Source organism: Calliphora vicina, chromosome 3 (assembly GCF_958450345.1).
Source record: "Calliphora vicina chromosome 3, idCalVici1.1, whole genome shotgun sequence".
Classification (NCBI taxonomy): Eukaryota; Metazoa; Arthropoda; class Insecta; order Diptera; family Calliphoridae; genus Calliphora; species Calliphora vicina.
In genome coordinates, this window is record NC_088782.1 from 65,985,458 (window position 1) to 66,129,636 (window position 144,179).

At 31.2% G+C, this 144,179-nt stretch overlaps 1 protein-coding gene across 1 annotated transcript; it reads left to right on the forward strand.

Moving 5' to 3' along the window:
* The first annotated feature begins 17,406 nt into the window (after positions 1-17,406).
* Positions 17,407-88,603, forward strand: ara (araucan). The gene is made up of 6 exons (XM_065504671.1): positions 17,407-17,538; positions 55,577-56,110; positions 72,408-72,523; positions 86,720-87,087; positions 87,174-88,329; positions 88,502-88,603. Exons 1-6 carry the CDS (start codon positions 17,488-17,490, stop codon positions 88,539-88,541), a joined length of 2,265 nt encoding a protein of 754 aa, XP_065360743.1. The 5' UTR covers positions 17,407-17,487; the 3' UTR covers positions 88,542-88,603.
* Positions 88,604-144,179: the final 55,576 nt, after the last annotated feature.

The window sequence follows — 144,179 nt, forward strand, 5'->3', positions numbered from 1 at the left end:
GAATAATCCAGTAAGTATCCTCAAGTCACCCTTAGCGAGCGAGAGCAACAACTGGGATCTACGTTTGGATAGGGTGATGAATCGTTTGGACTGTCTCAGTCCTGGTATATTACCCCAAAATCGGGCAAATTCCGATTCAACCCAAGAACGAATACGTTCCATAGTGTATCCACGTGGGATACCAAAGAACGGTTCGGGACCTATAAACGAGTGTCGAGCGCCCCTGTTGGCAAGACAATCAGCGCGTTCATTACCAGCGTGACCTTCATGGCCAGCACAATGTAAGTTCATTGTGTGTGCCGAGTTCATTCAAGGATGTCCAGCAGTCTTTTTTTTAAGTGTATATCTTATATTTATGGGCCTCTCCATTTTCCTCTTATAGTCCTTTAAACTTGGGTCTCAAATATACTGATATTTTTTTTTAAGAATATTATATGGTCTTCTATAGAAGCCCGTCCAATGACTATATATGTACATCATTTAAATAAACTTCTGGGGAATGTCTTTGTAAAAAAAATTGTAGCCGCCAGCATCCGCCGAAATATTTTTTTTTTTTTTATAGAATGGAATTTTTAGAAATATTTTTTTTATAATTGTAATTTGAAATATAGTAATTACAGATCTTTTTAAAAATGTTGTTAATTTTTTTCTATTAATCATATGATAGATTCTAGACCCTACTGTAACTTGAAAAAAAGTTTAAATTGGTCTTTTAAACATTTCTTTTTGGTATCGGAGACACCAATTCTATATAAAAAGAGCGCCAAATAATTGTGTGCACCTAGATTTTGATTTGGAAACACAGTGCAAAAAAGCGTCATGTATGGGAAGTTTTGCTTTACTTCTTTAATTTGTAAAAAAGTGCCACTGAAGCACATCGATTGCCATCACATCGACGAGCGAAAGATGGATTGTGTGGTTCAGAAGTGGTGATTTTAACATGGAAGACAAAGATCGACCAGGCCAGCCAAAAAAATTTGAAGACAATGAATTATACCTCCAATTCATTGTCTTCAAACTTTTTTGGCTGTCATGAAGATTGTTGTAAAACTCAACAAGAGCTTGCTAAATTATTGGGAGCCACTGAAGCAGCAATGAAATTGGGTACCATACGAATTGAAGATGAGATACCTTGAATGCCAATATTTCATATCCGAAATGATGCTTGAATGCAATTAAAGATAATCATTTTTGAACCGAATCATATGCTATGAATCATGGATGCATAACAATAACCCGAAGCATAAGAGATCGTATGTGAAGCCCGACCAACCAGACGAAACGACACCAAAGTCAAATATCCATGGCACTAAGATGTTTTTGGGGGTCTTATTTGAGGAACCGCAGAACAAAAGGTACTTTTTCGAATTTTTTTTATAAATTTTTTTCGTACTTCAAATTAAATGATCGAAAAAACTATTGCCACTTATTGTTTACTATTATTGACATTCTATCACCAACCAATATCTTTTTTGTATCACAAAAACTAATAAAGTTAGTATAAAAAATTCACAAGCTGAAATATTTTCACAGCTTTGTGAAAAACAATTAATCGCGTCTGTATCACATCATATGTAAAATTAAATTTTCCAACTTTCAGGGATGATCGATTACTCGGTTTTTAAGTTATTCGGTGTTGGCAGATGTGCCCCTATGGAGAATGATCCCCCTTCTAACCTATCTTTTGTTCTGCGGCTTCTCATTATACCATTCGCCATAAGTTTGTCATTCCGTTTGTAATTTCTACATTTTTCATTTGCGACCCCACAAAGTATGTATGTATATTCTGGATCGTTATAGATAGCAAAGTCGATATAGCCATATCCATCTGTCCGCCTGTATGTTTTAATCAAATAACTTACATACATGATCCAAATAACGTACATACATGATTCATACATCATCGGCTCACAAATGACTGAGATATAAGGAAAAAACCGGGTCAACCTCGATTTTTGCCCTATTTTTGATCAATATCTGGATTACTAAGTCATTAATATAGACAATATGGATATCTAATGATAGATATTTCAAAGTCCATTGCAACGATCGGGAAAAATATTTTTTAACCCGAATTTTTTTTATGAAAAAAAATTTTTTTTTTGCTTTAACTTTTTCCCAAAAAAAAATTTTAAAAATTACAAAAATTTAAAAGATTCGGCACAGCCGAATATAGCTCTCTTACTTGTATATTATAAGCTGCTGAAATCAGGCTAGAGCGTTGTCATGATGGAATATTACGGTTTTATATCTGGCAGCATATTCTGGGTGTTATTTGCCAATGCTCGCTTCAAACGAATCAGTTCGGTACAGGAACCTGAGACGGTCTGGCCAGATTTCAGCAGCTTAAAATAGATATGACCCTTTTACTCCCACCAAATACTGAGCATTACCTTATCCTTGGATATTTGCCTTTGGTGTGGATTTGGATTTGGTCAGTAGAGCATCACATACGATCTCTTACGCTTCGGGTTATCGTAATGAATCCATTTTTCATCGAAAATAATGATTCGGTGCAAAAATGATTTTCTTTTATAGCGTTCAAAAACAATTTCGGACATGTAAAATCATCTTTTACGATCTTTCGGCTTCAATTCGTATGGTACACAATTTGCCTGCTTTTGGATAAAATCCGTTTCAAAATAGCTGATTGAGTAGCTACCAATGATTTTGAAAGCTCTTGTTGAGTTTGACAACAATCTTCATGGAGTTGCCTCCAAGTCTTGGCCTCCAAACATTTTTGGCTGACCTGGGCGATCTTTGTATTTCATGTCAAAATCACCAAACAAACCATCTCTCGCACGTTGAAACCGATGGAACGTATACACATAAATTCGGTCAGAAATCGGTGTGCTTGAGCTGCACTTTTTTTAAAGTAAAGATGTGAAACATACCACATACTAAGTGAGAATAAATGACAGATATGTACCCTTCAAAATGACATGTAGGTTATTAAAAACAAATCCCGCATTTTTAAGTCATACACCCAATTTGTCATTATTCTATAAAATTCAAAAAGTACCATTATAATAATGGTACTATTAATTAGGCTTTCTTTTTCTCAGATCAATTTTCACGTGATCCAAAAAAATATGTATTAAAAAAGTACCTAACTGTTTACCCAGATTTGGCTCTATCTACAACTTCGTACTCGAGTTCCAAATAAAACCATGTTATTTAATTTTTGTATGACTGGAGGAACTAATGTTTAAAATGTTATTAAAATTGGCGTGATAATTTTTAATAGAATGTATTTTCCCATTTTCCCTAAAGTGTTTGAATTACCAAAAAGTAACAAATTTATATTTGGTATTTTTTGATGAGTAAATAATACGACATAAAATGTATCCATATATTTATTGGTTAAAAAATAGAGTAGAAAAAAAGAACCAAAACATCATTTTTATCTATTTTATGCCCTAAAGTATTAGAATCTCGAAAAAGTACCAAACGCCTATCTGCTAATTTGTTAAGTAGATAATGATGTATTTGAAATATTTGTGGTATCTGTATTAGTTTAAACCCTAGAATTTCCAAAAATCCCTTCTTCGAGGATCTACAAAGTGAAAGGAGAATCCATAGTCGAAATTGTATGTTTTTGTACCTTTTGGCGTTAAGGACAGGGCGATGTTGAATCAGTCAGTTACTCAGTAAATTTAATATTTTATATGCGAGGATCACAATATCCAACAGCAGAATATACCAGGCCAAGAGACCAAGAAGTACTGAAGATGATTTCAATTTCTTCAGGAAACCGGACTCTATATATGTGGAAAATGCGAGCAATTGTTCTATATAGCTGTGTTCTGTTCAGAATCACGATAGCTACTGTGGTATGCTTCAGGCTATGGTAGGTTAAATTCTGTTTAGAAGTCTATATGTGACGCTTAGTAGAGCTATTTTAATGATCAAAGATTTGCGATATTTTTAAAGAGGTGGAATACATATATTCAGTGAGCATGATGTAGTAGAAAAATAATAAATTTTTAATAGATTTTGACATACGTATATTTTTTTGTTTCAGCCGTCTAAAGTACCAGTCTCAGTAAATATTTATAAATGTGTAACAAGTACAATTTTTCTTTTAAAACCCAGACTAACTAACGACTTGCAAATTCCGGCTAAAGCTGCAAATGTTAAACTAACCTCTTGTACATTAGCATGTGCGAGCTCACTAAACTATTAACAGTACTTATGAGTACTTTTTGTTATAACGATTTTTTAACACTCATTCATAAAAAAAATTGACAATAGTGTCACTTTAACTCATGTTATTTTTTTTATGACAACCATTTATTTGGCATAAAAACGAATTAACCTATAAAAAGTGTAAAAATGTGCGTAAAATTAATACAAAAACAGTAGAAAAAAAATCGTACATTTGTACTATGTAACACCACAAGGTCTAAGCGGGCGGGCCATTAGATGGATGGATGGAAGGAACACACAACAAAAAAATGAGACCACAAAAAATGAAAAATGTATAATAAAAAGTGTGTGAGTAAGTACTTTGTGGTGCTGGGGTTGGAGGTAGAGGTATAAATGAGTATTATAAAAAAATAATGTATTTCATGGTGTTTATTAGACGACACAAATGAGAAAACATGTTAAACAAAATAAATAACAAACATTTTTTGTTTGTAACAAAACCACAAAATAGAGAAAAAGTATAAACAAAAGCATTCACAATATAACGGATTCTAATTAGGTAGTAGGGGATCCCAAGCGAATTTTTAATATGTTTAAGGAAAGATGTAGGGTACAAGCTTAATATACAGTATTTATAGTTTTATGTAAGAAAACAACTTAAAGCTTTTGGACCTTTATTTAGCTTCATATTGAATTTTGAAAGGACAGTATACCTTTCTCTGCCACTTCTTCCCAGATCTTATGATCATCAGAGATCGGCACAATATTAATATTAAACGTTTTCAATGACCACGATAATCTAAAATATGTTTAAAACAAGGTTGGCTACTTTTCCCGCTAAGATAGCATTACCTCTAAAATAACCTTTCTGCTCAACTTCCGTTTACCGCAAAGCTACCGTTACCGATATAGCTGCGATTACCGTTACCGATATAATTGTACATACCGTTGCCGCTATTCTATAAATAATTTTAAATTATGAAAATACCAACAAAGTTTTTTTTGGTTCGAAAATGTCGAATTTTGTACCAACAAAGCGTCATATGCTGGAAGTTTTGCTTTACTACTTTAATTTAAAAAAAGTGTCGCTGAAGCACTCCGATTGCCAGACGGACGGGCGGACATCGTTTAATCGACTTAGAAAGTGATTCTAAAGGTAGTGTCACACATGGCAAATATTTGCTCAAAAAAGCGTAACCACTTTTTTTTAGCACATATTTGTTTGACGTGTTTACTCTTACAATTGTTTTGTAAGATCAAACAGCATCAAATAAAATGAAACTAATTTTTTTGTTTTTTGTATTGAATAATCCTAAGAAAAATGAGTTTTTGAAATAAATAATAGAATTCAAATGTAATTTATTTAGTGGTTACGTCTTTTTCGTCAAATATTTGTCATGTGTGACCCTACCTTAAGTCGATCGGTATACTTTAAGTTGGATGTTAGACTAATATTTTTGGACGTTACAAACATCTGCACAAACGCATTATACCCTCCACACTATGGTGGTGTAGGGTATAATAAAAACAAATTTTGAAACAGTAAAACGAAAAATGTATGAATTTGAATTAAAAATGTTATTAAAACATATTGGAAATATGCAAGTCATATATGCAGAGGTTTGAGTACAAATCCTCTGTATATAAGATAAAGAACCTGACTAGAAACGATAAACGTAAATCCTGGAGGACTTTCTGTAGCGACCTGTAGGAATCTTCTGAGACAAGTCATCCACCTTGGGGTTTGTAGTCATTGGAAATTGCCTGTCCCAAATTATTCAAAACCTTGTAGTAGGAAAGAATACCAAGAGGTTTCGATATATGCACGTTTTTACGGAAGTCTTCCTCACTCAAAAGGGAATACTATCTGACTTCAGGAATATGGAGGGGATGGTTTAAATATGTATAAATCAGCTGGTCTTGATAGCATCATTCCTCTTGAAACCAATTGAAATTATAATCGATATGAACAAATCAGTTGAGGTTCTTTCGCCTCTTCTTTGAAACTTCGCCAATATCTCTTTGCTCATGGAACTTGGGAATTCAGACACCTGAGTGTGATTGTTCCGAGGAAACACCGCAATAGTTTTCATAGCCATTACAAACGCTACGGCGCGCCGCGGCGACTAAGTAGACTTAAAGAGGAAAATGGCTTATCGACATGGTGATCCATGAATTAATGTTTGGGATACTAGTTCGGGTGCATATCCGTCTATTGTAGTATCATCAAAACGATCTGCAAAGATGATCACGACATCTAATGCTGTAGTATGTAGTCAACTGCCCAGACAGTTGACGTGGAAACTGGCTAGTGAATATTTTAGAATTTGTTAATACTAACCCCTTAATGTTGACTGCTGCACATCCATATTTTTCCTTGACAAACGATTTTCTGTATCGATCATGAACAGATCACCTGCGACACTTCCACTCCTGATAACATGATATATTCTAGATCTACACGGATGGAACCAAGTCTCTTAACGAGATGGCGGAATATTGTAATTTGGAGTTATTGTAAATGTTATGCTGACTTATCCGTTATGGGAAACTAACTTGAACCGTTTCCCGTCCATGCAACGCACAGAGGGATGGCTTCATACATTTTTTCGTAGAGCGCTGAAATTTGGCACAGAGAATTATATGGACCAAACTAAGAAAAACATAATATTTTATCAAAATCGACCACGCCCAACGCCCACTGACCATACAATCCAAATAGATTTTTTCGCAAAAAATTTTTCCTATCCAAGTAAAAGTAGAAATTTGGTACATATATTTCCTGAAACAAAAAAAGAACGGATGCCGAGTTTCAATAAAATCGGCCATGCCCACCGCATACCGCCCATGCAATACATTTTTGTATAAAAATTATAAGGAATGGTCGTAGAGCATTGAAATTTGGCACCGAGAATTATATGGACTAAACTAAAAAAAAAATAAAATTTTATCAAAATCGACCACGCCCACTGACCATACAATCCAAATAGATTTTTTCGCATAAAATTTTTCCTATCCAAGTAAAAGTCTAGAAATTTGGTAAATATATATATACAAAAAAAGAACGCATGCTGAGCCCACAAAACCCATACATAGATAAGAATTTTTTTGATATTTCGTTTATTATTCGACAAAAAATTTTAAGTTTTCATCCTGTTTTTTCTTTTAATCGAAACAAGACACTCCCAACTTTCATTTTATTAAAGAAACATCTTGGGGGAAAGTGGGGCTACATTTTTTTTCTCCATGGAAAATCCAAAATAAAATAATTTTTAGAGACTTATAGATTTGAACATATCTTCTTAACGGTTTATGATATCCCCATAATTTTTTTTTTATTTATGGAGAAACGTTATATTTTTCAAATATGTTAAAGGTAAATGGTATTATTATATTATACATATATAAACCACTGAATTGCGTGAAAATATAGGTACATTTTTGCTTAACACCCTTGCGTGGACTTTACTTCAATTTTTTTAAAAATAAAATAAAATTTTTCTTAAAACTATAAGTGTACATTTCATCTTTAAATAATTCTCTAAAAACTGCATCATTTGATTTTTAAAATTGAGTGTTTGAAAAATTGACTTTTTGACACCAAAATCCCTCTGTGCAACGTGGAGACTGACTGGTTGGCTGGAGTAGGTATCACTATCAGGCTGTAAGATTCTATACAGTGCACAGTGGGGCAGAATCAATATTTTTTCCAAATAAATCTGGCCCCCATAGCACCGCCCTTGAAGCATTTGTAGGGCCCATAACTTAAACTCTAATACTCCTTGCCTACGCCCACCTAAATTTTATCTCGATCAAACCAGCCGTATAGTAATGACGGATTTATTTCCAAAAAATTTTTTGTCTGCCCCACCGTACAGTGGTAACATTATATATCTGATCAGACCAAATGATAGATGTGCCCATTTACAACTGTCAACTTTGGTGGAAATCCCATAGGATAGGCTACAATTTTTGTTGACAGGGTACTGATTTATGTCTGGGAAAATTTTCAATTTACTTTCCAACGATTACTGCACAATTAGTTGTATGATGAGGAGTTGGTGAAATTCTCTCTCGGGGCCTAAGCTTGGATTAATTTAGCATTCGAGTGTATATTCACACATAGGGCTACAAATTGGAATACCAGTTTTTGGGAAACCAGAGGTGAGTCGGATAGTATCAGCCTGTGGAAATCCTGTATTAAAAAAAAGGATTTTGAACGGATAAGGTCCGATGTCTTGTCGAATATTTAGGGACTAGCTATTTTACTAACCACAAGTAATATCTTCTCAGGTTATACTCAATAAGCTTCAGTCTAGCAAGGAAAAAATAAAATAAGAGTGACGTATTTGACCAGTAATAGAAATACCATACGTTGACAACTTCAGACCAACGGTCAGACTGTAGCTTTGTTTTCAATGGATTTCCTATTGGGGATTATTTTAAAATAAAACGATTTTTGGATATTCTGAAAAGTTATCAAAAAACAGGCAAGTGAATTGGGCAACCAGTTGTGACTGCAAATCTTAGATAAAATTACAAGGACAGTCGTCAAAATTTTTGGGTATGTATTAATTAGCTTTTTGGCAATGTTAATATTTATAACAGAACAACTTTATTTTGGGTGAAATAAGATATTTATTTTTAGGATGTTTAGCTCAGCCATTTATGTAGCGATTTTGTTAATTTTCAATAGCAAAATTCTCGCAAGAATATTCGATACATAGGTGTATTATGTAGGTTCGTAAGTTATTAAGGATATTCGAAAAATTGATTTCAACATACAGACGGACATTTTTATTTTCTAGGTCTCATGTACAAATGAGACGACAAACTTATATACACCCTAAGCACTCCTGGCGAAGTTTTTATAAAAAATCAACTGAAATTTGTGGAGAAAAAAATTCAACAAACAACATTATCCAGCTGTGAAGTGCAAGTGTTGATTTTGTTATGATTTTTTATGAGGTTTTATTTCATTTCAGGGCGATGATTATGATAATGGTTTCTTTTTTTTGTGGATTGTGGTTTTGATATCCTGGAGAGTAACAATGAAAGTAAGAGGAGAAACTTTTTTAAGCTGCATTTGTTTTTCTTTTTTCACAGACATACTTAAACGAACATATGGTTGATTAGTTGACCTTTTTGTAGTAGATTTAACAAATTCAATAACAGCCATTAATCATTTCAAAATAGGCAACACCCACTGCGAACAAACAAACAAACATACTAAAGTAAAAAGCTTTTTTTTTTAGTGGTTTTTGGAAAATTCCTCTAAAAACCACTTGTCATTTAAAGCTAAAGTCACAAATTAAAGGTATAAAAATAATATTTTGCTTGATTTAAAAGAACTACTATATGGTTTGGAGTTTAATTGTATTTTGACAATTGATGTGTCATGTGTCAGAAAAAATGACATTTATTTTATTTATTTTTGTTTTGTTTATATCGCTTTCATGGTTGTCACGTTACGCGACCTGATTTTTGAATACTGTTTTATATAGTAACCATCCTTTTTACGCTAGTTTGCTATTGTTGTTGTTTAAAATTTGGGCCCTATACCTACATATTTCCATATAAATATTCGTGTTTCCTTCCTCTTTATCAACTATCGGCAATAGTTGACGATGATGTGGATGATGTTGATGCCCCGGCATTGAAACAATTGTTTCCATATTTTTGTTACAACATTTTAAGTGATGTCTGCAAAAAAAAAAAATAAAACCAAAAATAATAGAAAAGGAAAACGGTAACCAACAACTACAACAATAATATAACAAAAATAAAAACTGTCACACATCCATTTACATTTTCCTTTTTTGTAGAATATTCCACAATCCCACAACCCTCATTGTATACATAGTATGTTCTGTATTTATGTCCTGAATTCAAGACCGGGGGATTTGTTATTTCGCTAACGTTTTAATTGAATCGTAGTTGAAATTGAGTAATTTTTATACAGTTTTAATTGCAACATCTGTCATTGTGGTTTTTATGAAAATTACCTTCATCTTCATTTCATTTTAGTTGGCTGCCTTTTCAATGTGAATACATTTGCTCTTTTCCTGCATGTAAGTTTGAGTGGTGTGTCAAGTCATTCATTCATTCACTCAGTCCTGGCTAATAAATAAAATAAAAATCATTTAATACGATTTGTTTGTTGGCATGTCAAAATATTTTTTATAATCATATTTTTTTTGTTTGTTAAAAGGGGAGGGATTAGTAAAGAAAGTGGTGCTAATAACAATAAATTATAATTCGAGATAAAAGGAGTTTGAAAAAAATAAAATTTATTTACAATTACATATGAGATTTAACTAAAATAGTTTGAGTATTATTTTTTATATCAGTCTATTTTAGCTTTATTGAGATCTTAAAATGCTTGATTTTTCTTTTAAAACTTTTTATATTATTTCAATTTCAAAGGATATCTCTTTCCTTCAAACACGACAGCTGAAAATAATGAATATTACACAAATAAGTAAAAAAGTTTTAATTCCAATGTTATATACCCTTCTCCAGTAATTATACAAAAGTGGGTAATGGTATACCAGGTAATCTAATGAAGAGCCGCTATTCACTTTAGTGTCCCTAAGTAATTTAGAGTGTAGTTAGTTTAAACTTATTTTAGATTTCACTTCATAATGTAATTATTTTACTCACCACAAGGAAAAGGACAACTAATTAAGCATAAAGAGTCAGAAAAAAACTTATACTTGTATTAAGTTAAATACATAAAACTTAAATCGTTAAATATAAAAATTCTCAAAAATACGTAAATTTATTCAAATATTGTACAAATTCAGTAAACATTAAAATATTCACTTTTCCGGAAATCCTAGCATTAAAGATTTTATACAGTGGGACGGACCTCGATTATCCGTATTGGTCGGGACCGGAAGCATTCTGGATAATCAATTTTCCCGATTAATTGAGTACCAATTTTGAGTAGTTTTTTAAAGGATTTTATGTACATGTTTAAATAATATAAGGATTTTATTAAATTTCGGACATATGCCCACAGCATTTCATTTTCTGGGCAGAGTAAGTTATTCCACGCATTTTTCAAAACAGCGTTCCAAGCATTATTAATTGACAACAGTGCTTTCTTGATGTTAAACGCTTGCTTAAATTCATATACATTGATTGACGTGAATAGTTTTTGCATTATAGTTTTTCGATAATGTCATTTAAAGCTTAATATTGCACCCTGATCCATCGGTTGGATCAAAGACGTCACATTTGGTTTGGAAAATTGTATAAATCGTTCATTGCTGAGTTTTTCTATTCTATTGATATGAATTGGAAATTGGATTAATAGTGCGAAATCTACTTTTGGTTCTTCAGCAGTCTTGAAGTAAAGCTTGAAGCAATGTTGAAGTAAAGACTTGAAATATACTTTTTTGGACTCTGTTTTTTGAAAAACCTTCTACACTATAGACCGCGATGAAACAAAAATAAAATATTTTTCGTAAATTAAAAAAAAAAATATATATTCCTATCATGTTGGTAATATGCTTATCCAACAGATTTTTTAGTTAAATAAAGAAAATAATAAAATATTTCTTATTTAGATTATAGTTGATGATATATATTTTATATGTCAAAAGTTAAATCTTAAAAATAAGGCAGAATATATTGGATATATGGGGGATTTCACGTCAAGTGAACCAACTTTTAAAATCGATGTCTTCCGATCGGGATGAAATTTTGTCAAGAACTCTCGGAGTTAGAGGTGGTCAAAATTTTACATTTTGGCCAAACATGTGATTTTTCTTATCCATGTAACTTATTACCTATTGTTCTTAGCAAAATGTCCTTCGAAAAACATATTTAATAAAAAATACAAAAATTTTAATATTTTTTTCCAAAATCAAAAACTTTTTTGATTTTTTTTTTCAAAATGGGCCCTTTTTTAAATTTTTTTTTGCTCAAAAGAAAGCTTTGGTGAATTCCTTTAAGACCTATTTGGTTGCTTAGTGGGATGCGAGTGGGATATATAGCAAAATAAATGTTACTTAACTCAAGATATCCAATTTTTGATTTTTTTTTTTGCAAAATCTAACTTTTTTCCGAAATGGGCCTTCTTTTTAATTTTTTTTTGCTCAAATGAAAGTCTAGGTCCATTCCTTTAAGAGCTTTTTGGTCGGTTGGAACATCCCGATCGGAAGACATCGATTTTAAAAGTTGGTTCACTTGACGTGAAATCCCCCATATGTATTTTATTCATTATTATTTTTTTTTTTATTTTTATACAGACATCAGTTAAGAATAAAACAAAATGTTTACAAGTGTTGAAGAAATTATCAAACAGCGAACTCAGACCAATATGTTAGGAATTATTTTGCCATTAAGATTCTTTTTGCTTCAAAAATTTAGTTTTTTTCAAAAATTTTATTTATATTCATTAAAACTTCGACTTTAATTAAGAATAAAACAAAATGTTTTAAAGTGTTGAAAAAAACATAAAAACCCGAAATAAGGCAAATATGTTGGGAAATTTTAGCAATCAAATTATTTTATCATAACTTGCCCGTTTTGTTAATAATGGACACTAAACGAATTTTTACATAAAATATTTGGTTTATAGACATTAAATAAAAATAAAACACAATGGTTAATAGCGTTGAGAAAAATATAAAAAACCGAAATTAGATCAATATGTTGGGAATTATTTGCAATCAATTTATTTTATCATACCTTGCCCGTTTTGTAAAAAATTGCCCTAAAAATATAGTTTGAATATTTATGCAGACTTTAAACAAAGATAAAGTAAAATGGTTAAAAGTGTTGAAAACACGTTTGCACAAAAGAAAGGGTTTTCACTTCCACAAGAAGTTCTAGAACTCTTATGCTGTGAAATTTCTCCACAGGATACAATATATGAAGATAATGAAAATATTGATAACTCAAGCTATGATGACATTGAAGCAGAAACAGAAAAAATTAATCTAGTTTTAGAGTGTGAAATATTAGCACATTAATAATAAATTATTTAATTAAACAATTTTTTTTCAACATTTTTAGTGGTCACAAAAGGGTTAAAAAGTGCTCAAATTTATTTCCACCTCTCACTTATTAGTATTCAATTAATTTTCAAAAATGTGTTTTCAATTACGAAAATTATCTATTCAATAATTTTTGTATTTAAAGTTCAACCAATAACGAAAATTTTATATTCAAATATCAAAATTATCAAATTCAAAACTCAACATTCAATAGAAAATATCAGAAAATTTTGTTTTTGAGCATATGAATACTTGATTCAATTATGAAATAATTGAAAACAGTTCAATATGTGATAAATATTTGAATTGAAATATAGTTTTTTCTGTGTATAGATATCTGCTACAACTTTGTCAACAGCCGTCATCTGGCTACAGATAACAAGTGTGCGAAGTCTGTTTTTTAAATTCGAGATCGAGATGCAATATAAAATATAAGTTTTCTAAGGTCCAGCTGAACCCGGTCAGCTATTATTTTTATACAAATACAATATTTAATTTGGTTATCCCATTCAAGTTGTTCTGAACAAGATACAAATTGTTTTGTTTATTTAAATTAGCTATAGTAGCAACCTTTATTTCATTACAATTATGTTTTATTCATTACACACGTAGAAAATCCATTGTATTAAGATATTTTCAATTATTCCAATAAAAAATTATTTATTGTTATTAAATTTGAATTACTGTAACTGTTTTTCAATCTAACTATTTTCTATATATAACTAAACATTTTATTTCGACACGTTTATTTAAAGTTTTTTGATAATTTCATCAAGTTTGATTTGTCTACATGTAAAATAATCTTTAGTATAGACTAACATCACTTAAAAATTATTTCCAATTTACAGTATCTTCAAAATTATTTTTTCTGCATAATTTGAAAGTAAATTTTTAATTAGGCTTAAGTTCATTTTATTATAATTTATTTGTAATAATTCAAAGAATATCACTGAATACTAAAAATTTTAGACAATTGGCAAATTGGAAAGCATTGCCAATTGTCTCAAATTTTTAGTATTCAGTGATATTCTTTGAATTATTACAAATAAATTATAATAAAATGAACTTAAGCCTAATTAAAAATTTACTTTCAAATTATATATATATAAAGATCGAATAATTACCAAAAATCTATAAATTATTTTTTCTGTTTCAGTTACAAATCTGGGGAATTATTTTAGAATTTCCATTAAAGAACAACTAGTAAAATGCTGAAAAAGAATTCATCAAAACCCAAAAATCGTAAGTGTATTTTTATAAAAACTTCATTGATTCATTATTTGAACCATTTTCCAATTAATATCTTTTGTAAGTGTCAAATATAATGAATCAGAAATTTTGAGGTAAAATATCGATAAATCGTCATTAATGATATTGAGACTTTGTTGCGGAATTCTTTCCGCTTGTATATGTTTATTATTCAAATCCACGTTCATTTCAATATAATAATTTGTTTTGAAAACTTCATGAAATAAAATAGGTAAAAACTAAACTAAATTTTATTTTTTTAAAAAAATATTGCAATTTAACTATTAAAACATTAAAATTATTCACAGTTAGAAAGAAGTTTATGCAATTTATAATCCAAATAGTTTTTTTTTAAAAATTTCCTTATCAATAAATGTCGTGTTTTTAAACAAAATAAATTTCAAATTGTTCCACTTGAAGTATTAAGCATACAAAATCATAAATTCAAATTGTTTTTAAAGCATTATTCATTATTATAACTTTTTTTGCGTTGAACTTTAAATTATTTTCCCAAACAGCAAGAAACTCCATCATCCAGCAATAAAATATGTAAATGCATATTAAAATGGAGTATGTGTCTTGGATCTTTCGTTTTTAATAAAATGCATCAACATAAAACTTGAAAAATAAACAAACAACTAATTAATTACAATATTTTTTTGAAAACCACACACACTGATACTGGCAAAACAGACACATGTAGTTACAACTAATCTATTATTTACAACAATGTTGCATGAAAGATATTTAAAAATAACATTTATCAAAAACAAAACCCCAGTAATTTATTAAACATTTCTATTGTAACAACAACTGTTTCAATTCATTTTAGAATTATTTGTTTGTTTGTTGTTTTTGTGTTGGTGGTTTTTACAATTTTTTTTATGCTTTTTATTGGTTTACCACAAAAGCTAGCAAAAAAAAGTGGTCAAATTGTTAAGTCATACAAATTATTTTTTGTGTTTTCTTTTTGAAATTCTATTTAAATAAATTAAAATTGTAACAGAAGAGGTAAAACGGTAACAAAATCAACCACATAACGAAAGGGAAACAATTGTAACAATAAAAGCAACAATAATAGTCCAACTTAAATGAAAATCACAATGAAAGACAGCAAAAAAAAACATTAACAAAATGAATTGGTAAACTAAACAAAACTCTTTTAACTCTTCTTTTTTTAACTAGCTAGGTATAAATGGCGTGAAGCTCTAGGAATAATTTAAATGGGAAAAACGGAAACATAAGCCAAAAGAAAGGCGTGTCTTGTAGAAAAGTAAGAAAACTGAATAAAAAAAGAAAAATAACAATATTTACCCTTTTATTAAAAAGAAAAAACAAAAAAAACAACATAACATGCAAGCCGATGGTGTGAGTTACAAAAATAAATTAATGGTTGTTAGACCACAAACCTTCATTGCTCAACAAAAACAACAGCAACAAATAATGAATGAAATAAACATACAAACAAAAAAACTAAAGCAACAACAATAAGCCTATTTTAACACCTGCCTATGAAAACGGTAAAATGAATCAATTTCATTGGTTCATAAAGCACACACAAAAACAACAAAACCAACACAATGTTTACTTTGCTCATATAAAAAACACACAACAAACAAACACACTCTATGAAAAAAGGGGAACTCTCATTGTTGTGTTTTATTTACATTTTATTAACAGAGTGTGCATGAGTGTCGCAATGAGAGTGAGAGAATGAGACAGGGTGTTGTTTACCGTAAAAAACATAAAAATGAACTAATAAGAAAGAACAGCAGGGTATGAGTGTCTTAAGCTCGCTCTTTTATTATACTCGTTAGGAAAATAGCGAGTGCTAGTATTTCAAAAGAACTCTCTGTGTTTATTTTTTCAGGGGGTGGAGTTGTTTTTGATAAGCACAACAAGGAGAACAGAAACTTGTTTGCTGTTCATTTCAAACTACCAGAGTCTTATTAGAATTTTGTATTTATTTTTGTTGCTTTATTTATGTAGCCATCTCTTTTTATTACTTAGCATGGAGATTAATACAAAGAAAGAGCTGGCTATACTTCTTATTGGTATTTTATTACCTTTTTTAGTTGTTGTATTGTTGTAGTTTAATGGAATTTTCATAATGTTTGTTAATACAATGCAACCAGTTCATGTTGGACGGTCTTTTGATTAACATCGTTAGTGCGCAGAAGCTATAATATGCCTTGGTTGTCGTTATACAAACATTCAATTTAAAACTAAAACGTGCGTCTAAAGGAATTTTCGCTATAAATTCTCTACGGGAATTTCTTATTTAAAAAGCTTATATGCTTTCTAATGCCAAACGGTCTTATTACTAGTGGGCTAAAAACAAACAAACAACAACAAAAATATAGTACCTACAACCAAAAAAATAAAATAAATGAAAAAAAGTGAAGAAAATAAAAACCAACAAACAAACGATTTCATGTTGTCAAACTATGTGTGTGTTGTAACCTTGTACGTTCGAAGAGTTTGTGTTTGACCTGTTAGCGGTGAACACTGTAGTTTCAGCATTTAACGGATGGTCCACACAATTTTTGCTTTGCACGAGTGTTTCTTACTTCTGCTTTTTTGTATTTTGACACGCAGTGTAACTTGAATTTTTACGTGAATTTGACAATATTTCTTGTTTGTGTACTTGTAGTGTGGTTGTTATTGTTGTTTTGTTGGTTGGAGTTCAAATATTTCAAACCAACCAACAAACAAACGTGTTTGTTTGAAGTGTAAATATATAGTATTTTTTTTTTATTTTGGTTCGTTGTGGAGTGCAGTTTTTCTCCAGCAAATATTGTTTTTTTTTTTTTGGTGTTGACTGTATGATGTTGACCTTTTGGTAATAAAAATAAAGGAATCCAAACAAAAGGTGCTGGCTGTTTTGAAAATGAATAAATAAATAAATAAAGGATTGTATTACAAAAACATACAACAATTACCATTGACAGTGTAACAGAAATAAAAGATTTTGCAAAAACAAAAGAAGAAAATAAATACAAACAAAGAAAAACCTAAATTAAATTTTATGAAAAAAAGTGCAATATTAAAATTTATTTTAATTAAATAAAACTATTAAAAAATGGCTGCTTATACACAATTTGGATATGGTGGTTATCCGTCGGCTTCACAGGTGGGTGACTAAGATTAAAAAAAAAAATAATAATAAAAAGTTTTTTACTAATCGCCCGTATTCAGTTGAAATTTTTGACCATAACAAAATTATAATAAAACTGAAAATTTAAATTTTTTTAATAAACAAATTTTCGTTTTAAATTTATAATTGTCATTAAGTACAGAATACGGGTTTGAGTTTTATATAGCTGTGACAAAAAATACTGGCAAATTTAATCGAAAATTTCGAACAAGATTTTACATGTGAAGAAACAATTAAATTATTAGATACAAAAATTATAAAAAACAAATAGGTGACGTTAGGAACTAAATGTAATATGTATTTTTTACAACCAAATTGAATCTTGTTGCTCTTGACCAAATAATGCAAAATATAAAAAAAAAATTATAAATTTTTCGACGCTACTACATTTTTTTTTTAATTTAAGATCATGATAAAGATTTCCGTCACATAGGTAATTCCAGGAAATATCGTCCCCTCAATAAAACAATAGTGTATAAGCATATACACCATTTTTTTATAGCATAATAAATCTACATAACTGATTCTATATGTGGTCAAAATTTGGTGAACTTCTACTTCCACAAAGTGGGTCAAAAGATCAATTGAAATATTACTTTTGTTCTAGATGTCTACTAACACAAACATTTTAAACTCAATTATTTCAAAATGGCAAAAAAATTTTACACTATTGTTTTATTAAGGGCACGAACGATATTGAGTGGTTTGGAAAATAAAGGTGTTAAAGTAACCATTTCATTAGTTTTATAGAAAGAATTCCCCAATTAATGTTTAAGATTGGACTAGAACTCAATAAAATCAAGCTTAAAGTAATCAAACCCATCATATTTACAATTTAATAACGGACTCAAAAATGATTTTTACAAATGTCAAAAATCAAGCACAGAGAAATATGCACCCGAATTTGTTGCCAATCGAATGATTCGGTTTCTCACATAGAATTTTTCGGTTCTATCGATAGAAAGTCAATTGACAAAGAAGAATTTCGGTTGAAGCAACCAAAATTTTGAATCATTCGAATGGCAAGAAATTCGGTTGCTTACTCTGTTAATAAAAAATGTACAGCAATCACAAATATATAGACCGATAATGATTCGCAAATGAAACCACGGAAAAATTACTTAAAAAAAAAATGCTTATGATTAAAAAAACGATTGGAAAATGTATCATAAATGATTCGAAGCTGATCAAAAAGCGAGTAATAAAGGTTTCCTTAAAAAGAGTCACGTGTAGGGTACCATTTTCTCCAGACAAAACTTTCTTTTATGATAATGATATAAGCGCATTTATGACAGTCTTAATAGCGCAAAGGAGTGCAAAAAGACTTGAATATGATCTCAAAATAAAAAAATGCAACAATTATTTTGGAAACCATTATAGAAGTTTTACCTTATATTCTCATATGCAATCACAGAACCTATTGGAAATTAAGTTCGGACACATTGTATGACGTACTTAATAGGTTATGAACAGGGAGCAAACTGTATTCCAAGTTCGACATACATTAATATTAAAACATATTCGAATATTTCCGAACCATGCTAATTAAATAATGACGGTTTTTGAAACCCATTTGACTTCCAATAGGTCGTATTGGGTAAATGGATTGTACTCTATAAAATTAATGATTCCAGAAGTAGAGAGTGGAGTAGACCACAAGTTTTAATAAAACCACGAAATAATTGCTGCTAAATGTGTGGTCTATCTTCAAGCTACTACTATTTGTGTTGAAGATTTTCATAGAATCTTTCATCAATCGAATTTTTGCTGAAAATAAACAAAAGAGGAAAATCGATCAATAGATTACGTTATCGAAATGTCGACTTTTAACAAATCGAAATATGTCAAAAAGTTTTGTTACAACAATATAACTCTATCTAGTTAGTTTATATTCTGTGGGACATGACTGAACACCCGAAGTTTCGTGTTTTATTTATTGATTTTTACATTTGACAAATTTGTAACAGAAAATGATTTTAGTTGAGTATTCGTCTGGATTATGTTCCCTCCGTTAGTCGCAACTGATCTGTTTGATACAAGCAAAAACAAATTTATTGTAAATTTTTTTTAGTCCCCTAAATTTTAAGCTAGTTTTTGATAAAAATATATTTTCACTGCAATTTTATTTGTATTACTCTTTTAAATAATTTAAATTTTATATTATTTTTATGTTTACGAAATAAAAAGTGAAGAGATTATTTTCAAATGCGGCTTAACTTTATTGATATCAATTTGATCAAATAGCTTTAAAGATTTCAAAGCTATTTGAGGATATTAAAAAAAAATGATTTAAATGAACATGGACACCTTTCGAAACCTCAAAAGAAAATGTTGTAAGAAATATTTATGAGGAAAACACAAATATTTGTTTAAAAAGAATGAAGATCTTCAACATTTTATTTTCAAATAATAACTTAAAGCTGTCACAAAATAGCAACCCGAAAAACGATGCCAGATTTAATTATGGGACAAATTGAATCACCGAATAAAAGAACTTAAAAAGTTTTGTAATCTCAGAATGTCTGCAGAAAAAAACTGGGAACTTATTAATATAGGGTGTTTGTTATAGAGGCGTAGAACTTTAAATTTAAATAAAACAGTAAAAAACTTTTAAAATATCCATCCAATTCGGTTTATTAGTTAGATAATTTTATGACATTAATGTTTAAATATGATTTCGGACATGTGGCCGCCGCGGCTACCGCCTGCATGACGTAACCTGGAGGTCCAATTATCACACACTTTTCGCATTTTCGCTTCTAAGTGCTTGATCGTTTCTGGTGTATCTGCAATGACCTGTCAAACTTTGTTTATATATTTACATTTGTTGTTAATGATAACAACAATATTTAAATTCGCATTGATTTTGACATTTCTTCTACATTTGAACCAAACCGGAATGCCCGTAGTTTTTGAATTGTATTTGTTGCCGCGACGCTCACCATGTTAATTCATTCGCCTTGACAAAAAACTTTGCAGTAAATCACTACCTACAATATATTTTTTCAATTTCCGCAAGATAAAATCAATTTTAGAATTATGGTTTCTAGGGTAAAGTTGCTTAGAATTCTTCATTTGCCACCCAACGACTTTTATTTTTTTTTTTCATCCCGATAGAACGATCTATCGAATTGTTATACTGCTCTCACTTTTTAACATTTATGATCATGATGATTTCCCAGAGTATACGGGAAATCATCATGAATAGATTCACAATTGAACAAAGCTACCAAATTATCCAAATTTACTTTGAAAATCAGTCATCGATTTGAGCAACTTATAAACGAGTATTTTATCGCAAAATTGTGTTCAGTGATGAGTCTTTTGCTTAACGGGTTTATTACAACCCAAAAATGCACAGTTTGGTACGGCTTGCATGCTGGTGTCATCATCGGACCTTATTTCTCCAAAAATAAAGCCGGATCTCGAGTTAGGTCAATTGTGATTGTCACCGCACCATGATCAGTGACTTTTTGATTGAAAATATGGAGAGATGTGGTTACAACGGATGGCACTGCGTGCCATACGGCCTCCGAAACCATCGATTTATTGAAATCAAAATTTGGCGGTAACTTGATTTCGGACCTGGCCTCCAAGGTCTTGTGATTTGACACCTCTTTCCTGTGGGGCCACGTGGTATATGATGATAAACAAGCGACAATTGACGCCTTGGAGGCCAACATGGTTCGTGATATACGGCCAATGCCCGAAAAAGTGGCCCAAAATTGGACGTTAAGAATCATTTTTTATTTTTTTTGGATTCAGATCTACAAGGTGGCGCAAAAGTAAACTTCCGATGTTTTTTGGCTGTAATTAAAAAAAAATTAAAAACTTTGATTCTTCTTGTGGATTATTTTTATTTGGTCTTTTAATTTTTTTTACATCAAGTTGAGAATATGATGTCATGATAAATGGTCGCCGCCACAGTTGATTGTCATTTGAGCCCTTTTTATGGCATTTTCCATCACTTTGACCAAAACTTCCGGCGATAGGTCCTCACATTCTTGACGGATATTGTCTTTAAGAGCTGCAAGAGTCTGAGACTTGTTGACATAAACCCGCGACTTCAAAAAGCCCCACAAAAAGAAGTCTGGAGCGGTCAAATCAGGCGATCTTGCTGGCCAGTGCAAATCGCCAAAACGGGAGATTAGGCGCCCGGGAAATGCATCCTTCAGTTGTGGCACGTGCAGTGTGTGCCGTTGCACCGTCCTGTTGGAACCACATGTTTTCCAATCTCAATTCATCAAGTTGCGGCAAAAGAACTCGTTGATCATTGCTCTGTAGCGCTCACCATTCACAGTAACCGTTTGGCGACGTCTTCGAAGAAAAAAGGTCCGATGACTCCTCCAGCACACCATACAGTGACTTTGAGCGGGTGTAATGGCTCTTCGTGGGTTACACGCGGATTTTCAGTGCCCCAGAAGCGTAAGTTTTGCTTATTTACGTACCCGGTAAGATGGAAATGGGCCTCTGCGACGAAGTTCACGTTGTGCCAAAGTCACCGACCGATTAATGGTCAAATAAATAGTCAGCAATATTCCGCGTTCTGGAGCAGTGTAGCGTAACGTTGTTTATTAACGTGTATTTCGCATGTGTTTACTACACAAATGTCAAAACAGAACTGACATTAGGGGCCAATCGCAAAATTTATAGCATTTTCTGATAGAAGGATTACTTTTGCGCCACCTTGTACTTTTTTGTTTTATTTTTTTACAATTTAAATATCTATCGGTCTTAAAATAACCCTTTACAATGGTTAATTCGAAAATTTCTTTTCGTTACACGATAAATGTTTGAATCATCAATTTGTTATTAAAATCAGCATTCTAGGAGTGTTACTTATATGGATTGATTTTTTTTATTTTTTTGAAGGCGGAGAACTTGGAAAAATAATTTTTTTCATGTAACAAATTTTAATTTTGAAAACTGGAAAAACATTGTAATATTCATTGTAGCTAAATTTTTTATTACAATAAAATTTATTTTAAACTTTAATTTATATTTTAGCTATGGCTTAACTTAGATATCCATGCTTTTTCTACATACTTGTGTGCATATTTTCCAATTTTCATCATGAATAGAATTTAGCCTGTTCGAGAAACTGAGCAGGTATTACGTTAATTTTATGATGAACATAATTGTTCACCAGAGCTATTAATTCAAGAGGCTATTGATCTGATCTAATCGATTATACGCATCCCATATAACGCTGCAAAGTGCGCACACAACATTTGATTAATGCTGCGCATCCCGTAGTTTTGACAATGATCCAAATGAGATTGAGATTGATTGAACTTTCCGAAATACTGCCAAATAAAAAAACAAAACACTTTATATTTATAGTTTCTATGGAAAACCGAGATTTAAAAAAAATTATCATCAAAGTGAGTGCTGCCCAAACTGTGCCTTTATTGAATGAAGATTTGGCCGATATGAGGCCTCCACCTCGCTTGATGTTTGTTCATGTTATTGTAGCAAATTTTGTGTTCCAAAATTAACAAAGACGAACTTATGATGAATTATGTGCGATGCCCTTCCAACAATCGATATTTTCGCACTTAGTTCGCTAGTCAGACATCATGACGATGTCAATTAGGAGCCAATTGACATCCGACAGACTTTTTGTTATTACTCTAGAAACGATCTAAATCCTTAATGCGAATTACGCCTGAGCCATTCTTGACAGCTAGCTTGATAGGATGCGTTATAACAAATCCAGCCAAGACACTAATGGAAATGTTTGTTCTTTATTTACCGAAAGAAATCGATTTTTGTTCAAATTACTGTATTTTCAAAAATATGCTTGTTTTTGCACCAGTCCTCGGTGGTCAATACCGGCCAAAAATCCATAACTTCTTTATTTCTTCATAAAAATGTTTGGAATTTGATATTTGTATTAAGAAGAACATAACCGATCGATCAATAAATATTTCGATGTTCAAATAAAGGGTTTGACCAAAAAAGCATGGACGTTCTAAAAGTATCAAAAAAAAAATAGCATGTAATTGGCTGAAATTTAGTTCAAAAATAAAGAATAAAATATGTGCTAAAAAAAAATTCGTCGTTAAAATTTCGGATTACATATACAGGGTTCGGCCAAACAATCATGGACGTTTTAAAAGTATCGAAAAAAATAGGTTATTCATGTAAATGCCTGAAATTTATTCCAAAAATTAAGAATAGTTTAAGTGATTGAAAAAAATGTTCGTAAAATGACAGATAATTACAGCTGAAATTTATAGTACTTACTCCTACAGTATTAGATGTAATTTACACTTAAACTCTAATAGCCTCTTTTAATTTGTTCTGGCCTTTCAAACTTTTTTTAATTTAATTTCTATAGATTTAAAACTAGTTCCTAATCACTTCAATTTTATATAAAAAGAACACGCAAAAACTCCGTGGAATGGTTAACTGCTAACTGTTTTATAAAAACATGTGCTAATTTGCAAAAAAATATTTAAAGAAAAAAGCACAGGCTAATTCGATTCAAAAGTAAAAAAATTTTTTCTAATATTAAAATGACAAGAAAAAACCATTGACTTTATAGCACTATAAATAACCATATAGTTACTTTATGGCCAAAATAATAATGATACTGTATGTTCTGAAGTGTTAAGAAAAATTTACCATCAAAATTTTATAAAAATTAAAAAATAAAAAAAAAAAACATTTTTGGCCGGAATTTACTACGTCTTTAGAAAAAATCGAATAAATTTATTTATTATTTATTATGCGGGATTTTTTTAAATTTTTAGATACTACAGGTAGGCCTCCATTTACGCGGTTTGTTGGGCCCAAAAAAATAGCGTGTAAATCAAATTCGCGTAAAAAGAGGTTCTATTTTAGAACGAAATGCTTTTGTGGGCCAATAATTTTTTATTTCGCGTAAAACAATAATCAGTCACATAACAAAAACGAAAATGGGACCTAAAAATCGCGTTAAATAGAAAAAACATATGTACATACATACATATCTTCACCTTAAATGAAAACGGACGTAACTACACAAAAATTTAAAATCGAGTTTTTGATTGATTAAACAATTGCCAAGAATATTCTATTATTATTGATGTAGTTACATCAGCTTGCATTTAAGGCGACGATATATACTTTAAGTAAACTTATTTTATTTGTACTTTTAAAAACTTACTTAAAACAAAAGTAAAGTAAACAAGTAAGAGTGCTATATTCGGCTATGCCGAATCTTATATACCCTTCACCTTTGTTGTGGATGCATTATTATTTTTTATAATTAGTATATATGTATGTATGTACATTGCCCACTTTCAGCGTACAGCATCCTAAATTTATCAAGAACACAAAAAACAACAACAACGCCAAACGAAACAAAACACCAAAAGAAAAAACAAAATACGCAAGGCAATGAAACCAACACACATCCAAACATACGTTTAATTGTATAAAAAACAACAACAACGCCAAAAGAAACAAAATACGCAAAGCATGCACATTCAAACATACGATTTGTTGATTTTTTGTCAAAAAAACCAACACACAACCAAACAAACGTTTAGTTGTATAAAAAACAACAACAACGCCAAAAGAAACAAAAAACAAAAAAAAAAACCAAATACACAAAGCTTGCACACCCAAGCATACGTTTTGTTGTTTTTTTGTCAAAGCATGCAATACATTGTGTTTTTTGATGAAATTTTCAGAGGTTGTCTCGGATTTTTGCTCATATCTCCGTTATTTATGGACGGATTTTGCTGATTTTAATTCGCTTCTGTTTTTTACGTTTCTTGTTGTTTGTTGCTGCGTAATATAAAAATCGTGTAAAAAAAGTCACGTATTTGAAAAAATGGTTGCTAATTTGAGTTCGCGTTATATCGAATTCGCGTAAATAAAGTACCGCGTAAATGGAGGCTTACCTGTATTTTGAAAGATTTGTTTGAAACGTTTGAAATTGCTGCTTAAGTAGCTCCCAACGATTTTTCAAGCTCTTGTTGAGTTTGACAACAGTCTTCATGGTGTAATGCCTCCAATTCTTGGTCTTCAAACTTTATTGGCTGGCCTGTGCGATCTTTGTCTCTCAGTGACATGATCATTCAATCATCCAATTATTTACAATTTATAGCAGATTTGATGTGACTGCAAAGTCTCTTTCCCAATATCCTATTTAAAGGTGGAAAAGTAATTCATCTGAATGTCCATAAATCATATAATTTATCAGATTTCACATTACATCAGACAGGGATTTGTGAATCATCGTTTGTTATAGATACACAACATGATTGTATCTTACTTTTCAACTTAACTGAGAAATCAAAGAGCAAAAAAAAAACGTTGTTTTAACAAAACAGTAATGTTTAATAAAAGTACAAAAACTCTTTTCATTCAATTTGTTTTCAGATTTCAAAAATATTATAATGTTAAATAAAATTACTTTAGGTATAATGAAACATGCTGCTATTTTGTATTGCATATTAATAATGTTTGGTGCTTTTAAATAAATGAACAAAAAATTAGACATTTTTATTTGTCTTAAAAAAAATCAAAATTTTCAAATTTATCAAACAAAAAATATTTCTATATTCTAAGGTTGAAAACATTTAAATTATTTATTTTCAAATACAAGGTCAAATTCATTTTTTACTTGTTTATTAAATAAATTTCCTAAATTTTGTTATTTAAGAGCATAAAATCTAATATTTATTTTGTTTATTTATTTATTTAAAGAAGTTGATAAAAAAAATAAGTAAGAAATCCCTTTGTTGTGTTTTTAAGATAATTTCAAAAATTTTTGTTTGATATTAAGGAATATTTGGGGGATTCAAACGGTCTGCTATTAGGTCGTATTGTCATAATGTCCTAAAATATTATTTTAGTTTAAACAAATTGCTGTTGTGCTGCAAAAAAAATGTGTTTTTTTATGACAAAACAATAAACATACATATTAGGGTATTCATTCGACTAATGATCGTTCGATTAATCGAATAATTTTTTTACGAATAATTATTCGAACAATTTAAAAATGGCCATTTTCGAATAATAAAAAATAATCGAATAATAAAAAAATAATAAAAAATATAAAAAATAAAATAATTATGTAGAATAAAACGAATAAATGTTCATTTATATTTAAATTTATTAAATTGCTTAAAATTGTTCATAATTTCAAATTTAAATAAGTAATAATGACTCACAATAATTGTATTGTTTCTGAAATTCGACAAATAACTAAAGACAAAGGGACTTTCGATCACTGTAGATGAGTGTTCCGATAGCTCCTTCTATAAATATTACTGCAAGAAGTTACAATTTTAAAAACAAATCTTTAAAAATTTTTAACTTAGGACTTGAACCAATGAAAATAAAAGATACGGAATAAAATATTTGATATTTAGCTGGCGAAATATTTCAAGAATCGCACTTAATAATCAAAATTTTAACTTAGATTAAAGTGGAGTTGAATGTAATGGAGAATGTGATTTTGAAACGGTCGTCGAAAGTGATATTGTGGATGACATTTATAATGATTACATTGAAATAGATGAAGACCATGATCTTAAAATATATGTAATTAAGTGATATTATTAACCGCGTACGTAAGTGTTGCAAAATATTTAATAAATCGAATGATAAACACAAATATTGCAAACTAACGTTTTGTTGCAAGAAAAGCATGGAGTTCGTCTTATACATGATTTTGAACATCATTGAACATCTTTGTCTAACATGGTAATAAACTTTTTGCGTATTTGTAAATGCGTCAATCATGTACTGCCTGACTTCAAATTAGCCACGTTCACTGACAATGATATCAAACTTTGGACAGATTCCCTTTATTGTGTAATTCCCCAAGACCACTTTATTAAGCAAAGATTCGGCAGCGTTGATACAGCTTGATTTATAAAATACAATTTGATATAAATAATTTGGAAATAGTGAATAATTAATTTACTAAAGAATTAGTTACTCATCTTAAAACGGAAACTAAAGGGTTTGCTAGTCAATTGTTTTGTAGATAGTTCGGGAGTTAATGTGAAATTTAATGATGACTTTGTTTTCGAATGTTTTTTAACATTATCAATACTTGAAATGTTAATTTTAACGTTATTTTTTGTTTTTCTTTAACAATAAAATATTAAAAAACCGACATCAAAACATCATACTTTACTTTTTTAAAAAAATTTTAATTATTCGAATAATTCGATTAATTTTAAACGTGTGATTGAATTATTCGAACAAGTTAAAATCTCTTATTCGAATTATTCGTTTTATTCGCACAAGAGAAAAATCGAATAATTCGAATACCCTAATACATATGTAGTTCCAAAATTCTTATTAGTTTAGAACTTTTTTCTTTGAAACACAACAAAAATTTGTTTAAACTAAAATAATGTTTTAGAATATTATGACAATATGACCAAATAGTAGACCGTTTGAATTCCCCAATTATTTCATAATGTTGGAAAAGTTGTATGAATTTTGTATAAATATGACGCATTTATGTCGGTATAAGTAACTTTATTAAACTCATTTGTTATAAAACAAGAGAAATAAAAAGAAATAAATAAATATGTATGAAAAAATAAATGAAAAAAAAATATTTGAAATATGTGTGAAATCATTAATCATGATTTTAATTAATGATTTGACATATTTTGTTTTCTTTTAAATTAAAATGAAACAAAGAAATAATATTCACTTTGGTTAATTATTATTATATATGTATCTACAATATATAAAATATGTTGTATGTTTATAAACTTATATCAAGATTATGCGAGTATCTTCAGGTGTGTAGAAGTATTGGCTAACAAACTATTTATATTTTAATGACTCATTATATTTTTAGTGGAACACATATTTCATATTTTTGTATAAAACCCAATTTCTAGACAATAAATCTAATAGTTCTAATATAAAATCTTACTTTTCAGTTTAAGATCCTAAACAATTACTAAAAATGCTTTAAAAAAAATACTCTTACAGAATTTTCTTAATAAAACTAAGCCTGAGAATTTTTCCATTTTGGATAAAAGCCAGCAGAAAATTATCATATAAAAATGAGTTTGTTTGTTTTTAGAATTTAGCAAAAACAATTATGAGTACTATGACAGTGAATCTGATAGGTAAACTAACAGCAAAAACTAAACAAAAAACCCAAATAAAAAAACGTATCCTTTTAAGGCAACACATGGTTGGTTAGTAAGTTTTAATGCTGCAAATTAATAATTCATGATTGGAAAAAAAAAACAACAACAACAAACCATAAAGAACACGCACATTATAGCAAAACTAAAAATGTAAAGTTTATGGTACTGCAGAATGCAAGAAAAAAAAACAACTACAACTTAAAACTACAAAAAAAAAACGAGGAAACCTACACCAAAATACAATAAAAAAAATGTGAACACATTTATGCCCAGCAACTAACGAAGGAACTATCATGCATTTACCTACTCCTTTTTTAAAATGCAGCAGATCATTAAAGGAATGAAGAGTTAAAGCTGAAAAATCTAATTTGAGAAATAATTAACAAAACAAATGAACCATTTGTTAAGAAATAATTCGATTATCTCTTCCGCTTCAGGAAATGCATTTTTACTAAGGGATCTCTAACATTTCGATCCTTTGGCGAAACTACAAATTGACATGCTACTAAAAAAAACGACCGATTCTCATTCGAGTAAAATATTTTTTTTTCTTGGAGCCTCGTTTTAATGCTTGGAAACAAGTAAAGGGTGTTCCAATAGGGGTTTCCGAATTTTGACAGTTGATAGTGCTCCTATTGTTGAAGCTACATCTATCGAATTGGCTGTCATTTATTCAGTTTGTTTTGCGAAATCACCATGGACGGATATAGCATTCAACCCATTCATTTATCAAAATGGGTATTATGTTCGGGCAACGTTCCGCGCACTTCACTCATTTTACGGTGACGCCCATTTCTGAATGAATCAAAGAGCGCCCAATGCATCCCAAAACGACACTGTAGTGGATTTTGGGCTGGCGGCGTCATCGCTCCATATTTCTTTGAGAACGACGTTCGCTATAAATCGATGATTATCAAATGGGATGATATGGACACCAACATTCAACAGGGCGGCGCTACGTGCCACACAGCTCATGCCACATTGGACATTCTGCACGAACGATTTGAGGACATGGGCTTTCAACAGGGCGGCGCTACGTGCCACACAGCTCATGCCACATTGGACATTCTGCACGAACGATTTGAGGACATGGTCATCTCACGTGGAGGTGATGGCGAACTGGCCACCTAGATCGTGCTATTTGACTTTTTCTTGTGGGGTTTTCTTAAGTCGCAGGTCTATGTGAATATGCCACAAACCACAGCGGTCCTCAAAGCCAACATAACCCATACCATCGGTCTAATTCAGCCTGATTTATGTGCCAAAGACATGAAAAATTTGATGCGTACCACCCAGCGAAGCCGCGGCGGACATTTGCAGGATGTTATATTCCATACAAATGCCATCGATAGGCCTTTCAAACGAATAAAAATGTTGATGATAATTTACACACATTTTGTTTTAGTTAAACTTAAAGATAACAAGCGTTTAATGAAAAACCCTTTAGTAAACGCTTGAATCAGATCTGAAGAATTTGAATTGTGGAAAAGTAATTATCAATAATCTTACATCCAGAGCAGATAAATGTGGCGGAGAACTGTTTTGTTGTAACAAATTCAAAATGATCGTTTCACCGGGAATATTTGTCTACTTGGTCAAGCACTCAGGGAATGACTCCTTCTCATGCATTCTGTTGGAACTAGGAACATATGTTAGAGGGATCCATTATCCAGTTGACGTCAATAGATGAGTTTTATGCAAAAGATGTGTATTATGCAAACAAATTGCAGGTATCGGGATCAAACCAAATTCCATTGCATTATCGTTAGAACAGTGAAACACAGACCACATACCGACGGTACTCTATTATCACCGATAACTACCTTTGCCCTCTCCTGTACGCGGTCAGGGAACCGGTTAGAACCGGTCCATACATGGAAGTTGTATTCCTTTTTCAGCCAGAAATGTGTGGTGTAAATAGCAAGGAGATCAGATCAATAAACACTTGAATGTCTTCTTTGGAAACCTGAAAAATGAGCTTAGTCCACTGTGTTCACAGAACATCAAGAGCTTTTGATTCCTTAACATTTATACCACTCATAAATACAAATGAAGCAACACAAATTGTCGTTCGTTAATATTTATTCTTGCGTTGATGGATCGTTATGAAGGAAGACATTGTTAGTTGCCAGGACTCGGTAGCGTGTACTACAGTAAAATCTATTAACGAGCTTGCGAATTAAATTTCGGGGTTATTATAGGAAGTGCTGCAAGATTGATTAAACCTCCAAGCAGAGACATATTCTAGAATTTCCACAATTGGCATATGGAACTGCAGTCTGTCAAAGGCTTTTATCCCCGGTTGCAAATTACATGAACCAGACTGTATTGGATTTGTATAGAGTCATCATGGGAGTGGTGGTGGGTCACTGTCCTATTAGGCCTAGAATTTGTAAATGTGATAACGGTTCTTCTGACTTTTGTAGGACGTGTGAGAACGAAGAGCACTTAGAGACAATGATTCACGTTACCTGTCACTGTTTGCAGTTTAAGTAGTTTTGAAGACAATTTCACGGTGGGTTAAAGGATATCAATAGCTTTAAGTTAGAGGATAGTTAGGCTGTTTCAAATCAGGATGCTTTGAGTTTTTCAGCACAAGTATATACAAGGAAATGTCATTCCCACGACAGCCGGTTCTACGCACCGGAATCACCCGAGTTCACTCGTTCAAGGGCTGTCAACTCAGCTATCACTGTTGCTATAACAGTAACAACAAGGGAATGTTAGGAGAAATAAGTTTACAAGTTTTTCCGATTTGATTTTCCTGCTAACTAAAATTTAGAAGTTTATTTTTAAGGGTATTTAGTTTGATTGAGACCCACTCATTATGGGTTTATCGAAACTTATTGCTTTTGATGTCGGTAACGACTTCTCTCGATTTATATTGAGCTTTCTCAGAGATCGCACTATACGAGTTGTTGTAGATGGGATCTCATCAAATGAGTTCAAGATTAATTCAGGAGTACTGCAAGGCTCCGTTCTTTCTCCTACTCTATTCCTTATTTTTCTAAATGACCTTCTAGGTCAAACTTCCAACCCTATCTATTCTTTTGCAGATGACAGCAACATTTGCCATTCATATTCATTCAACTATAGGCCAAGCCTTTTGGAGATTGGGGCAATGAGGCAAAACATGAATGATACACTTAACCAAGATCTTGTGACAATCTCCGAATGGGGTCATGCGAACAGAGTCGATTTTAATGCACGTAAGACTCAATGTTGTATGTTAACACACAAACGCACGACAGATCATGTTGCTTCATCTGTTTCTATGGGTGGTGTAAATATTAAGGAATCAGAAGCTCTCGATGTTCTAGGCATGTGAATTCAGTGTGATGTTCGCTGGACAAAACATATTTTTCAAGTGTCGAAAGAAGCATTCTAGTGTCTCGGTTTTCTAAGACGGTGTAAGAAATACTTCACTTCATTTGATCTCCTTACTATTTACACCACTTATATCCGACCCAAAATGGAATACAACTCTCATGTATGGGCCGGTGATTCGAAGTCTATTTTGGAGTTACTCGACCGCGTACAGGAGAGGGCGAAGGTGCTTATCGGCGACAGTAGGGTATCCAGCTCTATTGATTATCTGGAGCATCGTCGCAATGTGGGTTGTGTTTCACTGTTCTATCGATACTACAATGAAATGTGTTCTGATGAAATTAGGGAACTTGTTCCCGATACCCGTAGTTTCTTACGAAATATGCGTTCATCAGCGAGGGCACATCCAGTCGTGGTCGATTGGTCAGTGGATCGCACAACACACTACAGAGAAAATTCGTTTTTTAGCCGTACCGTCAGTATGTGGAATAAGCTTCCTGTCGAAGTATTTCCTGTCCCTTTCAATGTAGGAAAATTCAAATCAAATGTCCACAAACACTACTTCCTCTATCCTCCTTCCCATAACCTATTTTCTTAGTTCCAACACAATGCATTGCATGAGTAGGGGTCATCCCCTGAGTGCTGGTTCAAGCAAAAAAAAAAAAAACTTCGGCGAAACACCAAGGACTTGATCAATCCTGGATGGATCATGCAACACCAGGAAGATGACAACTTTCGATGAAAACACGAATTGTTTCTCTGTAATAAGCCAACATTGTCTTATTAGGCGAACTTTGCTAGACCTTTGCAAAAATTTGCTTTCTTTACAGATTAAAATTATACTTTTACTTCACTGAAATTTAAGTAAAAAACACAACAACAAAAAAAGAAGAGATGGTAAATAAAATCAAGAAAAATACGATATGTTGCTAAAAGCTTATCAAGATGTGCCATCACAAATTAGATGCGTAGCGTTTTGAAAGCTTATTTGTACAAGATTTCTTTTTATGTAGTTGATGTTGTTGTTTTTGTTCTCAGGGTTTTGTTGTTGTTGTTGTTGCTGGTCGTATACCAACATCAGCATGAATATCCTATAAAATCTACCAGCAGGAAAATGAAACTTAAACTTTAAACAGAAACGTAAAGAACATTTAAAATAAGGCATTATAGAATAAACATTAAGAAAACGCAACAATGAATAAGAGAAAAATACAAATGGAAAACCAACAAAAACAAAAAAAATAAAAAATTGTGTTACCATTTAAAGAAAAAATGCTTGAAAGATGACGACAAAAGTTTACATGATAATTGTAATGATCATCAAAGATCTTTATATGCTGCATAAGCACTATCAGCAACATTAAGCCATCGCCACCAGCAACCAGCAACAGCAGTATTTTCAACGATATCACAATCGTTATCCTCATCTGATGATTTCTGTTGTTGCTGTTGTTGTTTTTTTATTATGATAGTTTTGTTTTGGATTTTGTGAGAAGATACTATCATTTTCAATGCTACTGTTGTCACAGAGTTTAGAATTTCCAAACATATGTATGAACGAACATTTCTGTTTTATTTGCAAGATTTACAAGGTAAAACTTTAATATGCCAGATAAGTTTTTTTTTGTACTTGCTGACCATCTCTATACCTACATACATACATATGTATTCAAAAGAAATAAATACATACCTACTTGCTGTAATTTGCTATATATACTTGTATTTATGAAATTAAACAAGCGCCATCATATTTATAATTTTGTTTGGTGCTTTTTTTTCATTTACAATTTATACATTCTCATACTTCTGTGCAAGTAATACTTGATATCTTTTCTCATATCTCTGTGTGTATCTTTTAAAAAGCAAAAAGATCATGATGATCAAGATCTTTTTGCTGTTTTTTTTATTTTTCTGCATTTATTAACAACAATTCATAAGCATCTTCATATTGTTTTTTATGGTCTTATTAATAAAACTTCCTTATATTTTTTGGATTGTTAAAATTTACAATTATATTATGTTAAGTTTGAGAGCTACTTTCGTGTTCTGCAATGTACTAACTAGGATGCATGAGAACGAATGTTTTTTAAGTGTTTTATTTTGAATAAATATGAAATAAATAGGAAATATTAAGTGTTTTAACACTACATGGCACTGTAAGGCTGATTGCAAGATAAATGATAATAAATAAAGAAGTTCTTGTGATTCCCAACTTTTTTTTTACAGGTCCTCCCTAAAATACTGCAATTTTCTCTCCAAATTCCAACTTGTCTTTTACAGTTGGAACTTGTTTTTTGTTTGGTGAATTCCCAATAGAAAGCAGGTTTGTGTTTTGTTTTAATAATAGACATCGAGTACTTTCTATATCAATGTCTTTTATTTATTAATTATTAATTGGTTTCACGGTTGTTTAAATTAGTACTCCAAAGTAATTCAAACTATGTTTTCACCAATATTCAATAATTCGAGATCATAGCAGTAGTAAGTTCTAATTTAGTATCATTAATTTTGGATTCACCTGCACTGAAACCTCATAATAGAAATATAAATCTCTCAGTTGTATTGATTCCCCCCAAAAAATACTACAGTTTAGTCTTCTGTTTCCACAATCCTTACTCTGTCCCTTATAGAAGACATGATTTTGCTATTGTGAGTTCTCACTTGTGCACAATGCTATTTATCTTAAGTGCTTCAGGAAAGAAAATCTCGTTATCTACGAAACCAATTCTATAAATAGTAATTACTCATTCATTAATAACACTATGCAACAAATGAAGACTTTTGGAAAAACACAAGATCATGACAGTATAGGTTCGACTCTACTACCAAAGGGTAGTAAAACCCTATACTCAGTTTGTCCATTTTGGTGACCGATTTTTTTTTATGGTCCCCCAAAGTTTCTGAAAATCAGTGGGGCCTCTAAAAAAGGTGTCATCAGTTTTTGGTTAACAGCTAATTCAGACTTTGTGATACGGCTTAACTTTATATGGCAATAATATAGCTAAGAGTCCGCCAAATAAATTTTGTTAAAATTTGTTTTCCAAAAAATAGCTTTTTCGTGCACTTTTGTTGAAAAAATATAGGAAGAAAAATTTTTTTTAAATTTTTTTAGAATAATTTCCAGGGTCTCCTAATTTTTCAATAACAATATTTTGCAAAGTTGTAGCTACGGTAAATCTGAATAAGTCTTGTGAACATATCAATGCAATCCGAACATATCTAGGCCTTCTAAATAGCTGTCAAAAATCACTTTGTAGCTTAAAAATTTTAGTTTTTTTGACTATTTTTTGACTCTAAAACAAAAATAGTGTGTTAAAAATGTATGTTCGAGTGTATATTTCTCTATTGTGCTGGAATAACGAAGAATGGGAAAATCATTATCGGTATGATCCGGACGCATCACTTTATCCAATCTTGATCACGCAAGACCGGCTTGATGCAAGATATGAAAAAACATTTAAATTTTTGAAAGTGGGCTAGGTTTGTGGAGCTTCTGAAGAGTAAATATAAGCTTTTTATATAAGTTTTTGATATCGATGGAAACCTTATGATTTGGAGATTGACATTTTAGTGAAATGAATTAATTTTGTGTTTTTTCGGACGTCATTTACCTTAAAAACTAACAATATTTTGAAATGGTGATTTTCCATCAAGAAAAATAAAAACTTTGAATTAATGTAAAATTTGAACAGTTACAGACATCACAATAAAATTTGGAAGTAATATAGATCTAAATTTTTTAAGTCAATAGCATCACTAATGTTGCCATTCTTTGTTTCAAACATCGAAATTCCCGAAACGGGGAAAATATTTTCCAAAAACTGAGTTTTGTTTAGAAAATAGGCCACTTTGACGTTATTTACAGTAAGATAGTAAAAACGTTTTGTATGTATATAAACAATATATAGGGATATACAAATATGATGAGTTTAGGAGGATCGGTGCTTTGCGATTTTAGAATTTTTTACTCAAACCTAAAATTGTGTTTCAAAATTGGCCAAGTTTGGATACAATTTTAAGTTAGTCAAATTTTACTTTATACGTTTTTGCATTAAGTTCTCTTTCCAGATCATAAAAAATGTATATAGCCACGAAGAAAATTAGTTTTTTATAAAAGAAAAAATATGGGGACATTTTTGGGAAAAAACTTAAAAAACACACGCATACAAAGTTGAAATATATAAAAAGATGCTCCAACTTTGGTTGCTTGTAACTTTTTATAGAGACGAAATAATTGTTATCAGGTTTGTTTTATTTTCTTTAGAATTTTATCGCAAATATACGTCATATATAAAAAACAAATTTCTACCTTTCGTTGACCCATCATATATAAAATACAAAAAAAGATCGAGCAAAATTTAAAAAAAAACAAGTAAGAGTGCTATATTCGGCTGTGCCGAATCTTATATACCCTTCACCAAATTATACTTCAAAATTTTAAATATTTTTAGGTAAACAAAATTTAATTTTTTTCCAGTTGTTTTTTGAATTTTTTGAAAAAAAAAATTTTTCGATTGTTATTTTAAATTTAATTATTTTTTTTTTTTAAATTTAAAATTTTTTTTTTTTAAATTTTAAAATTTTTTTTTTTTTTAAATTTAAAAAAATTTTTTTTTTTTAAATTTACAATTTTTTTTTTTTTAAATTTTAAAATTTTTTTTTTGTTTTTTCAATCTTTTTTTTTTTAAAAAAAAATTCGGGTTCAAAATTTTTTTCCCGATTTTGACCCATTGTAGGTCCAACTTATTTACTATGGTCTTATATACGTCGTTGCAAATGTCTTTGAAATATCTATCATTAGATATCCATATTGTCTATATTAATGTCTTAGTAATCCAGATATAGGTAAAAAATAGGTCAAAAATAGAGGTTGTCTTGGTTTTTTCCTCATATCTCAGCCATTTGTGGACCGATTTTGCTGATTTTAAATAGCAAAATTCTCGAAAGCATGTCTGACCGAATTATTGAAGATTTGGATCCCGAAGATATCTGGGGTCTTCAGAAAACTGATTTCAACAGACAGACAGACAGACGGACAGACAGACAGACAGACAGACAGACGGACATGGCTTAATCGACTCCGCTATCTATCAGGATCCAGAATATATATACTTTATAGGGTCGGAAATGAAAAATGTAGAAATTACAAACGGAATGACAAACTTATATATACCCTTCTCACGAAGCTGAAGGGTATAATAAATATCGCTTGAACTAAAAGAGATAACCTACAGATAAAAGCATATTTTTGTAGACATTCTCAAGGACTATCTATACGATATTTAAAGCGAGTGAAGAGGAGGGCGCATTTAGACGAATTCGCGACGAAAAATATGCTAAATTTGAAATATCTTAAAAATTCATATTGTAATATTGTTTTTATAACCTTATGGATTTGGGCAGCGGAACACATTCCTAAGGGTCCGAAATAGGTAAGAGCCATATAATCACCCATCTAGTTAACCTAATCTTTTTTGCCAAGTTTGGTTGCTTCAGCCGAAATTCTTCTTTATCAACTGATTTTCTGTTACTCGAACCGACAAATTCTATGTGTGCAACCGAATCATTCGATTGGCAACAAATTTGGTTGCTATTACGAATATGTTTTCTCTGTGTGTTTAATTATTTAAGCCCACAAAAAGTTTGATATTCCAAAATTTGTTCAGCTCTGCATTTTTATTTCATCAAAAACTACATACAATTGTAGCAATATACCAGCAGTATAATTTTAATACATCTCACATCGCATCTGTATGAGATATTAAATTGTAATAAACAAAATAAATAAAATAAAACAGAAACAAAAAAATCTCTGCCTTTTTTTATTCGTTTGTGGTTGCGGCGGCGCTGTCAACTTTACGGTTATGAATTTTATGATTTATGTTTATTTTGTTTATTTTGTTCATCTTGTTTTCTGTTGTTTTTTCAACTTCTTTATAAGTTTTTATTCGTAATCAGTGAGTTTTTATTGGTTTAAAAATGTGTTATTGTGCAAGTATGTACCTATAGAGTTTGTAGAAATCCCGCGTTTTTTTGTGTATAGAAAATATTTTAGAAATTTATAACTAACTCCCTTGTTACATTTTGTAACAAGGGATATTATTTGTTTTCTTTCTACACCTTTCTTTCTTATAGTTTTATTTTATTTTTCTTGTGCATGTGTGTTTATTATTAATATAATTTTTTTAATATTCATTTCTTTTGTTGTGTGCTTTTAGGGGCGTTGACTATTGTCATTATTAAATTGTATTTGCTGATTTCAGTTCATTGAATTGATTTTGGTTTGATTTTTTTTTCTTATTGTTTTTTTTTTCTTTAACTTTTTTGGTTTTAAATTATGGCTTTGATTGTTGCTTCCATAAATATTGTTATTTAATATCTTGTTTTTTTTTCTTGGTTAATTTGTTATTTATGATCAATAAGTTTATCAGTTTTATGGTTTAATCAAAAACCAATTTTGTTATTTTAATTGTGTTGTTAAGTTCAGTTATTATAACAATGGGCATACATACAATAATATGCCATTATAATAAAAATCAAAGATTACGAGATAATTATAAAGTATAGAAATCAAAATTGTATCATTAACTGGAGATAGCAAGGGATCTTGAACAAGATATTGTTTTCATACATTATAATTGGTCACAATCAAATTGAACCCAAAAAAGCCAGGTTTATACAGGTTATTCAACATGGAGACACACATGATCGCGAGGTGATAATATCAATAACATTCGAATTTCATAACTATTCCTTTGAAAATCAAAATTAATACTAACAATAATAAAGAAATGTGTAATTGTTCAAATTACTTTATTAATTTGTAGCCATTCCAGTTACCTGTTAGGTGTCCCCCCAAAGACAGATATCCCTAGACAGCAATTATACATTAACAAAACCACTTACCAATCAAAAAGCTACAGATCTCCATAACGTATTATCAGTGTGGAAAATCGTTTGCCAACCAACAATATTATCTATTTATATGTAAGGAGTGAGATCGAAAAATTCTTAACATACATATATGTTTATAAAAAAGAAACCACTAAACTTACAGCTTTAATTTTTTTTTTATTTGATTGAAATTATTATTACAATTTACAAAAAAAAATTATTTTTATAGTTTTAATCACTAGTGATGAAATTTTGAACCTTTTTCGGAAACCCTTCCATTAACGTTTTTATAGTGCTTTCTGTCACTTTGCTCGAACATGTAGTCCATCTCCGTTTAAAATCTACCACACTTTTGGACACCTTTTTTGTACTCTTCAATTCTCTTTTAACAAGAGCCCAATATCTCTCCACTGGCCTTAGCTCCGGGCAGTTTGGAGGATTTGCCTCTCTTGGTACAAATACCACATTATTGTTCTTGTACCACTCAAGGGCTTGTTTGCCATAGTGACAGGATGCCAAGTCAGGCCAAAAATAAGTGGACACATTATGAAGTCTTATGAATGGAAGCAGCCTTTTTTGTAAACATTCCTTGATGTAAATTTCGGTATTTATAGAGCCCGTTGTAACAAATGAGTGGCTTCTTTTGCCGCAACTGCATATTGCTTGCCATACCAACAACTTTCTGGGAAATTTTGTCTGCTTTTGGGTCCTAAACTTTTCTTCAACATTCCCTCGAGCATCAGCAACATAAAATTTTTGACCTGGAAGTTGCGAAAAATCTGCCAGAACATACGTTTCGTCATCCATTATGCAGCAAGAATATTTTTTTATAAAACTTGACTTCAATTTCCGTGCTCTGTTTTTGGCCTCTAAATTTTTAGTAGCGTTCCTGTCAGGAACTTTTTGAGCCTTGTATGTTTTTAAACCTGCATTAGCTTTAACTTTTCGTACCAAATAGTCCGAGCACTGAGCTAACCGGGCTGCTTTCCTACCGGATGTGTTGGGAGCTCTTTTGAAAATGCGTTCTATTTTTTTGGCTTTAGAAACATCATGTGGACCATTCCTTCTACCTGAACCAGGTTTTCTATCAACTGACAAGTTCTCCCGGTACTGTTTAATAACATTGGAAACAGTTTGACGGCAGACCTTTGTATGCTTGGCCAACTTTTTGTAAGACCAAGTTGGGTTTTGTTGAAAATATTTAATAATTTCAGTACGCACTTTTTTCTGGTCACTCATTTTAATCAGATTAACAAAAAAATTAATATAATTGACATTACACATAATAACTGACATGTTTTTCAAAGGTAACTTGATCAAAAAAAAATTCAAATAATACTTGGGTTAAAAAATGTAATGAAAAACGTGTGTTAAGAATTTTTCGATCTCACTCCTTAATAGTATTTTAATTTAACATTGTATTTTGTGTATATTTTATACACTCTTTAAACATTCATTAAACTAAACTAATTGGCGTAAAAATAACAATTTAAAATGTATAAACATTTTCATACATAATTTTATGGCCTTAAAAACCTCAACACTACATGTTTTACAACAAGACAATAATAGTTGAAATCGTATTAAGCTTTGCAACAGCATCTTTATTAGAGCAACAACAACAGAGAGACAGACACACAAGTCAAAGAGACTAACTGACTGACTGTATAGCAGACATTTTAACAAAACTTTAAACTCATATAAAACTAATTAATACAAAATTAATTGCTTTGGAAAAATTGTTTAACTACAACTAAAACAAAAACAAAAAAAAATAAAGAAAAAATGTGTTTATTGCCTTGAAAAACGAGAAGAAAACAGTTACAGAAATTATTTACATTAAAAATTAACAAAATAATGTAATAGTAATCAGAAGATTACAAAACCAAACAATAATAACAAGATGTTGAAAAAACTAAATTAATTTTATATAAAAAATAAATTACAAACTATAAGAAAAACACACACAAGATACAAAAGAGTTTTATGATTTGAGACCAGCAAGAAGTACTCGTATACAGTGTCGGTCAAAACACACTTCAGCTTCTACACTCTAGAGTCTAGACTCTAGAGTAATAGATTCAATCAGAGTTAAGCTTGCCAAATATTGGTACAGTTAATGCAGGCGCGGATCCATTTGGGGGGTGGGGTAAATTAAAATTTGCTCTACATTTTTCTTTTTATTCCTTTTTTTAAATGAAAACTTGTCGGTTTTGGGTGGGGAAATTTCCTGTTTCACCCCCTCTGGATCCGCGCCTGATTAATGTCATGCAGTGCCCACCACAGTCATAGTAAATACATTTTTTTTTATTTAGTCAGCACAGATAAAGTGTGCTACTCCAAAGAAGGAGCTTCTAGCGATACCATCGTAAAAGCAAAATATTTACATTGAATAAACAGAAAAACAGATTAACTTAAGTTGTACCATACAATAACGAATAAGGAATTAATATTCATATATTAGGGGAACGTGTTCACGAAGGCTCTCCAGCGATTTCTATCTTGTGCCATATGTCGGATTCCGCTCGTTGTCGATGTTCCGCTTCTACAGATCTTCTCCATGTTGTTCGTTGCCGTCCAACATTTCGTCTCCCTTGCGGATTCCATTGCAAACTGGCCTTTGCTATGTTGGAGATGTCTTTTCGCAGCGTGTGGCCAATCCATGACCATTTACGATGGCGGATTTCGTGGGAGACGGGAGTTTGGTTGCTAATTGACAGTAGGTCGTCGTTTGCGATGCGGTTTGGCCAAAATATTTTGTTTATTTTGCGCAGACATTTATTTACAAACACTTGTAGTTTTGTTGTTAAGGACTCAGTGACTTTCCACGTTTCACATCCGTAGAGAAGCACCGACTTTACGCTAGAATTGAAGATTTTGATTTTGTGCCGCTTATAAATTTGTGAAGAATTCCAAACTTTATGCACTACGAGCTCGATTTATTCTGTTTGCTGCATCTTCATCTGCGCCTCCATCTTTACTTATGACGCTGCCAAGGTAGGTAAATTTATTTACGTTTTCTATCTCAGTGGCGATTCTGAGCGACTTGGTTTTGGCGATGTTGATCTTAAGCCCGACCCTCATGCCACACTCTTGCAGCCTATCGATTTTTTGTTGAATGCCGTCCAACGTGTGTGACATAAGGCATATGTCGTCCGCATAGTCAAGGTCATGTAGCCGTTGGTTCAGGTGCCATTGGATTCCATTTGGTGCCTCGCTGTTTATTGTCTACTGATGGTATCGAATGCTCTTTCGAAGTCCACAAATACTAAGAAGAGCGGGGAGTTGTACTCTGCGGACTGTTCGATTATTATGCGCAATGTATTGATTTGGTCTACACATGATCGATTCGGTCTAAATCCACACTGTTCATTTCGAAGAGATTTTTCAATGGTTGGCGAAATTCGGTCTAAGATGATCATTGTGATACCTTCTCGATAGGGTTCAACAGAGTTATGCCTCTCCAGTTCCTACATTCGGTTAAGTCTCCCTTTTTGGGTAGTGTTATTATTACGCCTTCTTTCCATTCGGTAGGGAATCTGCATGATAACACGCTTCTTTGACATGTGGCCATATATATGTTATGAGGTCAGGGCATGTCTTCCAGAACTCGGGTGGAATATTGTCGGGACCAGCAGCTTTGTTGTTCTTGAGCTTAGTAAATATATGGGGAATAGTAAATAGAAAGGAATATCGGGAATTGGCACAACGAGATCCAAGAATTGTGGTTATGCAACAAAATAATTGGTCAATTCACAAGGTCTCCTATCATGTCATAATGTCCTAATATTTCACAATGTTTTTCAAGCAAAAAATGTCCTAAAATAATACTACTCTGTATCCAATGTTTATTGTGTTATCGTAACCAACCAGCAGAGGTATGTGGCGAACGCCTAAGTGTCGGTTAAGCCGAGCCGCCGAGTCGAGAAATATTAGAACATTATGACAATATGATGTGAAAGCAGATCTTGTGAAACGATTAGAGTTTTTTTAAATCTTTACTTTCTTTCGAATTATGACCAATATGTTTTGACCGCTACTGTATATATGTACATAGGTATGTAGGTACTTTACAATAAGAAACCGTATAATTTCAGTTAGTACATAAGTAGTTCTTTATTCATTTATACATATTATACAAGTACATACTGTATAGTATTGTGAAGTGTGTGTAATACAAGATTGTAATAAGTAAGTACATACTAATATACACTTGTATATTTATACTTACATAGATATGTATCTTAAAGCAATCTGTAAAACATTATATAGACACTCTGTGAAATTCAATTAAAGACAGTTTTGGTTTCAAAATTTATTAAAAACAATATTGAATGGGAATGATAATAGGCCAATGCCAATCAACTTTGATGTTGTATAGACATTCATAAGGTATATCAAGAATGTCAGATATTATCATTTGTCTAAAAACACGCTACTTCTTACTCCTTATGGTTAGGTTACGTGGGTTGCTCGCATTTTGCGAGTTCACTCGGAGGCCTTGTGGCCCATTGTGATACCCTTAGAAATACTATTCCCTTATGCTGAAAATTCGTATATAAAGTGAGAATAGTTTCCCTCCCTAATTTCGTTGACTATGTGATTCCTGTGATCCCCGTGGGAACCAACCGGTACTTCTAATAAATGTGATCATATTTACTAGTGACACATCTCTGAGACAGTCCAGATTATGGAAAAGAGCTCTACCAAGATGTAGTAGTCTATGCTCTTGTAAGGCTGGGCATTCACATAGAAGGTCTTACTCCTTATAGTTACAGTCAATTTGGGTGAAAGTTAGTCAATCTTGTCCGAGAACAAACCAATTACAAATATGGACGTATTACCATAATATTGATCATAGCTTCTGGCAATTAAATTGAGTTATGACTACATGTATGTATATGTTTTTAAATTGTTTTGTTTCTATAATATCATAATATTTAATAAACTAGTCCAAAATAGTCGAAACCGAAACCCCAGTTTTAAAATTTGTCAGTTTTTTATAAAATTTAAGTCCTGACAATCTGCCTAAGCGGCATTCACAATAGTGCAAATGATCAATAGGCTCCATTTCAATATCCAGGAAATCGTCGTGCTCCTCCACATCATCGCAGGCCTCACCAATCCCGTTTTACCACGATTTAAACTAAATCCACTTCTAGTGCATCAAACTCAGAGTGAGCGAAGTGCTGGTTCTATTGCTTGCGAGATAGTATTTCAATGTTTTTCAGATATTGTCACGGATACATTAGCTCCATGCGCAACATGAGAATCAAGATCCAGGAGCAGTGAAGTAAGGGTTACAAAAAGTCTTCTTAAGAAGTCACATGATTGGAAGTTGCTCCCAAATATAGAAGATGGTCGTATGGTTAAAGTGTATCTATAGCAAAGTAACAATGGAGTGCTCAACTATAAGTCCTTATAGATCCGATGTAATCGAACTACGAGTAAATTTTGTTGAAAGGCTCCCTCAATATCCAGGAAAGATACCAATGCATATTTCACATACTCCATAGTTTTCTTAATACAAATCACAAAAGAGTGAAAAACTATCTCTATGGGCTTAACTTCAAATAGGCATGTTGAGAAGCAGATAATATAATAGGTTTGAACGACACTCTTCATTGAACATCAATCATCATTTCTAAAGTTTTGAAAAGCAAAGTAGATAGACTAATGGGTCTGTAATTCTACTTTTGGTCCTTGATCACGGAAAATAAGATCGCATATGGCTAATCGCAAATATTCGAGTAAGCTGACAGCGGTGAAGACTTTGCATTGTCATACGGTCAAATCCAACTGTAGAAATAAATGGTCTAATGGAACTGTACAAGATTGGGTTGTGTTCGGTTCTGGTTCACTACAATACCGATGAAATGAAGTCTTGTATAATTTGCGAGTTGATGTTCGGTACTGGCCTTGGTGTTGAGGGAGATATCAGTTAGATCGTGTTGGGTACCGGGACACTGAACGGACGAACTTGCGAGTCGAGGATCGGCACCAGTTTCGGTTTTAGAATAGTCTGATACTTATGCGGGTCGTGGAAACTACTGACCAATTCAATGAAAGCAAGGCGGATTGCAAGATGTCACGTTATATTTAGACATATAAGAACCAAACTTGGTTAAGTACAGTCTGATGATATTTTTAGGGGTGATCACAGGACACTGATGGCACAACGGCAATTCAGATTTTTGAAGTATTTGTCCCAGACTAAAATAGACTTAAAGATATCACTGGTTGTAGACTGTATTTTATATTTTCTGTTTCATTGAAGAAAATTAGTTAGTTGACTTTGTGATGGGTATAATGTGACTATTTATACCCTACACCACCATAGTGGGGAGGGTAATATGCGTTTGTGCAGATGTTTGTAACGCCTAAAAATATTAGTCTAACATCCACCTTAAAGTATACCGATCGACTTAGAATCACTTTCTGTGATGTCCGTCCGTCTGGCTGGCTGTCTAATTTTGTATATAATTTGGTACATATAATTGTTTCGGCCCAAGGACAGAGACTATTGAAAATGGCTGTAATCGGTCCATTATTTCACCTAGCCCCCATTTCACCTAGCCTCAATGTCCTCCCGAAATTGAACTTTATCGGTCATAAATGTTTAATTTATATTGGTATCTCCACAAATTCCGATTCAAATAAGTTTTATATATATACGGAATTGATGGTACCAAATTTTATTATGATCGGTCCATAATTGGTCATAGCTCCCATATAAAACCCACTTCCGAAAATCACTTTAATATGCATAAATCTCCTAAAAATATTGGTATACACATAAAATTCAACATAAATAAATTCAACTTTTATATAGACATAAATCACAGGACCTAATTTCATGGGTCCATAATTGGTCATAGCTCCCATATAAGGCCCATTTCGAAAATCTCTCACGAATATAAATTATTGAAATTTTAAAAGAAAAATGTTTTTGCTCATTTACTTAGTGTAGGGTATTATATGGTCGGCCTTGACCGACCATGGTTTGAGCTGAGGTGTTTTCGACCTGCGTTTGTTCAGCTTTCTAGCGCTATTGGGGGCCAGTGCGTAGCCCCTCAAATTTCGTCACCTCGAGTCTCAATTTTTTTTTTTTTGTAAAAAATCGCCAATAATCCAAATGAGCTGAAATTTTAAATGTTAACTGTCCTTGAAAAGATTTACAAAAAATACGTAGTTAAAGAGATATTCAGGTTTATTGAATTATTTTTTTTTTATTTTGCTTGATCTTTTTATGTTTTTTTTAGGCATTACGGGCCTGATATTTATTTTTAAAATATCAGCTATATTGGCGATAAAATTCTAAATAAAAAAACTATTTTCTAAAAGTTATCTCGTCCCCATAAAAAGCTATACGCATCCAAAGTTGGAACATGTAAAAAGTTCCTTATTTTTTACGTTTAATCCCAAAAAAAGTCTTTATATTTTTTCTTTTGTAGAAAAAAATTTCTTCTGAACTATATACAATTTTTATATGATCGGGAAAGATAACTTAATGCAAAAGCGTGTAAAGTAAAATTTGGCTCACTTAAGGGACATAAAACCAGACCAAACTTGGCCAATTTAAAAAAAAAATATTTCGGTTTGAATAAAAAATTCTAAAAAGGAAAAGCACCGATCCAGAAAAAAGCATCATATTTCTATAACCCCATATGTTGCTTAAAGACCTACAAAGTTTTTTTTTAATGTCAAATGGTAAATATCGTCACCGTAGGCACTTTTCTAAAAAATCTCTGTTTTTGGAACACATTTTCCCCGTTTTAGGAATTTCGGTATTTGAAAATAAAAAATGTCAGAAATTCGAACGCCATTAATTTAAGGACATTTGAGTCTATATTAGTTTCAAATTTTGTTATGATATCTTTAACCCTTAACATCTTACTTTAATTCAAATTTTATAGTTTTCTTCATGGAAAATCATCATATTATAATTTTTTTAGTTTTTAAGGTAAAAGTCGTCCCAGAACTTTATAAAATTATTTCATTTTACTAAAATATCAATCTTCAAGTCTTAAGGTTTTCCCCAATATCAAATGCTTATAGAAAAAGCCTTTATTTACTCCTCACAAGTTCCACGAACCTTGCCTCCTTTGACAAATTTGTCCGTTTTTTCATATATTGCATCCTCAGCTTAGCTTCAACCATTTCGTAACAATATCTCCAATAGTTCCCGAGTTACCGAATTATTTTCAAAAAAAAAAAAAATAATAAACGTTTCTAAACCAGACATTTCTTTTTTACTCTATAACAACTTCTGTAAGTCCTTACAGAAGTCCATCGTTGTTTTAGTTACATCAAGCTAATGCTTTATTTAAGTCCATGATTGTGAGGATACATGTAAGCAGTTGCCTTCAAAGACTTTACCGGCTTAGAATAATTAGTTAAAATGTCAATGAATAAGTGGAGAGTCATTATATTTAGCATTTTAAAGTCATTACTTGGTAATGAACGTTTTTTCTAAGTGATAATATTAATTATTTTACTGATATATTTATAGATGTTGTAAAGTATTTTGTTAGGAATTACTTTCTAGTTTTATTTAGTAATATATTTCACAGGCTTTTCCAAGTTCTTTAATCATCCTACTTTAATAAAATATTAAAATGATAAAAATTGTCCATACCAAGCATTAGTGCTTCCACATTTAATTAAACTGATCTTATTCAAATTTCACACAGTGTTAATTACAAAAAATAAATAATAAAAAATAAAAATCTGATGATTTTTCTCATTTTGTAGACAGACAACCAGTAGCTTTATGATTTACAAGTTTAAGGCAAGTCAAACGCAGAAGCTTTAAACGCCTTAAGGTTTTTCTGTATTTTTTTTTCTCTTCTTCCCCAACAATGTTTTCATTTGTTAGTAAGTGCGTTGTTTTTATTATGAAAAAAAATGTATAAGAAAATATTAAATAAAAAAAAATTATAAAAAAACAAGTCTTCAAGACCTGCAATTAGACGCCATTGAATTTGAAAAAAGAAAATGCGTATGTGAAGAAGATTTCAAAGAAAACATCTTTACCTTTTTATATGTATGCAGGTATATTTTGTTATATAGATCTGGGTATCTAACCAATCAGTTTTGTATATAAACTGAGATGGGCAATATAAAGGGCTGATATTATGGCGTACATGACAAATTTAAATTTGTAAACAAAAATATTCATATTTAATTCAAAATTTAGGCTACAGCCGACGGTATACGATAAAGTGAAATATGGACTAATTAGAAATATTACCACTTAAATTGGAGCTTCGCTCCGAAAAGAGTCGAATAACACTTGGCCAAAGATTGTCAACTCAGGATCAGCTTTTTGGGAAGGGGAAGTTTCTCCACAGGAAAGAATTTTCAACAACAGCAGCAGCCTAAATCTTGTATATTCATATCGAGCCCTAACAGCAAAAATATCTTAAGTGTAAATGCAATATTTATTATACCCTACACCACCATAGTGGGGAGGGTATTATGCGTTTGTGCAGATGTTTGTAACGCCCAAAAATATTGGTCTAACACCCACCTTAAAGTATACCGATCGACTTAGAATCACTTTCTGAGTCGATTAAGCGATGTCCGTCCGTCCGTCCGTCCGTCTGGTTGGCTGGCTGGCTGTCCATGTAAACCTTGTGCGCAGAGTACAGGTCGCAATTTTGAAGTTATTTCGATCAAATTTGCTACATATTATTTTTTCGGGCCAAGGACCAAGCCTATTGAAACTGGCTGAAATCGGTCCACTATTTCACCTAGCCCCCATACAAATGTCCTCCCGAAATTGGACTTTTTCGGTCATAAATGTTTAATTTATATATGTATCTCCACAAATTCCGCTCCAAATAAGTTTTATATACACAAAATTCATGTCACCAAATTTTGTTACGATCGGTCCATAATTAGTCATAGCTCCCATATAGACCCGCTTCCGAAAATCACTTTAACGTGCATAAATCGCTTAAAAATGTTGGTAAACACACAAAATTCAACATAGTTAACTTTAAAATAGACATAAATCACACGACCTAATTTCATGGTGATCGGTCCATAATTGGTCATAGCCCCCATATAACCCCACTTCTGAAAATCACTCAAAAATATAAATTATTGAAATTTTAAAAGAAATTTTTTTTTGCTCTTTTACTTAGTGTAGGGTATTATATGGTCGGGCTTGACCGACCATACTTTCTTACTTGTATTTTTAGTTACATTTTATTTATTTAAATTGTGTTGTTTTTAAAAATGGTTTGTTTAACAGCTCTGCATTTAGTCACATTATATGCATAATTAATATGCAAAAAAAAAACAGCCATAAAAAGTGCAGACGTTAACGCCTTAAGTTCTGCAATCATATCTGGAACTCCAAATCATTTTTGAAAGATTGTGTGGCAACTTAAAAATTTAGGCCAACAATAAATAAGTTGAATATGGAATATGAAAAACATGTTGTATACAGTTTATTGAAAAGCTTCTGAAAAAAACTGAAATGGCTGCAAGCTTTGATCGCATCACACATAAAACAACAAAATAAAGAAGCTCTTTGCCACAAAATATTCTTGTTGTTTTGTTGCATAAAATTGCAATAAATGGCTGGATAAAAAAATAAAAATAATTTCCCAAAAAATTAAAAAAAAAAATTAACTTCTTACAGTTTTTCTTTTCTTTTGGTATATAAAACCTATAATTAAGATAATTTCTTTCATTTATGCACATTTTGGCAAAATAACAAAAAGAACTCGATTCATTGATCGAAAGCTGTCGATTTGAGTAGGAAAATGAAACATTAAAAAGAAGAGTAGAAAGAAGTCTGCAAAATAAAAAGGCGCAAAGGCGTGTACGTTTCCTCTACTTTATACAAATTGCACAAAATTAAAATAAAATAAAAGCAGAACAGCAACACTGCCTTAAAACATTTCAAACTGATGTGATATGATGTGATGTGCTGCCAAGTGATGATGTGTTGTCGTGTCTTTAAAACTTAACAAAATGTTATAAAGAGCTGCCGTTTTCTGCTGTGGATTTCTTTTTTTTTACTTAATTAGTGGGTTTCCTTTAGCTCTTCTAAAAAAAATTCTTTTTAAAATCATTGTTTTTGTTTTCTTTGCAAAATAATTTTTGTTCTATGCTTAAGGCTTAATTAGTCTGCATTGCTAAATACAAAATAAAAGAAACATCTAAACATTTGAGTTTAAACCCTCTGTCTGCTGAAATAATTGCTGTTCTTTGCACTCTAAACAAAGTGTTGCCTTCTACTTTTCTAAAATCACAACTATGAAATATGAAATTATGATAATTATCTTTAACTGTTGCAAGAAATATTTATTAATTATGATAATTAAATGAATAGAAATTATTATACAATATTATTTTATGGTAGTTATTATACTAAAAGAAAAAAAAAACAAGAATTACTTTTTATTAGAACATGTGTTGGATATATGAAGTTTGAAGAAGTGGGTTATAGTGGATCCTTAAATTGCCTATAACTGAGGAAAAGTTTTAGAACTGAAATAATGTAATAAAGTTCTAGCTTAAGCATTCTTACCAAGTGTTGGGATACCCACACTTTAGCATTTTAATTCATTATTTTAATTGGAGACAGTCCTATAATTAAGGACTTAAATAGGTTTTTTTGGAGTTCCCTAAAATAACTATTTGCATTAAATTACTCAAAACGCTCATAGATCGTTTAAACTCACAGAATTCATTATGAGTACAAATAAGGCATGTCAAATTCTAGACTACATATTGCTTCGTAATAATTGTACAAATTTCCGGATTTCAATTGGCTTCATCAGAAAGCAAAGGAAATGCTTTCAAGGACTACAAGGTTTACATGAAAGGACGACGGACGGTCAGAAGATATCAGCTCAGAAAGTGATTTTGAGTCGATTCATGCACCAATATTTTTAGAGTTTACCAACATCAATATACACTCATAATACCCTCTTCCAAATTATGCAATTGAAGCGGTCAAACCATCCTTATTTAATGACAGCAAAAAAAAATCTAAAAATTAGAAACAAATCAATAGCGACAGCAATTGTTCGATCCAACAGTAATGGTTCGAGTATGAAGGAGTTCGTAACAACTAGTCATTGATCTATGATTCATTTTCGTAACACAATAACAAAACAAGTCAGAGAGCTATATTCGGCTGTGCCGAATCTTATATACCCTTCACCAAATAATACTTCAAAATAAAAATTTTAAATATTTTTAGGTAAACAAAATTTATTTTTTTTCCAAATTTTTCGAATTGTTTTTTTAAATTTTAAAATATTTGTTTTTGTTTTTTAGTATTTAGCGAAAAAAAACTTTTGGTGAAAATAAAAAAATTAGAGTTAAAAAATTGTTTTGTCCGATTATGACCCATTGTAGGCCCAACTTACTATGGTCTTATATACGTCGTTGTAATGGACTTTGAAATATCTATCATTAGATATCCATATTGTCTATATTAATGACTTAGTAATCCAGATATATGTCCTGGTTTTTTCCTTATATCTCAGCCATTTGTGGACCGATTTTAAATAACAACCGAGCCGGAAGAATTCTGGCTCGGTTGTTTGTAAGTTATTGTAAGTTATTTGGGGGCTTCGGAAAGTTGATTTCAACAGACAGACAGGCAGACGGACATGGCTTAATCGACTCCGCTATCTATAAGGATCCAGAATATATGTATATACTTTATAGGGTCGGAAAATTATATTGTGGACATTACAAACGGAATGACAAACTTATATATACCCTTCCCACGAAGGTGAAGGGTATAATTAGAACAAGATACGAGTAGTATGGACTTCACTTCAACTAAGATGCTTCAAAATGGAATAAATTTTACCTACAATTCCAAAAATGCCTTTAGTTAAAAAGAGTTACAAAATTCACTGTTGTAACAATGCAGCTTATGTGTCAGTGGTCGGCATTCATAGCCACTAGGAGTAGAAATTTACAGAGACATGTTTTCAGATAAAGAAATACAAGCAGAATTTACTCTCAGTGCAGACGTATTTATACTTGCACAAATGTCAAAAGTTCTCTTTGTGTCGGCCACTGTTTAGAAGAGATTAAAGAACACAATTTTAAGAAAGAAATAAAAGCAATGGAAGTCGGTGTTTAACAAAGAAAGAGCAAAAAATAACGTAGCCTACAACCACTTTCAACTTATCATAGAATCGGTCACTGAGCCAGCTGGGTAACAGTGGACAGTGACAGATAGTAGCTCATCACTCATTGACATCCTGTAAAAGTCTGAAGTTCAGTAGTATCATTTACAGCTCTTAGCGTGTACAGTGACACGTGATCTTTCTTACAGAGATCCTCAGACTACATTTGTACAACCCTAACATGGCCGAATAATCCTTGCCAACTTGAAGTACACCCCCGTTTCCCTGTGATATGTCAGTAGTCTCCTAGAACCACTTTTCAGTAGTGACAGAATGATGACTTCTGTGATATATCCCTTAGCTCCTGGGAACGTTGTGTCGCAAGTTCGTTCTCATTTAATTGGACATTGAAATCCCCTATACTCAACACAATCTAACCTAGTATAGTCCCATTAATCCACTTAGAAGCATTCTGCAGACGTCCACTGTCATGGATCTCCATGATCGATAAGTAGTCTCCAAGATCCGCATAAGTATCAGCCTTTAGTTGAGACTCAATGATGGTTTCAGTGATCCTTTACCTCTTAGTTGAGTCCCGAACCTTGTCACTCAAAGTTTGTCCGAGTCATCATTATTTCCACGTAGAAATGACCAGATACCCAACACAATTTAACCTTGTACAGTCATATTAGCCAACTTAGAGGCTTTCTACATTCCTCCACTACGATGAATTTGAGCCATATTCTCATCCAGCGCTGCCTGGTTGACAACATAGTCTTAACTTCCCCTTAGTGACGTTAATAGTTATCAGTTCCGATGTCTGCAAAACCGCAAGAATCTCAGCAAAGAAGATAGAGAATTTGTAGGGAGGTCTGTATGAACTTGTAGTGTGAGTTTCCTCTATAGAGACATCAGTTCCGTGCCTGCGTTTATATTTGATCTGTCTATAAAGACAGAGCACGCTGTTCTGTTGTTCTATTTTCAGGACTTAGTACGTATAGTTATTTGGGAACTCAGCTACAGGATCGTTAGACTGCACTGACAGTTTTTTCTAATAACATTTTGGTTCCTGCCATGTCCAATTTTTATTCTATAGCCCTTGATACCTTACAGTCTGCCCTGTTCCCCATGGTCAGTCTGTAATATATTAGATTCGCATTATTATCACCCTTCAGCAGTGACTGATCTATGATACCTCGCCTCATATTTCAGCTCTGAACCTTGTCTCAAAAGTTCGTTCATGATCATATTTAGTTACACATGCAGTGCCCTGCAACACAATCTAACCTTGTATGGTCTAATTAGTCCTCTTAGAGTCTTTCTACAGTCCTGCATTACCTTATATTTGAGCATATGGCATTAATAGTTATCAGTTCCTAGAAACACAGCGTAGAAAACATTGAATTCGTAGGTATATCTGTATGACATCCTACTTTCAGTTTCCTCTATGAAGACGGCACATCCAGTGCCTTTTTCACAATTCCATCATTTATAATCCTCCTGAATACAAAACAGTTTTTTTGGGAGACAGTTTTTCTGGATTTTTAAATATCTATTAGTATTCTTTGACATTTTACAATAATATATGAGAGTCGTTGGGTTTATGCTATGATATTGTTTTAATACCCTATTAAATTGTATATATTGTTACGAAATTGTACTTGAATTCAAATATAACGATTTTAACACGGCTGATTTAAAAGTAGCCTAATGCTTTCTGTAATAGCAAACTGTAACATATCTGTGGGCATTATTAAATAAAAGCTTTCAGTTGATTTGATCGTAAGTTGGCAACGCTGTTTGCTGCGACCGTATATTCGAATTCGAATATTCAGTTAAAGAACATTGTAGAAAGTACACCACAGATGGCGTATGTATTAGAATGCTCTAGAATATACGAGCTGTGACAGTTGTGACAGAGGTTGCAGTAGTTAGTCAGTTTATCAGAGACGCTATTCAAATAAACATCAACTGAGTGCCTTAAAGTGTGCTGTACTTTTCAAGTGAATTCGTGTACATTATAAAGTGTGTCTGTATTTCTGCGAATTTGCAAACGTGTATAAAAAACATTGATTGACTATTTAATTCTGTTGTTGTACATTTTAAATAAATAAAGAGTTGTTACAATTTTCAAACTACTAAACGGCTTTTATTTGCAATCAAAAGTATCCTGTTTATTTAAAGGAAATAAACAAACGTTTTGAAAAGGTTAAAACGTAACAATATTCTAGGTCCTTTTTAAATTCTAAGACGATCTAGCTATGTCCGTCCTTCTGTCTGTCTGTTGAAGGCACGAAGGACCTACAGAGAAGGACTTAGTGAGATGAAATTTTCCAAATATTCTTTATTGATCAGAAATGTTTGGTATTGAAAATGGGTCAAGTAGGACAACCTCCATATTCTTCAAAACTTTTTGCAATTACAGATATCACATTGAATTATTCCTATTATAACAGAACAATTTGTGTTAAAAATTGTTCCACGATTTTTCCTACCACCCATATAAAAATCTTTCCGGAATATGGCTCTATGATATATAAATGTCTATAGAATAGTGGTATCAATATAATTTGGTATTGAAAATAGACAAAATCTGTTATACAAAATGTAAAAAAATCGGTGTCAGTATTGTATTGTTTATAACATTTTCAGTTTCTACATACATATATTCGAACAAATCGAATATTCAGTCGAACTCTATTATTTATACATTTAGTGCCAAAATTTGATGTACTTAGATCTATATATAGGATCGACCTGTTAAACAAAATTTCCACCCGCTTATTATCTTTATACTAAATAAGTTTTCAGACTTTGATAAATGTCTAACAATAACCAATATTAGTATATGCTAAATCTGTATTTAAACCAAAAATACAACTTCAGTCCATATAAATTTAATACCCGTTTTGATAATAATCTTTAAATTAATTAACTTTAATTTATTTATTAAGTAGATTATAATTTTCAAATAATTTATTTATTTATAATCATTATCGGCGGTTTGATTTCTTTTAGCATTTTGTATTAATTATCAGTTGTTAAGGGATTGTTGTTTGATACACGAGTAACAACCAGCCAGCCAGCCAGCCAACCATCGATCGATCTATTCATCCATCCATACATCATGATTCGGTAGCTTTATTTTGTGTGAAATATTTTAGTTTGATAAACATCATTTAGGTTTCTTTTGTTAAGTGTCACTGAATCTTTTAAAAATATCTCAAAAATTTACATATACCAACATCGATTGATTGTTGGTTTAGCTTATTTATCTATATTTGATTTGTGGGGATTTATGAACGAACAATAGCCGCGTTAAATATGTTTAGTATTTATGTAAAAGTGATAAAATTCATTTATAATCATGAATTTAAATAAATAATTTACCAAAATTTTGTATCATGTTGTTAAATGTCACCAGAAATTGTAAGAAATTAAAGATAAAAGATATTAAGAATAATAAATTTATAAGTATTATCTTAAATTTTAAATTTATTATAGTAAATTAAATAAATTTTATTTAAATGCAAATTTATGTTTTTTTTCTTACAGTTACTTTCAACAAATCCTACACAATCGCCTCAAACAGGTGACACTCCTACTGGACAGTCATCGATGACCAGTCCAAATGCTCCAGCCCACAGTCCTGGCCAAGAATGTCGTGTCACTACAGCCACCGTGCCCGGTTCTGGCAATGCCAGCAGTGGTAATCCTGCCGCAGTTGGTGCCGAGGTTTCAACAGGTGCTCTTAGTCCGGATGCTTTGTCGCAGCATTCCAACAATGTGGCAGCATCCAACAATCCCTCTGCCAACACAAACCTGGAAAACACTCCACTGGGCTCCAACAGTGGCGGTTCGGCGGGGGGTTCCGGCTCCTGCTGCGAAAATGGCCGTCCCATTATGACAGATCCTGTGTCGGGACAAACCGTATGTTCGTGTCAGTATGATTCCGCACGTTTGGCCTTATCCAGTTATTCTCGCTTACCCGCAGCCAGTGTTGGCGTCTATGGCACTCCATATCCCTCCACCGATCAAAATCCCTACCAAAGTATTGGTGTAGATAGTTCAGCATTCTATTCGCCTTTGGTAAGTTATAAATTTGCTGGAATTTTGTTAACAAAATATTTATGGTTAAAGTCCTTCTGCAACAAGAGCTAGGCAATGGGCTCTTTGAAGTTAAAACATGACTACTGACCATCAGTAGCAGCAGCAGAAGTATTAGAACAAAAACCTAATTTAAAAAAAACCTTAAACAGGAAAAGGAAATTTATATGACAACTATGGCAAGATGCATGCATATGCATGCATCTGTGTTCGGTTATTAAGTATAAGTGAGTGTTAGTATGTGTTTGTGCGGTATTTGAGTGGCATGGTAATTTATATGGTTGGTTATTGTGGTGTCTAGGTCTTGTTTATCGTCGTTGTTACTATTGCTGCTGCTGCTCGTGCTGTTATTTTTATAGTCTATTCTATGGAAAATAAATTAAAACTGCAAAAGGTCGTCGCTAGTTTGCCATTAGGCTTTTACTCTCCTCTAGCGCTGGTTGTTCATCAAATGGCCGACAACATGCAAACTTGTTTATGCATGTGTTTAACAACTAAAACTGCGACAATAAAAAAAAAGAACAGCCAGCCATCTACAACTACAAGTAGTAGTAATAGTAAATGACATACAGTATTGGCACGTGCTATTAGTACAAATAATAAAATACATAATCGTATGATTAAGCATTTTTTCATTCTATGTATTTAAAATGTTTCGTTTATCACTATGAAAATATTTTGTCATTCCGTTTGTAAGACATCAAATTATTGGTCGTGGACCCAAAAAGTATTTATATTCTGGAACTTGGTAAAAATATAAGACGATCTAGCTAAGTCCCTCTAACTTGTCGTCTGTTGAAGGCAGAGGGAAGGAATTGTTTTTTAATATTTTTAATGGATCAGAAATGTTTCTTATTGAAAATGGGCAGGCAATATCGGTCAAATAGAACCAGAGTTCTGAGAACCACGAGTGAGTTCTGAGTTCTTCGGTTTTTTTTAGAGCCGAGAGCCTCAACGAAGCGATATGCGGAACGCTTGGTGCCTTTGGTTACTATCAGAGCCTGAATTGGCCAGGGGAGGTGCAACTTGAAGACAGGAGGATACCTTCGCTAGCCCTCAATGGGTATATGACTTAGTCGCGTCCTGGGAGGTACTTGGGGAGAAGTCCAGAGGTACCTCGTCGCTTTCAACACTAGACCTTCTGCGACACCAATAGCATGCAAACTGGCCTGGCCCGGTGTAATCATCTGACTAGACTGGGTTGCAGTAGCTTTCGACCCATCACAGCCTGTTACCATCGCTGTGGGAGTTGGGTCCCCGGAGATTGTAACATAACTTTTAAATGCATGAATCTAGCAAAGTGAAGTTTACCACTGATATTCTGTGCCGAATCTTATATACCCTTTACCAAATTATAGTTTAAAATTCAAAATTTAAATATTTTTAGGTAATCAAAATTAATTTTTTTTTAAAAATTAAATTTTTTTTTCGAAATTGTTTTTTAATTTTTTTCAAATTTTGTTTCTTTTAATTTATTAGTAAAAAAAAATTATGACAAAAAATTTTGTTGGTTAAAAATAAATCGGGTTAAAAATAGGTCAAAAATCGAGCTTGTCCGGGTTTTTTCCTTATATCTCAGCCATTTCTAGGCCGATTTTCTTAAATAGCAACCAACCCGGTAGACTTCCCGATATATTAATTTTTATTTTATGTTATATTGATTTCAACATTCAAACGGACAGACGGACATGTCAATATTGACTTCGCTATCTATAACGATCCAGAATATACATATATACTTTGTGGGGTCGCAAATGGAGAGCTTGAGAATACAGCAAAAATCAGAAAGTGCAATAAATACAAAAGAGGATAAAGATAATACAAATGCAATCTACACCATTGCAATATTTTAGTAATAACAACAACTGTGATCGAATAAGACAAATTTACAGTGATATTTTATTTATTTTTGCATACATTTATTTTAATATTTTTAAGTTTTGTGTTGTGTTGTCTACTTATACAAAAAACTGAGATATATTTTATAAATGATGTACACTTGACAAAAAAGATTATATGTAAGTAAATTTGTTGAATATGTATATTATAATTATTGTTGTTATTGACTAGAATTTTTCCATTTGTATATTTATAATGTTACCAGATTAAAATAAAATTCAATCCCTGAAGAAGTTGGAAATAATACCAACGAAACGTCGGATTATATTGAAAATTATATAAATAATCTTTTATTTACATCAAATCACTGACCCTGAAAGCCTGTATATAGGAAACTATATAACTATCTATGAAAATTAAAGAAAAGGTCGATTAACAATTATACATAAAAAATGTAGAAATTACCAACGGAATGACAAACTTATATTTCCTTTTTTCACACCCTGGATCCGCCACGCATGAGTCCCCAAATAACTTGCATACAGGATTGATACATCAATATAACCGCTATAGCCGCTATAGTTGCTATTTTAATTCGGACAAATCGGACCAAAGATATAAGCAAAACACTACGAATACTTCGATTTTTTAACTACATTTTATCTATTCCAGGATTACTAAATTTTTAACATAGACAATATGGATATTTTGAGTAAATCTCCTTAATTTCTGTTTAGTGTTACAGATGTAGAAGTGTTTTACACAAACTCATGGATATATTTATCTATGTCCGATTTGTATCATCTCTTAGGAAGCAATACAATTTATATTTTATCAGGACTTATCTGAATAAGTGGTGATCCGATAGATTTGATGATAGTGTAGTGGACTATCAGTCTGAGGCTTGCGCGTTTGTTCCAGCCAAATACTGTGGGGGTTTCTGCAGACAAGCCAAACAAGCAGTTTGTGCTAAAAAAAATTACAAACTTAGATGCCACCTGCTTAGGTACCTGCTTTTGCAAACTCATTCGCAATAATATATTCTTGAATATGCCAGTGTATCGAAACACAGATGATGACTCCCGGAATTATTTTATCATTGCGAAGTAAAAAACAAGTATGATAGATATATTCGGCTGTGCGGAATCTTATATACACTTCACCAAATTATACTTAAAACTAGTAAGAAAGTATGGTCGGTCAAGCCCGACCATATAATACCCTACACCAAGTTAATGAGTAAAATTAGTTTTCTTTTTAAAAAACAAATAATTTATATTCATGAGTGATTTTCGGAAGTGGGTGTTAGACCAATATTTTTGGGCGTTACACACATCTGCACAAACGCATTATACCCTCCCCACTATGGTGGAGTAGGGTATAAATATTTTTATTTAAACAAAATGAAATTGTGTTGTTTTTAATTTTTTAAATTGTTTTTAAATTTTTTTTCCAAATTGTTTTTAAAAAAGTTTTTTCCAAATTTTTTTTTTTAAGTTTTACCAATTTTTTTTTTAATTTTTAAAAAATTTATGAAAAAAAAAATTTTTTGATGAAAAAAAAATTCGGGTTAAAAAATATTTTTCCAGATTTTGACACATGGTCCAACTTACTATAGCCTTATATACATCGTTGCAATGGACTTTGAAATATCTATCATAAGATATCCATATTGCTATATCCAGATATAGATAAAAAATAGGGCAAAAATCGAGGTTGTTATGTTTTTTTTCCTTATCTCAGCCATTTGAGGGCCGATTTTGTCGATTTTAAGCAACTCAGCCGGAAGAATTCCCGACATATTGATATATGAATCGTGTAAGTAAGTTGATTTCAACATACAGACGGACATGGCTATATCTACCTATAACGATCCAGAATATATTTTGTGGGGTCGCAAATGAAAAATGTAGAAGTTACAAACGGAATGACAAATTTATATATACCCTTGCCACTCATGGCGAATTTTCGACAACAACGATATAAAATACATGGGAATTCTGTCGTTTTCGAAACTCATAATATGACTGTTTATGTTTTACTATTCAGTAGGATGTATTTAGATTTGGAGGCATTACTCCATGAGGATTGTTGTCAAACTCAACAAGAGCCTACAATATCATTAAAAGCTACTCAAGCAGCAATTTCAAAACCTTTGCGAGCAACAGTATTCATTCACAAGCAGGAAAATTGGGTACCATACGAATTGCAGCCGAGAGACCTGATGTTTGAACGCTATAAAAGAAATAAAACTTTTGCACCGAATCATTACTTGCGATGAAAAATGGATCCATTACGATAACCCGAAGCTTAAGAGATCGTACGTGTAGGCCGGCCAACCAGCCGAATCGACATCAAGCTAAATATCCTTGGCAAACAGAGAAGGTAATTCTCTGTATTTGGTGGGATCAAAGGGTCCTATCTATTATGATTTGTTAAAATCTGACCACATCATCACGTGGAACCTGTATCGAAGGCAACGCTTTTTAATTATGAATGGCGGTGAACTAATTCTTATTCGATTTTATTTTCTAAGATTCTGCCTTTTTATGCATTTAAGCATTCTAATATCAAGCAACTATAACGTAGTCAAGTCATTTACAATAAAATTTTGTAAAATAATGTATATTGTCTTGTTGTTGTTGCTGTTGTTGGTTGGTTGCAGTTGTTCTTGTTGTAGCTGCTGTTTTTGGTTGGCTGGTTGGAAAACTTATTGCATTTTCACAGAAAAATAAAAACAACAAGAACAAGAATTTAAGGTTAAGGAAAAAAATAAAGCAGAAATGCTTAGACAAACTAAATACAAAAAGGGGTAATAAAATAGTTTTGAGTTTAAATTTCAAAGCAGAGTATTAGGCTTATTAGTATTTTATTTTATTTTAATTTTCGTTTAATTTAATTGCTTTTGTTGTTGTTTCGATTTTCATCATTTTTTTTATTTGGTTTCATTTTATTTTATTTCTGGCAACCATTAATTTGCATGTCAACATTATTTTAGCAAATCGAATCATTATTATGGCTGGTTGCAGCTCACTCAAAACTCACTCATACAAAAAATGTTTCTCTGTCCGTCCGTCCGTCCGGCCGTCAGTACGCCTATTGGTTTCATCTGTATGGATAAACAAATTTGAATATGTTAGTATGTTGTTATGTTTTCATGTATTTATGTCTGTCCGTCTGACTGCCTTTCTATATGTCTGCTAATGCCGATGGCTGTCTTGTTTTCATCATCAAATGAAATTTGATATTTTTGTCGTTTCGTTTTTTAGCTTTTTTATTTTTTGTTTATTATGGTTTGGTTTAAGCCTTAGCTAAAGGAAAGAGAGAAGAAAAAAAAGTTTAATGGTTGCCCTTGTTTTAAATACCTTTAGTTGAACTTGTTTATTTAATTTATATATAAATAACGAGTATAAAATAAAAAAATATCTACTTATAATGGTTATTCATTTAAGAATGAATAACTTTTGCATACACATTATATTTTTATAAAGAAAAATTTCATAAATAACAAAGAATTTTAAACGTTTAAGATAAAGCAGTGGCGTTTGGTCATTTAAGGGGTCAACTCTCCAATAGATTACTTCTGGTGGGTAAAATAACTGCTTTCTAAACTAAACATTTAAAGTGACTACTTTCTTGGTTATTTAGAGACACTTAAGTGACAAATGACCTCACGCAAAAATTAATATGAGAATTATATCAACACAATTTATATAAAACCAGTTTGTACGAATTACTCATAAAATAGTGTAGTATAAAATAAACATTTAAATCGTCTACACTCTAGATTACTTGGAGACAGTTAGGTGACAATTGTCTTCACGCTAGATTACCTGGGATGTATAAAGTAACCAATATACTTCTATTTGCTCAAAAAATTTAATCTTTTTTAATAATTCAAAAGAAGTAAAAATTTCTCACAAATTAAATTATTTAATGATCATAACTCCTAGAGAGAACAACTCTCTGCTATTCCAAATGACCTTGAGCTAATTGTGACCCTCCCCGCCCCCTTTTTAACTACGTCCTTTTGAAAACTCACTATATTAGATTTCATAAACATATCATAACGTTTGTTCTCATATTTCATTGAATTTTATAAAGCCTATTAATTTGTACTCATATATGGACTATAAAATTCAAACCTAACTTAACAAATTAAACATATTGCTTAAACGGTTTTAAAAACCATTAATACAGCCGCAATTTAATTGCTTTAGATTTTTCTATCTTTAGCTTAAGCTTAAAGCAGTTACCCCATATAAAAGAATGTCATCTTTTAGCTTTTCGTTTTTTTTTCTTCAAAATAATTTCTTATATTTCCTTAAAGAAATCCCTTAATGAAGATTTACCTTAATGACTGCTAATGGCAAATACTAACAGTTTGTTAAATGTTAAAACTTTATCGTTGGCAGACAGACAAGTTTTGTCTTAAGGAAAACTTTAGCAATTTTAAAAACGTATAAAAAACTAATTGCTCTGGGTATTGAGGAAAGTTTTCTTATTGTTTTTCTTATAAGAAGAAATAAGAAAGACAGGAGAAAAACAAACAACATTAACTATATATAATAAGCGGAATGTTCAAATATAAAATTAAAACTTGCAGTGTGCTAAATTGCAAGGAAGTTAAAGAGATGTTATCAAACAAAATGGGGGAGTTAAACGAATTTGGTAAACACTACAAGTTATTTGGTGGCATTAATAGAAAACAGTTTGTTTTATTGAAATATCAAAAAATGACATCCCGTAATTGATAATTAGATTTCAACTGAAGCTTGCTAAATGATTTCTCTATCATGCTGATATTATTTGTCAGTCTTATCTCAATTTGTAATTAAATCTTCAATTGCGAGTTTTCAAAATATGATAATGTTTATTAAATGATATTTTATAGGCAAGAATATTCATGAAAGATCATGTACACGTAAGACCCATTATCTTCAGAATACGTTGTATGTGAACTTTGACCTTAAAAGTGAACAAATTATTTAAAAATTGATTGCGTTTTAGTATTGCTTCCAACTTACTTGTTTCCAACATATATTCAATATTGATCGTTTTCTTTTATTTTGTTTCAACTTATTCATCCCTATTCTAGAAAACACGTTTCCAAAATCAGTTCATTGTAAATTAGACAAACCTTAGACCTTAATAGAACAGCTAAGGAACAGCTAATTTCAAAATTGACTGCGAGTTTTAGTCGTTTATCCAACATATGGAATTTTCATAATTATTTACAGTTCTCTTTTATTTTTTTAAACTTATTCAGTCCTATTCTAGAAAACACGAGTCCAAAGTCACTCCATTGTAAATTGACAGCGAGTTTTAGTGGTTTTTCCAACTTATTAAGCTTTGATCAAAACTTATTCAGCCCCACTATAGAAAATGCGCGTTCAAAGTTTCAATAAAGATTCATTCAAACTTCTAGTCATTGGTAAATTATTCCAATTTGTGGATAAAAATTTTAAACAATGTTTATTTAATTAATAAATCTATGACATTTTCTTGCAAATCCTTTGTTTCGGAAAAGAATTTCGTTACAATTGACTGGTAATTACACATCCTATAACATGAGAATTTTATTTGATTATTTTATTTTGTTGCATTAGAATTGCGAATCTTAACATAACTTCCTACTAACTGTAGGGTTATTGTAGGTATTTAAGAAATATAAAAATGTCTTTTATTAATTAAAACAAATGAGCACACAAATTATTAATTTTATTATATACTTAGCAAGAAATTACCAAAAAATAAACCTGAATTGAAATATGAAGGAGTCAATATTAAAGAAATTCTGCTAATTAGATATAAATTTGCTTTAAAATGAATTGTTGGAACGCGTTTTCAGAATACCAAAACTAAACAGAGAGCAATATAGAAAAAACACTTTTAACTTAACAGAAATATTAGAAATTGACATATTATAGGATTTAGAACCGAGTTCGGCAACCTTAGTCACCTGGGTCCGAACGTCATCAGTTTTTTCTATACACACAACACGAAGATCAATCAACCAAGGCATAGACTTTTTTAATAAATTAAGGTTTGCTGTTGAAAATCTATTATTCCAAAAAGAAAACTTCTACAAAATCTGAAAAACTGTGTTTTTTTAGATTTTTTGCCTTATTTAGGGTACCAAGACCTGGGTGAAAAATTCCCTTTGCAAGATAATACTGAACATATTGGAGCATACAAAACAGGTTCTAATTTTTCGAAACCTACTGTTTTGGTACGTTACCTTTCAGAAAAATATAAACACATATTTGTCCAATTCACAACATAGTTGTATGTTGTACGTTGTATTATACAACTATTGTGGTTGTGAACACAGATTTCGCAAAGTCGCGACTCGTCGTAAGTTTACCTTGTCAAGCCTTTAAAATGCCAAAAGAAGAAAATAAAAACACATAATTTCAATGTCTATTAATATGTAAAATTAATAGCGCAATCGAATAATAGCAAACTAATGATTGCATTGTGTAAAAATGCAAACAATTGACAAATATTTAAAACAAATTATCGTTTTTCATAAATTAAAGAAATCAACTGATTTCAGTGTTACCGTTTGGTTGTTATTTTACACTAAAATAAGTTTATTTTTTTGTTTATGTATAAATATGAACTTTTGGTAACAGTCAAACTTTCATACAACATTTGAAAAACATATGTAAAAAAGTTGTAGATGTTGTACAAAATATTTACATATATATAAATTATCAACAACATTTGTACAACTATTGTACATTCAGACGACTTATAACTCATACGACTGTACAACGTCAGTTGTGAATTGAACAATTTTCTGTATAAGTATTTGGTGTAAGTCTTAAAAATGCTGTATATTTTCAAATGTTTAGCTTTTATTTTGAAACTTGAAATATAAATTTATTCAAAGTATTGGCCATTGTTAGCTATGTCATTTTCCCATCTTTCTGGCAACATATGGATTCCAAGCCAAAAGAACTACTCATCTTTTGAGGCCAAAAACGAATCAAGCCAATTACGGAAACAGGAGTATAAGGTGAGACAAAACTTCCCAACCACTTCTTTGTAAATAGTTTTTAACAGATATTGCAACATGTAGCCAAGCTTTGTCATGATGGAATATTACGATTTCATGTCTGGCCGCATATTCTGGGCGCTTTTCGGACAATGTTCGCTTCAAACGTACAGGCGGTACAGGTTCTTCATGATGGTCTGGTAATATTTCACCAGCTCATAATATATAGGATCATTTTGCTCCCATACACACGGAGCATTACCTAAGTGCCATGTATATTTGGCTCTTACTCTTCGGGTTATCATAAAGGATCCATTTTTCATCGCAAGTAATGATTCAGTGCAAAAATTATTTTTTTTATAGTGTTCAAGCAGCATTTTAGACATCCAAAATCTTCTTTCAAGGTCGCTCAGCTTCAATTCGTATGGTACCCAATCTGCCTGCTTTTGGATGAATCCTGAGTAACTCCCAAGTTTGCCAACAATCATCTTTTAGTAATACCTCCAATTCTTGGTCGTCAGCTGCACTTCAAATTAAAGAAGTAAAGCAAAACTTCACGCATATGACACATTAGGGTGGCCCTTAATAAACGAAAGATGGATTTTGTACATTCTCATCCCCCAGTTTGGTGAACATTAGTAAAAAAAATCATCCTGAAAAAATTTTAGTTAAATCGGCCGCAAGCCCTCTGAAGTTTTGAGATGCATTTACAAGAGAAAAATGCATTTTTTTAAGTTTCTGTAAAAATTTTCCCATTAAAAAATTACATTTGCAATTTAATTTAAAAGAATAGAAATTTGTACGTAATTATCGTTCTAATGAGACATAAAAAACAGAAATTGGTCAAAAAATGTTAAAGTTATTAAAAATTCGCCAGGCCATTAACGTGTCTCAGGCAACTAGAACAAGAAATATACGAACAAACTTAACATATTTTGATAAAAATTAAAATAAAAGCTAATTTTTACTTAAAATATATCCATATTTACTTGTATATGAGTTTTTGTCTTCATAGGATACCGTTAACCTATTCGCAGGGATGACCAAAAAAAATATTTTTGTTTAACTGCAGTTTCAAAACTCCTTTTTCAAATTTTTAAAAATTTTGTTAAACAAATTTCAGAATTTTTTTATCATTTCATTGGGATTTATTGAGAATATAATAGGAAATAAAAATATGAAAAAATTATGAAAATATCTCTTCTAGTTTTTCCGTACCTGCGATTTAAATTTTGAAATTTTCGAGAAAAGCCAATTATTTGGCCATTTTTTGGCGAATGAGCTCTATTTCCTTTCTGTTATGAATTTTAAGTAAAACCTATTCAGAATATTATAGTCCAGATAATGCTAAATATACTCTGAAAGTTTTACTAAAATTGCAAAACGTTAAACCTTAAATCGTGAAGGTCAAAGGTCAAATTTTTCAATATTTGGAATTTCTAATTAAAAGATATAGAAATGTTATTTATTTTTGGTACGATTTCGATGAAACTTAGGAAAAATATTACATTAACTCTAGTATTTGTTGTCCAATTTTTTCCAATATTGGACTTTCCGAATGGACCACCTCAGACGTAGGCTTTGAGAATGCATTCCAAATTCAAGACTTAAACTCAGGTACACCTCTTCTATAGCCATGGGAAAGATTATGATTTATTTCCACTTTTTGTTTGAAATTCCCCCACAGTGCAGAGAGCGAATTACCCCGAAATTTATAAAAATTAGCAAATAAGAAATAAAAATCACAATCAATTGCTAATCAGAATAAAACAGAGAAAGAATTCATCCATATTCTCTTTATGCCGGCCACATACGTACTTAGTTGCAAATATCAAAGACAACCGGTTATTTTCAGCAGATATGGCAGAGTCCTTCATATTATCGTTAAAATGTTAGGTTAGTGATCAGATGACACTTCATGTTCTCTGAATGCCGACCCCTGACGTAGTTACAAAATTCACAACATCTGAAATTGCCAGCTGATATGTAACAATAAGTGATAAAAATGTTATTTTTGCATTGTTGAATTGTCAATTTCGTATCATTATTTTGTTTCTTAAACACTGATTTTCCAAAAATTTACATTTCCTAATTGTTTTATTAATAACTTTGTAATGAGTATTTAATTTGAGATCATTTACTTGTGACAAACATAAAAAATTTCCATATTTTCAGCATTAAAATTGTCTCAAATTTAGATCAAAGAAAAACACCGAAAATAAAATACGTTTTTTATAACAAACATGACATTTATTTAAAAAAAACTACATACAAACATATTAAGAAATCATTTAAATATAGGTATTTTCCAAAAAACTTCAAATAAATTAATAAAAAGTTAATATAAAAAACAACTGTTAACGTGAGAAAAAAATTTAAAAGTCGTTTGTTAAAGACAATTTATGGACGTACGGTGTCTTGAAACATGAACATTATTTTTGGAATTTTATGGTAACTGCTGGCTCAATAAGGAAAAAATGAGGTGATTTAAAAAATTAATAAAACATTTATTTGAAACATAATGTTAAAATAATTAAAAATGTTAATTATGCACCATAAATCAAAGATTGACAATAATAAACACATGAAATGACGAACAAAACAAAAAAATTATCGTAACTACTACCTACAACTAGCAAAGAAACAAAGAACATAAATTTTAAATCAAAATAAAATATGGACAATCAAGTTGAAATATTTTTTCTCTAAAAAAATATAGACAAGTTTTGGAAAATCTCAAATAAATACATTCATACAAAAAACCACAAAAAATCAGCATATTACCAAAATGGTTTTATTTAGTAACCATAATGGTGAATAGATAAAAAAAAGACCAAAGAATGAAAAAAAAAGAAATAACTACAAAATGTTTTTATTGTTTTGTCTGTTTATTTGTTTGGAACTGATTAATGTGTTTGAAACTGTATTTAAGATGCGCGCTGTGGAGAACACAGCCCACACTTAACAAATATTGACCAATCGTAAAACACAACTGTTGGCAATAACAATAACAAATAAGCTAAACAAAGAAACACAAAGATAGACAGACAAAACGAAGCAAAACTTATTGTAAATAAATATTTATTTACAGATACAGACAGACAGACGGAGTTATACGTTATTTATGGCTTTATTTAAAAAACGGCAAAACTACAAGAAATGATATTAGAAATATGTCTCTGAAATGTTAAATATGAAAATCTTAATAATATAATAAGAGCGAAATGTGTCAACGATTTTTTGTAAAAAAGATTTACAGACTTTTATTTTGGTTTTCCTATAACGGCATTAGCATTTTGTTTGGCTACAGTATTTGATCAAGTTATAAGCACGCTTTTAATATATTGTTATGGTTTTACCTTTTAAAAACGGTGGTTTATTTCCTTTAAATAAATCTTATTCTTTTAATTGGAAATAAAATGTGTAACAACTCTTTATTTATTTAAATTTATACAACAATTTAAATAGACACTCTCTTTTAATACACACACTTTATAATGCCCAAAATTACACTGGTAATACAGTTGCACAGTGTCATCTTCCAGTAGTTTCATGAATTATCTAACGGACAAATCTAGAATGTTCTATTTTCAGAGCTTTTAGCAGCTTTAATGTTAATGTTCGCAGTTTTAACCCATAATGTTGTTATACTTATAAACAATGTTAATAACAGCGCGTGTATCTTTTACACGCGATTTTTGTCTTTGTCATTTTGAAGGATACATATCGTCACCTAAAATGCAAAACAACGTAACAACAAAAATTTCAAAATCGAATATTTTATAGATAATGATGAATAACTTTAAAAATAATAAAATAAAACAAAATCTTAATTTATAAATGTGTATGTCATTCTGTTTAAAGATTGAATAGGATATATTAAGTTTATATCAGAGATACTTTTCATTTTGCAATGGTTTTTTGCACATAACTTTCAACATTTTAAAAATTATGTTACGTTATTTTGCACTTTAGGTGACATGTATATGTCATTTATTCTCACTTAGTTATTAAACATTATCATCGTGTAAACAACAAAGTTTATTTTTTTGCTTCGAAAATGTCAAATTTTGTGCCAACAAAGTGTCATGTGCGGGAAGTTTTGCTTTCCTTCATTAATTTGAAAAAAAATGTCGCTGCAGCATAGCGATTGCTCACCGAAGCTTATGGTTTCATCGGTTTCAATGTGCGAATGAAGGTTTCTGTGGTACAGAAACAGTGTTGATTTTGACACAGAAGACAAAGATCGCCCAGGTCAGCCAAAAAAAGTTTGTAGACCAAGAAAGTATCTTCATGGAGATAGTTGTAAAACTCAACAAGAGCTCGCAAAATCATTGGGAGCTAATCTAACAGCAATTTCACAACGTTTGCAAGCAGCAGGGAAAATGGATATCATATGAATTGAAGCTGAGAGACCTTGCAAGACGATGTCAAATGGATCAATTACGATACCCCGAAGCTTAAGAGATAGTAAGTGAAGCCCGACCAACCAGCCGAGTCTACATCAAAGCAAAATAATCATGGCGCTAAGGTAATGCTCCGTATTTGGTGGGAGCAAAAGGGTCCTATCTATTACAAGCTGCTGAAATCTAGCCAGACCATCACAGGGAACCTGTACCGAACGCAACTGATTCGTTTGAAGCGAGCATTGGCCGAAAAACGCACAGAATATGTGACCAGACATGAAACCGTAATACTCCATCATGACAAAGCTCGGCCACATGTTGCAATATTATATTTAATCCTTTAATTCCCAGTGGAACATAGGGCCGCATGTTGCAATACCTGTTAGAAACTATTTAGAAATAAGTAGTTTGGAAGTTTTGCCTCACCCTTTTTGTAGTTCAGACTGTGCCCCGGCCGACGACTATTTGTTTCGATCGATGCAGAACGCTCTCTCTGGGATAGGCTTCACTTCAAGACTGGCTTGATTCGTTCTTGGCCTCTAAATATTAGCGATGATCGTATGTATGATGCCCATTATTGCCGAAATATAATCGAAAAACTGTAAAAAAAACTTGTCACCTTTTTTGGTGAGAAAATTTGCGTTCCAACTACTTTTCTGTGCATTTTCAGCAGTAAAATTGCTAAACTTCTCGGGAATTCTCGAGATAAAAAACTGAACATAACGTTAACACATTGTCGCCAATTTCTAGACAATCTAGAGTGTTTGTTGTCAAAATCTAGTCGCTCATATTGTCATCTTAAACATAGTTTGATATAGGACATTCTAGAAACGAAGATAATTGTGATGGTATCAATATTTAAGACTTTGTCGCTTTCCTTGTAGCCAACAAATCTGAAATAAAACAAGATTCAAGACCAAGAATCGCTTATACATATTGCACATTTTGTCGTTTAAGACTTATTCGTCCTGTATTTAAATTCAAATATAACGGTTTTAACGGCTGGTTTAAAGTTGCATCATGTTTCTCAACCATTCTATTTCTGGAGACTTCGAATTGTAGACAATGTTATTTAACGGTCGATTAACAGCAGTTAACATACCTGTGGACATTATTACATATCTGTGAATATTGTTAACATAGCTGTGGAACATACAACTTTGAATAAAAGCTGTGAGTTGATCATTGTTTGTAAGTATGTTAACTAAATGTTTAAGCTGTTAACATTAACATTGAAGCTGCTAAAAGCTCTAGAATTCGAATATTCTAGTTTCGTCCGTTAAGAACTTTCATGATGCTACTCGAGGGAAAAAGGCTTTATGTATAAATATTGGCAGAGGTTGCAGTCGTTAGTTTGTTTATCATAGCCATTGTTTAAGTTAACATCAGCTGAATTCTTGTACATTTTAAAGAGTGTAATTTGAATGTTAACAAGGAGTTGTTAACATTTTTCAACTACTAAACTGCTTTTATTTGCAATCAAAAGTATTAGGTTTATTTAAAGGAAATAAACCACCATTTCTAAAAGGTAAAAACTTAATATTATAATAAAAGTCAGCATTTCAGAGTTTGCCACCCTCCTTGTCAACAACTGAGTTTGGTATAAATAGGACAACATTGTTCACGTTGTAACTTTGTGACGTTTTATAATTTTATAACCAACCGAGTTGTCTTCAACACTGATGCAATGCATCGTTCAAAGAATATCGCTCTCTTTGACCTCAAAAATTTCCAAAAAGTCGAATAAAAATACGTCTACAAAAATTTTGCCAAGGGGAACAACATTCCACATTTTGGTCCATCACTTATCCAATTTTGCTGATTTTCAATTGGAAACTGCTTAGAACAATAACGACATTTTTATTGATAATCTCTTTAATTTCAGTTGTCTATTTTAGACATGAGAGTGTTTTAAACAGACACATTAAATCGAATTTAAATTTGGGTCAAGAGCGGAAAATTTCTCAATGTTACAGGAAGGAAGGACAAATTGCTGTTGGTGAAGTGTGTACAAATTTTCATTTATGGACCTCCTTATTTATACACTTGCAGTCGTTCCAATGACACGATCTATCACTGTCTAAATAAAACAACAGCAAAAACAACAACAATATAATAATAATTTCTGTATTATATGACTGAGATTCAGAGCGTATCGTGATTATTGAGATCATTCGTTTGTATACAAAATGAAATGGTTTAAATGAAACAATTAAAAATACATTTGTTGTTGCTAGTTATTTTAATTTGTTATGGCTGTTGCTGTTGTTGTTTTATCTCTTTCAAACGCCATAAACTATGCAATGGTGATATTTTTATTGTTTTGTGCTAAAGATGTTGGCCATTCTTCTTGTAGTGGCTTCTCAACCATTGTTATTTTATTGTATCGTAAATATGTATTTAAGAAGAAGATGAGTTGAAGCAGCCAGTCATACCATATTTTATTTATACAATAAATTTATTTATTATTCTAGTCAAGCTGTATATAGTTGAGTTATTTAAGCATCTTTTTATTGTTGTTTTTTTTTTAGATTTATATGTCTGCTAACTGCGTCCGTCCATGTGTTCAGTTTAGTTATGTGTGACCATAGTAAATGGCTGACAGTAAGACAGACAGAGAGACAAGAGTTGTTTAGGCTGGAAATGGAAATTGTATTGAATGTTTTATAATTTGTTGAATTTTTATAAGTACGAGTTAAACAACATGTTTTACAAAATTTTTGTGACAAATAAATAACTATTGAATGTTAATGTTGTTGTTATAAAATCATATTAATAAATATGTATAGATTAGTTGTTGTTGCTGTGGCCATGTCCATTTAAATACTGTGGGAAAATATCAGTTTTTTATGGCACTAAAAATAAACACATGTTTTGTTTTTTTTTGTTTTGTGATTTAAACATTTATAATACATTTTATGTGGTATTTTGTTCAAGTATTAAATTGATTTAAAGATGATTTTGTTTTAATTATTTAATTTATTAGTTGTATTAATTGTTGGTTTTTCTGTTTTGATTTTTGTCTTTTTAGAGTAATCCTTATGGCCTAAAGGATTCTACCACCGGTTCTGATATGACGGCCTGGACTTCGGCTGGTTTACAACCCACCACGGGTTATTATTCATATGATCCTATGTCTGCCTATGGGTAAGTTTTGAAATGATAGATTTATATTGCAAATTTAATAGATATATGGATGTAATTGAGAATGATTTACTTACTTAGTTTACTTTTTATTCACCCACATTAAAGTCAATATTTTATATCCGCTTAATGCTAGATAAGGTGTTGTGGTTTTTTATAATTTCAAAAATTTATATTGAATAAATAGAAAAATTAACCAGCTTGCATAAATGTCAGGTTTTATACACATGCTGACTTATAAATTGACAAATAAAATTAATACTTAATAATTAATACAAATAAAATAAATACTCACATGATGATCAATGCAATTTTAAACCATTTTTGAAGCACTTTTTTAATGTTTTACACTTTTTTGGTCATCGAAAATAGTTATCCCTCCAATTAGCTTTTAATATATAGGACTCAAAAGAAGAGTCATAAAACGGTAGTATGATAACGAGCCAATTTGATGTTTCGTGTTTCCCAAACGAGAGTTAGCATTGTCGTGGTGAATAACGCAGTGATACAAAAGGGAATGAATACAATTAAGAGTGTTATATTCGGCTGTGCCGAATCTTGTTTACCAACCATCAATATGTGGACCTGCTAGCTCCTTTCTTTTGTGCCCTGCCATGGCTAGATCGCCTTAAAATCTTATGTATACCCAGATATATATATACAGTATGTCAAGAATGAGTTTTCACATTAAAAAAAATATATTTTCGACTTTGATAGCAAGAAATATACCACTTATTATTTCGATATATAAACTTTTTTGGATTATTATGAATATACACAGTATATATAAATCGTATATATGGAAAAAGTTCAAGTCCAATGTAAAAGAAACGAACAAGAAGTGAAAATAAAATACTATTTAGTTTTGGTAGTGTCAATTAACTCTTTTCACAAATTACAAGAAGTTAGTTTTAAGTAATTAAATAACTAATCTATTTACTTATTTGGCAATTTTACTATTTGGTATGACCACGCTTAGGATATACCACGCAATGCAGATGATTTTTTGTTTTTTTATATGTCATAGTGTTCCATTTCTTTTGTAACTCTTCTAATTTTACAGTATTGTTTTTTGGTTGCCTTTTAGCGATATTTTTCTTTAAACACACACTAAAATTTTCAGTTGGATTGACGATGAGACCTTTTGCTGTCATGTCTATAACATCGCACAAATTATACAGAAGCCACATCCCCACTATATACAATTTAAGTTTAGATAAAATTTGTATTGTAGTTTATTGTCCTGATAAACCCAAATTTAGTTGCATTTCTTAGCAAATTGTTCTTCAGAGTGTTTCAATATTGTTCCGCGACCATGATTGTTTCAGTAAAACATAAGTCTTTCAATCCTTTGCTTGAGATATACTTCCAAATCATAATCGAAATTTTAAAGGAATACCTTACGTCAAACTCTACACGCAGAGAAAAAATATAATTGGGCATTGTTACTGTAACCATTTATATAGTGTTACAAGTTTTTTAACTATATTATAGTCACAGTAACCATTTACATGATTGTGGTAACCATAATATGGTTAACTTACGATTCACATGATTGTCTCAACCATATATATGGTTACAGTAAATATATATATGTTTGTGGCAACCATATTTATGATGAATAATTTTATCATAATATGTTGTTCTCAGATTATGATAAGCCTTAAGCCGAGAGCACCATAATATAAATGGTTCATCATATAAATGGTTGTCACAAACATATATATGTTTACTGTAACCATATATATGGTTGAGACAATCATGTGAATCGTAAGTTAACCATATTATGGTTACCACAATCATGTAAATGGTTACTGTGACTATAATATAGTTAAAAAACTTGTAACAATATTGAAATGGTTACAGTAACAATGCCCAACTATATTTTTTCTCTGCGTGTAGATGGCACTTTGTTGTAATACAAGATCATTTAAGTCTCGTCGCATAATATAACGTCATCCCAGTAATCGACGCGAAGAAAAAACGCTTTTCTACATCTGGTGCAGAAAGCAGTAGTTTTTTATATGTTACTCTGTTTGAATATTCGTTTTTTATTATGGTCTGTCTAACTGTTTCATGGGAAATGACTACATCACATTCTTCTTTAAGTTCCCTCGGAGGAGTTCTGGTTGAAATCTGAGCGTTTTAATGAAGTTGTCTGACATTAGGCGCTCAGTTATTTTAGGTCTAGGGCTACCACTACATTTTAACGCTCCTCTACTCTCATTTCTGCTCGTTCTCAAACACTATAAATTATATTTCGTGTTGCCAAAAACATCCCCAACAACTCCTGTATACTTTTTTCCAATTGGCAATTGTAGTAAATTAGCAGAGTCACGTTGTAAGATATTCCTCTTCCTGGAAGTTTTCTTAACAATATTTTACATAATGATGATCACAAAACAAAAAATCGATCGCGAACTAACTAACAAATTTATAGAGAAGAAGAATACAGATCATAATTATCTGTAAATTACCATTGATCATTAAGTGTGTACCAAAAAGCACAAATAAAATTGGTTGTGAGAAGACTTAATTGACACTACCAAAATTAAGTAATGTTTATTTTTGACTTTTTTCCGTCTATTTTACATTGTAATTCAACTTTTTCCTTATGTAAGCTTTGTATATACTCTATATATTCATAACAAACCAAAAAAATATATGTAATGAAAGAATAAGTGGTATTTTCATGTAATCAAACTCGAAAATATAAATTTATTTTCAATGTGTAAACTCATTTCTGACATACATATGTTACAAACGGAATGGCAAAATCAATACAAATCCCATCTTTTTTATGGTTTGTATAAAAATATGTAGCAATTCTTTTTTTAATGGAGTCCATAGAACAATAATTTTTCCGTGGATGAACAATTTTTCGGTTATTTAATTTTTAATTATTCTGTGTCAACTGATTTTTGGTTGCTGGTATCAAACAAATCACAACGAATCTGTTGTATCCGTGCAGAAATAATATTATGACTTTAAGAAGAAATTACGGACCTTAGTCTCAAGAAGGTTTGTTAATTTTCCCAAAGAATGAAAAGAAACGAGGACTTTTTGAAAAACATTTAACAATAAACTTTTATTATTGTTTTAAAAAACTACTTCTAATCAAATAGTTTATTCAAAAATTGATTTTGGTCATTGGAACATTTTCATGTTCGGCTCTATCTCCATATATTGACAAACTCTAAAAATGTACCTTGTGATTGCTTAGGAAAATGTTTTCATAAATAATCCAGATTTGAACATTGAAAATAAATTTAATGAGATATTGAGCCCATTTTAGTGGAACAAGTTAATGATTTCATTGAACTGTTGAATGTGACTTCAAGACAAGGCCAACTGTATTATTTCAGATATTTTAACACTTTGAACGTACTTTTGAAATATCTTCGCCAAAAGTCAAATGTAGAGTATCCCAAACCGAAACCGAAAACCGGTTTTTTTAACATTTCGGTTTTTTGACAAACCTATTTATGAAAAACTTTGATACCATTTTTAAAAATATTGATATATTTTATAGAAAATTTTAGCATTTGACAGCATTTCTTAAAAGATATAAAATTATTGCATACAAAATTCAAAAATGCTAAATTTCCATTAAATATAAATTTAATATAAAAAGATATAAATACGTTTTAACGGGTCTTGCAAGATATAACCGAGCGTTGTCATGATGGAATGGGCGTTTTTGGGTCAATGCTCGCTTCAAAAGAATCAGTTGTGTTCGGTACAGATTCTATGTGATAGTCTGGCTCATAACAAAATACAAGGCATTACCTTAGCGCCATGGATATTTGACTTTGATGACGATTCTGCTGATTGGTAGGTCTTCACATCCGATCTCTTACGCTTCGGGTTATCATCGCAAGTAATGTTTCGGTGCAAAAATAATTTTCTATTATAGCGTTCAAGTATCATTTCGGAGATGCAAAATCGTCATTCAAGGTTTAACGGCCTCAATTCGTTTGGTACCCAATTACGCTGCTTTTGGATGAATCCTGCTGCACGCAAATATTTTGAAAAGGTCTTCAACCTTTTTTGGCTGACCTGAACGATCGTTGTCTTCCGTATCAAAATCACCACTTGTGAACCGCACAAACCATCATTCGCACGTTGAAACCGATGGAACACATTCATTCACATTTGGTGAGCAATCGGTGTGCACAACTTCCCGCATATGACGCTTTGTTGACACAAAATTCGACATTTCGAAGTAAAAAAAACTTTATAGTTTATTCTATAATGTTCAATAACTTAGTGAGAATAAATGACACATAAGTTATTAAAACCAAAATCTATTGCGAATCCCGCATTTTTAAGTCATATACCCAATAACATCTCTATCAAAAAAACCTGCATACGCTTCTAAGAGAACTGAAGAAGTAGGATTGTCTCAAGATTTATTAAGTAAAGCCACGAATGAAAATTATTTACCAATATATTGGAGACAAAAGGGCAATCAATATAATTTTATCCATAGTTGTAAATGACGAACTTTTTACAACTATTCTGTGAGGAATTTGGCAAACGAATTTATGGAATTAAATAAAAATTTAAGAAATTATTTACTATGTCAGTGCAAATAATCATCTATATTTAATTACTTTCAAAATGAACTTATCAAAAATATAAATTGCGTGTTAAGCTTTTAGAATTTGTTTTACGTGACCCATCATTTAAGTAAGTGTATTATGAGGCAGTAAAATTATAACAAAACCATCAAAATTCACTTGAGAAAATACACTTATGTCGCTCATACGCTAAAATGTAATTTTGTTTTAAATTTTTGTTCTAGTCAAGGACCCTTAATTAATGTTATGATGATACTTTTTGCAAATAATTAAGTATAATAAGCTGTAAACTGTAAACAGTAGCATATGCTTAGATGATAAGGTAAAGTTCGACCTAATCAGAGACCGAAAATAACGGGTTCACTTTCATTTCAATGGTAAATTCTCATTCGCAGCCATTTAAAAATAAATTGTGATATATCACTGAGAGTGTGATTTATTCGAAAACATTTTAAGTTTGGGCTTGAGAGAAACAGAAAAGAAACAAACACAAATAATCTGGATGAGTGATTTATAATTTATTTTTTTCGTAAAGGTCAGCTTGTGACTTTTATTTGCGAACATGAAAAATAAATCGCAAAAATGCATTTGATGCAAATCAACGCTTAAATATATAAAATTTATCAAAAGATTAATAACAATTTAAAAAAATTATCATTTCTGTTACTCAGACTTCATACTTATCATATTATTTCCATAATTTGTTAAAAATTACTAACAATATGTTATTGTATGTAAATTAAAGAGAAAGTAACAGTTATTAAGAACAAGAACATAGGAATTATTTATTTCACACCAAATCTTTAAAAATCAACAAAAACGAATAAAGATCATACCAAACCATTTAAATAAAAATCATTTTATAACTGTTATTTTCAGTGATTTATTTTTATCACAAAAATATATAAATCACAATTTGGGTTTTTTGGTATATGGACGAGTTATTTTCGACCTCTGGACCTAATATTTTTCTAAAAGTTTGTCGAAACATAAGCATTTAAATTGTGTTACAAGATTTTTAACTATATTATAGTCACTGTAACAATTTACATGATTGTGGTAACCATAATATGGTTAATTTACGATTAACATGATTGTATCAACCATATATATGGTTACAGTAAACAAACATATGTTTGTGGCAACCATATTTATGATGAATAATTTTATCATAATATGTTGTTCTCAGATTATGATAAGCCTTAAGCCGAGAGCAACATAATATGATAAGTCCTTCATCATATGAATGGTTGTCACAAACATATACTTTTTTACTGTAACCATATATATGGTTGATACAATCATGTTAATCGTAAATTAACCATATTATGGTTACCACAATCATGTAAATGGTTACTGTGACTATAATATAGTTAAAAAAAACTTGTAACAATATTGAAATGGTTACAGTAACCATGCCCATCTATATTTTTTCTCTGCGTGTAGGTACATATCAAAAACGTTTACAGATTGAGTGTTAAATAAGACATTAATTGTTTTGACTTCTAATAAAATAACTAGTTATATAACCTGACATTTTGACTATATTATAGTCAAAATGTCAGGTTAGTTACTAGCACGCAGAGATAAAATATAGTAGCACATGTTTACCATAATCATTTAAAAATTTTTACAAGTTTTTTTTAACAATATTATGGTCTCTATAATTATGTATTTATGGCGTTCATTGAAAAGAAACATGTGTCATAGATTACTGCTATGAGCCAACATGACTTTTCCTATTCAGTCGCCAACAGGCTTTGAAGGCGGTAAAAAATCAAGGGCCAAACAAAAATCCTACCGCTAAAAGATGGAATCCGTGTGGTCACATGAAAATAATATCGAGGAAGTTGTGGCTCAGCGATGTTTATGGGATAAACCAGCATCCCAGCATCGCTGAGTATAAACTTCCCAAAGATATTTTATGGCATGAGGTCGCAGATTCCATCCTGGTAAACTTGAACTATTGCAAAGGAAAATGGGCAAATATCCGCACCTCTTTCAATTGCAATTTGGAAAAATTCAGAAGAAAAAAATCGGGCCAAGGCACTGATGAACAATTTCAAATTGTTTGTGTCAAATTATTTGACATTTCAGGCAATGTCTAACAACGGATCTGAGTAAGCCTGTGGTGGATCCACGTTTACGAAACTGTGAAAAAACTCGCCCATGTCGCTGTTGCGAAGTTGTCACACGATTCCGTTTGTGCTGGATTGTGAGCAAAAGCTTTCTCATACCGAAGTGATCATTCAAAATTTAAACCACTGAGCCACGTGAGATGTCTATTGCGACCACAATCTCTCGCACTTTCAATTTCCGATCGGCCAACACCTTAATGTTTAGGATGTAGAGAAATGAAATGAAATTCGTATAAGGTTTCAAGTAAATTTTTAAGACGTTTGACTAAAATAGATTATAAATTATTATACTTCTATTGGAGACACTTTAAACTTTCCTTGGTCTTTAGTAGTCACATGATTTTCGTTCTTAAGCAAAATTTCATAATGTTCCGAATTTGATGTTTTGATTGAAAGTCGTTTGGAAAAATTATTGTTTATAAACTCTTGCTAGTGTTTCTTTGAGATATTTTTCTCCAAATTTTGGTTTATAAATAAATTTATTATTGATCGAAAAATGTGTTATTCTAAATTGAAAAAAGGTTATTCATTCGAATGAAAAATATTTTTCTTCCCTAAAGCTGAACTTTCTAATAGATATAGTGAAATACTCGTATAAGACAACTGGAAAATCGTAAAATACTTGCTTTTATTTGGCAAAAACAGAACTATTTTGCTTAAAATAGTTTTAACTAATGTACAATTTCATTGATTCTTTGTGTACAACGTTGTAATTATTCTAGTGTGCAATTATGTGCTTATCTAACTATCAAATATATAAGTAGTTATACATCATCTAATAAATGAGTACTTATTAAACTACTTCCAAGTAATGCTAACATTATGAAGTGATTGCAAGTCATTACAAGTCTTTCTTGGAATTCTATTTAAGTCGCATACTTTTTCCATAGAATATTTCTAATTTAATTGCAGCAATAAAATTTAATTTTTACATTTAATTTTTATCTTCTTTCCCAAACTCGCCTTGCTACATTGGCCACACTTTGCCACTTGTAGTGTTTTTTTGACTTGAAACAAGTGTATATTGGTTTTGTCATGGCTATTGTTTAATTTAATTATTTATAATGTTAACAAAACTAATGCGTATCTTTTGTACGATTTTAAACCATAGACATCAGCTTAGTAACCGCGAACTCACTCAAACACTTAAACGCACATACAACAAATTTTATAGGAAATTCAAAATAATTATAGGTTTTCAGTTATTTTTTGCGCAAAAATATATACATATATACATTTAGCTGTTCATGAGTTTTGTTTAATTTTAGTAGATTTTATTTTTGTCCAACAACAACAACAACAGCAACAACCAAAACCGAAACCTACTATTATTTACCCCTACTGTACTGAACTGACTGACTATGATTGTTGTTTTTACTTTATTTTTTATTTTTTATATTTTTTTTTTCATTGGGATCTAGACGCCTTTGCTCTTGTTTTGTGTTTTGTGAGTTGTGTGTGAACAAGTATTTGATTTGTTAACAAGATTACACAGTTTAAAACTTTAGACTCGTTCAATTTTATATAGAGATTGTTTTTGTTTCAGTATTGCAGTTTTTGTTTTCATAATTTTACACAATTGCCACCCACTTTAGCTATCGTTTCCATAAATTGTGCAGTCAGTTGTCGTTTTTGTTTTAGTTTTAGTCTGCTTCATAAGCAAATTATAGAGTTGAAATAATAAAAAAATATAGCAGATTCGTGCAACAGTAGCGCAACAATAATAACCGCCATCAGCAAAAACAAAAAAAAATAAATAAAAAAAGAAGAGAACTATTAACTCGTTCACTCACTCGCTCATTCGTTCATTCATTCTTACAATCACTCAACTGATTCGCATTCATTTCTTACAAATGTTTGTCACACATGCAATGTTATGATTTTTTTTAAAACTTTTATTTGTGTATGTGTTTGTATATTCCTGTAGGTGTATTTTTTTATAAAAAAATCAGTTTTTAGATTTCATATATTTTTGTTTTAACTTTTGCTTTAAATCACAATCTACCTTGTTATAATAAATGGTTAATGCTAAAGATTAAGACACAAACTTTTGTTAGCTTTTAAGCTGAACAAAAATGTTTGTTTCTCTATAATTATTATTGGAGGTTTTCAAAATAATTTCAATTTTATTGTTATTTAGTTTGGGGTTTTGTTTAAATAAAAGTTATTATTAATAAATATAAATGTAATTTGGTTTGGAAGCTTTTTCAATATATATTGAGGCGGTGACGTATGAGTTATAAACTAATTGAGTTGTAATACAAATCGATTATACGACATACAACAAAATTAGACCTGTTCAAATTTGAACAATATAATAAAATACATAGTTACAAAAGGAGTAGCTAAACATTGCCTACGGAGATGTTAACTTAAAGCGGAAATCTGGAAATCTTTTCGGTGTAAATTCATAGGAAACAACATAACACGAAATAAATTATTAAAAGTCAGACTTAAATAAATTATTAAAAGTCACCAAAATTAGTACCCAGTAATCGTAAGGATTTGCATAAGTTGTTGTTAGTAATATCGGAATGATGTTATGATTCTAACACGAAACTATTGACAAGCTATAGCGTAGTGCAAAACTATGGGCAAAAGTAAATGAGAATTGTATTGAATCTGTTTTTGTTGCATGTTTTTTATAATAATCACAAACTGCGAAGTCCTTTGGCCTGTCTGCAGAAACATCTGAATTGTTTTGCTGGAATCGAACCTGCCATCCTCAGGCAGACAGTATAGCACACTATCGTCTAGTTCCTTGGTAGGCAAATAGACACATTTAATTTGTGTGCATGTATGGGTAAAAAATAAAATATCCGCAACAGCATCAAGCAACTGAATGAAATAATTCGCACACCCAGTTCAAAAGTGACACAACTCAAAATTTTAAATTTTCAGAAATCGAAAATAAATATACACCAATTGAAACATAATGAAAGACATTAGTGTTTTTTTAGCCATAGTTAACAACAACAGAATACACTGATATCTTTTGTATAGATAAACAAGTGTATTGTGCATAGTTTAAGCGTAAAATTAATTTTTCGGGTTTATAACCCGACAAATTAATTTTGAGTTGTGTCACTTTTGAACTGGGTGTGCGAATTGTATTTTGACGCTCTATTAGCTCTACTACGCTCTACTGTTTGCATTCATTTGCGTTGTGTATGTGTAAATTGGCGCAAATCTTCGTAACCTGAACAATATGAACGCCTACCAAGGATGTAGTTCATATCCAGCAAAAACTCTATTTACCTAGTAAGCCAGCAAGTAATATTTTAGCTAAGTAATAAGTACTTATTATTTGACTGAAACACTAGTTATTTTTGTTCGAGATTTGATAAAATTCATGCATCTTGCTTACAAATGTACTCACCCCATGAACATGTAACTAAAAAAATAGAAAACAAAAATTGCCTTTTGTGGGAATCGAATCGATTGTTTTTTTTTTTTTTTGTTTAGTGGTCCATGTACTAGTTATTTTATCGTAACTTAACAATGGTTCCACATAAACATATAAATTAATATAATATGAACAAAAAAATGAATGGCTACGACTGGAGTTGAACCACTAATCAGTTTTTCAGTCAAAGCTGTGCTAATTTTTAAAGTTCATTACCAACTTGTATCGAATAATAAGTACCTACTCTACTAAATAAAATAATAGGCTGGGTAACGACCACTCATTACAAAATAATGTATGTGGTAACTGGGTAACTAGGGTAGGAACATTTATGTGATATGATACTGTCAGTTTAGAATCGAGCCACTCATTAAACTAAACTTGTTCATAAAACTTGTTCTAAGCAATGCCATTATTCAGTAATGTCAGGTCGTTACCCAATTTTTGTTGGACTCTTTTTAAGATTTTTTAAATTTTGCCAAGGTGGAGCAGGGACTATCCTTTTGTGTTAATTATAAGAGTGTGTTACAAATGCTGGGTTGTCTTTTTCAGCCTCATTGATTCCTATTTGTAACTGATTAATTGATCAGAGTAAAATAATTTTTGAACAGATATATTTCTTAATTAATTTCTACAACAGTTGACTAAATAGTCGTGGAAAAAATTTAACGGAATCATTAGTACAGGTAAGCCTCCATTTATGCGGTTTGTTGGGCCCAAACAAATTGCGTGTAAATCAAATTCGCGTAAAACGAGGTTCTAATTTAGAACGAAATGCTTTTGTGGGACGAATATTTTTTTATTTCACATAAAACAATACATCAGTCACATAAAAAAAAATAAATTTTGACCTAAAAATCGCTTTAAATTCGCTTCTGGCTTTTTTCCGTTTCTTGTTGTTTGAAAAACGTTTCATACTATGCAATGCATTTTTTAACAAAATATTCAAATGAATTTAAACGATTGTACAAAGGATAATTTTCAGCAGAAAATGCAATCAACTCTTGAGTCATTTAACGAAGTTGTCTTAATTTAGCAGAATCAAAATTGTCGGCTGTGGAATTTGTGCATCTTCGGTAGACTCATCAGATTCTTGGGCTATTTTGATAAAATCTTGCTCTGTTGGATCTGGCGTATAGTTAATCATTTCAAGAATATCAGTCTCGTCGAAATTTTCATATAATTCTGATATCAAATACTTCCGGCCGCAGCTATTTCCAACAGCCGTTTAGTGTAGACGTTTTTAGATCGTTCATGGATTGCGAAGCAATTCCAACAAAATGTAAAATTTAAAATTCTTTCCATAAATCTTTTAAACTTCTCATCCAAATAATGTTGCCATTATTTGGTTGCCGCGTTATATAAAAATCGTGTAAAAAAAAGTAGCGTATTTAAAAAAAATGGTTGCTAATTTGAGTTCGCGTTATATCATATTCGTGTAAATAAAGTACCGCGTAAATGGAGGTTTACATTTGTACAATACAAATTTATTTAAAGTATTGGCCATTGTTAGCTATGACATTTTCCCATCTTTCTGGCAACATATGGATCCGCACCAAAAGAGCTGCTCATCTTTTGAGGCCAACAACGAATCAAGCCAATATCGGATACTCTGTTCTGAAGTGAAGCCTAACCCAGAGAGAGCGTTCTGCATCGAGCGAAACAAATAATTGTCGAACGGGGCAAGGTCTAACCAATTCATTCTAAATGGTTTTTAACAGGTACTGCAAAAATGTGTTCGAGCGTTGTAATGACTGGCCGCATATTCTCGGAGTTTTTCGGCCAATGATCTCTTCAATTGTATTAGTTATGTTGGGTGCAGGTCAGATGTCCCTCCAAATACAAAGCATTATCTTAGCGTCAGGGATTTTTGGCTTTGGTGTCAATTCGGCTGGTTGCCAGGCTTCACATACGATCTCCTGTGCTTCGGGTTATCGTAATTGATATATTTTTCATAGCAAGTAATGATTCGGTGCAAAAATGATTTTATTTTAATGTGTTCAAGCAGCATTGCAGCCTAGTTGGCACAAAATTCGACATTTTCTAAGCAAAACATGTAAGAAAGCATGATCGGGCTTGCAAAAATATTTTTCTTTTAAAATTTCAGTAATTTATTTTCGGTAGAGGTCCTTAGATGGGAGCTATGACTAATTATGGGCAGATCGTCATGAGATTATGTCGTGTGATTTATGTCTATATGAAAGCTATTTTTGTTGAATTTTATGTGTATATCAATATTTTTAAAAGATTTATGCTCGTTAAAGTGATTATCGGAAGCAGGCCTTATATGGGAGCTATGACTAATTATGGACCGATCATAATAAAATTTAATGACATGAATTCCATACATAAAAAACTAATTTGGAGCCAAATTTGTGTTGATACCAATATAAATTAAACATTTATGACCGATAAAGTCCAATTTTGGGAGAACATTTGTAAGGGAGCTAAGTGAAATAATGGACCGATTTCAGGCAATTTCAATAGGCTTTATCCTTGGGCCGAAAAAATACTATGTACCAAATTTGATCGAAATATCTTCAAAATTGGGCACAAGGTTTACATGGCCAGCCAGACGGACGGACGGACAGACATCGTTTAATTGACTCAGAAAGTGATTCTATGTCGATCGGTATACTTTAAGGCATTGGTAGGCGTTCATATTGTTGAGATTACGAACATTTTCGTGAAATTACACGTACACAACCCGAAAGTAAACAAAACACACAGCAAGAGCGTAAAAAATACAAATAACTCATTTAGTTGCAAACAATAGAGCGTAAAAATACAAATATTTCATTCTGTTGCTTGAAGTTGTTGCGAATTTTTTATTTTTAACCCATACATGCACACAGACTACAATTTTTCTTCTTGCACTTCCCTGCTTTAAGGTATACAATAGTGGTGTAGGGTATAAAAACATCACATAACACTAAGAAAAATAATACCCGGGAATTCTCTCGCAATTTCCCGGGATTTCGGGATGGAAAATTTTTTCGGAATTCCCGGGATTTCATGTTCAAAATGTAATTTAATGATTAAAACCTCTAATGCTAAAGCATTCAACAAATGGTGTGAACAAAATATTATTAAAAGTAAACTTATTTTATTTGAATCTTAACATACTATGGTACACATATAGAAAATACAAATGATTACTAAAATATTGCTAAAATCAAATTAAAATAACAATCATTTGTGTATGACAACAATATATTGTTGCAAAGAGCACAGTGCAGTTGTCTTATACATGCCGAGTCATGTTTTTTCTCTGCGTGTACATTCATGTTTCAAATGCATCAACATACCCAGACGTATGATTATTATGCCTTATTTAAATTTAAATATTAAACATACGCTCCATTTAACACACAACATTAAATTCTTTAAAGCTTAATTTAAAAAATTCTTACACCATAAAACTGCATAATAATTTTTCACACAACGTAAAATAAAAATTAAAATTCTCGCTACAATGTTTATATATTTTTTTTTGTATCCTAAAGATAAAGACTTGCAAACAACACAAACATTTTAAATGCATTTTGTATGAAGTATGTAACAAAAAAAATTAAAAAACTAAAGCAGCTAGAGAAATATTATTAAAACCCAAAACGCATAATAACCAGCCAACAATGGCCAACGTCCTTGCTAACGTTTTACTGATACCGTTACCACTCTATAAGCCATGAAAAAAAGAACTTTGTAAAAACAACGGCAAATAAAACAGCATCGGCAACAGCAAATAACATCTTTTAACAAGAATGTTAAATTCTGTGCACATACTGCGGTCTTCCCAGCGACTATAAAAAATCTCATGAAAAATCAGCGATTAAATTAAAAAACCACAGAGAAAACCAACAATAAAAAAGAAACAACAAGAGTTTCAAAAAAAGAGAACAAAATAAGGTTCATTGCAAAACTAAAGCGGTTTTTATCTTGCTGCTGGGATTTAAAGGATGTTGTTTAAACACTTGCTTAACTATGGTTGAGATTTAAAGCAATCATATCTTTAAAATAAAGCTTTAATATAATATTTAATTTATTTTGTTTTGTTTTCTTTTATTTGCAGTTATGGTGCCTCTTATGATTTGGCTGCTAGACGCAAAAATGCTACACGAGAATCCACTGCCACCTTGAAAGCCTGGCTAAATGAACACAAGAAGAATCCCTACCCCACCAAGGGTGAGAAGATTATGTTGGCCATTATAACCAAAATGACTTTGACACAAGTGTCAACGTGGTTTGCCAATGCACGAAGACGTTTGAAAAAAGAAAATAAAATGACTTGGGAGCCAAAGAATCGCACGGATGATGACGATGATGGCATGAATTCCGACGATGATAAAGATGACAAGGATATGGATGATGGCAAACCGGCACAGATGCATGGCGGAAATTCACAAATGGGCCAAATGAATTTGGCAGCAGGCAGAAAAGGTCAGTACAAACTTATACTCTCTTTTCTTTTCTATAAAACACAGGTTTTTATTAATTTTTGAATATTTTAATTTTAATCCAAATAGATCTTGATAAAACTGATGAAGAGGACCACCTCAAAAATCCAAATCATCCGGGTGATCTAAGAATGAGTTTAAACTTTCCGGGTTCCGGCTATCATGGCTCTAGTCATCCGCATGGTTACCATCCCTATCACCATCAACATCCGGCTTATTATCAACACCAGCAATCGATGTTTTCCTCGGGTTATGCTCATGCTGCCGCCGAAAGTTTGGTTAGCAACAAACACGATAGTAATGAGTCAAAAAACCCCATGAGCCGGGACTGTGGCGTACCAATTCCAGCCAGCAAGCCGAAAATCTGGAGTTTAGCCGACACAGTCGCCAGCAAAACACCACCACCACACTCGGCAGCTTTCATGGCCCAACAACAGCAGCGGCAACAACATCACCAGCAGCAGCTGCAACATCCCATGCAGCAGCTGCAGCAAATGAGCAGTTTAATACCGAGCAGCTCACAAAATCTCAGCACCAGCAGCAGCAGCAACAACAGCAGCAGCAATATGATGAGTGGAAACTACAACATAAATCCTTATACACGGGGGCCCTCTACAGCTTACGAGAATTTTCTAGGAGTTATGGCTACCAACAATATCACAGCCTACAACAGCAGCAGCAACAACAACAGCAGCACCACCAATCCCAGCAGTCACAACAATCATCACACCAACAGCAACAGTTCTCAGCAGCATACGCCCACCACTCCGCCTATTACAGCAGCGGTGGCGGCTTCCTTAACAACCACAGTCCCAAACTCTCATCTTACCCAGCAGCAGCAACAGCATCTTCATCAACAACAACAACACCAGCAGCAGCAACATCAGCAATCGCAATCGACCCTGCAACGGGGGATGGGGTTTCCCGAAGCCCAACCCGATACTCCACCCCAAACTCCACCGAATATGAAAGTACCGAACGTACAATTGGCCACGAATCTACTACTTACCGCTACGCAAGCCCATATGACCGCTACCTGCCACAACATCAACAACACCAGCACCAACAGCCACCACATCAATAGCCACAGCAATAATAATCCCTATAACCTGGCCTACTCTCGCTCTTACGATTACTCACCGAGAGATGAAAACTCAAGTGGCAGCAGTTGTAGTTCCGGCTCCTCGAATGATCAAGAGCAACCCTATAAATCTATTTTTAAAAGGTGAGTTGTTAAACAAAAGAATCTTATACATAATTCTTGATATAATGAAAATAGAATATGGTGTTCCAAACTACTTTTTTCAAAAATGTTATTTATTAAAAATTGTTATTGAACATTTATCATATTTCATATTGTTAATTAACACAAAATTATCTTTTGTTTTTATTTACAGCCAACAATTATCAGGAGCTGGATTTGTACCACCAGTTTAAGAACTGAAAAAATTAAACAGAAGCTAGAAATGCATATTCAAAGCAAGTGTTTTAAAAAGGTTAGTATCGTAATTTCTACTACTAGTTACATGGCAACCGAATTTCCTTCCAATCCACTATAGGTTAAACGGCTACCAAAACTGTGCTAAAGTCCAATTTTTCAAATGCAAATATTGTACTTTTTTTAATTCCATTTGGTAACCAATACTCCAAATTATCTAAGTCAGCTTTTTGTTTTTGGTAAATATTAAGTTCCGTTTGACAACGCGCAGTCAAACACATTGCATTGTAATCACTTAATAAATTTTGTTGAAAAGACTGTATTGCTTTCAAAGTTTCAATTGCATGTTTAAATATTTTCGCGAGTTATAAAGAAGAAAGTGAAAATGGAGAACAATAAATTAAGTAAATAGGTAAGGTTTTTTGTTAAAAATGTGATAAAATTGCTTAATTTTTTAAGCTCCGAATTAATATTAATATTAAGCTGTACCTCAGATCCATTAATTTCCACATCATTTTTATATAGGCGCTTACAAAAGCGGAAACGTTCCAGACTTCCACCTGAAGTAATTCAACTATTATGTTGCCGTGAACTCATGGAAGAATTTCACTTTAGCCACCAAGACAATGAAATTAATGAAAGTGAAGAGGACCTTTTTGATTTAAATTTACAAAGTGAATTAGATTTAAGCAATTGCTAAAAGTTTTAGTATAATTCAAATAAATTAATGTATTAAATTTGCATTAGTGATTGCAAAAGGATTAATTTTTGGTCGTTAGTGGGTTAAATTCCATTTTTTTTAATAGAATTATTCTTACTTATGAAATTCTTTAAGGTTTTGGTTTGAATACCATGTTTTTGTAGTCGTTATTTAGTTTGCACAGAAAAAGTAGTCATTTAACCTATAGTGCAATCGTATGATTCGATTGTGTTCTAGCAAGTCCGTACGTAAAGATGAATTACGATTAAAACAGCATAATATGTTCTCAATGTTTATTTTTAAATAAAATATTTTAAATGCAATCCACAACAAATTATGTTGGAATCAATCATGTTTTTACCAGAAACTAAAACCGAATATTCAGTCGAACTTTACAATTACTTTACCTTTAAATTGATTACCCTATATATATGTATAAACTATTTAATAACACTATATGCATGGGCTACCATATAGTAATTCGGTTTTATTGGAGTCCATAGAGTTCGGAAATATTCATAGATTTTCTTCATCACTTCGTTTAGTACTTCTTTGTATTAGCAAATTAAGGTATTCTTACAATTTCAAAAAATCATAATCCTTGAAATTGATTTTGAAAATATGTCGAGAAATTATTTTTTTTTCAAAAAATTTTAATTTTCTTCATTTTCTAAGTAAAAATTGTTTTTTCTTACTTTATTGAAAAATCATACGAAAGTATTGGGTGTACAACTTAAAAATGCGGGACTCACAACAAATGTCGTATCGTTTTGAAGGGCACATATCTGTCATTCATTCTCACTTAGTTATTGAACATTACAACTTAAACAACAACGTTTTTTTGCTTCGAAAATGTTGAATGGCAAATATCGCCCAGGCCAGCCAAAAAAGTTTGATGACCAAGAATTGGAGTCATTACTCCATGAAGATTGTTGTCAAACTCAACAAGACTCAACGAGATCTTGAAAAATCATTAGGAACATCAATTTCAAAACGTTTGGAAGCAGCAGGATTTATCCAAAAGGTGGGAAATTGGATACGATACGAATTGAAGCCGAGAGACCTTGAAATACGATTTTGCATGTTTGAAATTATGAAAATATAAGAAAAATCGTTTTTGCACCGAATCATTATTTGCTATGAAAAATGGATCCATTATGATAACCTGAAGCGTCAGAGATCGTATGATATGCCCGAATCGACTCATATCCATGGCGCTTAGGTTATTCTATGTATTTGGTGGGAGCAAACGCGTCGTTTCTTTTATGAGCTGCTGAAATCTGACCAGACCATCACATGATGACTCACCGAACACAACTGATTTGTTTGAAGCGAGCATTTGCCGAAAAACGGCCAGAATATGCGGCCAGGCACGAAGAATCAACATTTTTTGGAAATAAGTCTGTCATTTCTAAACGGCTTGTCTGATCGGTATAAAACTTCGTCCTTCAAAAATATTGCACTTTTTCATATTTTAATGTGACCCTACCACACATGACAAATATTTGACGAAAAAAACGCAACCACTAAATAAAATACATTTGAATTTTTTAATTTATTTCAAAAACTTATTTTACTTATGATGATTCAATACAAAAAAAAATGGTTTATTTTATTTGATGCTGTTTGATCTTACAAAACACTTGTAAGAGTAAACACGTCATACAAATTTGTGCTAAAAAAAGTGGTTACGCTTTTTTGAGCAAATATTTGCCATGTGTGACCCTACCTTAAGTGAGAACTTGTTGTTGAATAAAATATGAAGAAAATATATATAAAATATATAGTATGAAAAAGTGCAATATTTTTGAAGGACGAAGTTTTTTTTTGATCAAATTGTTTCTAATATTTGCAATCCTATTAAAATTTTGATACAAATTTTAGTTTTAGAAATTCAATAAGCAAAACTCAATGAAATTTTCAACGTTTTTTTAATTTGTCATTCTAAATAACACAGTGTAAGTTAGGTTTTGACATACAAAATTGAACATAGAAAAGTAAAATTGCTGTGTGTAGAAAAGTAAAATTGCTGTGTGTAAAAGCAGACTATGTTCTTAAAGAAAGTTTTTTTTTTAATAAAAAAGAGTTAAGTCACCTTTTCGCAAATGCCGAAATTTAAAAAAATTTAATAAAAATTTCTGGATAGTATGTGGGAGAGAGACAAAATATAAATTTGATTGATGGTGTGATCGATTCCTAATTTTTGGAATTCCACTTTAACTTAATTTGCATATCTTTCCATCATAAAAAAAATTAACAACATGTTTCCAAACTTTTTAGCAACATTATGTAATGTTCTTAGTAGACAAATTTGGAACAGTTTCTACTAATGTTACTTAATCAGGCTTTTAATATACAAATCACTCAATTTGATGCTGTTAAATATTTAAATGATAATGAAGATAATGATGAAAAAAATTGGTGTTAAATTTCAGTATAAATTCAAGATTTTTCTGGACATTTCAATAATTTTATGGCGATATCATGTTTGATGAATTGCTGGTTGCTTATGTAGTTATATTAGGTTGTATTTTTCAGCTCTTCCTGATTTTAATGTTCTGTTATGGTAAATTCTGAAGATTTTTGCAAGTTGTTGAAGAAATATTGGATTTGGTTCAAATATCAGGATCCAAAACTTCTTATGCAACTGATCTTTAAAGAACTTGTTTGGCGCAGAATATCTTTTCTTTACAAGTACCAAGTGTTTTAGAATTTAGGTGTTTGGAGTGTAGGCTTTTTATAACCAATTCTAGGAATTTTATTAGAAAAGAATATAAAATTTATAATAAAAATTTACCCGTAAGGATGTGGCACCAGGGATTAAGTATGCAAAATTTAATTTTATCCTTTAACTCAGGATTATAATCCACATTTGTTATTTGTGGGGGTAAAAATTGTGTTTTTTTCACAAGAGTTTTGAAATATTAATTATGAATTTTGAAATTGAAATATTAATTATAAAATTTTGTGTTTTATCACACTATTTAGCAAACTTTTAATAATTTGTATGACTTTCTCACTCAAAATTTTATTGGTTATGATCATATAAAGCCCATAAGGGTTTTTATATGATCATCAGATATACAAGTTAAATTGCTGAATAAAATATGCGCCAACTACAAATGCAAATCTTAAATTCATTTTTTTTCTCTTGCGAGTGGTGAAAATTTTAATCTATTAAGTTAAGAATGCCAGATTCAAAAATATGTTGTAATTTTTAGCGATTTTTCAATCTTTTAAACATTTTCTAGTTTTAACAACATTTTTACATATAAATTGTTCAGCAATAGAAAATAAACATACTGGCCCATAATCATAGTCAAACACTAAAATCGGTTCTTTTTAAAAACAACTTTAAAATTTTTATTAATTTGCAACCATATTCAAAATTAAAGTATGTTTTAAATTGAACCGACTTTAACTGGGTGCCACCGCAAATGTAGAAAATGTTTTCATACAATATACAATAAAAAACAGACAAGTGGCAACGCTGAACAGCCGACATACAAAATAAAAAAACCGTAAACAATAAAAGTAACCGGGACATCTAAAGAAAAAAAGTTGTTTGTTGTGGAAAAATGGAAAAGATAATATTATTATCATAATTACTATATTTTCTGTACCAATATCTTGTAACTTAAACATTTTTTACTTTGTGACGAACTTTTTTACTCGGCGAAGAACAGCTGATGCTGTTGTTAAATGAGTTAAAAACAACTTCAGCTAGTTTTATATTTACAGTCGACTTCAACGTCAGAAGTATACTTTAACTTGTCTATGATAGACCTAAAGTCCACTCTTAAGTAAAGTCGAGTTTAATTCTCTTAAAATGTACTTTATTATACCCTTCACCTTCGTGAGAAGGGTATATATAAGTTTGTCATTCCGTTTGTAATTTCTACATTTTTCATTTCCGACCCTATAAAGTATATATATTCTGGATCCTTATAGATAGCGGAGTCGATTAAGCCATGTCCGTCTGTCTGTCTGTCTGTCTGTCTGTCTGTCTGTCTGTCTGTCTGTCTGTCTGTCTGTCTGTCTGTCTGTCTGTCTGTCTGTCTGTCTGTCTGTCTGTCTGTCTGTCTGTCTGTCTGTCTGTCTGTCTGTCTGTCTGTCTGTCTGTCTGTCTGTCTGTCTGTCTGTCTGTCTGTCTGTCTGTCTGTCTGTCTGTCTGTCTGTCTGTCTGTCTGTCTGTCTGTCTGTCTGTCTGTCTGTCTGTCTGTCTGTCTGTCTGTCTGTCTGTCTGTCTGTCTGTCTGTCTGTCTGTCTGTCTGTCTGTCTGTCTGTCTGTCTGTCTGTCTGTCTGTCTGTCTGTCTGTCTGTCTGTCTGTCTGTCTGTCTGTCTGTCTGTCTGTCTGTCTGTCTGTCTGCCTGTCTGTCTGTCTGTCTGTCTGTCTGTCTGTCTGTCTGTCTGTCTGTCTGTCTGTCTGTCTGTCTGTCTGTTTGTCTGTCTGTCTGTCTGTCTGTCTGTCTGTCTGTCTGTCTGTCTGTCTGTCTGTCTGTCTGTCCGTCTGTCTGTCTGTCTGTCTGTCTGTCTGTCTGTCTGTCTGTCTGTCTGTCTGTCTGTCTGTCTGTCTGTCTGTCTGTCTGTCTGTCTGTCTGTTGAAATCAGTTTTCTGAAGACCCCAGATATCTTCGGGATCCAAATCTTCAATAATTCTGTCAGACATGCTTTCGAGAATTTTGCTATTTAAAATCAGCAAAATCGGTCCACAAATGGCTGAGATATGAGGAAAAAACCAAGACAACCTCGATTTTTGACCTATTTTTTTACCTATATCTGGATTACTAAGACATTAATATAGACAATATGGATATCTAATGATAGATATTTCAAAGACATTTGCAACGACGTATATAAGACCATAGTACGTTGGACCTACAATGGGTCAAAATCGGGAAAAAAATTTTGAACCCGAATTTTTTTAAAAAAAAATGAAAAAAAAAAAAAAAAAATTGTTAAAATTTAAAAAAAAAAAATTTTAAAATTTAAACAAAAAAAAATTTTTAAAATTTAAAAAAAAAAATTTTAAAATAACAATCGAAAATTTTTTTTTTCCAAAAAATTCAAAAAGCAACTGGAAAAAAAATTCAATTTTGTTTACATAAAAATATTTAAAATTTTGAAGTATAATTTGGTGAAGGGTATATAAGATTCGGCACAGCCGAATATAGCACTCTTACTTGTTTTTGACTATGATTATGGGCCATTAATTTTAAATGGGTAATTAAACTTTTAGTATAGGTATAGTGAACCTCATATATTTAGTTATTAATTTGAAAAATAACTTTATATTTATAATACATAATGGTAATATGAGTGGGATTTATTTATGAATTTAAAATACCAAAACAAATGTGAAAATTATATTATTATGATAAAAATATTTGTCTCTCATGCCAACAACTTTACAGGTACTATAAATGCTCGGGCTTGACCGTCCATACTTTCTTACTTGTTTAAACCTTAAATTATATCGACTTTAATTTTACATCATTTGTTTTTCTCTTTTCAGCAGTTTCCAAAAAAACAAACAACAAACTATTTGATTTCTAAGATAATTTTCTAACAGAAAATAAGGGGTTAAGTGCAAATAAATATGTATACTTCTTATAAAATACTTCAATTAAGTTTCTTTTAATCACTAGTATAAGTTTAGTTAGTTAGTTGTTAAGTCATATTTAATGTTTCAACTCTAATCTCAGATTAAATAATAAAAGAGAAAAACTTTTTCTAAAAAAAAAAAAAATTAAAACCTTTAATGCATAGAAAAACATTTAACACATAAGAGTTTACAACAACATGCAAATACTAAATACATAAAAAAAAATACACACACAGATACTTACATATGAATCTATGTATGTATGGGAGTAAGTAAGTATGTGTGAATATTCATGTGTAAATTAGCATTAAGTAAATTTATTACTGTGATAAATTCCTAATTTGTTTTATTTTATAATTTTCTATTGATTTGTGTGTATAATTTTTAATTTTTTTTTATTATTTTTGTACAGTTATGCAAATATGTAATTAAATTTTGTTATGTAAAATCACTTTAAAATTTAACTGTAAAACACATGTGCAAAATAGTATAGTACGACTACATATAAACTTACATTAATACATAAATACATAATATTTAGTTACAATCAATACAAATAAATAAATAAAACTGCAAACAATTATGTACACACATGATGAATCTGTGTACATAAATATGTAGTTATGTACGAATACATAGTTATGTTGGCATGTAGGTTTATCATCACGTTCACCATGATACCAACTACAACATAGCGTATTTAATTTGAAATTAATTATAATTATAAAACGATAAAAAATGTGAAACAACAAAAAAATAAAAACTTAATTATCTTAATAAAAATAACTTAATTTAATTAATGAATCAATAAAACAAATCATTTGAAAAATATTTAACAAATAAAGTGTTGTTTTGTTTTTAAAAAGCTGTCAGAAATTATGGTAAGTATCTTGGTAAAACAAAAGAATTATCAAGGACAATTCTTAATTCAGCCTCGTTTTTAACTTTTCTGGGCTACTTTTCATCCAGATATATTAGGATTTGCTTAATAAAATACTTCAGTTACAAGTGCGGTTCAGTTAGTAAGTGACTTTTTTAATGAAACACAGATTTTTGGATACAAAAATCATTTTATTTTTCAACATAGTCGCAAGAAATAGTCACTCGGCGCTAAATACTGAGAATAGGGCGGATGACATGGCAATTCGTAGCCTAGTTCATGGATTTTTGCCAAGGAAACTGCACACGTGTGCACCCTTGCATTGTCCTGGTGAAAAATATATTTTTTCTTAGCGTTCGCTTTTTTCAAATCCTCATTAAATCGACCCAATAAATAGGCATAATATTGATTGTTTTACCCTTTTCAAGGTAGTCAATGTGGATTATATCGTGTGCATCCCAAAAAACGGTCGCCCTAATTGGTTGTTAAACCCACCTTGGCCTTCATTGGCGCCGATTCACCCCGAGGAACCCACTGTTTTGACTGCTGTTTGGTCGGATGGTTTATTGTGGTGAATTCACGTTTCGTCCACGGTTACGAAAGGGAGAAAAAACTTGTCCATATTGCGGAACAACGCCAAATACTCCTGTGAAGTTGGTACACGATTGCGTTTGTGGTCGATTGTGAACAATCGCGGCACTCACTTAGCGGACAGCTTTTTGATACCTAAGTGATCATTCAATATTGAAACCACTATGCTACGTGAGATGTCTATATCTTCCACAATCTCTCAAACTTTCAATTGTTTCGAGTGACCTCAACTGGGTGTCCAGAAATTCAGTAAAACATTTTTTACCTTTGAAATTCACTTTTGTACATTTTCTCCTCAATGGCTGTCAAGCGCAAAATAAAATATTTAAATTTTGACAGATGCCTGTTGATAGAATCAGTGTTGCCCTTTGAGTTAAGATCGAAACCGGATTTTGTAGGCTGAAACGGAACCGGACATAATAATCTGTCAACACATCATAATTTGTAGGTACTGTGAAACAACCCCTTTATATTGGGGATGGACTCCAGGGGGTTATTATGTAACTCCTTTCGAAAAGAAATTCGTTCGAATTTGTATGCTTTATACTGTTACATTTTAACCTTTTTAAAATGCTGGTTTATTTCCTTTAAATAAACCGGATACTTTTGATTGCAAATAAAAGCCGTTTAGTAATATAAAAATTGTAACAACTCTTTATTTATTTAAAATGTACAGCAACAGAATTAAATAGTCACTCAATGTTTTTATACACGTTTGTAAATTCGTAGAAACACAGACACAATTTATAATGTACACGAATTTACTTGAACAAAAACACAACACACTTTAAGGCACTCAGTTGATGTTTATTCGAAAAGCGTCTCTGATAAATTCACTAACGACTGCAACCTCTACCACTATTTATAACACTGCCATCTGCACTCTAGATTGCTCTTTAACTGTCGAAGTTCGAATATTCTAGATCTTACTAATACATACGCAATCTGTGGTGTACTTTCTACAATGTTCTTTAACTGAATATTCGAATTCAAACAGCGTTGCCAACTTACGTTCAATGGTCAACTGGAAGCTTTTATTTAATAATGCCCACAGATATGTTACAGTTTGCTATTACAGCACTGTTATTTGAAAGCATTATGATACTTTTAAATCAGCCCTTAAAATCGTTATATTTGAATTCAAGTACAATTTCGTAACAATACATTGTATTTCGAAAGTGTTTGGATTCGAATCGAATTACATAATAAACCCCCAGTTTTTCTGGGAGCGTTTTTTAATATATATTAGTTATCTTAGACATTTTACAATAAAATATAAATCCTCGGATTTGAGTTATTAGATTCTTCTCTTTTTCTTATTTTTATACTAATTTATACTAACGAAACTTGCTATTAAGTTGGACTACGACATTTTTTAGGAATTTTCACAAATAATTAAATTGAATTGAATATTTTTTCCGAATACAAAATAATAAGAAAGAATAGCCGGTCATACCCCACACTATTATGTTTTATATGTATCTAAGTTAATATGAAACTTGTTCGTATTATATTTTCAGGCCTGTCACAGAATTCCATTCCTATCGAAACTGAAATTAATTTAGTTTTTTGCTTCTTCAGAAAAAGTCAAACGAAAATTTCTTTCGCAATGAAACCACTTTAAATTTTTAAAGTGGAATTGTTATTTCTTTGTAAATATTTGTTTTCTCAAATTTTTAATCAGTTTCTGTAGCAAAAACTTCACATTTACTTTAATATAAAAAACGCTGTTCAAATTAAAATCAGAAATACAGAATTATTAAATATTTTTGGAATTAATAGATTACACGGAATCTGAAGAACCTAAAATGAAATCGATCGGAATTGTAACTACGGAATTGAAACCACTCCGAACAAAATGTGTGGCAGGCCAGTTTATCTCAGAATTGGGCGTTGCAAAATTACATAATGGATAAATATCAATTACCAATCATTAGTAATTAATATTGGTAATTCGCAATTAGCAATTACAAGTAATTTGTAATTGGCTATTACAAATTACTGTAATTATCAATTACACGTAATTGGTACATCATTTAGAAATAATTGATGAAATTTTAATTATAAATATATGGTAATTAATTCCATTTAATTTTTTTTATTACATTTTAAAACAGCAATAAATAATATATGAAGGGTTTCCCAAATAAACACAAATGGCGGCGAATTCAAAATTCAAATCTTGTGTTAATTTTGGTACACCCTTAACGAAAAGAAAAAAGTTTTTTAACGGATCCGACTGAATCAGTCAGTCGGATCCGTTAATCTTCAATATTATGAATACCACCATAGAGCACCAAAAAAACGCAAGTTTTTATCTTGGTTCTTCCGATTTTGACCATATTCGTCAAACACATACCCGTTTGGACATATCCATTTATATTATTTTAAATTAAAACAAGTAAGAGAGCTATATTCGGCTGTGGCAAATATTATATACCCTTCACCAAATTATACTTCAAAATACAAATTTTAAATATTTTTAGGTAAACAAAATTATTTTTTTTTCCAAAGTTGTTTTTTAAATTTTTTGTAAAAAAAATTTTTTCGAATTGTTATTTGAAAAATTTTTTTTTTTAAAATTTTTTTTTTTATTTTTAAAATTTTTTTTTTTAGTGAAAAAAATTCGTGTTAAAAAATAAACCAATTTTGACCATTGTAGGTCCAACTTACTATGGTCTTATATACGTCATTGCAAAGGTCTTTGAAATATCTATCATTAGATATCCATATTGTCTATATTAATGACTTAGTAATCATGATATAGGTCAAAAATCGAGGTTGTGCAGGTTTTTCCCTCATATCTCAACCATTTGTGGAACGATTTTGCGGATTCTAAATTGGAAACTTCTCGAAACATGTCTGACAGAATTATTGAAGATTTGGATCCCGAAGATATCTGCGGAAAATTGATTTCAACAGACAGACGGACAGACAGACGGACAGACAGACGGACATGGCTTAATCGACTCCGCTATCTATAAGGATCCAGAATATACATATATACTTTATAGGGTCGAAAAATTATATTGTGGAAATTAAACAATTCAATAAATAAAATAAAACAATAGTGTAAAAGCAAAAGCATATGCACCATTATTATACCCTACACCACCATAGTGGGGGGGTATTATGCGTTTCTGCAGATGTTTGTAACACCCAAAAATATTAGTCTAACACCCACCTTAAAGTATACCGATAAACGATGTCCGTCCGTTCGTCCGTTCGTCCGTCCGTCTGGTCGGCTGGCTGGCTGATAGATATTTCAAAGACCTTTGCAATGACGTATATAAGACCATAGTAAGTTGGACCAACAAGGGTTTAAATCGGAAAAAATTTATCCCGATTTTTTTTTTCACCAAAAGTTTTTTTCCTAAATATTAAAAAAAAAAATTAAAAAAAACAAATAAAAAATTTTAAAATTTTAAAAATCAATATAAAAAACTTTTTGTACAAAAAATTAAAAAAAAAACTTTGGAAAAATATTAATTTTTGTTTACCTAAAAATATTTAAAAATTTTATTTTGAAATACGATTTGGTGAAGGGTACATAAGATTCGGCACAGCCGAATATAGCTCTCTTACTTGTTTTGTTTGAGTTTAACATTTTCAGCTTCAAAACTAGGTTTAGAACACCAGCGGATCCAGGGGGAACTAATGAAATGAAAACTTTTAATGAATATTTAGGTATTTGAAGTACTAAATAGTGTTGAGGAGTATCGAAAGTTAAAATCAATAATGGAATTATTAAAAAAAAAAATATACAACATGCAGCAATTAAAATATTAATATGTATTCGAAATGTGATTTAGTTTTTTTATTAAAACAATTTAAAAGTTAATGTTGTGTTGTTTATAAGTATTAGGTATTGTTATGGTTTTGTTTATATCATGTTTAAATATAATTATAATAAATATAATTATTTTTAAATTATTTTATTTACTAAAAATTCTGAACAAATAAATGTTAGTCAGACAGACAGACATTCACACAAATACTCAGCCTAAAACACTAATGCAACAAAACCACAATAATGGTTAATAACAGGAAAAATAACAAAAACAACAAAAAATCATAACAACAACAATAAGTATCACTAATAACAACAACAACAGCTAAAACAACTAAAACAAAACTAATACGAATACAAAAGTAATAACAACAAAAAGGACGATCATTAAAATTAAATTACTTGACAAAAAAAGCAAAAACATGTAAAATATGTTAACACAGGTTGTTGTTGTTGTTCACATTTTAATATTAAAATAATTAAACAGAAAGAACAAAAAAAAAACAACAGCAAGATATATAAAAGTATTTATGATTGTAAGTGTGAGTGTGAAAAAAATTTCAACAAATATTCATACAAATTAAATGACATTAATTAACATTATTATGGTTGTTGTACGTTGTATTTCTGTTGTTCTCGTTGTTGTTGTTATTGTTGGTGCTTTTAGTTGTGATGTAAAATAATGATAAAAATAAAAGTGACCAAATGAGCGATCAGGGGAAAATGAGAGAGTGATAGAGTGAGTTTTTATGAAATAACACTATGGAAATGCAAACATACATACATATATATTTTAATTTGCGTGGGTGAGTACATTGATAATTTATTACATAATCCCAGTAGTTCCACATTGTCTACTTAAGAGAGACAATGTATCCTTGATGATGATATTTTTGGGCCATTTGATGCATTGTAATGCAAAGAAATATCAATTGATTAATTTATACATTAAGTCAACTGTCACTTTAGTGTCTCAAAGTAATCTAGTGTGTAGTCACTATAAACTTTTTTTATCAATATGAATATGAATGAATATCAATCATGTCAGAATGATAAATTTATCTAGATTCTAGAAGATAGGTTTATTTCAAATATTAAAATTATATTATTTACCATCGTTTAACAAAATTGAAAACCTTCAATTGGGTTCTAGTTATTTTAGAAAAAATAGAATCCATCCAGAGCAAATCTATTATTCTAAGGGCTGTCTAATATACAAATATTTGATACTATCGGTTCAATAAAAATTCAGTGTATGACAATATTATTTAGAAAGATCTACGGTTACCAGGCAGCCGTCCAAAACCTTCGTCTCGTACAGCTCACTTGGGTCCAGTAATCGTTCCCTTTGTGATACCTGAAGAAGAAAATGAAAAACAGAAAGAAAAGAGAAATAGAAATAGAAGTCGGAAAAAAGGGAAGTCTATAGATTGAGTTAGAGTGAAATTTGCAAGAGTAGAGTATATATAGAAATGAGTGGAGAAGGAGGGGAAGATGTTAAGAATTCAACTAACGCGGGCCATTATGGGATAGTTGCTAGGTCCCTAAGAGGTGCAATTTGCATGTTCGGTCTTATCAACCAACAGCTTTTCCTGATAAAGGCGTCTATGCACCTTAGTTCCTACACAGATAATCTGGAGAGGGTACTAAAGGATCGCTGACCTAAAAGTCTGGCACGTAGATCACACTCAGTGCCGGACAATTACAAAATAAGTAATTCCTCATTATGACAACTTCTGCTGAAGTCGTGGTAAGGTAACTCAAGCCATGCGGCATGAGTGATCATCAATGGCGCAATGTCCGGTGATCATCGCCACCATGTAGCTGAGTCGTATTGTTGTAGTCGAAGTAGATACGACGTGCGTTTACAATCCAATGCCGGCCATATCATCATCGTTATTTCATTACCCCACCTTGCTTGGTGGCAACGGGATTCCACAAAGGAAGTCTATTTCATCCTCCGACATCAAGGCTCCTATTCCCGACAAGTAATAAGCAATACAATTGCCCTCATTGTCCCTGTGTCCACGAACCCATGTGAGTACAACTGTAGAATGTCTCGCCATCTCATTTAAGATTGTCCGGCATTCCTACCAGGGATTTAATTGCGGCTTTACTGTCAGTTTATATACGAATATCTCTACCTCGACCTGAAAGATCCTGCATCCATTTGGGAATCTGAAGGATATTCTTATTCCGAATTCAGGAATGAATTTTTGAATGGATAGCCTCCTTTCATAGACGCAGAGACGATCAACAGAATCCATACTGGATGGGATTGAGAAACCGAAGTTCCTTAGGAAGAAGGGTTCGGGGGTGCAGTAATCAATATGATCAGGAAGATTTTGTATACTTCCTATTATGCAAGCATGTCTGCAAGATCTAGAATTCCATGCGTTGCAGGCGTTAAGCCTAAAGGTCGTGTACAGTGTCAATTTCTTGACCATTAGATCTACTGGAATCCAGTTGAGTAGTAGTTCGCAATGCCCCTGTTATCAGGATTGCCATGTTTCTTAATACCCTCTCAAAGAGTATACGATTAGAGGCCCATCCATTGACCTCCACCAGACAGAGACCCTATAGAATAATATAGGTTTAGTAAACGTATCGACTAGCCAGTTCATGTTCCAGGGTATAAGACCCCATCTCGTGCCTTTGGCCCTTTTGCAGACATACTTAGCCGACATGGTCTTAGCTGCTCTTGCCTCTGTATTGAGTTTCCAGGATAATATCCTGTCGAGGATGATGCCCAGGTATTTTGCATTATCCGAGAGCGACAATTCGGTTCCGCTCAGTCGGGGTAATGTAAAGTTTTAGTAACAAGTTCAGTTTTGCAGGCATTTACAATCAAAGCACTATCGATACTCCATCGATTTAATATTTCGATTGCCGTCTCCAGTCTTTGTAATATCGTGCCCAGATGAATCCCTGAAACTGCCACTGCTACATCATCCGCGTATGCGACAGTCTTGTAGTTCTGCGGATCTAGTTTCCTGAGTAGACAATTTAAGGCCAGGTTCCACAGAAATGAAGATAGGACACCCGCCTGGGGAGTGCCTCTTTTGGCAGATCTAGAGATCGTAGAACGAATGATCCTGTAATTCAGAAGGTAGCTAATGAACCTAACTACGGATTGATCAAGTTCTAGTGAATCTAGGGCTGATATAATGGCTGCAGATTTCACATTGTTGAAGGCTCCTTCTATAGCCAGAAAGGCCACAAGTCTGTAATTGCGGAATTCGATAGATTTTTCGATATACCCTACTAGAGAGTGAAGAGCTGTCTCAACTTATTTCCCCTTGAATAGTTGAGAGGTAAATAATAATCCCAGATCAACTGACATTCTAATATGAGTGTCGATAGTTCTTTCCAGGGTCTTAAGCAAAAAGGATGATAGACTGAAGTATTTTGCCTTGGTATGTGAAGCCTTTCCAACCTTCGGGATGAAAGTCACATTGCATTTGGTCAAACAATTGAGTACGTAGGACCATGAGATACAGACTTGAAAGATTTTCATCAGCTATGATGTAACTAATTCTGCGTTGTTTTGCAGGTCAGCCGGTATGATACATCAGTGTCTGGAGATTTATATGGATCAAAGCTCCGAATGGCACAATGTGCTCTCATTAATCTCAATTGAGGATGAGATTCTATCATGGGGTTGGGATTTATATGCCGTATTAACTGGCAGGCTTCCCGGAATATGAGTGTCCATGAGCACTTCGAGTGTCTCATGTCCACTGGTGGATCTTGCGCAAACGACTAGTCTCAGAGGAGCTTCCGCCGCCGCTAAAAAAGTCCATCCATGTCTTCCGTTTTGCGTTTCTGACAAGATTATTGAATTTATTCAATGTTGACTTATAGGTCGACCAGTCTCCTGATATCCTGGAGTCCGCTATTTCCGTTGAAAAGTATACACTGCAATGACGAATACTGCATTACAAACATCGGTGAAAACTACAAGCTAATGAAGAAGCTAATTACTACGTGTTATGTAATTTGAAGTCATTAATGCGAGATATAGCACATGTTATATCAAAGTGGAAGACATTTTGCGTACTTTTCAAAAATTTAATATTTTTTTAAGAATTAAAAAAATCATAGAAGATTTTTTGCAAAAATAAGGGAAACGAATTTTAGCTGATTTTTGTAAAATATTAAAGAACATATTGAGGCATACAGAATAGGTTTTAATTTTATAAAAGCACCGATTTACATAAAAATAGGTCTACTTCCCAAGACTCAGACATCGGAGTAATACAATTTTTTTTTTTAATTTTTTATTTTATTAAAATCGGATTTATCAGATTTATTTCCACTTTTTGTAATTTATCCACTTTGCCTTGTTAACAAAACAGAATCTCAAACGAAAATGTTATGATCAACGAGAAAAACTTTTTATCCAATCAAATCTTGAATCGAATCAATATATCGTTCATAGGCTAATGTAAAATATAAAGCGATCCCTTGATAAGTGTCTTTATTACAATGACGTTTAGCTCCAAATCATAATTATTAAGTAAATTATCTAAAACGCCACGCATACTGTGGGAAAATATAATGTGTACGAATATAATAAAAATAAAGGTTTATAATGCAAGTACATAGTTCATCATCGTCGTCGTCGTCATTAACAGCTCACATTTTATATAAAACTTATGGACTGATGGACTGACTGACTAAGTAGTGGCTCAATAGTTAAGTGTTTGTTTGTTTATTTGTTCGGTTGGTTGGTTCGTCGGTCAACGTATAACTTTTGAGTTTTTGGGTTGAAATTACAAACAAACACGCATTTGCCTCTGTCTATGGCAATGTTGTTTTTGAACTTGTCTGCATGTGTGTGTATGTAAAATGTCTGCTTAACTCGGCTTCACACAAACATACAAACACACATTCACATAGATACACATACTAACTTACAATTTACACGACAATTGAACACATTCAGAACAATTTTCAGAGGACAAACATGTCGGTAATTATATTTTGATGTTTACACGTTTTACCCATTTTCACAGTTTTTTTTTCCTTGTTTCTCGACGTTTTTCGTTTTAATTCTCTGATGGATAATTAGCAAATGAACAGTTAGTTCAGTTATTTATATCCGTAGATATAATGCAATATATGTGTGTATGTTTGTATATAAGAGCTTACATAGGTAAAAGTGTAAGTATTTGTATGTATGTGTTTGAGTTTAAATATTCATTATAACAATTTCACATCTACACATGTAAGTGTAAAATTAAATCAAAAATTGATTTTAATTTTTTTTTCTATAGACAATAAATTGCAATTACAGACCGAAATAATAAATGTATTCAATTCAATTTAACTCAACTCAACACACACAAACATCACATTCATTCATCTTTCATGCCAAAATATCATTTTCACTATTAATCATAAAAAAAAAAGCTGGCAGACAAATTGAGAGTGGACAGGAAAATATAATTAAAATCATGTTGAAATTTTCATCAATTTAATCAAAACATTATTTATGTGAATTCGCAAATAAATTAAATAAGTATTTTCAGAAATTAATTAAATCGACAAGTTGCATTAAACAGAGACAATTTGCTGTTGTCTGGCATATATTTTTAAAAATTATGTTATTTTTTGGGGGGGAATCAGTAGCAAATTGTGATTTTTCTTGAATATAAAAGCCCGTTCCATGTTCAAAGAGAAACACGAATATAACGAGTTCTAAAATCTCTCATGACTTGTTCAGCAGTTAGTGTGGAGAAAAATATAATATTCTCGAGCAACACTTTCTGTAAAATCAGATCCGATTAGTACGGATTGCATCACTGATGGAAAATTTATACAAGTTTCCCCAAATTGAGATACTCATTCTCTTTTATTTTCCCTATTTTATATATTTAGGATCCGAGGCAGTATAGAATCATATATGCATAACAGGTATGGTAAATTGCAGTTAAAGCACTTTCTTGAAATGTTGTCTCTATTTTACCAACATATGAATTGAGAAGTCCTTTGAGAAAAATTTGTTTGTTGTGTGGGTGAGTAAAAGAGACAGTAACGTTTTTATTGATAGTCAAATTGAAGTTTAAGAAGAATTTGAGTTCACTGGAGTCGTAATCAAATGACCTAATCTGAAAATAATTAAATTATAGATTTATACATAAATTTTAAAGTACTCATAGGAATCTATATACATTAGGGTGAACGAAGAAAATGTTGTGGATGTTCCCTACCAAAAAAGGATATATATATCTGTGATTTATTCTTACTGAGTTTTTTTCTTCAAAAATGTCGAATAGTCATATGCGGGAAGTTTGGCATGTAACCGTAATATTCCATCATGACAACGCTCGGCCACATGTTGCAATACCTGTTAAAATGTATTAAGAATTAAGTGTTTAGAATGAACATTTATATGTTTTAATTTTTTAATTTTAAATTATATCCAAAATGTCCTTAAAAAAGTATATCCTTTAATATCCTTTAACTTTTCCCATAACTTATTCTAAACAAATTATTGGGTGTATGAATTAAAAATTTGGCCATTTTAATATTTTTGTTTATTCAAAGTATTGGCCATTGATATCTATGACATTTTCCCATCTTTCTGGCAAACAATGGATTCCGAGCCAAAAGAACGGCTTGAGGCCAAGAACGAAACAAACCAATATAGGTCACTCTGTTTCAAAGTGAAGCGTATCCCAGAGCGAGCGTTCTGCATCGATCGAAACAAATAGTTTTCAGACGAGGCAAAATCTCCCAACTACTTCTTTCTAAATAGTATTTAACAGGTATTGCAACATGTGGCCTAGCGTTGTCATGATGGAATATGATGGGCGCATATTCTGGTCGTTTTTCGGGCAATTCTCGCTTCAAATGAATCAGTTGTGCTCGGTACAGTTTCCTTGTGATGGTCTGACCTGATTTCAGAAGCTCATAATAGATAGGACCCTTTTGCTCCCTTAGCGCCATATGGATATTTGGCTTTGTTGTCGATTTGGCTGGTTGGCCGGGCTTCACATATGATCTCTTACACTTCAGGTTATCGTAAGTAATGATTCGTTGCAATAATGATTTTATTTTATGGCGTTCAAGCATCGTCTTTCAAATTATCTCTGCTTCATTTCGTATGATACCCAATTTCCCTGCTTTTAGATGAATTCTGCTGCTCACAAACCTTTAAAAATTGCTGCTTGAGTAGCTCCCAATGATTTTGCAAGCTCTTGTTGAGTTTGACAACAATCTTCAAGGTCTTCAAACTTTTTTGGCTGGACTTTTCCGTCTCAAAATCACCTCTTCTGAACCGCACAAACCATCTCTCGCATGTTGAAGTCGATGAATCACAATCACCATATAATTCGATGATAGAGTATCCAAAACCGAAACCGAAAACCGGTCAACCGGTTTTTTCATCTTTGTAAACTCCATCGGTTTTGGTTTTTTTACAAACCAGTTTTTGTATGACGGTTAACCGGTTTTAATGAAATACATTTTCTAAAGCTCATTCAAACATATTTATGAAAAACTTTGATACCAATTTTAAAAATATTGATTTATTTTATAGAAAATTGTAGCACTTGACAATATTTTGTGAAAGATATAAAATAATTGCATAAAGAATTCAAAAATGCTAAATTTCCATTAAATAAAAATTTAATATAAACCGGTTATCCGTTTTTTTTGAAGAAAAAAACTGAAACCGCTTAACCGGTTTTTTTAAAAGACAATAATCAAAACCGGTTTTTTCAAAAACACACTTTTTCGGTTAAACCGGAAACCGGTTTTTTAAATTTGCCGGTTTTTTGGACATTCTATTCGGTGAGCAATCGGCACGTTGTTTTTAATTAAATAAGTAAAGCAAAACTTCCTGCATATGACACTTTATTGGTACAAAATTAAGTCATACTCCCAATATATTTTAATGTACTAGATTCTTAAATTTGGTCCTTACATCTATATATTGTTATTTTTTATAAAACTAAATAAATTAGTACATTTTTTCTCCATCAGAAAATTAAACATTTCTCTTTGCGCTAAATTCACATAGTAAAAATATGAAATGTTGAGATATGAAACTTCATATGGGCGCTACTAGGTTATGTGGCCAACCGAAGCATAGCTCACTTGGGTCCAAGTGTGGGACCCATTGTGTCCCACGCCCTGTTGTCCTATGTTTCATGGACGTCATTATTCTTCACTCCAGGAGTGAATATTTTTCTTAAGTTTCATCAAAATCGGCCCAAAAATATATAACATTTCGCTATCTTTCCATTAGAAATTCCAAATATTGAAAAAATTGACATTTGACGTTAACGTTTTCCGATTTTAGTAAAACTTTCAGACTATATTTAAAATTACCTGGACTATAATATTCTGAATAGCTTTTACTTAAAAATCATAACAGTATGGAAATTCGGCTCATTTGCCAAAATATGGCCAAAAAATTAGTTTTTCTCGAAAATCGCAAAATTTAAATCACAGGTACGGAAAAACTGTAGGAGGTATTTTCATAATTTTTTCACATTTGTTTTCCCTATTATGTTGTCAATAAATCCCCAAGTGATGATCAAAAAATTCTCAAATTTGTTTAACAAAATTTTTAAAAATATGAAAATGGAGTTTTGAAACTGCCGTTAAAAAAATTATTTTTTTGGTCATACCTGCGAATAGGTTAATTTTTTTTTTTTTATTTCATATTTTATTTATTGTATCTTCACAAAATAATGTGAACTATCAATAATTTGTTCATCTCTTAAATCTAAATATTATTTTTCATTTACGTCCCACCACAGTTGGACGAAAAATTTTGTTTAATTTATAGATCCTATCATTTGGTCTGTTGGATTCCTTCTTCTTAGTCGGATGTAGCCATTACTTCTCATTAATGTTCGTGCAAGTGGGTTTGGGTGAACTTCTAACTTTTTAAAATATGACTCCGCTTGTTTTTTTATTTCATTTTTCACCAGGGAGACACCTAGGTCCTTATGAATGTTAATATTTCTCACAAACCAAGGCGCTGCTGTTATCATTCGTAATATTTTATTTTGGAATCTTTGAATTTTTTCAATATTAGAAGCAGAGGCCGTGCCCCATAATTGAATTCCATAGCACCATATGGGTTTTATTATTGAGCTGTATAGCAAAAGTTTGCAATCTAAACTCAATCTCGAGTTTTTACCAATTAGCCAGTAAATTTGTAGTAATTTTAACTTCATTTGAGTCAATTTCGTATCTATATGCTTTTTCCAGGTTAGACGTCGGTCTAGATGCAGACCTAGATATTTAACTTCAGTTTGTTGAGGTATTATATGATTATTTATTAGGATTGGAAGGCACGATTCTCTACGCAATGTGAATGTAAGATGCATACATTTTTGCTCGTTTACTTTTATTCTCCATTGTTTAAACCACCTTTCTATATCGAGTATATGGTCTTGTAAAAGTACAGATGCTTCTTGGGGGTTTTCATGAATGGCTAGAATAGCTGTGTCATCAGCAAAAGTAGATATGTGGGTTCGACTGTTTGTAGGCATATCACAAGTATATAGCAAATATAGGAAGGGACCCAGTATACTTCCTTGAAGTCTCCATCTTTAAGAACGAACTTTCGATGACTTAAATAACTTTCTAGAAGCTTGTGTGTGTTCACTGGTAAATATTGTTTTATTTTTATCGATAATCCTTCATGCCATACTTTGTCGAAGGCTTGCGAAACGTCGATGAAGAGTGCAGAACAATATTTTTTTTCTTCAAATGTCTTGGATATGATTTCTACCAACCTGTGAGTTTGTTCTATGGTGTTATGTTTTTCTCGAAATCCGAATTGATGAGTTGGAATACAATCAAAATGATTCACTATCGGCTTTAACTTGTGCATTAACAGTTTTTCGAATAGCTTTGATATATTTGACAATAGGCTAATCACTTTACTGTGATCTTTTCCCGGCTTAGGTATCATTGTAACTAAAGAAACCTTCCATTCTGGTGGATAATATTCAAGGCGTAATATAGCATTCAAAATAAATAGGATTATTCTTAATGCAATTTGGGGTAGCTCTAGGAGCATATTGTTACTGATTTTATCAATACCAGGTGATTTTTTGGAGTTTAAATCAACAATAGCCTTGACAATCTCTGAAATCTCAAAACGAAGTGGTTCAGCTGCAGTAATATGGGGTAAAGTAGGTGGTAACTCTATTATGTCGTTTGACTCGTTTGGGGAAAATACATTCTGTAGATGACTAACAAACAGGTTTCCTTTTTTAGTATCGTTTCTCGCTCAGCCTCCACTAGAATTACGCAGAGGAGGTCTGCTCATAACAGGTCTTTTTAATTTGTTTTTTTTTAAAGGTTAATGGTATTCAAAGAAGACAAAAACTCATATACAAGTAAATATGGATATATTTTAAGTAAAAATAAGCTTTTATTTTAATATTTCTTAAAATATGTTAATTTTGTTCATACGTTTCTCGTTCTAGTGGCCTGAGACACGTTAATGGCCTGGCGATTTTTTAATAACTTTAACATTTTTTAACCAATTTTTGTGTTTTATATCTTATTAGTACGACAATTACGTACACATTTCTATTCTTTTAAATTAAATTGCAAGAGTAATTATTTAATGGCAAAACTATTACAAAAACTGAACAAATTTCAATTTTCCCCTTGTAAATGCACCTCAAAACTAAATCGCAAGTCGGCACGGGTTGCAATCATTATAGAAAGACAAAATGTCATATTTAACTATAGTTTTATATATATATAAAAAATAGAGGGTATGCGTTCCAAAATTCCAAAAAAAAACATTTTTTGGGACACTCTAATGTACACCAAGAGGCGAGCGCTGAAGTTCCTTAGAGTGCTTTGCAAATCCAGTTCTGTTCGAATTTATGGTAGCTGCCTAGACAATTGGAATGTATACTTTCTAGGATACGTATTGAAAGACATTTTTGGCCGATTTTTAAATTCATAAATTAAAACAAATTTTTCTCTACAGATATTGTCATACTACGGCAAGTGTAAATTATACAAGTAAGTGTGTTAAATTAGATTGTGCCGAATCTTGTATACCCACTATAAATATGTGAAATAAAAAATGTTTCTGATATAGGGGTTATATGGGAGTTAGGGTCAATTATGAACCGATACTCACAAAAGTTGGTAGAAAAGTTTAGGTTCATATAAAACTAGTTTTTGTCCAATTTCAATATTAATTATAATAAGACAATAATTCTGAATGTTAAGACTGCAGTATTTCGGTAGGACAATTGTATGGGGAAAATAGCGAACAAACCAAATAGCGTTCAAACCTTATCAACAGAGAGTTTTTGTGGAAAACTTCAGATAGCTAGCTCCTTTCGTTTGGGCAATATCGTGTATTCAGGAGACAGACGGACGGTCCCAAACGGAATGAGAAAATCAATACACCCAAAATTTCTTTGCTGGTGGAATATTTAAGGTCCTTTTAAAACAAAAAAGAATCACGAGAATATACGCAGTGTGTAGTTTCAAACGTATATGGACTTTATCATGTGTTTAAAATTATTTCGACTTTTGTTGTGCGGTGTAATCACAACCTTTAAAACTACAAGGATTTATTTAACTACATGAGAAAAGGAAAATTCGCATAAATAAGTATCTACTCCCATAGAAGTATGTATAACAAACCCAGAACACCATTGAAGCTTCTGTATAAATTTGAAATAATTTATTAAGACTGACTGTGTGATTGTGGCTGTCCGTCTCTCTGTCTGTCTATCTATAAATTTGCAATGATGGCTACCGTGAATAAATTAAACCTGATTCTTTACTACGAGTACAAATGTCATGTCCTCTGCTGCATCTTCTATTCCTAAAATAAGAAGATTTACATTTTATTTATTATCATTTGGTGTTTTGTTTTAATTTTTAAGGCAAAAACAAAGGAATACAAAAAAATAGAATCTTCCAAATACTTAGTTGTACTCCTTGTCTTGTCTTTTTTAATACCGACAAGCAATAAATAAATTACAAAAATAAAACAAAAACAACAAAAATGTAAAGAAAAGATACAAAAACTTAAAATAGTCAAAGTAAGATTTCAAAAAAACAAAAAACATCTTTCGGTGTCAAACGAGAAAAAGCTTCTTATATTGTTGGTAATTAGCAAAACTTAAGCAAACGACATGATGGTTGCTGTAGATGTTGTTTCTGCTATACTAGTTGCTGGCTGGTTGGTTGTATGCAACAAACGACAAATAAATAGAAAATTTTGTTTGTTTGAAAATTGTTAAACATGAAAGAAGAGACAGCCTACAGCAAATTAGAAAAAAAGCAAACAAACAATGCAAAAAACTATACAACAAATAAATAAACATTTATATCAAAACAAAACTTAATTAATTACAGCCAAAGAAAAACAAATTTACGTTTACATTACAAAAAAACTAAAAAAAATTTATGAAATAAATTGGAAAATTAAATTAACGAAGGAAAAAACGCAATCACTAGTAAATAAATATTATAGCCACAAAAGCACCTGCATGTTCTGGGGGGGATACAATTTCTAGGGGGCTCAATAAAGTAATAATAGTGGGTGAGTGATCTGAATATAGTTCCAGCGAGGATTCAATTTGAATCATTTCTCATTTCACTTCAAATTTTTAAATGAATGGTATCCTTTAATTCCTTCCACGCATGCAGAAAGACGGTGTGAAAATTTCAGGAAAATCGGTCCAGCAGTTTCGCCATTTATGGGCTTCAAACAAACCCACAAAGAAAAAATGTACATACAAAAACACACATTCATGCCCAAATTTTTTTTTCTCAGATTGTTTATACTGATGAAATATATAAACGTACAAAGTTTTATGTCGATACGGCTTTTCAAAAGACTTTTTCCGGCTAGATTGAGCATTGAGCACTGTGCATCGCCAAAAGCTAAACGAAAAATCGTCAAAATAATTTTGTTTAGATTTTATTGTAAAATACATACATACTAATTTTATGTATTATAAAGTCAATTTATTTCGGTTTAAATCTACTGCATTAGTTAATTATATTGAATTGATATCAAGAGTAACATTGTATTAGAATTAAACTTTTTTAACATTTTATCTGTAGGTTGAAATGAATTGCAAAAAAAATTATTAACATTCATATAACTTACTATTCTTATCAATGAATCTAAAAGTTCATATTGAAATTCCCTTTCTACGCAAGCGTTGCTGGTTGGTAAAATTAACATATTAAGAACGGCCAATGCTAGGTCTTTAAAGGTCACCTACATCTCAATAATTGTAAACTTGTGGCTAAAAATCTAACAAATTTTGTTGGAATTTCACCTTTAAAGATCTAAGTTCAATTGATATATGCTAATTTTGAATATTGTAATTCATATTAATGAATTTTTAACTACCGAAAATTTCCATTTCATTTCAATATTGAAAATTTATTCTATACTTTAAAAAGAGTTATATTTTCTGGTAACCGTTTAAGATTTTCTTTTAAAAGCTTTTTAAGTACAAAAAACAATTTGCTTTTAAAATTTCTACATCATATTCCTTCATTTTTATATTTTGTAATTCCATTTCAAATTCTGTGCCAAAATCGATGGATTCTTGATTCCAAAGAATCCGTCGAACCAATAGCCAATTTTAATGAGCATATTAATTTCCATTATTATTTAATATTGTTGAAACTTTTTGATCATGTATGCTACCTGCATCCATATGATTATATTGTAAATGATTAATTTTGTTAACTATTGGGTTAATAAATATCAAAAAAAATATTTCAAGAAAATCAAATAATTTGTTAAAAAATCGCCAAATATATCGCCAAACTAGTCTGTAACTCGCCAAAAAATCGCCATGTCGCCAATTGGAAATTTTGGTCGCAAAAGGCCATGCAAAATCGCCACGTTTGGCGAGAAATCGCCATATCTGACAGCCCTGGTCACAAATATAAAAAACGTTAAAAATTTCATTGAGTTTTCTCAATAAATAAAGATTTTATTACATATTAAATATTACACTAAGAAGGGCCCATGTTAATAATTTAAACTCGAATACTCCTTGGCTATGCCAAAATTATTCAAAAACGAATTTGATTCTGCCCCACTTTAGCTTGTAACTTGAAAGCCTTGAAATAACTTAACAATCAAACTCATTCATTTCATAGAGTTTCGTGTTCGAAATTAACCGAAACCGCGCTTATTTTAGAACAAATTCCAAAAACAAATCTAACAGTGGAAAAGAGGATTTTACATACTATAGAGTTATCCATTAAATACTTCTTTCTAATTGCTGTGAAAACACAATACAATGATCTTAATTTCTCTAAAGTTAAATCGATGAAAAAGTTCATTGAATTCCTTTGTAAAAATATTTGTATTATAAAAATAGTTTGAGGCAACACATATTTGAACCTTCTAATAAAGAATATTGACAATTTATTTCAAAATATTGATTATATTTCCTGACAATTAAACAATGTTTTCAAATATCTGATAAAAGTATGGAATACTAGCTGACTCAGTGCGTTTCGCCACCCCAATTGGAAGAAAGAAATATTACTATTAAGTCTCCCTTAGTGAATTAATACTAATTCAGGATAACATGTCTCTAGTTTCATGTTTATTGATTCAATGTAATGTTGATTCTAGCTCATTCGGGATGTATTATTAGAATAAAAAAAGTACCATAAAGACCCACATTTTGTATTTCCTGAAATCAGCCTTTTGGAAACTCTACTCCATGGCAAAACAAACAGAATAAATGAATGTCAATTTAAAAACCGAAACCGATCGGTTTTCAATTTAATAAAGCTTAATTTGCTTAATTTGTTTTTTTTTATTCTAGATTATAAGAGTGAGATCGAAAAAAATTTTAACATACATATATGTTAATGAAAAAGTAACATTTCATTAACATTTCATTAACATTGAAATTATTTTTTTACAACTTACAAAGAATATTATTTTTAATAGTGATGAATTAAGGATTTTATAGTGATTTCTCCGTTTAAAATCAACCACACTTTTGACACCTTTTTTGTGCTCTTCAATTTTCTTTTAACAAGAGCTTTTCTACAACATTCCCTCGAGCATCAGCAACATAAAAATATTTTCCAGAACATACGTGTCGTCATCCATTAGCAGCAGTTATATTTTTTTTATAAAACTGGATATCTTTGGCCTCTAAATTTTTAACAGATTTCCTGTTAGGAACTTTTTGAGCCTTGTATATTTTTAAACCTGTTGAGGACTGAGCTAACCGGACTGCTTTCCTATCGGATGTGTTGGGAGCTCGTTTGTAAATGCTTTCTATTTATAACATTGGAATCAGTTTGTTGGCAGACCTTTGATTGTGTGGCCAACTTTTTGTAGGACCAAGTTGGGTTTTGTAGAAAATATTTAATAATTGTCACTATTTTCTTGTCACTCATTTTAAACAGATTAACAACGAATGGACATAATTGACATTAAACATAATAACTGATACACTTTTCAAAGGTAACTTGATAAAAAAAATAAATAAATAATTTGTAAACATTAAGTACTAATTTTTATGCAAAAAAAAAATACATATTTTTTTAATCACAAAAATCCATTTGTAGTCATTTGTAGTAATTATGTACCTGCACTACGAACAATATTTTCATTTAATTTGGCAAATAAAACTCCCATCAACTTTCCATCCACAAGACGTAGTCTCTGGTAAAAAGCCATAAAATGTCTTAATTTACCATTCAGACACTTTTCAGCGCTGTCTTAAATTTCCAATAAATTTAACAGTTAATTAAATTGTTCGCTTACTGTCCTGATGTTAACGGGGCATTTGACGTTCGTGAGTAAACAGCAGACAGACGGATGGATGGCTAGAATTACGTAAATACTTACGAATGCGATGAGTATGTATGTATTGCTATGACTTTTCATATAATTGGTTTATCTTGTTAAAATTCGTTTCACAAACTTTGGCTTTAACTATTTTGCACATTTTATTGTTTAGCATAAATATTTGATAGCGGACGAACGCACTATTTGCTACTTATCTACCTATTTGGCACCTCAGCCAATTTATTGCATTGCGTGGGTACTTTACGAGTTTGTAGTTACGTAGAAGGCCCAGAGACATCATCAACAAAGGAACGAACGAACAAATGGATGAAGAAAAGGTTGAGTGAATGAACAAACATTTTAGGCTTTTTATCGCCACCATTTGTTTTGTTTCATGTTTTGTCAGTGGCGTATCTATACGAGTGCAATTAGTTTATTTAAGTTTTTTTGTTTGCTTTGTTTTTTTCATTTAGTTAAGTGATGCCAGGTGATGAGTTTTGAGGCGGATCATCCAAACAATTATGGATAAAACCTATTAATAAAATGAAATTTGGTATCAAAATAAGTTTTACAGCTATGAAAAAAACATTAATCCAGGCATGTGTCGAAGTATAACGAATTCGTATTCAATTCAGACTTATATCTCTTCAATACCCAAACACCCTCTCATATTATTTAGATCATATTAGTAAAACCTGCTGATCTGGCTACACTTGATCCAGAACAAACTCCTATGTGAACACACGTTGAATCATGCTAAAACGTAAAAATAAGCTACTACTGCTACTACTTACTTGTGTTTTATTCTTTCCTTTTTTTAGTCGTTTTTCCCATACCATTTTCTATCCGCCAAATGGCAAGAGTGTTAGAACGAACAAATCGTTGTCATGTCCAAATGTTCAATTTTAACAAATTGTTCAATACACAACACAATTCAATTGTAACTAAAACTTTGATAAATTAGAATTATGCAGACAATTGTCGATAAGGTTCTTAGCCAGGTTGGCAACTATTGTTAACTTACAGCCAACCATGCAATTGCGTTGGATGGTTGGATCAAGCGAAAGGAATGGGGGGGGGGAGCCCAAGTCGTCGGTCGACATGATGGCAAATTGAAAATAAATTTTAGCAAATAAATTGTTGAGCAATTATTATTTGACACAATGTTGATTTTGGAGGTTAAATTATTATTAGTGATTAATTGTTAAATGACAACTTACGGCGGCGATGATAGTGATGATAATGACAATGATGACTTTAATTGCCTGTGATATTTATGATTTGTTTGTGTATGTTCGAGTAGTATTTTAATTTACATACTTGTATATGTGTGCAAAATTTACAACATTTTGAGAATATTTTTGAGTTGTAGTTTTATTTTATGTACAGTGGAACCGAATCATAATTATTTGAAGAAAAAAAAACTTTTTAATGGCAGACTTCTTTGACAGCTAAATGTACGCCCACTTTAAATATTAATTTTCTAGCTAAATATCTAATGAAATAGCTTAATTGTGGATGCAAAGAAAAATTGTCCCACTCTTAAACAAAACATTTATTGTATTTATGTATATGAGGGCGGAATGAAACAGTTTTTTCATTGAAAAATTTGACTTTTGACCATCACGATTTAAGGTTTAACGTTTTCCAATTTCAGTAAAACTTTCAGAGTATATCTAGAATTATCTGGACTATAATATTCTGAATAGGTTTTACTTAAAATTCATAACAGTAAGGAAATATAGCTCATTCGCCAAAAAAATTTACAAATAATTGGTTTGTCAATTTCAAAATTTAAATTGCAGGTACGGATAAACTATAAGAGATATTTCCATAATTTTTTCACATTTGTTTTCCCTATTATATTCTCAATAAATCCCAATGAGATGATCAAAAAATTCTGAAATTTGTTTAACCAAATTTTTAAAAATTTGAAAATGGAGTTTTGAAACTGCCGTTAAAAAATTGTTATTTTTTTGGTCATACGTGCGAATAGGTTAACGGTATCCTATGAAGACAAAAACTCATATACAAATAAATATGGATATATTTAAAGTTTTTATTTTAATATTTATCAAAATATGTTAATTTTGTTCATACATGTCATGTACTAGTTGCCTGAGTCACGTTAATGACCTGGCAATTTTTTAATAACTTTAAAATTGTTTGACCAATTTCTGTTTTTTATGTCTCATTAGAACGATAATTACGTACAAATTTCTATTCTTTTAAATTAAATTGCAAATGTAATTTTTTAATGGGAACATTTTTACAGAAACTGAAAAAAATTCATTTTTTTCCCCTTGTAAATGCATCTTAAAACTTCAGAGGGCTTGCGGCACGTCTTAACCCCAACCGATTTAACTAAAATTTGTTCAGGATGATTTTTATTACTAATGTTCACCAAACTGGGGGGTGAGAATGGCCAAATTCCAACTTTCGTTTATTAAGGGCCACCCTAGTGTGCATCCGTGCATTATCAAAAACGCATTCAAACACAGCACCCATCTTGCAGACAACATTCTTAAACACAGCTGATCATTTAAAATCGAAACCACACTATGGTATCAACAATCTCACGCACTTTTACTCTTCGGTCGGGCAACCCCATATCGTGGATGTTTTCGAAATTTCGGGTGTACTGACCTCAATTGGCCGTCCAGAAAGTTCAGCGTCATTTGTACTTGTGCTAGGCTTGCCAGAAGTACTGTTTTCAGCAGTACGCGTACTTTTTTTAAGTTTTTGTACTTTTAACTGCATAACCCCTAAAGAAGTACGCAAATGTACTTCTTTTCAGTGTCTGTACTTCTTTTTGTACTTTTTTTCTACCTTTTTTGTACTTTTTTGCACTTTCACCATAATTTTATAGAGGTAAACATGTCACTTAAACGACAAATTTTAACAACAGCAGGATGAAAATTTCTATGGGTTTTTAGCCGAACGTATATGTAGCAGTTGCAATAATCAGCAAGAGATTTGTCTTTTTAAAAAACGCTCAGCAGAGTTTTTATCAATTATATAAGTACTTATATAAAAGGTCGTTTCAATTTAGAAAATACACAGAAAAAAATTACGACAAATAAATTGTCGTATTAATTACCATATTCGTCAATACAATTATTTTTTTAATTGAAAAGGCACCAACAACCGATTTTGTAGATACAAAACAAATATTTTTGTTACTTAAAATTGTTAACTCTCAACAATATGCTTTAACAACGAGTTTGTGAAATTAAACAAAAAATTTGTTAATAGTCAACAGTAAAATTTTAACAATAGGTTTGTAACATTGAATAATTATATTGTTACTAGTTAATTATATATATCTGCAATAGCTTTTTTTATATTGATTAAAAATGCATTTGATGGTTTTAATTTTTGTTTTTATTTATATAAAAAAATTTACAATTTATTATAATAATTACATTCATATGTATATAAATTTAAAATATAATGTTGAAGTTTGTTATATCCATTATCTCACCTTTTGAATTGGTACAAAGTAGAGGTCAGTATCACCTTCCACGAACGGTTATACAGATTGTTCCTCTAGTATTGTTCTTAAATGACGCATTTGATGTTGACAAGAGTCCACCAAAATCCTGTTGAAAAAAAAGTTTTTTATATAAAATCAATGTCCATTTTTTGCCTATTGCTGTATTATAGTTACAGATTCAACTTACCATCTGGAATACACCAATTTCTTTATAATTCGCAAAAGAAAACATATTTTTTATGAAACAACAAAATGTTTATATTTTTCTATAATTTATATTTTCTTGACACATTTATTTTTGTTACTTTCAATATAATATTCTTATTGAATTTTAACAACTGAAATTGTTAATAAATATCTAAAAGAAATTGTTGATATGAGTATTAGAATAACATATTTAATTAAAAAATTATTGAAAATTTAAATCATATTTCAAACAAATTTTTTCAATTACTTAATAACTGTTACCATTTTTTTCTGTGTAATAAGTTTGAAAAACTTTAAATTTTCCATCTTAATTCAAACATTTCTTTTCATGAATTTGTGGAAATAATTACATTATTTTCAATCAAAAATATTGATTTAGATCAACTTTTTGACGAATTTACATATATCATTAAAAACATTTGCTGAAAACATTGAAAAAGAAAAATCTGCAGATGAAAAATGGAAAGAATTCTTAAATAGTGGATCATTTCCTAATTTTGAAAAGATTTGTTGCTTCGTCTTTTCCATTCCTCATTCTAATGCAGCCGGTGAACGAATTTTGAGTTTAATGTATAATTTTTGGAGGAAGGAACGAAATAAACTTTGAATAGAAAATTTGGAAATCGAGTTAATAATAACAAGTAAGAAAATATGGTCGGTCAAACCCGACCATATAATACCCTACACTAAGTAAAAGAGCAAAAAATGTTTTCTTTTTAAATTTCAATAATTTATATTTTTGAGTGATTTTTGGAAGTGGGCCTTATATGGGGGCTATGACCAATTATGGACCGATCACCATGAAATTAGGTCGTGTGATTTATGTCTATATTAAAGTTAACTATGTTGAATTTTGTGTGTTTACCAACATTTTTAAGCGATTTATGCACGTTAAAGTGATTTTCGGAAGCGGGTCTATATGGGAGCTATGACTAATTATGGACCGATCGTAACAAAATTTGGTGACATGAATTTTGTGTATATAAAACTTATTTGGAGCGGAATTTGTGTAGATACATATATAAATTAAACATTTATGACCGATAAATTCCAATTTCGGGAGGACATTTGTATGGGGGCTAGGTGAAATAATGGACCGATTTCAGCCAGTTTCAATAGGCTTGGTCCTTGGGCCGAAAAAATAATATGTACCAAATTTGATCTAAATATCTTCAAAATTGCGACCTGTACTCTGCGCACAAGGTTTACATGGACAGCCAGCCAGCCGACCAGACGGACGGACGGACGGACGGACGGACATCGCTTAATCGACTCAGAAAGTGATTCTAAGTCGATCGGTATACTTTAAGGTGGGTGTTAGACTAATATTTTTGGGCGTTACAAACATCTGCACAAACGAATTATACCCTCCCCACTATGGTGGTGTAGGGTATAAAAACAATCTTTGAATACAGTTGTACTGAGTTTTTCAATTTTTTAAAAACCGAAAAACCGAAACAAATACAATAATGTGAAAAATATTTCTAATTTATTTAAATCAGTAAATTTTAAAGTCAATAATTTTCAAAAATTTAAAATGTATATATGTATGTATATACTTATATCAAAGTATACCATTAAAATTATACTTTTTAAATTAATTTTGAAGTATTCTCAATGTTTTTGAGTTTTTATTCAATTAAATTAAGAAACCAATAATACTATCATAATATATATTGTTTTTAGTCTAGTCTGAAATATATATATAAATTCAATAGATTTAAAATCACAAAAGCTGATTTAAATAAAATTTTAAGTTAATTTTTTTATATTAAATAGAAATATGTAGTTATGATCTCTTTTTTTATGTTCTTCATTGTTACTGTTGTGAACTATTTTTTGTTAGTTTTTTTTTATTGAATTAAATAAATTTTGAAAATAAACAATTGTACTTCTTTTTATTCAATTGTACTGCTTTTTTAACTTCGATGTATGTTTTTTGACAATTTCAAATCTGGCAAGCCTATCTTGTGCGACCACAACGAAAGTCAGTAAACCACTTTTTTACCATTGAAATCGATGGTGCCGAGTCCCCATAGTATTTATCCAGCTTTACTTTGCTTTGATTGACGGTTTTTTCGCAAAAAATAATGTTTAATGAGCAATCGAAATTCACTTTTTTTCCATTTTTAGAAAAATACACGTTGTATATTTTGAACAGCTGACGAAACTTGCTCAAAATTTTACAGTAGCCTATTAACAGGTGGTACTGGGAACAGTGTTGCAGTTCATATAACTACTAGGGAAGTTCGAAAAGTCACGGAAATATTGATCCGCCCTCGTATGACTTAAAAGTGAGGGATTTGCAATAGATGATGAATCTTTTGAACGCGGTTTTTGTTTATAATAACTTATATGTCAGTTTGAAGGGTAAATATCTGTAATTTTTTCTCACTTAATGTATTGTTGAATATTATAATGTAAACTCATATGCGGGAAATTTTGCTTTATTTTTTTATTTTGAAAAAAATCCGTTGAAGCACACCAATTGCTCACCTAACCTTATCGGGTTCAACGTGGGATAGATGGTTTGTGCGGTTCAGAAGTGATGAATTTGACACGAAAAAAGTTTGAAGACCAAGAATTGGAGACATTACTCCACGAATATTATTTTTAAACTAAACAAGAGCTTACAAGATCATTGGGTGCAACTTATGCAGCAAGTTCATAAAATTTGCGAGCAGAAGGATTCATCCAAAATAAGAGAAATTTTGTACCATACGAGAAACCTTGTGCCGAACGCAACTGAATCGTTCGAAGCAAGTATTGGCCGAACATGAAACCGTAATCATCCATCATGAAAACGTTCCGTCCGACACATGTTGCAATACCTTTTAAAAACTATTTAGAATGAAGTGGTTCGGAAGTTTGGGTCACCCACCTTATAGTCCAGACCTTGCACCGTCCGAATACTATTTGTTTCGATCGATGCAGAATGCTCTCTCTGGGATACGCTTCACCTTAGAACAGAGAAATGGGCTTCAAAATGAATGAGCAGATCCTTTGGCTCCAAATCCATATGTTGCCATAAAGATGGCAAAAAGTCATAGCTAACATTTTGAATAAATTTATAATGTACAAATGTTTCATAATAAAAGCTAAAAATTTTGAAAAATCCAGCATTTTTAAAGCATACACCCAGTTATGTATATTCAAAATAATTTATTATTCTCTTAATTTTATTTAAAAAAATTTCATAATCAAAATTGAAAAACAAAATCCTGTTGAATGAACACAATAATGTGTTTCTTATACATAGAAGTTGTATTTATTTTGAATCCGATGTAACACTCGCATCTGTCTTTGTTTGACATAAAAAGCTGGTGACATTTCATTTATAATTATGAATGATTTCCGATCGATTATTTTTCTGTGAGTAGCTACTTCAAGGAGCTAGTTCCAAGCGTGATAATTTCAAACAAAAATCACTGATGAAATAACGCATTCTAGAACGGTTCTAAAGAAGGTATGTTTGCTCTCTAAAGCTTTTGTAGAACTAGTTCCGAGCATGACAATTTCAAATAAAATTCATTGATTAAAGAACTGGCTCCGGAACCGTTCCGAAAACCGTATGCAAGAACCATAAAGCTTTTCTTTAACCAGTTCTGAAGGTGATAATTTCAAACCAAAATCATTGGTTTCAACACCTAATTAGAACGAGTACCCACTATAAAGATGTGTTCTAGAACTAGTTAAGGAACTAATATTAATGCATATTTTTGTGAAATATTTATATTTTATAGTTAATTTTTTTCAGTTTTTAGTGCATATTTCTACATTTTTTTATTGCTCAGCCCTGGTTATTAATTATAAAAATCAAATACGAAATTTTAATATTAACATTCATGCTTACAATCCACTGTAAAGAGTCATTATGTAACTGACATATAAAATCATACAAATTAATCCTCCTCAACGTTTTATTTTCTTAACGGTTTCTTAATTTGTTTTATCTGAAATTTTATGTATGCATTCATAAAACCAGCGACTGAAGAAGGCCTTCCTTACACTGCAGGCAACATTGGAAGTTTGAATACATACATAATAGTACTGCATGCAGCATCAAGTCTCTGCTTCCCCCCTCTCTCCTTAACATGAGAGTTAAAAAGTTATAAACTTTTTTGAAAAAAATGTTAAATTGCAGATCACACAGACCACCTTTTGTATGATCATAAACAACAACATTAATGCCTTTTTAAATAAAAATAATAATAAAAGAAACTAAACAAACAAATGATATTTTTCCCCGTTCTCTTGGCCAGAATTTGTGTTTGAATCAGTGTTGCCACCAAGAAAATTATAAACTACACATTCCCCATACCTAAATTACACATTCGACAAAAAATTACACATGTAAATAAATTTTCATGATCTATGAATTTGTAAATACAAGATTTTGTGAATACAAGATTTTTAAAATAGTACATTCATGAATTCAAAATGTTAGTCACAGTGGACCACAAGCGTAGCTAGACTATTATTCTGGGGTGGGCAAGTGCCCTTCCCAAGTAGTCAAAATAAAAAAAAATTTTATAAAAAAAAATAATTTTTTATTAAAACAAAAGGAACAAATCAAGATCCGCGTAACAGTTTTTATTTTCATAATTTTTTTTCTGTTAATATTCACATTTTCTGTATTGCCGGCCTTCGGCCGGGTGAAGGGACTTTTAGTTCTGGGGTGTATCGAACACCGGCTTCGCTAAAATCACTTTTTCTGTATATCAAAATTTTCTGAAGTACTGTCATATAAAATCAAAAAGGAATTTTTGGTTCACAATATTAATAAACTGTACCATATTATATATCATATTAAAGGTATTGTGAAGCACTATTCAATGATACCCATAACGATCAGTTTGTTTTCCAAATATATGAGAAATATACTATTATATGTATTGACTTTAAATTCATATAACTCTTAAACTAAAAGAGAGCAGGGAAAAATATTAACGTTTTTGTGCTTCTAATTATGAGAGCTATCAACACCAAAGAAATTATAAAAATGCAAGCTGTTTCGCTGATCTTGATTTATACCATATAAAGAAGATAAATATACCTTTAGAGGTACATGTTTTTAAATATTTTAGTGTAAATGGAAGACATTTTTGATCCAGTGTTTTAACTCTTCAGCAACAGAGTGCTGGAGGACTGAAAGATACTTTAAAGTGTCACGACTAAATAGTGATGATGTTTTATACTTTATCCGAATGTGGTGAGGTAAATTTAAGAAACATTGAAGAATCCATGAATCATCTATTCAATAAAAATCCAAAATAAAGATAAAAGATATACATTGACCATATATTTTTGGATATAAATGGAATTTAAAATTACACATGGATTACACATGCAATCAATTACACATGGGCTACACCTAAAAGTTAAAATTACACACAATATGTGTAATTACACATGAAGTGGCAACACTGGTTTGAATTTGTCTTCCCAAGGAGAATGTACATATATTCCGTGTAGTATGTGTTGAGTGCATTTGTGGTCGATTCGGTCACAATATCCTCTTAAACATTAACTACATAATCTTATGTCTACTTAGCGTCTCGTTGCCATAAATCAATTCAATTGTTTATTTGTTTTCTTTTTTTTTCTTGGGTTTTTATTTGGGAAACAAAATGTACAACCATAAAAGACACAATAACAAATTAATCATTTTGATGATTTTCAATTCAATGCACTCAAACCAACAAGCAGCCAACTAAAGACATCGCTAAACACTTGTCACATTTTTCGAATGCCAGTTGGGAAATCTTTTAAAAAATTATTATTTTCTCATAGTAGGTTTTTTTTATTATGATTTGAAAATCGAAATGATCAATTGGGAAAAGTTATTTGCTGCATTGGCGTTTTTAAAACAAGAAAACTCAGCATGTAAATTAATTTGAATATATAAATGATTTAAATAAATTTTTATGACGATTCAAAATGTTTTTATTACCAGGCTGAAGTCATTAATTAATTATTATGATTTTAAGATTTCTTGAGATATTTATAACAGGTGACTTAAACAAAATTTAGAATCGTGTTTATAAAAGATTTTATCTAATGGTATTTAAACAAAGCTAGCTACCGTTATCGCTGGTACTTCTGGGATTTAGATTTAGTAACAAGATATGGGCTAGAACTTTCATTAGTATCGAAACAAAGGTTAATTTACATAAGGTGACATATCGAGCTCAGCTTAGACCTGACAATAAGTATTCAAATTTTATTACTAATATTAAAGCTAATTGCTCTCTAACGAGAGCATTGATGGATAAATCTGTCCCATCATAACGGGGTTTTTAGATCGACAACTCGAAACATTGATCGCATGTGGCTCTGTGCAAGAAGTATTGCAAGCAGGTTAGTATAACTTTGTAGTTTATAAAGTATTTTTTATTGATATTTTTGAACTCATCCTTAACTAAGTCCCTGTGGATGCTTTCAGGGTCCTAAGAATTTTCGATTGGGACCTCTGTTTAAGACCAATATTGGAATTGCTGGATTGGATTGGTTTTTAAAATGTTTTTATACAGTATGAATTCAGAGTCAAGACTTCATTTTGTTTAGTCGCTGATTAACCAATGAAGGCTAGAGGTTTTTAACTTCATGTGAAGTCTCTTGGCTTCTATAAAACGACGCACAGTGGTATGAGAATAAAAAAAGAAGGAAATAAATCTGTAACTTCTAAATAAATCTGTAAATTTCACATGCGCAAAGAGGAAGTGCAGTCTAGTTTGAGTTTTGAACTTGGACCTCATGACACCACCAGGAGCGGGACCAGGGGTTCCCAAAGTAGGACACCTCGGGTATGTTCAATTTTTAAAATGATCGTAATTCTTCGTTTGTGTTCCGATTTAAAAAAAAAATTACACATACAGAATCTCCTCGTCGAGCACTACATAAATTGTCGTAGCTATCAATTATCTCGTATAGCTTAGGAGATATTCGCATTTGAAAATTTAATTTACAACATTTTTACCCACCCTACAACAGTTTTTTGGTGACCGCGGTTCCAAATATTCTCCGATTTTATCCATTTTTCTTTTATAGAAAGAAGTGTTTAAAAATCATGACTGACTCCAAAGTTATAAGCATTTGAATATAAAAAAATTAAAAAAGGCGATTTTTCGCAATTTTTTTGGGAAAAAAGTGCTTTTATTCATTTCAAGTTATCTAAAAAATTTCTAAGATGTTGTATAATGAATTTGTACATCCTGAAAAGCTAACTTTACGCCAAATATTTTAAATGAAAAAAACATTTATAATTTTTGATACCTACGGGATCAGGTCCATTCAAAAAATGCCTATTTTTATGTAAAATTCAACTTTAGGGCAACAATTCTTAAATCGCATACTCGATATCAAAATATAGTAACCTATTTTAGATGGCCCAATAAGTTCTTAATTATTTTGTAAAGGGTTCCGATAACCCCGCCCCTGGTATGGATATTATAGATAAAAAACGAAAAAATCCCATTTTTGGTATTTTTCAGGATTTTTTTGGGAATTGCGGGATACTTGTAACACATTTCAAAATTTGTTTTTATTTTTCCATTTTAAATTGAAAAATCTACATAACTGTGAAATTTCATTAAAAAATATTTATAAATAAAAATTTTATTTCAATTTGAAAAATTTGTATCTATGCAAAATTCAATAAAAAGCTTTTTTTGTCATATTTTTCAAAAAAGTATTCCATGAATTTTTTAATTGTCAAAAGTTATATACATTTTTGAAAAGTAGACAAAATTCTCTATCCATTGATATATAACATGTCTACCTTATGTTTTTTACGTGTCAAATAAATTAGGGAAAACTAAACAACTCGCTGAAAATCGCCTTTTTTAAAAATCGCCTTTGGGTAAAAATTTTGAAAATTAAATTTTCAAATGCGAATATCTCCTAAGCTATACGAGATAATTGATAGCTACGACGGAACACAAACGATGAATTAGGATCATTTTAAAAATTGAACATACCCGAGGTGTCCTACTTTGGGAACCCCTGGTCCCGCTCCTGGTGGGGTCATTAGGTCCAAAAACTTAAACTCGACTACACTTCCTCTTCGCGCATGTGAAATTTCGGCGTAAGGGTTTAGAAGTTACAGATTTATTTCCCTCTTTTTTTATTCTCATACCACTGTGCGACTCCAAGCAAGTCGTCTAGCTAAATGAATACTAAAGAATGAAACAGTATCTGTCTGTGGATTTCCGTGGGAGATAATTATTACGATATCATCTGCGAAAGCCGAGATGGTAAAGCGTAGAGTTTTAATAATGATTTGTAGTTTAAGTTTTCTTCAATTACTATTCGAACGTCCGGACGCGTCCTCTGGAATAGCTCATTCTGTGTCTGATTAACATGGGGATTTTCCAGTACAAAATCTTTCTTTGGTGGATTTGCCTTAAATACATTAATACTTATCTAATTATCATCAGCCTTTATCAAGGGAACACAGTGAAACATTTTCTTTTTGGAAATAATTCTGTATCTCGGGAACTCCTGGATATATTATTTCACTGGCTAATGCAATTTTTCAAAAAAATTTGATACCCGAGGTGGCCAACTTTGAGCGGCTATGCACTGTGAAATTTCGTAACAATAACTCCAATAGTTCCCGAGATACTTAATTATTTAAAAAAAAAAAACGTTTCTAAACCACTGCGCGATAGTCCATATCCACTTCGGGTATGCATATTGTGCGCTCTAATGGAAATATTCTTCACAATTTTTCAGAAGCGTAAAAAATCCAGAATTCCTAAGATGTTCCAAATTTGGCATGTTATTTATATGAGAATGTTCGCTCTAATTCGACTAAAATCAGGTCAATGGCACAGATAATGTTCCTGTACTTCGTCCTCTTCCGCACACCAGAAAAGCCTTCAGCTCTATATGTCAAGTAATCACGTTAACTAGATTTTTGGGTGTTGGCCTGTTCAGGTTCATAATCCACTAAGTTCTCTTTATGTTTGGGTTTCCGAAAAGGACGACTGTAGAGGTTTGCCAGCCTCTAACATTTTGGATGATTCAAGTGTGTCAAGTAATCACATTAACTAGGATTTTGGGTGTTGGCCTATTCAGGTTCATAATCCCCTAAGTTCTCTTTATGTTTGGGTTTCTGAAAAGGGCGACTGTTGAGGTTTGCCAATCTCTGACATTTTGGGCGATTGCCCACACTTCAGTCCATTCTTAAATCTTAAGAAGGATTTTGGTATTTTGCCCATCCCATCGTGGATATCTTGTCAGCCTTTTCGTTTTCTATAATACCATGATGGCTTAGAGCCCATATTATCTCAAGATTTTCGGAATTATATTATGAGTTTATTTCATTCTTACATTATAAAATGTTCCTAGATTTAACATAGTCCGCTTGATTATCTATCTGTAAAAATACGTGTTGGATTTTTGTAATCAATCACACTCAATTTCACCTCTGTAATCGCCATGATCTCACCCTGGAAAACATTATTATGATCTAGTTGACGAAACCTATATTTCGGCGTAGTTCGTAGAAAACAAATCTTTTTTGATTCACCAAAAAGAGAACTCTTATCAATTTTCTTGTAGCGATAGACACTCTCTATTTTGTAGAAGGAGCAATCTTTCAATATCTGAATTGAAAGTATTTGGATCTTTGAGTGATCCATTATTTAAGCCAATTTGTTCTGTAATACGGAAGATTTGTAAGAGATTTTGGTATATTTTTTCTTATAAAAGGTAACTATTGCAAGCGAATGGTATCCAGTATGTTTGTTGGATACGATTCCCATTCTTACTGTCAACTAGGATTTTGGAAAGCTGCCTCTAGGATATATTAACATTCTAGTAATAAGTATTACATTGTAGTCACCACAAACCAGGACACGATTTTCAAATATTTGAATTCTTCACTTTTTCTTATTTATTGAAAATCCTGGGAATCAATATATTGACATTCCCTCGACTTAGCTTATAAAAAATATTCGCTCAGTAGAGTGATTGCTGTTATATCATTGAATTCAACTTGTCCAATACAATTTTATGTGACTCGTTGAGCACAAATTATACAGAGGTTCAAAATATTCAACTCTGAATACTTTGTGATGTTGAGATGGACTATGTTTCCAGTATCTGATAGAGCATTGTGCCAAAGATCTCAGATATTATAAGACGGAAGCGGCAACATGATTATCAATGACAAGCTCATTATGGGCAATCTTTAGAAGAATTATCACAAAATAGTGTTAAAATTTCGCTGAAGAGCAATTGTCTCCATTCAGAATTTGCTTCTTTCAACAACTAATCAAGATTCGATCATTTAATAATTTCTATCCGAATTATGGTCGATTTAGTTAATTTTTGTCAAATAAAGAGACAAGTGTGATGATTAACCAGTTAATTTGAATCATAATGAAATATTGGAACGCATATATCCTTGAAAAAATACATAGAACGGAAGGAGCAGTGTTGCCAAAACTTTAAGACCATATCCCACCAGATTGCATTTAAAATAACGCCAGAAACCACTAAATCTTTAAATAAAACCACTGATTAAAACCGCTAAATTTTTATGAAACGAGTTATCAAGCAAAACTGTTTTAAAAACAAAAATATTTAAATATTAAACTAAAATGTGTGCCAAGAAAGTTATATACTAAAATTAATTAAGATCAATCCATTAGAAATCATCATTTTGAGTATATTTTTGAGGTACCAACCAAATTTAAAAACTTACATGAGACTTCGTAATTGTAGCAGCGACGAAGGCTATTTTTAATAAAAATTAATTTGATTAAATTAAAATACATATACTAAAATTCCATTAACCATCTGAGAATGCAAAGTTTGATTTTACAATATTAAGCTGACTAAAAACTCGCTCCACTTTCGCATTTGACCATGGCATACAAATAATTTGCAAAGTAAAATCAGCTAGTTCATTGAAATTATTATTTTCTGAGGAATCCTGATACTTCAAAAGCTTAAACCAAAACGATGTGTTATTTGAAAGATTTGTTCAACTAATAATGTAGATGTTACTGAAAAATTTCTTGGTTTTTAGAAGCTAAAAGTAAAAAAAAATACCTTAGAATCAATTGATTCAACAGCGATATTCAAAAATGTACAACCCATCGTTGTCTTATTTTTGATACATTTCTTATTTTCGTATTTCAGTTTCAAACTGATAACCTAAAGAACTATTAGGCTTACCCCCATTAACACGAAGCCGGGTTATGCTTTAACTAATACTTATACTGTCGGTTAAAATTATTTTTGTATGAAAACTGTCAGTGTAACTATTAGTTAACACATAATCAGCCTTCGTGTTACTGGGGGTTAATGTAATTTTCAAAAAAATTCGATTTGGAACCGTCTTTCTGTTAAGTCAAGAAACTATTTATCGATAAACCATAAAAACAACACAAAGAAAAATCGGCATACACTTAAAAAATGTTTGTAAAATTTTATTATTTTAGTTTCGCTTTAGTAAATACAAGATATAAAAAGAGCTAAAAACCACCAACTGAAAATATTTTGCAGCTAGAAAAACCACTTAGCGGTTTTTTCCGAAAAATACCCGCTAACGACGAAAAAAATACCTCCAGATCTAGCTGAAAAACCGCCGTTTTGGCAACACTGGGAAGGAGTGAGAGAAGTCAATGAAAAATATTATACAAAATTACTCTCTTTTCACGCATATAGGTGAATTAGGTTTTAGGCTCTCGGGTACCTATCTAGTTTGTCATCTATGGTATATAGTAGGGTATTCGAATTATTCGATTTTTCTCTTGTTCGAATAAAACGAATAATTCGAATAAGAGATTTTAACTTGTTCGAATAATTCGATCACACATTTAAAATTAGTCGAATTATTCGAATAATTTAAATTTTTTTAAAAAAGTGAAGGATGAAGTTTTGATGTAGGTTTTTTAATATTTTATTGTTAAAGATAAACAAAATAACGTTAAAGTTAACAATTTAAGTATTGATAATGTTAAAAAACATTCGAAAACAAAGTCCATCATTAAATTTTCAATAGAAATATTCTGATCAGATTAACTCCCGAACAATCACAAAACAATTGACTAGCAAACCAGTTAGTTTCCGTTTTGGAGCTATGCTTTAAAAAATTTTAGCTAGTTGGACATGATCCTGAATTCAAATACAACATAAACGTATTAAGAACTTTTTTATGTCGTTCGGATTTTAAATTGAATAACTAATTCTTTAGTAAATTAATTATTATTATTTCTAAATTATTTATAACAAATTGTATTATACATTAAGCTTTATCAACGTTGCCGAATCTTTGCTTAATAAAGAGGTCTTGGGAAACTACACAATAAAGGGAATCAGTCCAAAGTTTGATATCAATGTCAGTGAACGAGTCTAATTTGAAGTCAGGCAGTACATGATTGACGCATTTACAAATACGCAAAAAGTTTATTACCGTGTTAGACAAAGATGTTCCATGCTTTTCTTGCAACAAAACGTTAGTTTGCAATAGCTGTGTTTATCATTCGATTTATGAAATATCTTGCAACACTTACGTACGTGGTTAATAACATCACTTATATACATATATTTTAAGATCATGGCCTTCATCTATTTCAATGTAATCATCAAATTCCCCATCATATTCAACTCCACTTTAATCTAAGTTAATATTTTGATTATTAATTGCGATTCTTCTAATATTTCGCCAGCTAAATAACAAATATTTTATTCCGTACCTTTTATTTTCATTGGTTCAAGTCCTAAGTTAAAAATTTTGAAAGATTTTTTATTAGAATTGTAACTTCTTGCAGTAATATTTATATATTTATAGAAGAAGCTATCGGAACACTCATCTACAGTGATCGAAAGTCCCTTTGTCTTTAGTTATTTGTCGAATTTCAGAAACAATACAATTTTTGTGAGTCATTATTACTTATTTAAATTAGAAATTATGAAAAATTTTAAGCAATTTAATAAATTTAAATATATATAAAGATTTATTCGTTTTATTCGATTATTCTACATAAAATTGTTCGAATTATTCGTTATTCGAAAATGGCCATTTTTAAATTGTTCGAATAATTATTCGTAAGAAATTATTCGATTAATCGAACGATCATTAGTCGAATGAATACCCTAGTATATAGTTTCCAAACTCCAAACTAAGTTAATGACAGCAAACATAATTATTTTCATACTTCATATCTTCGTCAATATTCAAGTAGTCAATATTTCTAAAATATCTTGTTACATACATACAAACATAATGTACACTCTAAAAAATACATGTAAATCTACTACTATAAAGTAAGTAAGTTTACATGTAAAATTACATAATATGCGTAAATTTAAGCACAATCAATTACATACTTTTTTCAGCAAAAATACAAACAAAATGTATTTTCAATTTTTATAATATAGTAGGCATAAATTGTGCAAAAATTTAAGTTTTACACATAAAGTGTGTAAACTATTTTAAACTTTTAATATAATAATTGTCAACATTTTATTCCTAAAAAAACAAAAACCATTTGTTATCAAAAAAAATATTTGAATTTACACACAACATGTATTTTTACCCTAATTATAGAAGGAGAAAAGTTTCCTACTATTAATGTAGGAAATTGACATGAACATTTATTAAAGTGTACTTTTCAATTTAAAGACCAAAAGTCATAGCAATTTTTCATTTAATAATTGTTATTAATAATTTGAAAATAAATAATAAATTGCTTTATTGGACATAATAATTTGGCACAATAAAAACTACTACTGTATCTGCTCGCATGTTTGCATAACTCTTTCCTCTAGATAGAACTGAACGTTTAGGTATTTTTATGTGCCACCTGTAGCAATTTGTGTCTTTAACCCCATTATTAATTTCAACAACACTGCACTAAAATCAACAAATTATGTACTTCTTATTTTTTTGCAGCAACTCAACAACAACAAAAAACTCCAAAAAAGGAAAAAAGCCATCCATAAATGTGTATTTATTTATTCTCCCAAAGAGGATAAATACCAGAAATAACAAACATTTTATCAGCACAGTTTGAGACAAGTTATGAAACAACATTCAGGTAATTAATAAATTAAATAAGAAAGGGCCAACTACTCCACGTATGCCACTGCTCACTGCATTGGTCTAAAGGCAACATAAATAATAAAGGCAACAGCAAAAACAACTATTTATATTAAATATAAGAAAAAGTTACTTGCAATTTGTTAATACCACTTTAAAAATTTAATTTTTGCTATAAAAATGTTGAAGTTCGGTCAGTTTAGTTTAAAGAATCTGATAAATACAAGAAAAAGGATCATTGAACGAACGAAGGAACGCAACGAACGTTACAGCACCAAGTGGAAACAAAAAGGAATTGCTAAAATATAAAACAGCAAACCAAGTGTGGTTTCCACGAAAACCCATTTGGTTGCACTTTAGGGCAACATACTCTTATTAACAGCTACAACCAGCAACAAAAACAAAAAAATTAACGAAATAAACTACTGTAGGATTAAATGTGAACAAACAAAAGAGCTGAGAAAAATTTCAGCCTGTAGAGCTGAAAAATTTTGCCGGGCTCCTACCAACGAGGTTTATATAGTGAAATACTCTTACTCTTGCAACTGGACGTATTTGGGGATGATGGTTGGTTGGAAAACAGAACAGAAAATAAGTACGAGTGAAGTACTCAGCGACCAAAAGGACTGTCAGCCAGCCAGCCAGCCTGCCAAGTTATACAGTTGAACACGCTGTTTAGCATGTTTTAATTATTATTTTTTTAAGTTGTTCTTATTTTTTTTGTAGCTGCTGTTGGTGGTTTTCATATGATCTTAATGTTATTGCTCCCTGAAGCTTTAAGAGAAGAAATAATTTAAATACTGTACAAATTAAAATGCTTTAAATAAGTTTGAAAGGTTTATTTGATTGAAGAAGTATAAAAAGTTCAAGTTTAAGAATATATTTAATGTAGGGATTTAAAATTAAGTTTCTTTGTACATATTTGCCTAAAATGTAATTCTTTTTAATAGAGAATATTAGGTAACAATAGGATTATTCTAGATTCAGTTGGAAATAATGCAATAATGCGGATTTATATGCAAATGCTTGTTTTTTCTCGAACATCAAAATACAATGTAGACTAATTACACGGTGCTACGATGGAAAAAAAAACTTGGTAAACGACCTAGCGTGGGTTGTAGGTCTTGCTGAGTACATTATATATGTGTATAATGTACTCAGCAAGACACATTATATTGTGTCAGAAATTTTCAGAAACACCCACAAATTCAGAAGTTATTCTAAAAAAACCGTTTTCAGTGATGTTCGTCAACTTATCGACCAGTAACACAGTCAGTTTTTGACACACTTTAAACGTTTTAACGGGTTTGGAAAGAAAACTGATTACGCTTTAAAATGAAGTGCATTTCTTGATACGTTTGTAAGTTATAAGTATTTATACCCTACACCACCATAGTGGGGAGGGTATTATGCGTTTGTGCAGATGTTTGTAACGCCCAAAAATATTAGTCTAACACCCACCTTAAAGTATACCGATCGACTTAGAATCACTTTCTGAGTCGATTAAACGATGTCCGTCCGTCTGGTCGGCTGGCTGGCTGTCCATGTAAACCTTGTGCGCAGAGTACAGGTCGCAATTTGAAGATATTTCGATGACATTTGGTACATATTAATTTTTCGGCTCAAGGACCAAGCCTATTGAAACTGGCTGAAATCGGTCCATTATTTCACCTAGCCGCCATACAAATGTCCTCCCGAAATTGGACTTTATCGGTCATAAATGTTTAATTTATATATGTATCTCCACAAATTCCGCTCCAAATAAATTTTATATACACAAAATTCATGTCACCAAATTTTGTTACGATCGGTTCATAATTAGTCATAGCTCCCATATAGACCCGCTTCCGAAAATCACTTTATTGTGCATAAATCGCTTAAAAATGTTGGTAAACACACAAAATTCAACATAGTTAACTTTAATATAGACATAAATCACACGACCTAATTTCATGGTGATCGGTCCGAAATTGGTCATAGCCCCCATATAAGGCCCACTTCCGAAAATCACTCAAAAATATAAATTATTGAAATTTTAAAAGAAAAATGTTTGTTACTCTTTTACTTAGTGTAGGGCTTGACCGACCATACTTTCTCACTTGTTTTTTGTTAAGAATATCTAAAAGAAAAACAAAATTTATCAACTTTTATGATTTTAGTTTACAAAAATTTATACCAACTTTTAAAGGAAATTTAGTTCTTAACAAAACATGGTTTTAATTATTCAAATCGGATAAAAATTGTAAAAGTTATTCAACTTTTCATTAACACCATTTTTAGTATTTTCTCCCCCAGCGCATATGATTAAAAAAAAAACAAAAAACTGTACAAAAAAAAAATATTTGTAAAATTTGGAATTTACAAGGTAAAGTTTAATAACTTTTGCAAATATAAGCAGATTTTAAAAAGTAAAGTCTCATTTTTGTCTATATAAAATTGTCTTTAAAACACTGTCCAAAAATATAGGTTTTCATATATAAAATTAAAATAACTATTGAAAAACTTTCGCAATTTTTTCGATATACATTTTATGCATATATTTTATGAAAGCTTAATTCTTTGTCTATCCATAATTGTAAAATTTTGAAATCGGTCTAAAAATCTGTGAGTTAGAGGTACTAAAGTACTACTCAAAATTTTGAGCGTGTTGCAAAATCTTTGAAAACGGTTTTAGTATGTCCTCACCCCCATTTGGTCCCTTTTCAAGTTCTGTCAGAAATGGTTATTTTGTAGCAGAGTATTATCTATCCGAATCAAACATTTTGCAGTGAAATGGCAATATTTTTGTTAGGGCATATTTTTGCATATTTTGTTATATTTATCTTCAAAATGCATATATATATGCATATTATCCAAATTTTTAACATTTTTTGTCGTCAATGGGCAACATATTGTCTGAAAAAAAAGTTTTTTTTATCGAATATGTTATAGAAATAGCATTTAGGATCTAGTTGTCATCCTAAATAATAGGTAAAATCACCGGTACATAACAAGCTGCGTGAGTAGTTATTTTAACACGTGCAAGTCCTTAGCAGAGGGTCAGTTGACCCTTTAGAGACAAATGCACTACACAATTAACGTTTAAAGTGATTACACTATAGATTACTTAGATACACTTAAGTTACAATTGTCTTTAAAGTGACCAATTAACTTCTCTCTGCATTACAAATAGCAAATACGTGTCAAATGGTGTCAGCCAATTGATCAGACATTATAGATGTTGGCGGTCTATAAGGGATACATTTACTAATTGCTTAACTACTGTATTATTAGGAGATGCTATTAAGGTTGGATGCTACTTTACAGCACGATTCAATATATTCATCGCATGAATCGTTTCCTATTTAATTTCAAAAGTCCTAACTACTGGGAAACGTTTGTGTATTTTTTGGACATTGAGCGATCCACAGTTAATTATTTAATGTTTCTGCACAAAAATATAAGTGGATATTTTTTAAATTTTTAGGTCATAGGCGCATATTTTCCAATAATAAATGCATGAAAATCCGCCCCTTACTCATCATCAATGTCTCCGCAACCGGAAAAATTGTAATTAAAATAAATACCAAGTTTATAAGTTTAATTTTTCTCGCAACATTTGTAAGGAGTCCTGTTTAGCATACTAAATACTAATATTCCTGAGAATATATCTTTCACTCACCAAGGGAGCACATGGTCATAGCAAGATTGTTCCAATAATCTCGATCATCTGGTCGATGCTTGACTTCGTTCCACTTCATTCGCAGTCTAGAAAGCTCAGCTTTCAGGTATGAGCTGGTCTCCCAACTTGTCTGCATCATTGCAGGTTCCAGTCCATGCATTCTTTGGCAATGTCTTCGTCTGGTTTTTGGAGGATGTGACCTATACTCCTTAAATAGGATGTTTGCCTCCATCCAAGGGTGGTTGTTGGCTATTGTTACAGGCCAGAAAATCCGTAAGATCTTGCTGAAACATTTGTTGAGAAACACTTGAAGACATTGTGTATCACATGATGCCATGTTCCAGGTCTCGCATCCATACACCAGAGTAGATTTTATGTTGGAGTACTAATCTATCAAATATCAAAATTTAATATAGAGTTCAGAACCTTGATTTTACATTACGAATGTTGCGTGGTTCGTTTTGATCAATAAATAAGCATTGAACGTGACTGTACTTTTAGTACTTTTTTTATTAGCAAATGTACACAGAAAAAACTATTTCTTAAACCGTTTCAATTCAACATTTATCCCATATTGAACTTGTTTCAATTATTTCATAATTAAATCAAGTATTCATTTGCTCAAAAACAAAATTTCTTGATATTTTCTATCGAATTTTGAGTTTTGAATTTGATTATTTTGACAATTGAATATACAATTTTCGTTATTGGATTAATTTCAAATACAAAAATTATTGAATAGATAATTTTCGTAATTGAAAACACATTTTTGTTATTTTTTGTTTTTTCAATTACAAAAATTATCTATTCAATAATTTTTGTATTTGAAATTCATCTAATAACGAAAATTGTATATTCAATTGTCAAAATGATCAAATTCAAAACTCAAAATTCAATAGAAAATATCAAGAAATTTTGTTTTTGAGCAAATGAATACTTGATTTAATTATGAAATAATTGAAACAAGTTCAATATGGGATAAATGTTGAATTGAAATATAATTTTTTCTGTGTAGTGAAATAACGATAGTCTTAAAGTTACAAGTTCAAAAAATCATAAGTATATTGTTTTGAAATTGATATTACAATTATATAGTGTTTATAAAAAACCGACTTTTTACAAAACCGGTTTGTCGGTTAACCGAAAATTGGCCTTTTTAAGAAAACCGGTTTTTCGGTTAACCGACATCGAAAAAACCGGTTAAACCGGTTAACCGTCATATATGTGTAGAAAACATAAAATGTCCAATAAAGTACATACGGCTTTAAAATTTTTAGTTTTTAGTAGTCAGAAATGGTTAATATTAAATAACTATGAATATACTAAAGTGGTAAGTCCATTTTATTTTGTAAAAATTTCAAAATTATTATCTCAGTCAAATGAAATTGAGTATAAATATGTTACTAACTATATAATAGTTGTTTTAATTATTGGTTTATTCATTAAATTTCAACCAAAAAATGTAAATTAATTTTTTAATTAAATATTTGACAATTTTGAAATTTATTATCACCTCGACTTTCTGATATGAAACAGAAAATATTACAAATCCCAAAAAAGGACCTATAAGATGCAGACGCACTTCTTCTTAGCTGTGCTTATTTGTCATTATGAATCATATCATATCAGATTTCATAAATATTTCAAATCACGGATTTTAGAACAATTTTTGTCTCTTCTGTTATATTTCTGAAAAGGACTTCGTACACTAAGCTAACGAATTGATTGAAAGAAGGTATGCAATTCAAATTAACGGTTGGTAAAATCATCACTAAGTTTATAATGAATCATTATTAAGATTTAGCTTAACTTCTAGAATTATGCGGAATTTAATTTTTAATAGTTTCATTATGTTCAATTTATTCTGAAAAAGTTTTTAATAAACTCATCATCCTCTACTATTTTGAATCATTGTAATTTATAAAAATATCAATCTAAATAGGTTTGTATTGTAAATCAGCAGTTTAGGTTTCAAATCAGACCAGAAAACCATGAGATTTCCTAATTTTAAAAACCGGTTAACCGAGTGATAAAAACCGGATAAACCGGTTAACCGAAAATCAACATTTTAAATTAACCGGTTCGCAAAAAACCGAGATTTCGAAGAAAAACCGGTTTTTCGGTTAACCGGTTAACCGGTTTATAAACACTACAATTATATACATATTTCACCCATACTAAAGTAGCTTTCCATAACATGTAAGCAAATTAAAATCGATAAAAAAAATGAATGAGTTGTGCTAATTTTTACGCAACATCTTTTTCAACTTGTTCAGTTTTTTCATAGAAATGCTTGGGTGTTATTTTCTTAAAAAAAACAAAGCTAACAATATTTTGCTTTAGTTAGGGAACATCCTGACTTTAAACTACCGTAACTCATCCATTTTCCAACCGATTTTTAAAACTATTTTTCTGTTTAAAAGACAAAACTCATATCTCATACCCTCCTCTGTCAGGAGGGTGTGTACTGATTACATCAAACTGGTTTAGGTATTATCCAATATTCTGGAGATAGAATGTCGTGTATCTCTAAAGGGAATAGCGAAACATTCTAGGATAACTCTTATATGGGGCGGATGCCAGATTCAGATTCGCAAAAAGCTGAAAATTAGGTTTTAAAAAACTGGCCGAGAAAATGTTAATTTTGGTTTTGTGTAAATATTTTTTTTTAAATATATTTATTTCCATTGTACACGGTGCTACAGTAAAAAAACCTTGGAAAACGACCTAGCGTGGGGATAGGTCTTGTTGAGTACATGAAAATTGTGTAAAAACACTGCCACTTTATTTCGTTTTTGAGCTTACAGATTTGGCCAATTCAAAATTCCTCTAAATTTGTTCGTATTAATTTTTTAGCTCTAATCAGGTCCAATGACAATAGGTTTTTTCTTTAGTATAGATATTGTTTAAAATAGAAAAAACTCTTTCACATGAATGGGGCCCATGACAAGGTTATAATCACTATAACTGTATAGCTGATGAATAGGAAGCGGCGATTGATCATTTTGCGAATGGTTTCAATTATTACAGGACACTCAATGCATCAGTGGAACACATGCTATGAGGCTGTACAATCGGTACAACGATTACTGTAGATGTTGTCATAAAGAGAAGGAGACTGTACTTACTTATCCTGCCCAGTATTGGTCAATATAAGAGAACATATACTTCGAGACTAATTTCGTTGCATTGAGGATGAATCTTAGACACATTCATTCCTTCATCAGAGAATCTGGTTGACTCACTATTGCAAAAACAAGTGCATATTGAGTATTACAATGAGATTTTTTTTTTTGGATGAACCCAAGTGAGCTGCTTGAAGTGTGGGTTCCTATTAGGGTTTGGGGTCCGGGAATTCTCGGGATTTCCCGTAAAATTATTGTCGGGAATTCCCGGGAAATTTAAATTTTTTTCGGGGGAAAAACGGGAAATTTAAAATTAATTAAAAATACTTTAATATATTTAAATATGACATCTCTGCTTGATGAATGGCTTGTTCCAAATATTAGTGGAGGTTTTAAACACCATTAAGGATACAGTAGAAGCATTAAGCCGAAATGAAACCATTTTTCTGATAGGTGATGCTATAATGAACACACTTTATGAACAGCAGTTATCTAAAAATTCTACGATTTCTCAAAAAACGGTTCATTCAATTAAATTAAACCTAAAAGCTTCAACATTATAAGATAAATTATAATATAAAACACAATGTTAAAAATTTATGGACAGCAAATGTATGAACGTCTATTTGACCACAATGTTCAATCATCTGTTCAAAACGTTGATGATGAGGTTTTCGAAATACAAATGGAGCAAAATTTTAAAAACCAATTAGAATACTCAATCAATATTGAAAAGGAAAGCCCTAAACATTTAAAATCAAATGCTGGAAGTTTTAAGCGGGAATTAGATTTATTTGAAGCAAGTAACAATCGGAGAATACATTTTGATTGTCTTTATAATGCTTTAATAACGATAAAGCCAACACATGTTTAAAGCGAAAGAGTTTTCTTGTCGAATGACTTATTGCATGCATTAGTAATTTTGACAAATCAATTTTTTAAAAAAAATAGTTCTATGACGGACATATAACATTATTTTTATGATATAAATTTTTTAAAAAAATAGTTCTATGACGGACATATAATATTATTTTTATGATATAATATCGGTATTCACAATGTAGAGTACTTTCTATAGCAAAAGAGTTTAGCAGAAAACAAAATACATTAGAACTACTTTTTTACTGCTTTACTCTTTTTAAACTATATGAGGTAATTTTGAATTTCATATTTTTGTTTTGAAATAAATTTTATTTTATTTTAAAATATGTATATTTTATATAAAAAAAAATATAACAGAAAAATCAAAAGAAAGAATCTAAAAAGTGCATTAAAAATCCCATTAACATATTAATCGACATCGAATTATAAAGATACGTTCACAATTTATAAAATTTTGTGACACTTAATTGCTCTTTTACTCTACTATATCATGAATACCGCTAAAATTTTATAGTAACAAGTGATCTTCAAATATTTTAACAAACTTATTTTGGTTTTATGTGGGTACAATTGAATTGTAATGTATTGTTTTTTCTTTTTTTTTTTTAATAAAATGACACAATTTTATAAAATAATATTCTTCTTTACTTATTTTTCTAGTTAAAGAAACATTCCCAGGATTCCCGGGAAATGAAATTTTTCATTCCCGTTTCCCGTGAAATTAAATTATCCGGAAACCCCAAACCCTAGTTCCTATGGAACCTTACCTATCATATTTATTGCGTTAGTTTAGGTTCAAATATCATAGCAAATCGGTTGGAATTGTGTAGTTGTTTCCTATTTGTCAAAGAGACTAAATACAAACATACAGACTTAAAGAAAAATTCCGTTTTCTTTTGTGCTTTTACTTTAGGATGCCGTATATTTTTTTAAATTTTAAGGTGGTTTAAAATGTTCATCTCTTAAGGTAGGATCACACGATTGCCGCAATGAACCAATTTAATACAATTTTTATTGTGCTGAATTGGGGCCCAATAAAGAAATTGTCCCAATCAAATTCTCTGCAGTCACATGATTGCTTCATTTTATATAAATTTGATTGTCGTAAATTGGCGCAAAGCGATTTAGTGGCAATAATTGTCGCATTTCAGTCACACGATTGTTCTAGTTTACGGCAACTCAGAGAAACAGCTGTTGTGCTAGATTTTAAATTTTGTTTTGTTTACATAAATGTAAAAACAATCTATTTTTGAAAAAAATATTTGTTAAATAAAAAAAGAAAATTGCGTCGGCCTTAATTATCATATAAAAAAATTAATAAAGAAATGTTAAAAGATGTATGTGGGTCAGAGAGTGGCTGACAAAAACAATATTTCATTTACAAAAATTAATATTGGCGCTAATTGTCTTCTTTGATTGCCGCACTAGAACACAATAAATATTGGTGTATTTTTAACTTTTTTATTGGTGCATGTTGCCTATCAAGCATTCACATGATTGCCGTACCAGGGTTGCATTTGATTGGGCCAAATAAGCACAATATTGTTGTGGTTTGACATATGAGCCAATAAGTTGTGAAATCACACGATTGACGTATAAAATAGACCAATAATTGGTGCATTGCGGCAATCGTGTGATCCTACCTTTAGACAGATTTTGAAACATTATTATAAAACAAATAAGAAGGATTCACTTCATGTTATGACTATTTAAACACTAAAGGATTTTTTTTAACCACCTCGTTCTACTAAGACAACATTATGTGTGGGCTGTAAATGCTCCAAAACTTAAAAAAATGCTAAGGCTGGAGATAATGTGTTGCGAAAAAAAACGTATAAAAATGTACTGTTTTAGTTTGCAATTAATAAACAACAATAGGCAGACAGACAGTAAGACATACAGATGGATGGTTGGATGAGGAGACGAACGCATGGATCAGAGAATCGAAAACATTCTGTATGCAACCCTTATACATAATAAAATGCACATGTTTTTGCATTTTGTTGTTGGTGTTTTTAATGTTGATGTTGTTGCAATGTTGTCTGCAGTATTTTTTTAATTTCTGTTAATATTGTTGCTGTTTCTGTTGCTGTTGGTGTAGTTAGTTGTTGTTATTGTTATTGTTGTATGCTCTTAATATATTTTCTGCGGGTTAAATGTTGTCCTAGTTTGCGTGTTATTATTAAATGACCATGGCTGTTGGACGGACACATGTACAAATACATGTATGTGTGGATGTATACATATGTATTGATGTATATTAATGTGTGTTTTTAGACGTGTAAAACATGCATTTCCACTTGGTTGCAATTGTCACAATTGCATTTCTTCCCATTAAAATTAAAAAAAAACAACAAATTTAAAGAAGCTATAAAAAATAAAGTGAAGCAGTAGTATTCTTACTTCGGTGGTAATAAAAACATACCTCATTTAGTATGTAAGAAATATGAGTTTTAAATTTCAAAATTTTAGACTATAAAATGCATGCTTGTTTTTATTTTGTTATTTATATTTTATGCTTGCACTCATATCGAGTAAAATATTAAAATTTTTGCATACAAATAGAAATAAAATGCAAGTGTTGCTTAACAAATTGTTGAAATTTAAAACATACGATTTGACCACAGATACAAATGTTACTGGCATAAATTTTAGCAACTGATAAGGAAAATAAATTAAGAAACATATTTAGTTCTATATGAATTTCTTATAATAGAGTGGATACGTAAAGTGTTGACGAATTAAAATATAATGAAAGATACAATGTATGAAAACAAGTTACTGGTAGTTGCCATTCACAATAAACAAAATATAAGATATAATTCTGAAAAAAAAAAA

Coding starts and splice junctions, on each gene's coding strand:
- ara (XM_065504671.1), top strand. CDS start 17,488: ATGGCTGCTTATACACAATTTGGATATGGTGGTTATCCGTCGGCTTCA. Junction 72,524..86,719: donor GATCCTATGTCTGCCTATGG/GTAAGTTTTGAA, acceptor TTTTATTTGCAG/TTATGGTGCCTCTTATGATT. Junction 88,330..88,501: donor TATAAATCTATTTTTAAAAG/GTGAGTTGTTAA, acceptor TTTTATTTACAG/CCAACAATTATCAGGAGCTG.